At 40.0% G+C, this 143045-nt stretch overlaps 5 protein-coding genes across 7 annotated transcripts; 4 read left to right on the top strand and 1 right to left on the bottom strand.

Annotated features, from left to right (window-relative positions):
• Positions 1 to 27251: 27251 nt before the first annotated feature.
• On the bottom strand, positions 27252 to 37440 carry rprml (reprimo-like). Of its 2 annotated transcripts, none has more exons than XM_077559113.1 (2): positions 37175 to 37440; positions 27252 to 28455 (listed from the first exon to the last, which is right to left on the bottom strand). In XM_077559113.1, exon 2 carries the CDS (start codon positions 28402 to 28404, stop codon positions 28036 to 28038), a length of 369 nt encoding a protein of 122 aa, XP_077415239.1. In that variant the 5' UTR covers positions 28405 to 28455; positions 37175 to 37440; the 3' UTR covers positions 27252 to 28035. The 2 variants fall into 2 exon arrangements, with proteins under 2 accessions (XP_077415239.1, XP_077415240.1); XM_077559114.1 differs by lacking the exon at positions 37175 to 37440 and adding an exon at positions 35702 to 35763.
• Positions 37441 to 39419: 1979 nt separating this feature from the next.
• Positions 39420 to 52153, top strand: LOC144044600 (integrin beta-3-like). Of its 2 annotated transcripts, none has more exons than XM_077559110.1 (15): positions 39420 to 39611; positions 40219 to 40304; positions 41124 to 41328; positions 41403 to 41655; positions 41738 to 41900; positions 41964 to 42125; positions 42860 to 42991; positions 43059 to 43148; positions 43214 to 43348; positions 43409 to 43838; positions 47877 to 48099; positions 50353 to 50453; positions 50525 to 50644; positions 51185 to 51351; positions 51598 to 52153. In XM_077559110.1, the coding sequence occupies exons 1-15, from the start codon at positions 39554 to 39556 to the stop codon at positions 51670 to 51672; spliced, it is 2400 nt and encodes a 799-aa protein (XP_077415236.1). In that variant the 5' UTR covers positions 39420 to 39553; the 3' UTR covers positions 51673 to 52153. The 2 variants fall into 2 exon arrangements, with proteins under 2 accessions (XP_077415236.1, XP_077415237.1); XM_077559111.1 differs by having other exon boundaries at positions 42896 to 42991.
• A 799-nt stretch (positions 52154 to 52952) lies between these two features.
• Positions 52953 to 59370, top strand: mettl2a (methyltransferase 2A, methylcytidine). Its single transcript, XM_077557067.1, has 9 exons — positions 52953 to 53116; positions 53244 to 53332; positions 55623 to 55879; positions 57274 to 57323; positions 57629 to 57689; positions 57753 to 57892; positions 58106 to 58212; positions 58884 to 58949; positions 59043 to 59370. The coding sequence occupies exons 1-9, from the start codon at positions 52974 to 52976 to the stop codon at positions 59201 to 59203; spliced, it is 1074 nt and encodes a 357-aa protein (XP_077413193.1). The 5' UTR covers positions 52953 to 52973; the 3' UTR covers positions 59204 to 59370.
• A 1845-nt stretch (positions 59371 to 61215) lies between these two features.
• Positions 61216 to 78076, top strand: tlk2 (tousled-like kinase 2). Its single transcript, XM_077557066.1, has 20 exons — positions 61216 to 61315; positions 62341 to 62418; positions 62508 to 62577; positions 63887 to 63930; positions 64033 to 64131; positions 64888 to 64989; positions 65060 to 65152; positions 65228 to 65338; positions 65433 to 65569; positions 67642 to 67794; positions 67885 to 67951; positions 68036 to 68133; positions 68221 to 68302; positions 71628 to 71719; positions 71802 to 71891; positions 71977 to 72146; positions 74104 to 74242; positions 74327 to 74438; positions 76947 to 77054; positions 77128 to 78076. Exons 1-20 carry the CDS (start codon positions 61235 to 61237, stop codon positions 77299 to 77301), a joined length of 2100 nt encoding a protein of 699 aa, XP_077413192.1. The 5' UTR covers positions 61216 to 61234; the 3' UTR covers positions 77302 to 78076.
• Positions 78077 to 79297: 1221 nt separating this feature from the next.
• mrc2 (mannose receptor, C-type 2) lies at positions 79298 to 114717 on the top strand. The gene is made up of 28 exons (XM_077558990.1): positions 79298 to 79599; positions 90221 to 90634; positions 91597 to 91770; positions 91928 to 92092; positions 92384 to 92497; positions 94308 to 94451; positions 94525 to 94716; positions 95734 to 95888; positions 95995 to 96099; positions 102692 to 102807; positions 102878 to 103026; positions 103092 to 103315; positions 103812 to 103954; positions 104018 to 104114; positions 104227 to 104356; positions 104813 to 104845; positions 104936 to 105102; positions 105190 to 105358; positions 105645 to 105787; positions 106956 to 107067; positions 107140 to 107306; positions 107381 to 107489; positions 108725 to 108963; positions 109180 to 109342; positions 109482 to 109631; positions 109715 to 109828; positions 112030 to 112209; positions 112271 to 114717. Exons 1-28 carry the CDS (start codon positions 79464 to 79466, stop codon positions 112516 to 112518), a joined length of 4452 nt encoding a protein of 1483 aa, XP_077415116.1. The 5' UTR covers positions 79298 to 79463; the 3' UTR covers positions 112519 to 114717.
• Positions 114718 to 143045: the final 28328 nt, after the last annotated feature.

Below are 143045 nucleotides of genomic sequence, written 5' to 3' on the forward strand. Positions count from 1 at the left end.
ACTGCTCAGTGGTGATTTGCTTGGGAAAGGCGGCTCATTCTGTACTCAAGGTGATTGGATGATGCGGCATCTTGTTCACGTTTGTTTTGACCAATCATGGCAACGGATGAAAACGTCGTCATCGGTCTTGTCTTGGGGGTGGGGGGAGCCGAACATCTTTACCAGCTAAAAAATGCACGAAGCGCCTCTCGCTGTTCAACATTCAACAAGGAAACGTGAGTAATTCTGCAAGAAAATAATTAATTGCAGCGTCCATTTGTCCATGTAAGATTAGTTTGTTTCCCATGGTGTATTTTATGTATGATTAAAAAAATGTCATTCACAAGAAAAAGTTTCAAAAATCTAACCCCATTTTTCAAAATTTTGTAAACGAATTTAGCATATATATCAAGTCTCTAAGATTGGTTAAAAGACCTAAAGTACAAATAATATGATGAAGAAATTACCTCTTGTGTTAAGTTGAATATGTTTTGATTTGATTTATGTACTGTGTTATTTGTCCATTTTCTTTCTTTTTTATGTTTTTCTGTGTTTCATCAAAGAAAAAGCATTTGAAAAAAATACACTAGGGACCTGACATTTCACCAGGATTGTTAAAAAATGTAGAAGTTCAAAATGGCTGCAATTTATAATCATTCCAAACAGTGTGTATGAAACATTCAAATTAGTCTTTTATTTTATATATATATATATATATATATATATATACAGCATAGTTAGTCCTGCTATTAGCATAATACTACTATTATTGTCCATAGAGGAAATTAAAAAATAAAAATACAAATAAAAACTATATATGTATAGATAGGTCTGATGCTACTGAACATTTTGAGCGGTAGAAAGGGAAAAAATTATTCATAAATGACTACGTTATCACACTTCAAAGGAAAAGCCTGATTTTGGCAAAAATTCCAAAAATTTAATCAAAACAAAATAACGGGCAGGGTTTTTAAAATTGTATTTTTATTATGTATTTAATTTACAATTGTGTGTGAACATGCTATAATTGAGCCTTGGATTTTTTGTTGTTGTTTTTTTCTGTGACCTGCTTTTCCCTTGGCAGTTATTGTTGATTTGTATGGAAAATTGATTGTTGATTGTTGCCAAGTTTGTATGTCTTACAGCTTCATTCGAATAATAATAAAAAATAAAAATAAAAGTTTCCCACGGTGTCAGCGCTTCCTGGTTTTCGTCACAGCTACATATCCCGCCCGCAAACACATTTGCACATAATTTTATGTTTTTGTCTGTCTGATGACATTTGTTTTTAAAAATAAATCAGACTTCAAGCAGTTACTCAGTACTTGAGTATTCTTTTCAGCGAATACTTTTTTACTTGTACTTTTTTTTTTTGATGAACACTTTTTACTTTTACTTGAGTAATATTATTCTGAAGTAACGCTACTCTAACTATTTTTTGGGCTACCCACCTCTGTCTACCGGTTACCAGACAATCACAGGGTACACTATAAGACAAATTTGAAGTCTTGGTTGTACATAACGGACATGTTTTTGTTGTTGTTGTTGTTTTAGAGAGAGAGAGAGATAACATTAGCTTTACCTTTATCTTATCATAGTTAAGTAAACAATTATTTTAATCTCATATTAGTTCTACTTAAAATTAACAATTAAACCATTATCCAATATAATAAACGTTAATGTATGTTTGTATGTATATTTTTATCGTGTTTACCAATAAATACTTGAAGACATACATTTATTTTCTTATCATTGCTTTAATTATTGTTAATTAACATTTCTATTATATAACATAAATTTGCCATTCTAAATTTTTGAAGAATTTTTATGTTTTACTTTGTGATTTCACAATGACTAAATTAACCAATGTCATTTAAAATATGTTAAAAGGCTATTTTTAATTAATATTATTTTATTTAATTATTTAAATTAATTGCTTAAATATTGTTTAAAGAAATTGCTTGGGAAGATAAATTTATTTTGGACAAAAACACATTTGTAACCAACCAATTTTAGGGAAAACAGTAGATGGCATCATGCTGACAGCTGTCCCTAATATTTTGACTGTGGTTGTAAACAACAGCAGCAGACCAGAGTAGTACTGTACGTCTTTACATTGCTACCCTCTACTGGTCATTTGGGGGTAATGCGATTCTATGCCAGGGGTGGGCAATCCTGGTCCTCGAGGACCCGAGTCCTGCAGATTTGAGAGGTTTCCCTCCTCCAACAAACCTGGTTTTAATGATCAGGCTCCCTATCAGGCTTTTGCAGAGCTTGCTGATGAATTGATCATTTGAATCAGGCGTGTTGAAGAAGGGAAACATTTAAAACATTCAGGACACCGGTCCTTGAGGACAAGAATTGCCCTACTTAGCTGCCCTTCTTGGTTTCATTGTAAAACTCAGTTGATATGTCACAAATGGTATTTTTCAATTGCTTCAAAAGATTCAATGATGTTTAATTAATCAATCAGGAACATGCATTTTAAAAGTTTATTATTATCTATCATTGTTACATTAGTTATGGCAATCCTTCTATGGCGTATGATGAGCCGGCGCCATTTACACACGTTCCTCCTCCTCATCATTATTACGTCCTCAATCAGGCATCTAGTTGTCACATCCGCCGTTGTTATGCCCTTGTCAAAAGATGCCGATGATGTCACTGGTAGTCGAGTTTGTTAATTGGCGGTCTGCTGTGTGTGTGTGCGTTGATCTTTTGCTTTCTTTCAGCAAGTGGATGCAGTACTGCAATAGTGCAATCTTTTTATTTCTTTTATCACAAGTATATTGAATGTGATCATGTGTGACTTTAAAATGAAAAATTGTGAATTATTTCTAGTTGCTTGTGTATTTCCATTGTGCATACTGATGATTATCAAGAGTAAATGGCTAGAAGAGCCACTGTGTTAATCATATGACAGTCCATGCATTTTACCCATCGTATGCCTCCCCACAAAAATTACCTGTGTGTGTGTGTGTGGTCTTGTTTGTTGTGGGGCCCACCCGTTCATGTGGGGCCATTTTGCTGGGCCCCACAAGTTCAGACCTCTTTTTGAGGGTCAAGACTTGGTTTTAGAGTTTGGGTTGAATTGGGTTATGGTTGAGGTTAGGGTAAGGAATAGAGGGGTAGGCAAACATTTTTGATGGTTGGGGTTAGGGGGAGGGGCTAAGAAATGCATTATGTCAATGAGATGGCCCCACAAAGATAGTAAAACAAACCTGTGTGTGTGTGTGCGAGTGTGTGTGTCATACTACAGGTTATATTACAGTAGAGTATCTTGTATTTCAATTTATTTCCAACGGGAAAACTTTTCAGATAAGCTACAGTCCCATTTTTATAAAACATACAGACTTTTGTGTGAACTGACAATTTCTAAAAATGTCTCAAACAGCCTCCTGTAGCTCCTTTGAAATAATAATAATAATAATAATAAACTTTCATTCTCCAACACATTTCTTCCCATCGTCACAAGAAGTCCATAAATAATAAAATATTTGCAGGTAATGTGACGGGCAGGCCGCATTGTGATATGAGGAGCATTTTTTTTTTTTTGCGGCTTATGTGCAGTGGCTGTCGCCCGTTGCCTCCTTGACATGACCACTGGGACTAATGGGGTGGTTTGTGGGTTGGTGGGGGTGTGTGGTAAAGGGTTGCAGCATAGCGAGAAGTCAACGTAGGCGCTGATGCTGCCGAGGAAGAGATGGGCCTATAATGAGGCTGTATGCCTGCAGGCTCTGTGCCTCCCAAGAAAGTCTTGCTACCTATACTGGAGAGAAGGATCCACTTTGCAGAGAGAGGTGGGGGGCACAGGAGTGGGGTGGGGTGTTATTTTCTTGTCACAAAGCCCAATTCTGCAAAAGACAGGACAGCGTGTAAAACTCAGACAGCAATGATTTGCTATCACTCCTCGGCGGAAGCAAAGACAAGAAGTTCTCAAGGCAGGCAAAGTGTATTGTTATTGATGCTACCTTACACGCAGTAAAAAAAAAAAACACAAAAAAAAACGCTTCATGTTGCAATGTGCATGCGAGCCGAGTAGTTGATGTTCATAAGCTCTTATTTAAAATTAATTAGAATATAGCAGCTGAAAAGAACATGGCTCCTTATAAAAATGTGTCCCTCCTACATCCCTATTCGTACCTACAGAGCTCGTCATGAATGATTTCTTCTTCATACTAGTGGTCACTCAATTCAATCCTTATTTGGAGAAAAGGTTCTTATTGAGCATGTCTGAATTTGTCAGCGCGCTCATTCTGAGGTTGTCACACGCTGACGAAACAGAACATGTGGTGGCACTCAATCACTTGGTTTCAGTGGCGTGCAAATACATGCAAGGACTTCTTTGCTGGCCCGAACACTATCAGAAGCAACGACCCACATCACGGCTCAGCAATCTTTCCTGTCAACAGAGACATTTTAGGCCAGATAAAAAACAAAAATCTGAACGGAGCCGCAAAATATTTGAAGATTATGATGAAGGAAACATTGTGTTAGTGTTAGTCAGGTTTTTTTGTCTTTTCTTTTTTTTTTTGGGGGGGGGGGGGGGGTTATTTTTTCATTTGGGAGGGGGTAATTTTTTTTATTTTTTTGACTATTCTTTTTTTATTTTTTTATTTTTTAGTTTTTTTTTCTGGGAGATCTCAGTATTGATCATTTGAAATGTCATCATCATTGTTCTCCCTTTTTTTTTTTTTTTTGTACGTGTGTTTGTGCGTGCGTGTGTGTGTGTGTGTGCGTGCGTGCGTGCGTGCGTGAGAAAGAAAAAAAATAAATAAATAAGAATTCCCATACCGTTCACCTAAACCGAACACTCCAAAATCCAGCCAGAGTCGTGGGGCCGCCAGGAGACCCGAAGAGGGACCAAAGAAAAGAAAGAAAAGCGAAGCCCAGCACCGACCAGACACCACCCACCGGGCCACTAACCTTCACCAACCCCAGAGACATCTAAACTCCAACAAATCAGGGAAACCTCAAGGGCCCAAAGGAGAACCTGAGGAAAGGTAGAAAGGACAGACGAAGCAGAGTGAGATCCACAGACACCAGCCTCCACCGAATCAATGACCTGAGGGAGAAACAAATTGTGTCTGAGTCTCGATAGATGCTGGTGTGGTGGATCTAGCATGCATGAAAATCTCCATCAAAGAGGGGAGCCGTCGACCCCCGCCAGGACAGAGCAAGCGCAACACCTCAGGGCCCCCCAGGCCGCGGCCGCGCCAAAGGACGACCTCATTTTTTTTGACTATTCTGACGTTCTGTTAAATTTTTGACATCATTGCCAATTTTATAGACCTATTATGTTCATTTTCTCATTTTTTTCACTCTTCTCAGGCTCGGCGAAAAATGTCATATTATGAAATTGCCATAACAACATATAGCGCCCCCTAGCGTGGGAAAATATGCACCAATCCCGGCACGTTTGACCGAGGGCTACAAAAATTGGCAGGCACGTGTAGCACCCTGAGACGTACAAAAAAGTCAGTGCAATGTACAGGAAGTGAGGTATGGATTTTTAAATGTCCAATTTTGGCCCATTTTTGCACATTCACTGTGGTCATTCTTTTTGCCCATTTGCCGACAGTTTTCATCCAATTTACTACTAACTTGGCATGTATCATCTCAAAACCTGGGACAAAATCTGGGGGGAAAATCTTGACTTTTTCAAATCCTATATGATGGGGCGGGGCCTCAAATTTTGCCTTTAATATTTCCTTCATCAAAAAAGAAGAAATGCTTAATAACTCCGCTGTACAAAGCTCCCAAAAAAAAACTCATCACACTTGGCAAAAATAATTCCATATGTAAAGGTTTATTATGCCATTTTCAACGAAATTCTGCTTCCAATGTGCCACTACCCCAACGTGCCAGTACCCCAAAGTAGCCCGGGCTGCGAGGGCCCTTTATAGCTGCCCGCAGCACTAGTTTTTATTTTATTTTTTTAATACATTTTCTGACTCCTTTGTTTTTGGACATTTTATAATTACTTTTCAAAAAAATTCTCATCTTCTTTTTAGATCTAATTAGATGAATTGTACTAATTTATAGCTACCGGGGGTTTGGGAATAGCCCTCCTCACCATTGGTTGCTAGTCACTCACCTTTCTGCCACGTCTATTACAAACATGACAAAAAGGTCTATTCTTATCTTCCAAGATGGTGGGTTGTAATTGTAGCTCATCTGCTGGGGTGCAGAGGTGTGTACAGGTGACAAAAAAACACACACACGCACACACACAAAAGCCACCGTCTGTGCATATGCATCACACGCGTGCACCCACGCATGCAACACTCACCCACACACCCAACACGTACGCACACGCCAAACGTTTGGAATTCGACGTTCTACATTCATTCATCCACTTCAATAAGCAATCTGAGCTCATTAGCGGCGCTTCCATGTTGACTTTAATTTTAACTTTAGCCACCACCAACTTGATGTGTCACTATAGCAACCAGTGGAAGGAACGTCCCTTGAAGATTTAGTAGGATTTAGTACCAAAAAATAGAGCCTAATTAGGACAGAAACTGAGATTCGTGTGTGTGTGTGTGTTTGTTTTGCACTTCCTATTTATGTGCTATTTTAAAGAGTCACATATGCTTTAACCTAAGGATGTTCCATACCACTTTTTATTCACTCTTTGATTAATCACTGACTTAAGTATCTTGGGCTGGTATCGGGCGCCTCTGTGAGTACCGGATACCTTAAAATAAGGCGGTATTGGCCCAATACTGGTTCCTGGTACTGGTACTCGCCCATCACTAATTTAACCCTAGCCATGCAAGTACATGAAAAAAAAAACCCGACAACAACAAAAAAGTTTTCATTCTCCTAATCTTTTGGTAATACATGCTTAAGGACGGGAAAAATGAATAGTTATTTTGTACCTGTTAACAGTTCTAGAAAATGTGCTTGGCGGCGAGCAACACATTCAAGAAGATTCTTTCCAAGGTGCACCGCAAGAGATGACAATGCAATATAGGGGGCGCCAGAAATTCTACCTTGCATTCTCATATTGTTTAACTTTTCAACACACTAAAATAGTTCTCAAATGTGTAAAAGACATGTCTGTGATATGCATTCGTCAAAATTGACTTTGGATCTAATATTTTCGCTGTCCCTAAATCAGCCAAACAACGCTCTGTTCAAAACAGCCTGTTTTGTGGGGTGTATCACTTTTATGTAAATAGCTGCACCAGGCCTGAGGCCATACCCTTCTCTCTCTCTCTCTCTCTCTCTCTCTCTCTCTCTCTCTCTCTCTCTCTCTCTCTCGCAGTGATTTGGGTCATGGTAGCCATTTGCAAACGTGAATGGAAATGACTAGCCATGGGAGCAGAAGAAAATAAAAATTTGACAACTATTTTAATATGTGGAAAAGTGGCATAACGTTTTACCATAAGAAAAAGTAGCATAACGTTACTACAGAGACTATGTTATAGCGTTAGTTTGTGATTGTTTAGGCAATGGTTATTTTGCCGTAACCCGCAAATCTCCCGCGAACATTATTTACAAGCGGTTTTGAATAACACAAATGTGCACATTTAGGCCACTGCGCGGTCGCAACGTGCAAGCCGTCTCGCCGAGACCACTTAGCGGCCGGTTAGCATCACAAAGTCATGTCGACTCGTTGGCGAGTTGTCAGTCACGGCAAATTAACCACATCCAACTACCGTCTGCTTTATCATATCTGACCGCTTGTAACCAAGCAACCTCCACACGACAAATGTAGCTTCCACTTTAGGCACTAAAAATACACCAGTAATATGTTTGAAGGTGCACATCTCTAAATCAAAAATGTTAAACTTACATCTTTCCCGTTTGCAGTCGTGTCACACTGTTGGGACCGATCCATTATGTTTAAACGTATTGCAAATTCAACTCTGAACAGGCTTTCACTAACAAAACAGTCCTTTGAGAAATGATGTCGGTACACGGCCTTCAAAAATAAAATGAATCCACTGTCTTCTCAAAGACTTGGGACAAAGGAAGCAATCACTTTTCCCTGATCATTGTTTCCCCTCTCCATGGAGCATTTGTGAGCAGGGAGAGAAAAAGAAAGGCGCAGCCAGTTTCTCGAATTTCAGTGGTCGTGACAAACATTTACCAGAGGTGGTGCCACTAATCCGAAGGGGCCGGGTCGAGTGCACTACGGTGTCTTTTTGACGTCACTAAGTCACGGAAGTTTAATCTCCTCCTTTCTAAAAAGCACACATTTTAGAAAGGAGGAGAAAGCTAAAGAAGCTGCGGACTTTTTTTCATGCCTGGTTGGATTGTAGACAGGCCGGGGATGCATATTATTGATAGAAAACACCACTAAAGTGCATTTTCATACTATGGGACCTTTAAATGTTTTGTTAGTGTAACCGCAACCAAAAATCCCTTTGCTTCAAATACTTGCTTTTGCTGCATCATAATGAACAATTTTGTTAGTAAAATGCACTTTTGCTAAACAAAATAAATCATTTTGATGGTAAAATGAACCTTTGCATGCAGAGAACTAACCAATGTTTTGAGAAATGCACCAGCTGTAGCGCAAATGCTGATGCTAATTGGAGAATCTTGCACAAGCAATTGAGAAAAACTGAAATCAACACACTTTAATATTTAGTAAAGATATTTCCCTATAGCCCACATATATTGTGGTGCTTTGAAAGTGTATATTTACTGTATTAAATCAGTTACTGTATGTGTGTGTTTAGCTAGTGAGATCACTCGCTTTTTTAAAATTTTGATTCCAGGAACTGAAAATTATATCATTGTCTTCTCTTGAAGGACGTTTTCTTCGTGTGTGTGTTTCCTCTCAATGCCACTTGGCTACCAATACACTTGTATAATAGACAGCTCCAACTCGGGGTCTCCACTGTGGCAGACAACTCTAATTAGCGCCGTGTTTACATTTCCTGTACTGAGGCTAACCTCCCCCCCCACCCCCACGTCCAGGAACTGGGCTGCATGGCACACCCCCCATCACATTTCCGACCTTGCAATTAAAACGCTGTAATCTGCACCGATGGTAGCTGGACGAGTGAAGAAGGCGGTTTTGTGTGTGCGCACATGTGTATGGAGTGTTTGTGTGTGTAGTATGCGCACATGTGTAGGGGTGGGGGTTGGGGGATATATGCATGTACTTGTGTGTGGACTGTGTATATATAAATCTGTGAATGTGTGTAAAATGTGTGTATGAGTGCACAGATATTTTTCAATCCCGTGCTCAGTATTTGTCCACTATTCATGGCTTGAAATAAAAAGGCTAATAGACCAACTCGTTTATTTTTTTTTCATGTTAACATAATCATTTGATGTGAGCTATATTATAAATGTGCTAATCTTCTAAAATGTGCAAAGATGAGAGATACAAAAAATATGAGAGTTGCAAAGACATGACGTGACACCAAGCTGGTTCTTTTCTATACAATTCAAACATTTCTCACCACATAACTGTGTGTGAAGACACGGGGAAAATAAACTGATTGTTTGACTTAATAATCTAGAATCGTTGACAGCCTGGCTTACTCTCGCTACTTAATTTGTAAAACAGCATTGACTTTGTCCAATATTAGCCACAAGGCTAGGTAGCGGCTAGCATGGTTACAAAAGACAGAAACATAACACGTGGACCTCCAACATGGCGGCTGTGTTTGCGTCCACAGGTGTAAGATGTCATGGGAAAACTATCTATACCTTAATTAATCAATCAACCAAAACTTTATTAAGCATAAATCAAATAAAAGTTAATATGATTGTTTGTACTTTTGGCTTATAGGTAAAGAAAATAAATGAATACAGGCATTAATATTCTTGAGTCTGCGCTCAAGAACATGAACGTCCTTTGCAGCCCTGGGGTGCTCCAGCAGACTGTTCCACAGACGTGGGTCGTAAAACTAAAACGGTGGCTCACTGTCATTAAGTGTGTGTGTAGATGTTTAACTTTATCCAAGCGAGGAACAAACAAGCAAAGCATATTTAATTGGCAGTGCAGTACAGGAGATAAATCCTGTTCTGTTCTGTTCTTCCGTGCCGCCCACACAGCACACATCAAGTCCTTTGCAATAAAATAACACACGCTTCTTTTTATAGTACACACACAGACACACAACCAAAGTTGGGCCGTCAAAGTGATGCAATGTGCATCATATACTGGAGAGACTGCGGTGTTTTTAAGCTATTTGAATTTGTGGTGGTCTTCTCTTCCTTAGCCTAAAGACTCCCTCGGGAATGTTGAAGCTGTCGAAGGGTGGCCATAGTAGACCCTGTTAAGTGATTTCAGGCATTTGTTTATAAATACCTTAAATATGTTGGAAGATCAGTGCTGAAAATATATAAAACTATGACCAATTTATTACATTATTACAGAGCTGATTTTAGAGCCTTGTTTGTTTGTTTTTTCCATTGAAATTTGGCAAACTTGTTAACAACAATCTTCTCTGTAGTGTGTCAAATCAAATCTTTAAGACATTTTATTTCCCCTTTAACATTTTTTTTTTTTTTTTTTACATTTAAGATGGTTTAAGGTAACCTAAGGTGTTTTTGGTGCTCTAAGGTTGCCATCCAAAGTTGTTTAAGGTAGTCTAAAGTGAGTTTGGCTGGAGGCTGGAAAAGATGCAGGGGTGGCCAACCCTGGTCCTCGAGAGCCACAATCCAGCCTGTTTTCCATGTTTCCCTCCTGCAGCGCTGCTGAATCTAATGATCAGCTAATCAGCCAGCTTTGCAGAAGCCTAATAACAATCCTGATCATGAACCAGGTGTGTTAGGGGAGAGAAACATGGAAAACAGGCTGGATTGTGGCTCTCGAGGACCAGGGTTGGCCACCTATGGATTATGGCATTTCAGTTCATTCTCCCGGGGAAAGACGATTTGCGACACAGTGTGATCATTGAACAAATTAAACCCGTATCTCAAGTATTTCAATATTCCTGTCAAAAAACATGTACAGTATAGGCACAGGAGTCTACTGAGCAATGAATATTGGGACCTCTGTAATATTTCATGGCAGTCACATGCACTTGCTAATGGTCATCACGGCGGCTAGAGATTTAGCATGCAGCATTAACCATCACTTATTCATACTATATGAAAGTGAGTGAGGGCGTGGCCGTTAGTGGAATGTGCTGCCTATCAAAACAAATAGTAAGTTGGCATGCAGCGGCCACAACCCCCCAAATGCACGTGGCCGTTATCCCTTACCTTGTTGCCTTGGCAACAGCTCCACAAGCCTCCTGTTAAGGGAGCAAAGATGACTTTAAAGGGGTAACGTCATCTTCATCTTGTTGATGATGATGGGTGGCTGCCATTTGGTCACATCTCAAACTTACAACAACAAAAAAACATGATGATGTGGAAATACAGCCAGTGAAGTATTTGTAAAAAGAGCTTTAACCATCGCAAACTATAAACACATGGAACCCCGTTAAAGCACATAATGTACATTTAAAGTGTTGAAATTTGAGGTGACCTAAGCATTGCTTAAGGTGGTTTAAATTCATTAAAAGTAGTGTAAAGTGTTATGTGGTGCTCGAAGGTGGCCCAAACGCCAGCACTCTCTTTAGCCAATTAACACATCTCCGTGCAACACCCCCTTGTGATAGTTTCCAAGGTGCTTGTCTGAAGTTGTTTGAGGAGGTGGCTTCTGTGGTCTAATATTAGTTAATATGGTTTAAGGTGGCCTAAGATGAGTGAAAGTTGCTCAGCGCGGTCTACGGTAGTTTGTGGTGGCCTGAAGATGGCCTACGGTAGCCAAAACCTTTAAGCTGGACAGTTGATTAGACCATCTGAAGTGACTTACGGTGGTCTTGCCTGTTTCATGTCGTATGTCCATTGTTGTGTACGGCCTCCAGTCCACACCAGGCCCCCTAAATGTTCATAAAAGCCTTCAGCATTCTCCATCTTTATACTTTGCCCCGAAGATTTATCCTAAATAGAGTTGGATGCGTTTTGATTTTCTCAATCGGATCATAGGAGGAGGGCTGCACTTTGAATTTATTACTCAATCTATGGTGGCCTAAGGCAGTCAAAACCTCTTTCAAACTTTCTTGGTCAGTTTGCAGAATACTGTGGACTTGCCGTGTGCAAGGGAAGAATTCTGAGCCCCCAAATGCCCCACCCCCGCCTCAAAAACATGCCCCCAAGCACTGTGCTGCTCTTTTGGCAACAGGCAGCAGCACAAGCGTCAGTACCAGAACAAGAAGAAGGAACAGGACTGAATGTCCTTTTCTTCCCTGACCATTTCTTCACTACAATACATTTTCATGCATTTAGTTTTAATACCTTAACACAAAGAGATACTGTGACTGAAGAGTAGACTATACTATTTTATCTTGTCAATTATTTTTTCTTTAAACAAAAACAAACTAATATAACAAGGACGAAACATGGGATGCCAAAAAGCATTTCTTTATAAATACAATGCAATAGCTAGTTATTGAAAAAGAATTGTGATTTTGATCTCTTAAGATCAACTCTTATGTGCTATTTACCGTAATACTCATCAACTGTCACAATTTTACGACGTCGATTCAACATATCAAATCCGCCGAAAACACACCCCAAGACGTTCTCCAATGGCTTCAATGTTACGACGCCAGACGTCTGGACACTTCCCCACTTCTGACGTCGGATGTGGTCTTTCCAGGCCATAAGGCCTGCCGGACAGATATAGAGCACAATGCAATACACATACAGTAATATAATACAGCATTTTGTTTTAAAATCCGACTTTTCGGGGCAAACTATTGCACGGCTTCATCAATTCAAATTAAGTAAAGCTACTCAGGCTTTGAAAAAGAAAAAATACAGCTCATTTGTGGCATATCATATTGAAAGAACGTCTGGAAACATGAGGATAAATTGCAATTCATCCATATTGTTGCTTTGAACAAAACGATTAAGATTGAGCTGGATTCATGAAACCTGTGTGTGTGCGTGTGTCATGAGATAACCCTTGTCAGGCTTTGGCGGCGTCTGAATACAAAGTAATTGAGATGAAAAGAAAGGCCTCACCTGCAGATAGCGTTTTGAGCGGCGACCATTGTTCGCCGTCTCCTCCTTTCAACGCGACACATCCCATTAGGAGGCGGCTGAATGGGCCCGAGAAAGGCCACTTGGTCCTGGAGGGAACAGTGTGCACGTCCGGAACCAAGCCTTTTCTATATCCAGCACGCCTGTCAAAAAACACCGGAGGGAATTAAAAACAGTTTTTCAAGCAAAAAAAGTCCCGCGAGTGTATTTTTTTAGTCGTCTGGTGTGACTGCCTGTGCTGTTTTAACGTTGTTATTCTTGACACCACTTGAGAGCGGCTGCGATGTTCATTATTATACCTGCGCTAAAGGTCAGCGGTGAACCTTCTTGACAAGCCAACTTACTCACGAGCACGGATTGTGTGTTTTTTTTGTGCAAAACACTCCACGTCCTTCCTGCCCTTATCATAATTAAGAACAACATGGCAACCTTTGTGTTCCGCTCGCAGTCATCGGAACATAAAGAACTGTCTTCTTAATTACACTAATTAATGGACTTAAAATGTGTGTGTGTGTGTGTGTGTGTGTGTGTGTGTGTGTGTGTGTGTGTGTGTGTGCGTGTGTGTGCGTGTGTGTGTGTGTGTGTGTGTGTGTGTGTGTGTGTGTGCCCACTTTCTGTGTGGGCCTCTTCCTTTTAACTAGTCCCTATACAGTAGTTATGGCAAATACCAGGTAGGCGCAGTCTTTGATTTTGGGGGCAGGTGCTTAAGCCCCCCCAAAAACAGCACCGTCCGTCCGTCCGTCCGTCTTCTTCCGCTTATCCGGGGTCGGGTTGCGGGGGCAGCAGCTTTAGCAGGGAAGCCCAGACTTCCCTGTCCCCAGCCACTTCAGCCAGCTCATCCAACGGGACCCCAAGGCGTTCCCAGGACAGCCGAGAGACATAGTCTCTCCAGCGTGTCCTGGGTCGTCCCCGGGGCCTCCTGCCGGTAGGACATGCCCGGAACACCTCCCCAGGGAGAGGCGTCCAGGAGGCATCCGAACCAGATGCCCGAGCCACCTCAAGTGGTTCCTCTCTCCGAGAGGGACTCAGCGTCGAGTCGCTGCTCCTCCACGTTGAGAGGAAAACAGCACCCATCAGCAAAATTATCCATACACTCTAAAAACAGTTGGGTCAAATAAAGTGAATCCATTTTTGATCCATAATTGGGTTATTTTTGACCCAATTGTTTTTAGAGTGTACAGTGAAGAAGAAAATTGTGTGTTTTCATCTTATGTATTTATTTATATTGTTAACACAATCAGCAAAGTCAATAATAAAAATATGACCATTTATGAAGGTCGGCATAAGAGCGCTGCAGATCAATGACAGGCACAATTGTCACAAGGACTTCGATAAAGACTGGCCAGATTTTGGTTTGTTTGTTTGTTTGTTCTTTTAGAAAGAAGGGAAAAATGGACTGTACTGGTTCCGGAGCACTCTGAGAGGTCTGTCTTCGTGCAAGTACCTGGCAAATGCTGTACTAACGTGGTGAAAATGTTGTCAGTTGCTGTGTAGTATTGCTTACTCTTAGTTTGTCTAGCATTCTTACTGAAAGGTTCTTTAGCGGAGGTTTGTCTCAACACATTGCGGTTTCTTCCATGGTTTGACCAGTTCTGCATCCAGCTTGCTCATGTTTCTTAGTCGAGTTTTCTCCGTCATGTGTTTTCTTCAAGGTCATCTGAATCCAGCCCTGCCCTCTGTTGTTACTTTGTAGTTTTGTATATAAAGATTTTCTATTTTCCAACTCCTGTGTCTTGTTTGCATTCGGGTCCTAAATTCCACAACTCGTTTTAGAATTTTGTGCCAAAATGTCGTATATCATTTCAGGGGTGGCCAAGTTCGGTCCTCGAGAGCCACTATCCAGCCTGTTTTCCAAGTTTCTCAGCACTAACACACCTGATTCATGATCAGGATCTTTATCAGGCTTCTGCAAAGCTTGCTGATGAGCTGATCATTAGATTCAGCTGCGCTGAAGGAGGGAGACATGGAAAGCAGGCTGGATAGTGGCTCTCGAGGACCGAACTTGGCCACCCCTGAACTAGGGTTTAACATTAGGGTTAGGGTTTCAAACTAGTTTTTCAAATTAGGGTTGGGGTTTCAAACTAGGGTTTTACATTAGGGTTAGGGTTTCAAACAAGGGTTTATCATTAGGGTTAGGGTTTCAAAATAGGGTTTTACATTAGGGTTAGGGTTTCAAACAAGGGTTTTACTTTAGGGTTAGGGTTTCAAACTAGGGTTTTACATTAGGGTTAGGGTTTCAAAATAGTTTTTCAAATTAGGGTTGGGGTTTCAAACTAGTGTTTTACATTAGGGTTAGGGTTTCAAACAAGTTTTTCAAATTAGGGTTAGGGTTTCAAACGAGGGTTTTACTTTAGGGTTAGGGTTTTAAACTAGGGTTTTACTTTTGGGTTGGGGTTTCAAACTAGTGCTTTATAATAGGGGTTACCAAATAGGATTAGGATTTCAAATTAGGGTTTTACTTTAGGGTTAGGGTTTCAAACTACCTAGTTTGAAACCCTTACCCTAATGTAAAACCCTAGTTTAAAACTCTATTGTAAAAACCCTTGTTTGAAACCCAGACCCTAATTTTAAATAACAGTTTGAAACCCTTACCCTAATATAAAACCCTATTTTAAAACCCTAACCCTAATGTAAAACCCTAGTTCTAATTCCTAATTTGAAACCCTAGTTTGAAAACCTAACCCTAATTTGAAACCCTAGTTTGAAACCCTAACCCTAATATAAAACCCTAGTTTGAAACCCTAACCCTAGTTTGAAACCCTAACCCTAATTTGAAAAACTTGTTTGAAACCCTAACCCTAATGTAAAAGCCTAGTTTGAAACCCTAATTTGTAACCCTAATGTAAAAGCCTAGTTTGAAACCCCAACCCTAATTTGAAACCCTAACCCTAATATCAAACTCTAGTTTGAAACCCTAACCCTAATTTGAAACCCTAGTTTGAAACCCTAACCCTAATTTGAAACCCAAGTTTGAAACCCCAATCCTAGTTTGAAACCCTAGTTTGAAACCCTAACCCTAATAAAAAACCCTAGTTTGAAACCCTAACCCTAATAAAAAACCTTAGTTTGAAACTCTAACCCTAATGTAAAACCCTTGTTTGAAACCCTAAACCTAATAAAAAAAATCTAGTTTGAAACCCTAACCCTAATGTAAAACCCTTGTTTGAAACCCTAACCCTAATTTGAAACCCTAGTTTGAAACCATAACCCTAATATAAAACCCTAGTTTGAAACCCTTACCCTAATGTAAAACCCTAGTTTGAAAACCTAACCCTAATAAAAAACCCTTGTTTGAAACCCTAACCCTAATTTGAAATTTAGTTTGAAACCCTAACTCTAATGTAAAACCCTAGTTTGAAACCCTAACCTTAATTTGAAACCCGAGTTTGGAACCCTAACCCTAATGTAAAACCCTAGAGTTTGAAACCCTAACCATAATTTGAAACCCTCCTTTGGAACCCTAACCCTAATTTGAAACATTAGTTTGAAACCCTAACCCTAATATAAACCCTTGTTTAAAACCCTAACCCTAATGTAAAACCCTAATTTGAAACCCTAACCCTAATTTGAAACCGTAGTTTGAAACCCTTATCCTAATTTGAAACCCTAGTTTGAAACCCTAACCCTAATATAAAACCATAGTTTGAAACCCTAAACCTAATTTTAAATAATAGTTTGAAACCCTAACCCTAATGTAAAACCCTAATTTGAAACCCTAACCCTAATGTAAAACCCTAGTTTGAATCCCTAACCCTAATTTGAAACCCTAGTTTGAAACCCTAACCCTAATATAAAACCCTAGTTTAAAACCCTAACCCTAATGTAAAACCCTAGTTCTAAATCCTAATTTGAAACCCTAGTTTGAAAACCTAACCCTAAATTGAAACCCTAGTTTGAAACCCTAATCCTAATGTAAAACCCTAGTTTGAAACCCTAACCCTAGTTTGAAACCCTAACCCTAATTTGAAACCCTAATATGTAACCCTAACCATAATGTAAAAGCCTAATTTAAAACCCTAACCCTTATTTGAAACCTTATTTTGAAACCCTAACCCTAATATCAAACTCTAGTTTGAAACTCTAACCCCAATTTGAAACCCTAATCCTAATTTGAAACCCTAGTTTGAAACCCTAGTTTGAAACCCTAACCCTAATGTAAAATTCTAGTTTGGAACCCTAACCCTAATATAAAACCCTAGTTTGAAACCCTAACCCTAATTTGAAACCCTAGTTTGAAACCCTAACCCTAATGTAAAACCATAGTTTGAAACCCTAACCCTAATTTGAAACCCTAGTTTGAAACCCTAACCCTAATTTGAAACCCGAGTTTGGAACCCTAACCCTAATGTAAAACCCTAGTTTGAAACCCTAACCCTAATTTGAAACCCTTGTTTGAAACCCTAACCCTAATATAAACCCTTGTTTGAAACCCTTACCCTAATGTAAAACCCTAATTTGAAACCCCAAGCCTAATTTAAAACCCTAGTTTGAAACCCTAACCCTAATTTGAAATTTTAGTTTGAAACCCTAACCCTAATGTAAAACCCTAGTTTGAAACCCTTACACTAATTTGAAACCCTAAGCCTAATTTGAAACCCTAATTTGAAACCCTAGTTTGAAACCCTAACCCTAATGTAAAACCCTAGTTTGAAACCCTAACCCTAGTTTGAAACCCTAACCCTAATGTAAAACCCTAATTTGAAACCCTAGTTTGAAACCCTAACCCTAATGTAAAACCCTAGTTTGAAACGCTAACCCGAATATAAAACCCTGGTTTGAAACCCTAACCCTGATGTAAAACCCTAGTTTGAAACCCTAATCCTAATGTAAAACCCTATTTTGGGTTAGGGTTTCAAATTAGGGTTAGGGTTTCAAACTAAGGTTTTACATCAGAGTTAAGGTTTCAAACTAGGGTTTCAAATTAGGGGTAGGGTTTCAAACAAGGTTTTATCAAGTGGGTTAGGGTTTCAAACTAGGGTTTCAAATTGGGGTTGGGTTTTCAAACTAGGGTTTCAAATTAGGGTTAGGGTTTCAAACTAGGGTTTTACATTAGGGTTAGGGTTTCAAACTAGGGTTTCAAATTTGTGTTAGGGTCTCAAACTAGGGTTTTACATTAGGGTTAGGGTTTCAAACTAGGGTTTTAAATTAGGGTTAGGGTTTCAAACAAGGTTTTATCATTAGGGTTATGGTTTCAAATAAGGGTTTAAAATTAGGGTTAGGGTTTCAAACTTGCGTTTTACATTAGGGTTAGGGTTTCAAACTAGAGTTTTACATTAGGGTTTCAAATTAGGGTTAGGGTTTAAAACTAGGATTTTACATTAAGGTTAGGTTTTCAAACTAGGGTTTCAAATTAGGGTTAGGTTTTCAAACTAGGGTTTTACATTAGGGTTTCCAAATAAGATTAGGGTTTCAAACTAGTTTTTCCAATTAGGGTTGGGGTTTCAAACTAGGGTTTAACATTAGGGTTAGGGTTTCAAACAAGGTTTTATCATTAGGGTTAGGGTTTCAAAATAGGGTTTTACATTAGGGTTAAGGTTTCAAATAAGGGTTTTACTTAAGGGTTAGGGTTTCAAACTAGGGTTTAAAATTAGGGTTAGGGTTTCAAATTAGGGTTGGGGTTTCAAACTAGGGTTTTACATTAGGGTTAGGGTTGAGGTTTCATACTAGGATTTTACATTAAGGTTAGGTTTTCAAACTAGGATTTCAAATTAGGGTTAGGGTTTCAAACTAGGGTTTTACATTAGGGTTTCCAAATAGGATTAGGGTTTCAAACTAGTTTTTCAAATTAGGGTTGGGGTTTCAAACTAGGGTTTTACATTAGGGTTAGGGTTTCAAACAAGGTTTTATCATTAGGGTTAGGGTTTCAAAAGAGGGTTTTACATTAGGGTTAGGGTTTCAAATAAGGGTTTTATTTAAGGGTTAGGGTTTCAAAAGAGGGTTTTACATTAGGGTTAGGGTTTCAAACTAGAGTTTCAAATAAGGGTTTTATTTAAGGGTTAGGGTTTCAAACTAGAATTTCAAATTAGGGTTAGGGTTTCAAATTAGGGTTGGGGTTTCAAACTAGGGTTTTACATTAGGGTTAGGGTTTCAAATTAGGATTAGGGTTTCAAACACAGGGTTTTACATTAGGGTTAGGATTCCAAAATTTTGGTTTCAAATTAGAGTTAGCGTTTCAAACTAAGGTTTTACATCAGAGTTAAGGTTTCAAACTAGGGCTTAAAATTAGGGTTAGGGTTGCAAACTTGGGTTTGACATTAGGGTTAGGGTTTCAAACTAGAGTTTTACATTAGGGTTAGGGTTTCAAACTAGGAATTCAAATTAGGGTTAGGGTTTCAAATTAGGGTTAGAGTTTTAAACTAGAGTTTGTTCCAAACTCTGGTTTCAAATTAGGGTTAGGGTTTCAAACTAAGGTTTTACATCAGAGTTAAGGTTTCAAACTAGGGTTTCAAATTAGGGTTAGGGTTTCAAACTAGGGTTTTAAATTAGGGTTAGGGTTTCAAACAAGGTTTTATCATTAGGGTTAGGGTTTCAAAATAGGGTTTTACATTAGGGTTAGGGTTTCAAACTAGTTTTTCAAATTAGGGTTGGGTTTTCAAACTAGGGTTTCAAATTAGGGTTAGGGTTTCAAAATAGGGGTTTTACATTAGGGTTAGGGTTTCAAACTAGGGTTTCAAATTTGGGTTAGGGTTTCAAACTAGGGTTTTACATTAGGGTAAAGGTTTCAAACTAGGGTTTTATATTAGGGTTATGGTTTCAAACTAGGGTTTCAAATTAGGTTTAGGGTTTCAAATTAGGGTTAGGGTTTCAAACTAAGGTTTTACATCAGAGTTAAGGTTTCAAACTAGGGTTTCAAATTAGGGGTAGGGTTTCAAACAAGGTTTTATCAAGTGGGTTAGGGTTTCAAACTAGGGTTTCAAATTGGGGTTGGGTTTTCAAACTAGGGTTTCAAATTAGGGTTAGGGTTTCAAACTAGGGTTTTACATTAGGGTTAGGGTTTCAAACTAGGGTTTCAAATTTGTGTTAGGGTCTCAAACTAGGGTTTTACATTAGGGTTAGGGTTTCAAACTAGGGTTTTAAATTAGGGTTAGGGTTTCAAACAAGGTTTTATCATTAGGGTTATGGTTTCAAATAAGGGTTTAAAATTAGGGTTAGGGTTTCAAACTTGCGTTTTACATTAGGGTTAGGGTTTCAAACTAGAGTTTTACATTAGGGTTTCAAATTAGGGTTAGGGTTTAAAACTAGGATTTTACATTAAGGTTAGGTTTTCAAACTAGGGTTTCAAATTAGGGTTAGGTTTTCAAACTAGGGTTTTACATTAGGGTTTCCAAATAAGATTAGGGTTTCAAACTAGTTTTTCCAATTAGGGTTGGGGTTTCAAACTAGGGTTTAACATTAGGGTTAGGGTTTCAAACAAGGTTTTATCATTAGGGTTAGGGTTTCAAAATAGGGTTTTACATTAGGGTTAAGGTTTCAAATAAGGGTTTTACTTAAGGGTTAGGGTTTCAAACTAGGGTTTAAAATTAGGGTTAGGGTTTCAAATTAGGGTTGGGGTTTCAAATTAGGGTTGGGGTTTCAAACTAGGGTTTTACATTAGGGTTAGGGTTGAGGTTTCATACTAGGATTTTACATTAAGGTTAGGTTTTCAAACTAGGATTTCAAATTAGGGTTAGGGTTTCAAACTAGGGTTTTACATTAGGGTTTCCAAATAGGATTAGGGTTTCAAACTAGTTTTTCAAATTAGGGTTGGGGTTTCAAACTAGGGTTTTACATTAGGGTTAGGGTTTCAAACAAGGTTTTATCATTAGGGTTAGGGTTTCAAAAGAGGGTTTTACATTAGGGTTAGGGTTTCAAATAAGGGTTTTACTTAAGGGTTAGGGTTTCAAAAGAGGGTTTTACATTAGGGTTAGGGTTTCAAACTAGAGTTTCAAATAAGGGTTTTATTTAAGGGTTAGGGTTTCAAACTAGAATTTCAAATTAGGGTTAGGGTTTCAAATTAGGGTTGGGGTTTCAAACTAGGGTTTTACATTAGGGTTAGGGTTTCAAATTAGGATTAGGGTTTCAAACACAGGGTTTTACATTAGGGTTAGGATTCCAAAATTTTGGTTTCAAATTAGAGTTAGCGTTTCAAACTAAGGTTTTACATCAGAGTTAAGGTTTCAAACTAGGGCTTAAAATTAGGGTTAGGGTTGCAAACTTGGGTTTGACATTAGGGTTAGGGTTTCAAACTAGAGTTTTACATTAGGGTTAGGGTTTCAAACTAGGAATTCAAATTAGGGTTAGGGTTTCAAATTAGGGTTAGAGTTTTAAACTAGAGTTTGTTCCAAACTCTGGTTTCAAATTAGGGTTAGGGTTTCAAACTAAGGTTTTACATCAGAGTTAAGGTTTCAAACTAGGGTTTCAAATTAGGGTTAGGGTTTCAAACTAGGGTTTTAAATTAGGGTTAGGGTTTCAAACAAGGTTTTATCATTAGGGTTAGGGTTTCAAAATAGGGTTTTACATTAGGGTTAGGGTTTCAAACTAGTTTTTCAAATTAGGGTTGGGTTTTCAAACTAGGGTTTCAAATTAGGGTTAGGGTTTCAAAATAGGGGTTTTACATTAGGGTTAGGGTTTCAAACTAGGGTTTCAAATTTGGGTTAGGGTTTCAAACTAGGGTTTTACATTAGGGTAAAGGTTTCAAACTAGGGTTTTATATTAGGGTTATGGTTTCAAACTAGGGTTTCAAATTAGGTTTAGGGTTTCAAATTAGGGTTAGGGTTTCAAACTCGGGTTTCAAATTAGGGTTAGGGTTTCAAACTAGGGTTTTACATTAGGGTTTCCAAATAGGATTAGGGTTTCAAACTAGTTTTTCAAATTAGGGTTGGGGTTTCAAACTAGGGTTTTACATTAGGGTTAGGGTTTCAAACAAGGTTTTATCATTAGGGTTAGGGTTTTAAAATAGGGTTTTACATTAGGGTTAGGGTTTCAAATAAGGGTTTTGGGTTAGGGTTTCAAACTAGGGTTTCAAATTAGGGTTAGGGTTTCAAATTAGGGTTGGGGTTTCAACCTAGGGTTTTACATTAGGGTTAGGGTTTCAAATTAGGGTTAGGGTTTAAAACTAGGGTTTTACATTAGGGTTAGGGTTCCAAACTCTGGTTTCAAATTAGGGTTAGGGTTTCAAACTAAGGTTTTACATCAGAGTTAAGGTTTCAAACTCGGGTTTCAAATTAGGGTTATGGTTTCAAACTAGAGTTTTACATTAGGGTTAGGGTTTCAAACTAGGAATTCAAATTAGGGTTAGGGTTTCAAATTAGGGTTAGGGTTTTAAACTAGGCTTTTACATTAGTATTTAGAACTAGGGTTTTACATTAGGGTTAGGGTTTTAAACTAGGGTTTTATATTAGGGTCAGGGTTTAAAACTAGGGTTTCAAATTAGGGTTGGGGTTTCAAAGTAGGGTTTAACTTTAAGGTTAGGATTTCAAACTAGGGTTTTACATTAGGGTTAGGGTTCCAAACTCGGGTTTCAAATTAGGGTAAGGGTTTCAAACTAGGGTTTTACATCAGAGTTAGGGTTTCAAACTAGGGTTTCAAATTAGGGTTAGGGTTTCAAACTTGGGTTTTACATTAGGGTTAGGGTTTCAAACTAGGGTTTTACATTAGGGTTAGGGTTTCAAATTAGGTTTTCAAATTAGGGTAAGGGTTTCAAACTAGGGTTTTACATTTGGGTTAGGGTTTCAAACTAGGGTTTTACATTAGGGTTAGCGTTTCAAATTAGGTTTTCAAATTAGGGTAAGGGTTTCAAACTAGGGTTTTACATCAGAGTTAGGGTTTCAAACTAGTGTTTAAAATTAGGGTTGGGGTTTCAAAGTAGGGTTTAACTTTAAGGTTAGGATTTCAAACTAGGGTTTTACATTAGGGTTAGGGTTCCAAACTCGGGTTTCAAATTAGGGTAAGGGTTTCAAACTAGGGTTTTACATCAGAGTTAGGGTTTCAAACTAGGGTTTCAAATTAGGGTTAGGGTTTCAAACTTGGGTTTTACATTAGGGTTAGGGTTTCAAACTAGGGTTTCAAATTAGGGTTAGGGTTTCAAACTAGGGCTTCAAATTAGGATTTCAAACTAGGGTTTCAAATTAGGGTTAGGGTTTCAATCTAGGGTTTCAAATTAGGGTTAGGGTTTCAAACTAGGGTTTGAAATTAGGGTTAGGGTTTCAAAATAGGGTTTTACATTAGGGTTAGGGTTACAAACTAGGGTTTCAAATTAGGGTTAGGGTTTCAAACTAGGGTTTCAAATTAGGGTTAGGGTTTCAAACAAGGTTTTATCATTAGGGTTAGGGTTTCAAACTAGGGTTTCAAATTAGGGTTAGGGTTTCAAACTAGGGTTTTGCATTAGGGTTAGGGTTTCAAACTAGGTTTTCATATTAGGGTTAGGGTTTCAAATTAGGGTTGGGGTTTCAAACTAGGGTTTCAAATTAAGGTTAGGGTTTCAAACTAGGATTTTACATTCGGGTTAGGGTTTCAAATTAGTGATTCAAATTAGAGTTAGGGTTTCAAACTAGGGTTTTCATTAGGGTTAGGGTTTCAAACTAGGGTTTCAAATTTGGGTTAGGGTTTCAAATTAGGGTTAGGGTTTCAAACTAGGGTTTCAAATTTGGGTTAGGGTTTCAAATTAGGGTTAGGGTTTCAAACTAGGGTTTCAAATTAGGGTTCGGGTTTCAAACTAGGGTTTTACATTAAGGTTAGGTTTTCAAACTAGGGTTTCAAATTAGGGTTAGGGTTTCAATCTAGGGTTTTACATTAGGGTTTCCAAATAGGATTAGGGTTTCAAACTAGTTTTTCAAATTAGGGTTGGGGTTTCAAACTAGGGTTTTACATTAGGGTTAGGGTTACAAACAAGGTTTTATCATTAGGGTTAGGGTTTCCAAAATAGGGTTTTACATTAGGGTTAGGGTTTCAAACAAGGGTTTTACTTAAGGGTTAGGGTTTCAAACTAGGGTTTTACATTAGGGTTAAGGTTTCAAACTAGGGTTTTACTTTCGGGATAGGGTTTCAAACTTGATGCATTTCTGTGGTGTTGTGTTTTTTATTGCACGATACAGCACATTGTGGCTAAATATAGCACTTTTGTGGCATGATATTGTATTTTTATGGGTCGTTGCAGCATTTCATTGCGAGATGCTGCATTTTTATGGCACAATGTTGTGTTTTTGGGACACAATATTTTGATCCAAAATGTCTAATTTTTGTGCCTGAACATCCTGTTTTCATGGCATTATATATTTGTGTGGCATTATGTGGCACAGTATGGCAAATTTTGTGTTTTCATGCATTTTATGTCTTGTGAGGTTCAATCTACACAGAATTTTTGCGTGACTTAGGGTTTTTGTTTTGGACTAGAAGTTCCACAGTAGATTGTTGTCAGGTAAAGTCTCCCACAAAAACATGTTCATCATGATGTTGGACGTTGTATGAGTGGTACTAGAGTTGTTCTCAGCTGCTGACATCTAATTATTGGCAGGGTTTTTATTTATTCATATTGTTTCTCGGTGATAGCGGTGCTTGTGAGCATTTGTTGCTCTGTTGCACATGGGCATGCGACGCACGGGCTTGTTTACGAGGCAGCCGCCCAGCTCCTCTAGCGCATGGTAAAATAATAATGAGGGCGTCGCCCAGGAGGCTTTAGCGGCCAACGTACACATGCAGAAGTCGTCTTGGCGTTAAGCTCGGCTCCGATGTCAACTCCAATGATTGGTCATAGTCGCACCTCCAAATGAACTAAAGGAGCCTCAAGTGGTCTGAGTGTTGAGCGCTCTTGAGGGGGATCAGGCTAAGTGCTGGAGGTCTGCTGGAGCTCTGACTTTTTTTTAAACGCTTTTTTAAAAACATTTTTTTAATTGAACCTTTATTTAACCAGAAATGTCCCATTGAGATTAAAAATGAGTGAATCCTGGAGTCTGTTATACATTATTAACATTTTTAATTCTTTATTTCATATTTTAACCATGTTGAAATGTTTTATAGATGTGTAGAGCAGGTGAAATAGTGTTGAACTCAGTATAATTTGACCTTAACCTTGTTTTTGTCTAAAATTCCTTCCCAGTCCTGCGCGAAAACATATTCTGTTCATGAGAGAGAACGCGCACACACAGTTCCCACAACTATACTACATTAGGAGCTGTCAAGTTCAACTTGTTTGTGAGATTTTGTTTTGGGAAAAAAGTACGAAAAGTACCCTGAGAGTATATTTTGTCTAATAGATGAACACAGCTGCGAACTGTGTACGAAAATTCTGTTATATAACATATTGTATATATATAATATATATATACTTGCAAGGACCCTGCTCACGGAGATCTCATCATTTGATTTATTGGACACGCAAAAGTTTATATTTTTAAAATACCTCCTTCAAGTCCAATAAAATGAAGTTGTTTTAAAGGACAAAGGAAAAGCATTAGTTTTGTGAAAAACTGTCTTTTTCTTGTAGCAAAATACCACATTCCCATGATAATATTGTAGCATTGGTGGCAAATTAAAATGATTTCCTTGCAAAATATAATGTTGTATTACTTTATGGCCAAATGTGGATTTTATGGCATTACATTTTGTTTTCACAGCTACAGTAAGACATTTTATTAGCATTTAGTGGCACAATCTTTTCCTTCCGATGGCAGATTATTGATCAAATATAGGATTTTTTGTGACATAATATTGGGTTTTTCCTGCTAAATATACTGTTTTGTGGCTATTTCTCTTCTTTTCATTGACAAGTTCTGGCAGAATATTTTTATGGTGTCAAATTATGTGGTATTGTACTGTAGATGTTGCATGTTTCTTGTTATGGCAAATTACTGCATTTTTTGTGGCAAATTCTGTCTTGATCTGTGTTTTGTTGATTTGGTTTTGGTTGGATTTTGGTTGTCACGTTTTTTCTTGTGTCCCTTTTGTCAATGCCTGTGTCCAAATTCACAAGGTTGGGTGATCTGAAGGGGACAACCCATTCATATGTAAATCCGTGCGTGCCGTGCCGGGAGTGACGTCATGCAGCTGACAAATTCGCCCTTCAGAGCACCCAACCTTGTGAATTTGGACACAGGTTTAGTCTGTCTTGTTATGCTTGATTGTGTTCACCTGGGCTTGTCAGCCCGGCCCCCTTGCGTCATCAGATAAACTACCTCAGCCATTTGTGTCTTGTCCACTCGTTGTCTCGTCAGTCCAACAAGTCCTCCTTGACTGCTTACTTTCTCTCCTTGTCACGTGTTGTTCTTTGTTTGCTGTCTAGAGTATTTGTTTGTTACTTTGAATCTTCTCTTCTAGCTTTATTGATTATGTGTTTTGGGGGTAACTCATGTACCTTGTTTGCCTTTTAAAAAATGTTTTTTTTTAAATTAAATTCCTTCTTTTTTTTAAGTACACAGCTACCTCGCCGCCTTGCTCCCCTGAATTTGCGTCAACTATACCCAAACATAGCAAACGTCTATCCTTCCCAGTGTTGCGTGTCATGTTTTCAGGCGTAATCAAACATTTTTGTGTGGGAAATTTTGGATTATTTTGTTTTCCTGGCACAAAGTACCATTTTGTTGTGAAATACAGCATTTCTGTGGCAAATTCTGTTCTTACCTTTGGATTACGATGTGTGTTTTTTTTGTTTATTGCTGCAATACAACTCCTTTCCATTGGAAATGTCATTTTGTGGCACGGTGTTACTTTTTATGGCCAAATGTACATTTAGTGGTACAATTCTTATTTCCAGGGCTGCAATATAATATTTTGTTGCAAAATATTGCATTTTTCTGCCATAATATTCTGTGCTGGCATAGAGTTTTGTGTGAAAATGTTGCATTTCTGTGGTAAATGCTATCCTTTCCATTGCAAAATAGAGCGTTCTGTAGCAGTATTTCAGTTTTTTTTTTTAACAAAACAATGCTTTTTTTTTTTAAGAAAAAAAATGTGTATAATATCCATGGAGATTTTTGTCATATACAGTAGAGTGATTATCTGTGGCAGAATGTAGCACTTTGTGGCATATGTTTTAATGCAAAAATATTGTGTTCACAAATGACAAAAAAATGGACAGTTTTCCCTGCAAAGAAACCTTTATATCATAAATATATATATTTTTTAACCGTTCTATTATTATATGCCTTCATAGCATAACAAATATGTTTTATGATGGAAGAAAGTAAGTGGGGCAAAAATATTGTGTTCATAAATGACAAAAAAATGACAGTTTTCCCTGCAAAGAAACCTTTATAACATAAATATATATATTTTTTAAACCGTTCTATTATTATATGCCTTCATAGCATAACAAATATGTTTTATGATGGAAGAAAGTAAGTGTGGCAAAATACATGTTAAAGGTTTTTATGTGATGCACTTCTCATGGGAAAAAAACAGGGTTTGGTGGAGAAAATTGTAGTTGTTTTTTTTTTTATGAAATATTTCCATATCTTTAATCATGCACATATTCAACCATCAGACAGAGTTTAATGTGCTCTTTTTTTATGTTTGCAATCTCCTTTTTGGTACAAAAATATCCATGCAGCATATTGTTTTGAAATTACAAAACAGATCCAGAATGACTTCATACGCACCAAGCAGAGAGCATGCCAAACATAACAGGAGCAGCAGCATCACTTCAAAAAACTGTCAAAAAACGGTGTGCTTTAAAACGTGCTACATTTGTCCCATGTTTCCTTTCAAGCAAATAAGTGGAGACTTTTTTTTTCTTTACGCACACAGGAGCGCAAACTGCATGCCTTTCGCGTTTCAAAACATCATTAAAATACAATTACCCAAAAGTACAAACGCGACACAAACGTGAGGTAACAGCTTGTAAACATTTCCGTCACTTTTTGTTCAAGTTGGCACTCGTTTCAACTCACTCGAGCGATACGCGCGTCAGTTGGCTGCTTTTTACGCACAAAGGTTGCTCCTTTGGAGTCATTTGGAAGGTGACGTGACCGTGTTGCATATCTAATCCTCACTGAATAACTTGCCGGGGAATGGGGGAGGGGGAAGGGGGGACTTCATGCAGATAAGACCTCGGCTCCGTCCCCTCATCCCCCCTTAGGTGAGTCCGATCATGCCGGTCTCCACGTCCTTGGAGGGCCGGCGCTCTTTCACCAGGAAGTTGATCATGCTCTCGGACTTGATCATCAGGTTGCATCCCAGGAAGAAGACCCCGAAGAGCACCGTGAGCGACAGCACGCACAGCACGGCGATCTGCACCACGCGCATCACCAGCAATTTGCGCTCCTCCTGCAGGAGAACATGCAGGGAGCCTCCACCGGCTCCCACGCCACCGCCGGCCACGCCGTCGCCGGTCACCGCCGGATCGCTGCCGTTACCGGGGTAGGCGGCAAGCGTCCCCGCCAGGGTCCGGCTGCCATTCAGTAGCGCGCCATGCGTCGCGTCGAGGAAGGAGGAGGCGTTCATGGCTCCAAGTTGGGAGGAAGAAAATTAGCCCAGCAACTTGGCGTCATGGAACTAAAAAGAAAGAAACAGATGTGGAGTTAGGCGCGTCACATAAAACAACTCAAGTGAGGTCAAATGAAACAAATTAAAAAGTGCTGCAAGGATTTGTAATAGCGTCCACGTCTGGTGGCTACTTTTCGTGGGTCCTTTCAAAAGAGTGCGCAAGGTGTAATAAGAGACTGTGCGTGTGCGTGGAGTCCCCCCACCTATCACCCCCATACCCCCCCCCCACTCCATCTCCAGGGTTTTTAAAGGGATACTTTTCTCAACAGTAAGAAGATAATATTTTGACTATAATTAATGTGATAACTTCATTATTTTTATAACAATTAACACATTTAATAACTATTTTGCCACTTGCTTTTTTTTTTTTTTTTTTTACAGAAGAGCTCAGTATTGTTCATTCGATTTGACATCATCATTGCTCTCCTTTTTTTTTTTTTTTTTTTTTAAAAAAAACAACAAATCAATTAAAAAAATTTTAATGTTTTTTTTTTTTTTTTTTTTTAATACATATACATATATATACATATACACACATATATATACTTTTTTTTTTGTATGTGGGTGAGTATGTGTATGTGCGTGTGTGTGTGTGTGTGTGTGCGTGCGTGCGTGCGAGCGTGTGTGTATTCATCAGTTCACCTAAAGCCCATTAAAAAAAATCCCATACTAATAATATAATATAATAATAAATTGCCAAATGCAGAAACATCAATGTAAGTTATCACGATATAGTGGCTGTCGCTAACTGACAGAATTAAGTAACCGGAATTAGGTTAAAAAAATTAAATTTAAATATTTTGCCACTTGCTGTCGACTGAAGATGACAGGTAACGACCAATCAAGGCTCACCCAGAAAACAGGTGAGCCGTGATTGGTCGTTACCTTCTTCAGCAAGGGTGATGTCATCTTCAGTCGACAGAAAGTGGAAAATGTGTTTTTAAAGTTATTAATTGTACATGAAAAATAATGAAGTTATCAAATTAAATCTGGACAAAATTGCTGAAAATGGCTCAATGAGTTAAGTATCCCTTTAAAATAGAGTCAGGTTTCAAAGGAGGGTTTGGCTTCCATGCAGCGCCCCGATTTTTACAATTGTCATAAAGTTGAGTTGAACATTTCAGCTTCAGAATTTGTGACTAAGTTTTTCATGGAGTCGTGGTTTCAAATGAGGGTTTGTCTTCCATGTAGCGTCACTTTTTTTTCTTTTTTTTTTTGACAGTTGTCATAAAAGGGAGTTGAACAATTTAGCTTCAGAAGTTGTGACTGAGTTTTCAAGGAGTCAGAATAAGGTTTCAAAAGAGGGTTTGGCTTCCACGCAATGTTATTTTTTGTGTGTGGCTGTCATACAATTGAGTTGAAAAAAATTCAGCTGTAAAAATATGTGACTTTGGGTTTAAGAAGTCAGAGTTTTAAAGTGAGCTTACCGCAAACTTGCAGTCAGTGCCTTGGGGGGAGAAGCAACCAATGAGTTTCCACCCTTTTAAAAAACAACATTTTGTAATGAAATCGACTTATTTGCTTATTTCAAATAACAAGGTTACAACAAGGTAGTGTGCTATTGGTGCTGGTGACCCACTCATCTGTGTATTTCCAAAGTGAATGGGAAGATTTTCAGGGGTGGGCTGTGGTTCCCACACCCAATACATTTATTAGTTAGGAAACATTTTTGTAAAATCTGTAAAATTGGCATCTTTGTTCCACACTTAACATGAACCGGAGTAAGCGAAGGAGAGAGTTGTCTAAGGAAGTTAGAAAGAAAATTGTAGACAAGCATGTTTAAGAAAAAGGCTATAAGGCAATCTCCAATGCAGCTTGACCACAGTTGCACATATTACTCGCTCAGACATTGAAGATCCACGGGACTATAGCCATCTACCCTGGACGTGGCCAAATGGATGACAAATTGAAGAGACATAATACTAATGACAACAAAATAGCTTGTGGGATTTGACAGATGAGACAAAAATGGGACTTTTTGGCAAGGCACATCAGCTCTTTTCCGCAGACACAAAAGTGAAGCGTACCAAGAAAAGAACACTGTCTCTACTGTAAAACACGGACGAGGCTCGGTTGTGTTCTGGGGCTGCCTAGTTTCATCTGGCACAAGGGTGTCTTGAATCTGTGCAGGGCACAATGAAATCGCAACTTATCCAAGAGAGCGAGCTTTTTCTGGAGTCTCATTGAGAAAATCAAAACTAGTCTGATTGCAGTGATTTCTTCAAAAGGATGTACAACAAAATATTAAGTTCAGGTTATGCCATCATTTTCCACGAGCCTGTTTCATGATGAGTTTGTTTCTTTTCAATTGAAATGTCTGATTTTCATTGAGGAAGTTTTCATTACATTTAATTTAATTTCTGTGATCAATGTGAGTTTTTCAAAGGTTATCAACAATTTTGTCCACATGTGTAAATTATGAGTAAGGTGGAATTTCCTCTACAGTTCTTTGATTGGATCCACAGGGCGGATGGTCTTAATGAAGGTGAAGGGGCTTTTTAGTTTGACGGTGGTTGCCGTGGAGACACACGCCGCCACTCGGGAGCCGTCGAGTTATTACTCAGAAAGGAAGACATGAATTAATAAAGCATGATTGAGCAAATATTTATTGCGGTTATTGGCTGAGCTTTTTCCCTCCACTTTTCTGTGGTTAATAAAACAAAAATAATATTTTTGGGACACATTCCAGAATTTTGTGGCAATTTCTAACACATTTGTGTCTGAATATTCTATATATGTAGCACAGTGTACCATTTGATGGCATTAAATTGTGTTTTCCTTGAACAATGCAGCCTTTTCTGGAAAAAAAAAATTAATTTTTGTGGGAAATATGACATTTTCTGGAAATATAATGTGGTAGTTTTTGTAAGAGTATGTCTTTCTCAGGCTGATAATACATCTTTGGTTTAAAATTTTAGTTTTCATGACACCACCAGTTTTGTGGTATTATATGCAGCATTTTGTGGCAAGACACTAAATTATATGGCATAATTTGAAGTTTCATGTCGCTTTATATTATTCTGTGGCAAAATAATGCATTCTGTGGCTTTGAATGGGTTGTCTGAACTACAGCATTTTGCAAAAATATTGTTTCTCTTACAATATGACATTTTGTAGAAAATAATTATATTTTGTGGCATTATAGTGTCTTTTCCAGGCAAAATATAGCCTTTTTTTTGCAGAATATAGTAGTATTTTGTTTTTCATGGAATGTTATAGCATTCAGTGGCCAAGTATTGTGTACTGTGACTTTCTGGTAAAATATACAGCATTTTTGTGGCAGAATTTTATTAAAGGGGAAGTCAAACTTAAACATTTCTTTACAATAATATGTTATATGTGACATCACTAGTCTAAACATGACATTCTGATTAATATTACCTTTGTGGATTATGAGTAATACAGCAAAAATCCAGCCATTTTTCTCCATCTCAGGGGCGGCCATTTTGCCCCTTGTTGTCGACTGAAGATGACATCACAGTTGCCCCCCCCCGAGATGGATAAAAATGGCTGGAGTTTGCTGCTTAAGTCATATTCCACTAACTCAATATTAACCAAAATACAATATTTAGACTAGTGGGGCTGCATAGAACATATTTTTGTCAAGATATTTGCGGGGTTGACTTCCCTTTTAAGACTTTAACTCCTTTTACTTACTATAACGGACGTCTTTTTTTTCTCTTTGTGACGTCATCCAGGGCATTCAAACATAACAAGGTTTACATACAGTATATAGCCAGATTATTCCTTTTCCTTCATCGATCTGTTTGTCCCACTTTGTATCTTTTTGTCATGAAACAGTCATTTTGCATTAAATATCTTATTGATGACCAAATTCTCTTGCCAGCTTTTATATTTCGGCACTAACCCGCAAATGTTTTTGTTTTTTTAATCCTCAAATGACAGCTGGACGACCTTTATAGGTTAACTCAGAAATAAATAAACCCTTGTTGCAAAGATGATGAGTGGCTGTCATGGTAATCAGCAAAAGGCCACCACCCTCAATTTGTGAAATTCCGGATTAGCAGTCGGCTCAGAGGAGGCTGAGTTGCGTGTACAAATACCTCTCATGTTTTGCTTTGTTTTTACACAAAGGGAATCTCATTAGTCGGCAAATTCACCTGCAGCTAATTACGTTTCTGCATTAAAATCAGGGCTGTGTAATTGTGTGTATTAACAAAGCAAAGTGTGCTTATGTAATGTAACAGATACTGAACTGCAAGGAAAATTGAGCCACTGACTTCCCGTGCATATTTCTTACTTCCTGGTTTGAGGTTGATTTCCTATTTTAATTGAATGCAACATTAGCCACTGTGATGTCACTCTCAATCAACAGAAAGTGGCAAAATGGTGGATTTTTCTGCTTAATTCATATTTCACAAATGCGATATTAATCAGAATGCTGATATTAATCAGAATGCTGTTTAGAGTAATAGGGCACATACAACATATTATTGTGAAGATTTTTTTTGGACTGCCGCTTTAAAGACATAACAGAAAAAGAAGAAACGTCCTCTCCCATTCGTGCCGATGTTTAAGTGGCACAATTAGGTACTTTGTGGCAAAATACATTGTTATGCAGCATTTTTATGGCTGCGTATTTGTGGATAATATGATATTTTCATTGCACTATATCTTAATATTTATGCTAAAATCCTGTGTTTCTATGGCAGAATATCACACATTTGGTTTAAAATAGTTTTCAATGCACTACATATAATTTTGTGGTATGTTTCACGTCATGATACAGTACTGTGACACACTATAGAATATTTGTGTCAGAATATTAGAATTTGTGGTAAAATTCATCACTTTTGAGGCAGAATATGACAGTTTTGTGGCACATGATGATATCTTGTAGTAAAATAGTGATTTTTTTGTAGGATAATATTGTTTTTGGGACACTGTATCCATCTTGTGTGCCGTAATATTTTCCCAGTGCAATACATCATTTACATTACTGAGTATTGTTTTCATGGTATAATCTGGCAATTTGGTGGCATATTGAAGTTTTGCGGTACAGTACAGCTTATTGTGGCATAATATGGTGGTGTCCTTATGCCATGTAGCCTTTTTGGCAAAATAGTGAATCTTTCCGTGCAGAATATTACTTTTTGTGGTGCAATATTTTCCTACTGTATATTGGAATACTGTGTTTACATGGCACAACAGTGTTTTCTGGCAAAAAACTTGTGTTCTTGTAGCACAACATAAGAATGTAATGATAAATAACATACCATTAATACCATAACATTAATTTGCTTTAATAATGTAATATAAGGTAATAATATAAATAATGTAACATTGTGTGGTATTCTGTTGTTTTTGTATGTACTGGAAAATGGAATAATCTCATTAGTAGATAATTAATTTGCCGCATGCAAATCAACAAAGTCTAATTGTGCGTCTATTAGCAGTCACAGTGGGTTTATGGAAAGCAGTGTGTGCTTCATGTAAATCCTCCTTTTGAGTTTCAAATTAAGCCGCACATTATTCAATAAATCCCTTTGAATGAAAATGATCCGCAACATTGAAGTGCTCTCGGACCTGTTGCTCAAACTTTCCACAATGAGTCCAAACTTCATGGAGACATATTGCGGATGCATCCAGGCGCCGATGAGAGACTTGTTTCCAAGCAACGGTGGACTTGGGAGCTCGGTGACAGATGGTTGGTGAAGTTATTTTGAGACGGAGTGGAGGGGTGGCACTGCGGGGAGGGGGTCTTGGGAGGCCAACAGAGGTTCTCGGGCTGACTAGGGGGGTATGCGGGGGCTTAGTGGGGCCGTTTGCACTTAATGTAAGGGACTCGGCAGCCTAGCAACGCAAATTAAGTGATGATGCCCGTAGCAACGAGTTTCTCACGTCACTTTGGGTGTTACGGGTGGTCTGCGCGGTTGGGAGTGGGCATGCTCAGCCAGCGTGTCGTAAGGTGGGCTCTAATTCAATGAGACTTTCTGGGTGCCCCAATCATATTGGGAACTCCTGTGGACTTCCACGGTCCACACATAAATTGTAATCTTTTTTTCTTTTCTTTTTTTTAATCATTAAATATCTGTCAGCTATCTGCACACCACTGGTGGGAGAGTATTTGCGTGAAAGGGAACAGGTACTTCAACAGTAACATCCGACTCAATTTCCTGACATGTTGTGTGGAAAACAATTGTTGCCGTGTAAAGTATATCGAAGGTCCACATTTCATCAGTGCCACTACTTCTTGATCCAGCGCTTCATTCCCCACCAGTGTTCTGATTAAAGCTTTCCTGTTATGGCAGTGATTGGCTGTGAGTGAAACGCTTAAAGGCCTCCATGGAGATATATAACACACAGGGTGAGACCTCCGCTCTTCCTGTCTGTAACCCCCCCCCCCACACACACACACACACACACTATTCCCTCCACTTGTCTTGTTCAGTCTTAATTGGCTGCCATCTGACCCTTCGAGCTCCTTCATTCAGTGCTGTGCTCTTCCGGAAAGGCCACTCATCTGTGGGCGAGGCGGCCAACAAAAGGGGGCCGATTCATCAGGGCCCATCAATACGTACACACACACACACACAGAGACACACACTACAATGAGTGAAAGCAAGCACAACTATTATTGCTCAACTTACTCCTCTATTTCTGTCGTCTCTTCTTTTTTTTCTAGGTGGTGGTAGCTTAGCAACCATCTGGAAAGCTTGAGGAGTGCCGATAGGGGGTGGGCGGCATGAATGATTCAATATATGGACAGACAAGAAGCATCCGCCGTCTTTGGACGGCATGCCTAAATGCCAACAGAAAGACATTTTATGTCTGTTTCAATTTTAAAATTAAAGCTGACAAGTGTGAAGCTTATAAAGAAGTATTTGGTTGTTTTGCAAGACACAGCGCTATTAATTGACAGATTCCGATACTGTCTCGATGAAGATGTCACCTGTGTTTATTGATCTCACCACTAGGGGTAGCTCTATCACAACTTCCAAGTGCAAATTGAACAGATCAAAGTAACATTCAAAAGTTGACAATAGTGAATAGTGTAGAGCAGTGTGTGTGTGTTTTACAAGTAGGTATTTTACATTAGAAAAATCTTATTTTGCATCACTTTACAAAATGCCACAAAAACTAAACAGTAATGAAATGTGGTGGTGCCTTGAATACCAGCAGTTAAGTGTCGGTCAACTGAACTCAGAACTCAGAAACTCTGAAGTTTGGCAAATATTGAACAATTCATCAAAAGAGAGGCTTCAATCTGTTTAATGCCACTGGATGAGCTCACCTATTTCCCTCCACTGCTCGAGGAGCGGTATCAACACGTTGAGAAGCTGTGGAAAACGCACTCTGTCCCTCATCATCCAGAAAAGGAAGTAGTGCGGTCCAAGCAAGACCAGTTAGCTTTAAAAAGAGCCACTGTCAAGACCTTTCTCATTAACGTGAATGGCACCCAAAGGTACGCTGCACCACTGCGTCGCCATCCAGACATGCTGCCGTTTGTAGCCCCCAAAATTCTGCTATGCCGCTGCTACGCAGCACCGAGAGACGCCTCCTGAAGAATCCTAAAGAGGCCAAAGCCTATAAGGTAGACATCCGAGAGCTCACACAGAAAGACCTGGCACGAGGCAAATCCCTGAGAGAACTTACCGAAACAAACAGATGGTCCCGGGGACCTCCCTTCCTCCTTCGAAGTCTAGACAACTGGTCAGCAGAAGCCCAATACAGAGCCAAGTAAGGCCCCGGCTGAGCTACGCAAGATTACCTTCTGTGCCCTGACAGTTACCTCGCCGACAAGCCCAAGTGACCCAGTGTACAACACTTGGCAGGGGTTGATCGAAGCCAAGGCCCAGGAGCTTTATGGACAGAATTCCTCAGACTCCTCTCCAAGTGCAAAAGAGTACCAGCAAGCTGAGACAGCGTTGTCGCTGGAGGCACAACAACAATCGTTTCCTGAAGACTATAAGTTGGTAGCCAAGGGGAAAAGCCTGTCTTTTCCAAGAATCGCTTACTGACCTTATCCCCTGAACTCGATAGATCATCTGGCCTGATTGTCTACGGCGTTCAGAAGGCCTTAGTGACTCGACCTTACACACGGTTGTTCTCGACCCATCACAGTCAGTCACCCGGCTTCTTATCCAGAAGTACGACAGTGACCTACACCATCCTGGTCCAGGTCCTGGTCCGGGTCTGCGCTGAGTTGCGGAGGTCGTTCTGGATCCTCAGAGGCAGAGAAGCAGTCCGCAGACACCAGCATTCCTGTGCTGAAGGCCAACGCTGGAGATCTCAACCCTCCATTCCATAGAAGGCAGATCTACCAGCTGCCCGCCTCAGATTATTCAAGCCAGCCTTCTGCTCAACAGGTGTGGACTGTTTGGGGCCAATATTGGTCAAGGCGGCCCGACGTCAAGAGAAGCGCTGGGGAATAATCTGTAAGTGCCTAAGAACCCGAGCGGTCCATCATGGATGCAGACACATCTGATGGTTCTCCGCAGGTTCGTAGCCAGACGCGGAACCCCTGAAGAGTTGTGGTCCGACCAAGGCACTAACTTCAAGGGTGTAGAGCGTGAACTGCAAGAGGCCTTTGCCAACATGACACCGACTCTACAGCAACAGCTTGCAAGTCAGAATTTAAGTTAAACTTTAACACCCCTGTGGCTCCTCATTTCGACGGGGTGTGGGAGCGCGAAATCCGCTCTGTAAAGATTGCCCTTCACACCTGTGCTGGAGCCCAACCTGTCTATGAGGATGTCCTGCTCACCGTCCTGCTGGAAGCGGAGTCCATCTGAACTCCAAGACTTTGGGCTACGTCTCCGCCGATGCAGCCGATGGAAACAAATGTGGGCGGCTGTAGTAAAGGTTCAGCATTATATTGAATTTAGTTACGTGAGTTCACATTCGCGCACTGATGTCTCACGTTGTTACACAGTAAGCATTTTTTTCCTGTTCCGGTTTGAGTCAGTTACGTTCCAGTTCAGCTAGTTGAAGCCTGTTTATCTTATAAAGCACCTTTACTTATCTCACTGATGTTCGTTTAAGCACTGAGTTGATGACAACAAAGTAAGTACTCGTGTTGTGCCTTTATTCTTTAAGCCTGCCGGAATCCGTCTGCTCGTGAGCCAGTTAGCCACATTAGCCCGCTAGCATTGTGCCGCCGTAATTCACGGTCATTAACATTCGAGTATATGCGTATGCTGTATTGTATTTGTCCTGCTAAGTGACGAGTATCGCTCCTCCGTGCTGCGATATTGTGGGAGGGGTGGATTTATGTTGAATGTATGTGGGCTTCTCATGCCTTCACTAAGTGCAGTGATCTTTTACGGCCAATAGATGGCGTCCTTGCCCTGTTTTTCCTTGCAACCTTTTTGTATTGTTGAGATGCAGTATGTTTATTGCACCAGACTTTTGGACATTACTATATAGCTTGGTGATATATTTTGAGCCTTTGTTTATTTGTACTAATATTGACAGCGAGTAGTAATTATTACTTTCCTCTGCTTGTTTTACAGACTCAATTTCAGGCTCATTAAATTTCAGACTCATTCAATTTGCAGCTCAATTTCATTTCATTAAATTTCAATGTCAAGAAATCTTTCATTCAGTAAAGACTACTGCATCATACCCTGGAGTCCTGTCTCTTACTGCCGTGTTTCCAGTAAGCCCCAGAAAGAACCAGCTCTTCCCTATTATCTCCAGAACACTTACAATAGTAGTAAAATAAGTAATGTTTTTCTTCATTTGTATCTGCATGACTAAATAGTATTTTACTTCCTCCCATTAGCCAAGGCAGGCCCACCAAAAGGTGCAGCACAATGAATTGAATTGCAACATTAAATCATGATGTATGAAATGTTTACTTCTTTACTTATTGCTTGTCTGTCACTATAATATCTGCCATGCACGAGCTTTACACAGAGGCTGCAGTTACGCTTTAGGCCAGAGGTGGCAGTCGCAAGTAAAAAAGTGACCAAGTCCACAATGCTCCTTCAAATTATATTTATTTGTTTTTAAATTACTTTTTTTTTTTTTTTGTATCATGTCACACTTCTTACACTTCCTAAATCTTACTTAAGAGTACTGATCTTGCATACATTTTAAAATAATAATTGAAAACAATACAGGGAGTCATCGAGCTATGTCGCACGCGACCTACGTTGTTTCGACTTTACGGCGCCTGTGCCTCGTCCGTGCCATAGTCTTTTTCGTTAACTTCCCGCAGTAATCACGCTATTTTAAAGTTATTTAAAATTGTGTTGTTGTTACCTCCAGCTACACACGTCCATCAGCCGGTCAGCTCGCATCAGGCGTGTCATATTTCCATGTTTAAGCTTGAATTAGTTCTGCTCCGCCGTCCATCAAACACAAAATATTTGTTCCGGCGTTTTCTGGTTCGCGCAAATATGTTTTTTTTTTAATTACTGTGCAAAGTATTTTAATGTAAATATGGACTTTAAAGGGGAAATCCGACTTAAGTCGAAATTCGGGTTACATCGCCAACGTAGGAACGGAACTCTGCCGTAACTTGAGGACTCAAGTGCTTACTAGTCCTTCGCTTACTTTTTTTTATACTTAAGACCAGATCATTTAAATGTAATGTAAAAAAGTAATTTTCTTTTCTTTACTTTTCTTTCTTTTCTTTCGTTTCTTTCTTTTCTTTTCTTTCAAGAACATAGTAAATGAACTCAAATCCTGTTGGAGAAAATCAGGTTTTATTATCTTTCCAGTTAGATCAAAATTAACTCCTTACTATCATGAATACAATAGAGTGTAAGCATACCTCATAATGTATGATTCTCTCATTACATAACTCTAATGCAGCACACTAGAAATGGTCCGAAAGAAACATCCCATTTGTATGTCCTTATATGGTATTGTTTACTTGACGCAGCCCCCACGGTATTTACTACCATTTAAATGATTCACTGGCCACTTGTGTGAGTTTGTTTCCTTGTTATAAACTAAGGACTTCATGTCTATACGTGCTAAAAAAGTGATTGAGTTGGAGAGAAAAAAAAGAGGGCGTAGACTGTTGGATACTGAGTAGGGCAGGAGAGAGGTGTGGAAGGAGAATATTGTGTGTGTGCTCACAAGTTGAGGAAGAATGAGGAAAAGTTGTCCCAGTGAGTAAACAACACTCACCATGAGGATGCTGCTGCCCGTTTTGTGCCTCCTTTTCATGTCCATTTCGTCACTTTATGGTGAGTTTTTATTACTTTTCCCCCTGTTTTTTCAAAATTAATGTCAAGTTTATTCTAACTGTATAGTGAAACCCTGTTTATCGCTGGGGATACACTCCAGACTAGCGCTGTCACTCTTGGAATCTGTTTAAAATAAATTATTCCATAGAATAATCACAGCCAAGCACATTTGCGCACCATTGGAAATAAAATAACACTTGAGCTTTGTAATTTTTACCCACCCTATTTATTATACTTACAGTTTACTACTTACTGTAATGCCCTTGAGTATGGGAAAGGGGAGTCATCAATGCAGATGGACATGTTTCCTCTATAGTCAATAAAGGTTTTGTAATAAGCAATCAATGAGTGTTTGCAAAACCAAAAATTCCACTCTGCTGTCATGCACGAAGTTCTAGTGTGTAAGGATCCATTAGTCATCCCTCCATGGGCATGTTTGCTCAGCACTCTCCTAAAAGGGAGCTTGTACGTGGCGATGACGAGCGAGCGCTATCATGCTCTCACACGCTCTCACACGCTTAGGCACTGAATTATTTAGGAAATGGAAATGTCAGTCTGTGGCGGGAAATGTGCCGGAACGTGTCACTTTTTGTGGTTGTCACAACAGGGTCCAACGTGTGCACGTCGCGAGGAGTCACGACATGTCAGCAGTGTTTGACAGTTGACCCCAGTTGTGCGTGGTGCTCGCAAGAGGTACGGTAAACCAACCACTGAGCAGAAATGAAATTGAGTTTCAATTATTATTATTTTACTAGATATAATGTACAGAAATCAGTGCATATTTACAGTTTTTCATTAATATTGATGATTTCTGTGCTCATTTTAAAATACCCAAGATGGTGTACCCTAAATTTGGGAATGCTGCCCTAACCAATATGACATTTGACTTTATAAGCAGCTATAACATAAGACTTGTTCAAACTCAAAGACAAACTTCTGACATCTTGGTTCTAAGCGGCTATTTTGGTGTCAGTTTGGACATTTCTAATGCTCCCTCAAATACAAATTCCTCTGAGAGATTAGGTCTAATGACTACCAAATCTGAAGTCTATACCGTACAGACTGGCAGTACTAAATTGTTTTGGTTTTCATAATTGCTCGTAAGGGGAGCATGGTTGTGAAGTTTCATGGTTGGCAATAAAATATGAAACTCTAGTAATTCAACTCCACAAGGTCAGAAGAATATATTCCCTTGAAGACAGTTTCTTTTAGCAACCTCAAATTTGTGAGAGACAGTCTGACAAATTCAAGCCCCCCAAAACATATGAAGTTTGCCATTTTTTATGCTATTTATTTGCCACTTTAGGGTAGTTTGACCATTTCCAGGTGTCCAAGTCAAACCTAGAGATTTTGTCCTATTGCTACCAAATCTAAATGACATATGCAAGATGTAGTGACATTTTGCATACATTTCAAAACGTTTTAGTTTTGCTCATTGCAGAGCAAGCTTAGATAAGTTTAAACTCTTAGAACACAACCCGTCAGTGCTTGATCAAACGTCTTATGTTCCAGTCCTTTGGAATAGGAGGGTCCGGCGTTTCCCGCTGCGACTTGAAAGAGAACCTGCTGGACGGTGGCTGTTCCGAGGTGGATCTGGAGTCACCTGCCAGCACGTTAACGGTGCTGGAGGACACGGCACTGAGCGACAAAGCCTCAGGCTCGGTAGAAGCCGTTACCCAGATACAACCCCAGAAAATCCACATGGTGCTCAGGCCAGGTGGACCAAACGCGACCAAAGTCTAAAGCCTTGAACCGCAGTCCCTTCCATTCTATAACCTGACTTCTTTGCAGGTGATTCCAAGAGGTTCATTGTCAGCGTGAAACAAGTGGAGGACTACCCGGTGGACCTCTACTACCTGATGGATCTTTCTTTCTCCATGAAGGATGACTTGGCGCGCTTGCGTACTCTGGGCAACGAGCTGGCCAAGACCATGGGCAAGACCACCAGTAACCTGCGCATGGGTTTTGGAGCCTTTGTAGACAAGACTGTGTCACCCTACATGTACCTGGCTCCCCCCGAGGCAATCGAGAACCCTTGCTATGGGTAAGTGACACCAAAAAAATTGTTCATTTGAAAGAAAGACGCTTTTCCATTATCTGAAGTCCTCCCGGCCAAATCCCCAAAGGATTCACGATGAATGTCAGGCCCAGTTTGGCTTCAAGCATGTGCTGTCCCTCACGGACAAGGTGGCTCGTTTCACAGAGGAAGTGGAGAAGCAGCAGGTGTCCCGGAACAGAGATGCCCCAGAGGGCGGATTTGATGCCGTCATGCAGGCGGTAGTATGCAAGGTAGGATTATTATTGGCATGTTTCCACTGCTCTTTGTCTTACCTCTTTTGAACTGTCTTTAAGGACAAAATCGGTTGGCGTGCGGACGCTTCGCACCTTCTGGTGTTTACTACCGACGCCAAAACGCATATTGCCCTGGATGGACGCATCAGCGGCATCGTGCAGCCTAATGATGGAGAATGTCACCTGGGTAGTGACAACGTCTACAACAAATCCACTGTGCTGGTAAGGAAGCCGTCACCGTTTTCTGCATACTGCCCATCCTGCTTGCTTTTAGTGCATTGTTGACCAATGGTGCATCCATGTTGTTGTTTTACTAGCTAGAATTTGAAAGCACGATTCAAGTTGGAATTTTCACATCTTTCATTGTTGCTTTTCTGCATAAATAGCACAGACATGGAATAGGGGCCAATGTCAGAGCCTCTATTGCAGCTCTGATAATGAGAAAATTATCACACGGTGCCGATGGTGTGAAGTTTACCACCCAACCTTTGCTTCTCCATTCTATCCAAGAATAATTTTGTACGTTTAAATAACCTTGGGCTTCGGAGGTAGTTTCAGAGCCCTAACAGAGGCTATTCCACAATTCCAGGACAGAAGCGTGACGTTTAACACGACATTCATCTCTCAGGGTCATAATGTATATTGGTCTAATCTCAGTTGCATCTTGAATTTACTAAATGGCTGTGTGAAAGTCTTCCACCTGACTGACCTGTCATATTATTTTCCATGCCGCAGTGTGTATATGATTCTGGGAGACCATGTGCCACTTGGATTGGTACTACGTACTGTAAAATACACTTTAGAAGGACCTCTGTGTGAAGAAAGATGATGCAATCAACTGAGATAAACTTTGCCCCATTAGGAGAGGTACAGATGGGGTTAGAACCCACGATTTTCAGCTTACGAGATCAACACCTTGGTCACCGTGCCTTTTTCTTTGTCACATACTGTACCAGGCCAGTCGATTAGCTCTGGTTTCTGATGGTTTCCAGGACTATCCTTCCTTGGCGCTTCTGACTGAGAAAATGTCCGAAAACAACATCAACTTGATTTTTGCGGTGACAAACTATGTGGTGCCGCTCTACAAGGTAAAAGCGCCGTTTGACTTTGAAACCACGGGAACTGGGTCACCTTGTCCATGTTCTCTTTTCCCAGGAATACAGTCAGCTCATTCCAGGCACCACCGTGGGAAAGTTGTCTGGTGACTCTGGGAATGTTATTGAGCTTATTGAGGCAGCGTACGCAGTAAGGACTTCCCGTAGCATTCCCTGAAATAATCCAAATTGTGATTACCGAACATCTGGGTGCAGAAAATTCGCTCTAAAGTGGAGCTGGAGCTTCTGGGGGTTCCGGAGGAATTGAACCTGTCTTTCAATGCCACTTGCCTGAACGGTGAAGTCATCCCCGGTCTCAAGTCTTGCTCTGGCCTCGAGATCGGAGACACGGTATGTTGAAATGCTGATACTAAGAGAATGTTTTCTACTCAAAGCCACTCTCGTCTTCAGGTGTCTTTCAGTGTGGAGGCTCAACTGCGAAGCTGCCCGAAGGAGAAGACCCAGACGTTCACCATCAAACCTTTAGGATTCAAGGACTCTCTGGAGGTCACGCTGGATTTTGCATGCACGTGCGACTGCGAGGCTGACGCCGAGGCCGACAGCCCGTCTTGCAGCAATGGCAACGGCACTTACGAGTGTGGCGTGTGCCAGTGCCACGCCGGGCGTCTGGGCCCTCACTGCGAGTGCTCCCTAGAGGACTACAGCCCTTCTGACGACGCTAAGTGCGTCCCCAAGCCCGGGAGCCCAATCTGCAACGGGCGCGGTGACTGCCTGTGCGGACAGTGCTCGTGCCACAACAGCGACTTTGGTCAAGTGTGGGGCAAACACTGCGAGTGTGACGACTTCAACTGCCTGCGTTTCAAGGGGGCGCTGTGCTCGGGTGAGTGCGTACGCTAGGGAGACCAAAATATGTGCTAGCTCGGGATGTTGCAGTATTATACTCCACTATCTCCACTTGGGTACAATGATATGTTCTCTTATCACACTGAGTCTCATCTGGAACAAACACGGTCTACTTACCAACAGCCAACCTAGAGCCTTGTTCTCCTCTCTTGTTGCTTACTAGCATGTTGCATTCTGACAGATATATTCAACACGGTGTGGTTTCTGCAGTTTGCCTGATCCCACAGAGTCATGCCAAAACAGGAAAAGAGGGGCTTTCCCTTCCTCTTCCCTATCATGAAACTTTCTCCACCTGTCACTCTGTCCACACACAGGAGCGCAGGGGGACTCATTTTCAGCCCCGGTGTTTCATTCTCTAGATAGATAGATAGATAGATAGATACAAAGAAGCAGCATTGAGGAAATGTAAAATAAATTGAAAAAGAAATAGAAGATTACGAGATGGATATATGGATCATATTATAAACATCGTATCGCCATTATTTCCCATGTGTCTTGGGATGGCTCACATTGGACTTCAGAGGTTCCACCACTATACAGCTTCTTCCTTTTTTCTCACTTGACTGTCATCTCAGGAAGTGTTCTCATGCATGGCCACTGTCTGACAAGGAGACGGGGAAGCTCACTTTCATAATAGAGCTCTTCCTGTCTTTGTCAGGAAGCACGTTGATATGCACGTAATTGCTCTCTGCTTCACCATGCTGCCATTAGTCATTCATACCTCCCTTGCTTAGAACTAAAATGTTATTTTTTCTTTTTTATTATAGAACAGAATAGCGAATGCCAAGATTTGTTTCTGAATGCAGATACAGTACATGCTGGAAACATGTTCAGGCAGGGAACTACAGTATGTGGTACTCAGTTGTAGATATGTAGCATTAAACTGTTTTTTATCATTTCAGTTTTTTTTATTTTTTGGGGGGGATGAACTTGCTAGCTAGCTTTGCCCACACTCCAAAAATGCATTTGCCCTTCGGTTAGCCTGCTAGTCTGGCCATTTTAAAGCGCCTCGTTGTCAGCCGTGAGTGTGCATACGTCTCACAGAGGAAGGCAAAAGAATGAAGAAGGGAACATTTTCTTTTCAAAAAGTCCAACTTGTCCGCCTGTGTATGTTTTCTGGGGTCTGGACTGGCGTGAGAAACACCCCTGTTGACTGGCCACCGGACACTTTAGAGGATATATTTTTGTGGCTCGAACATGTGTGTAGAGGAAGTAGCATCCATTTTTCCAGGTTGTACTTGTGCTATTTGATTGACAGTTGACATTTGAGGGGGTTGTATGGGCTGCAGACATGCCCACAGCATTTAAGAAGGGAGAAAATGGCTTGCTTTTTCATATTTTTAAAGCCTCATTTTATATACTAGGCCATTGTTTTTAATAATTGAAACGGTTGTTAACAACACTCCTCTGCGAGTCAAATTTAAGACATTTATTTATGAAGCTCCTATATTTTTCCCTGGTCGACTTGACTCATTTTGTGACGCAAAGTGAAGTGTGGTTGGTTCAGCGGTTCATCCTGTGACCATGCGGACGTTCTACCGGGCACGTATATATATATATATATTTTTTTGTGAGAATAAACAACGAGCTTTTGTGAAATCGTCAGCTTTGACATGGGTGTAAATTTTTTGCCTCTCGGCTGTTCTCTCGACCACACTGAGCTGAAACGTTACAAGGGGACGACCATTGACTAAAACAAGAACAGGCGTGGCTTGAAAGAACTTAGCTGCTCATATGTTATCAGATGAAACAGGAATGTTGTCACAATGGACCTCAAACAATGTGTCGAAACATTTAAGCATCATGGCGAGCCAACATTAACAGCATAAATAAAAGTGAAACAGTTTTACTACACGCACAAACACCAAGCAAGACACACACACACACACACACACACACACACACACACACACACACAGAGATAAGGATTCTGCGATGACTCCAGCGGAAATGAACACTAACTCCACTTTTCGCTCTACCAAATGTTCCCATCTTAAGTTTGTATTGAGTTGAGTCTTGAGTTTGTGTTTCATTTAGTTTATATCTCAGATCTCAACCATGGTAGGCCTACTTCCCCTCTACACCTTTATTGTATGTATTTTCTGATGATAGCTGCACTCACTATGCAGTGCTAACGCTAATGTTAGCTAACATCGTTTTCAATGTGGCTAAATGGAGCGTATACAATATTTTTTTTAAATGGCGCTCCAAGGGGGCGTTGCCTGGAGGACTGTTGGGCTCACAAGGGGGGAGAGGGTTGGGCGTGATCTGGCTGTGATTGATTATAGCAGTAAACTACCATCGAAATAATTTCTATACCACAAACTATGCTAAATAAACTAACCAATTGCTATGCTGATAAATCACCAACCTGAAAATTGATATAAAGATGTTCACAGTCACTACTACTATTCTAATTCCAACTCGCTAAGGAGGCATGTAACAGATGGAGCCGGTGGTTGGCAGAGCTCGTCCAATGAGAGGACAAACAGCCAAATTGTGTTTATCCCAGTGTTTCACCTGGGGTCTATTTCACAAAGCAGGTTTAGTGAGAACTCTGGGTCAAGAAACCCTGAAATTTGGGAAACTCTGCATTTTCCATTTCAGAAAAGGAGGTAACTGAAACCAGAGAAAAGAGGTAACTCTAGCCGGTATCATAAAAAGAGGTCATTTAAGCTCTCGGTCAGTTACCGTAGTAACAGAGTCCATGAACCAATAAACCACAATAAACCTTTTCCCTGTCCCCACCTCCTTTCAGCCACACACGCCATTTCCTCATTCATAAAGTCCACTCTGTGAGTTTTTGCGTAAATACGCAATAGTTCATAGCTAGTTCTTTTGTCACGAACATGGCATGTCCTTTTGACAATGACCCTATTGATGAAGGTGCCGCTTTATTGCGCAGGAAGTTAAATATTCGTTGTGAGATTGTTATCAGACCGCGCATAGATATGCTGGCATTTCCGGACAATTATCTTTTTGAGCGGTACCGTTTCACATCACAGTCCATCATCTACATACACACCTTAATCCCTCCTTACATTTGCAACATTAACAGCAGTAGTCATGCGTTTACATCACAGCATATATTTTGTGTTGCGCTCCGTTTTTTTCTTAGAAACGTTTGATTAATGCTTTTATATTTTATCTTAAGTCAAGTGCGCTTCTCCCCCACTGGATTGCACCGAAATGAAATGAATTAATGCGTTACCATTCAACAGGTTTCCAGGTTGTAGTGGCAACGCCAGGTGAAACTAATCTGCGTTGATATAACTACCTCAAATCAGCTGTCCTGGAACCAAAAATGCAGAGTTTCATATCTCAGTCTATGTCAACTTGCTGTTTAGGGTTAGTCTCTGTGTTTGTTGAACATGCTTTGTAAAATGGACCCCTAGAGATGGAGCCACACTGACGGTTTTCAGCCCAAATTCAAGCTTTCAACAAACATGCACTCAAATGTCAAAATAATGACCAGGACATGTAGACAGCATTTGTAGACACCAATTTATACAGTTAATTAGAATTAAAAAAAAGTTGATTTGGTGTTGAGTTGCTCTTTAAATCCTACAATATGGGAGCATTGTAACATTAAACCCGTAGTGTCGAGTTTATTTTAATTGTGGGCAACATCATAGTTAGCATTTTCCTTGGACCGTTATGGCTGGTAACATATCAACAGGAAACCCCTCATCATATGATTAAGTACGGCACTGTATGCATTCCAGTGTTCCTTACACAGTAACCTCAAATGCTAACCATAACCCTTTACCAAATTACTAATCCTAAATTTAGTTTAGCCCTATAACCCTAACTCTTTACTTTTAATCCTAATCACATCACCCCCTAACCTTAATCCTAACCCCGACCCTAAATTTAAACCCAGTTAATCCCAGTCATGACCGAACCCCTAAACTTAATCCTGACCCCCTAACCCTATAGAACAACATGAATCAACGTTTCGATCGTATCAGTGTCATGGATGCGAATGGCTTAACAAGGTATCTGTCTCTTGCAGGCCACGGCAAGTGCAGCTGCGGCTTCTGCCAGTGCGACGCCGGCTGGGTGGGCAACAACTGTAACTGCAGCACGCGTATCGACACGTGCATGTCCAGCATCGGCCTCCTGTGTAGCGGCCGCGGCAGCTGCGAATGTGGTGTGTGCCAGTGTACACAGCCGGGGGCCTATGGAGCCACCTGCGAAAAGTGCCCCACCTGCCCCGACTCGTGCACCATCAAAAAGTAATTTATAGTACTATGAATAACAAACTCTTAACTACTAGCTAACTTTTCATTCAACGGACTATATGTTATATTTTGGAAAAAGGAAATGAAAAGGACGCCTTTTCATTGCACAGTGATGATATTGTATAATAATCATTCATTTTGCTGTTTTCATTTAGTATTTTATATTTCTTTATTTAATTTCAGTGTTGGGCAGTAACTAGTTATTAGTAACGCGTTACACCCAATTCACACTTACTGCGGAACGGACGCGGTGCGTTTTCCGTATAGGCCGCCGCAAGGAATAGAAAGCATTCGAGTCTGCAGTTGCGTATGCGGTGCGGAAAGGCCGCGGCGCTGCGGAAAGGTTCCGCAAGCGTTCTATTTTTTCGGACACCGCATGCGGATTTTCATTAAGATGAAGAAATGACATGAGCCGGACAGGAAGTTGAGCGTTGACATCAAGGTAAATCCGGTATATTTCAAAATAAAACCGTTTGCAAACTCATTTTTTGGGGGGAGGGAAGCTAGCTAACTACATAGTATGACATGAGTGGGACATTTAAGAGAAAAAAATGAGCTCAGAATAAATCAAACATGACAAAATAACTCTATTTAAACACAAAACGTACTTACCCATGGTAGAAGAGTCATGGTAAAAGTCAAATAAATAATGTCCAACAGCATATCGATCATGTGACAACAGGCTAGTGTGGCTATTGTTTACCAATAGGACTCTATATACACGGTTGTTATCGCGTGAACTCAACTCTACAGCGTGAACCCCCGTGATCTTGTGGTCTGGCGGCTGCAGATTTTTGATCAGAGACAGCTCACGCAACGTGTGAATTGCAATCCGTGCGGTGTTAGAGTCTAATGCATTACTTTTTAAAATACAGTAAATCAGTTACAGTTACAATATGGCGCATTACTTGATAAATTATTTCATTTAATAATTTTATTGTGTGACACTCGTGAGGATAAGCGGTTCAGAATCAAATAATGAATGAATGGCTGTTGTGTACTGTACTACCTGTTTACAATGGATTGCCGCTGCCATACTAACGAAGACGACGCATTGTAGGCGGGTATCGGATTCGGCAGTCATGGAGAGTCAGGGCAGGCGCAAGACGACTTTTTCAACGTGGAAATACACTCATTACATTACTTTAGTTGAACATAAAAGAACAGTGTATGTTCCTTTTTTTTTAAGTAACTAAAGAGTTACTTTTAATAGTAACACACTACTTTTTTGTTTAAGTAATCATCAGCGTAATTTAGTTACTTTTCAAATGAAATAACTAGTAACTGTAACTAGTTACTATTTTTTTTAGTAATGAGCACAGCACTGTTTAATTTATTTTTTATTTATTAAAATGTAGGAATAATAATTTAGATAAGTCAATAGAAATAGGACTATGATTATGATTGTTTTTTTAATATAAAAACTCCTTTAATTTTAATCAATATTTTAAATTATTTTTCTAATTTGTTATTACTATATGAACTCATTATATTAAAATTATATTAAATAAATTATACTATAAGACAATATTTTTTACGTAATGCATACAAAATTGTAATAATGATGATGATAATGATGATGATAAATATTTTAAATTCTGACATCATCTGTTGCTACTACTATACTACAACTACTACTTGGTACTACTGATGATGATGACAATAATAATAATGAGTAATAATGTAATGGGCTCTTTGCACAAATCCACTACTTCCTGAACTCAATGCCACTCCTTCATTTCCTGTCTTTCATGAGTGGACAATCTGATTAATCCTGGTGTGCCTGACACACCTGGAATAATCAATTTGTCCAATCATGAAAGACAGGAAACCAAGGAGTGAGGTTAAATTCAGGAAGTAGTCGAGATTATTATTATTATTATTGTCGTAAATTAATACAGTATGTTATTATTGAACCACATTAATTTTAGTAAATTAATAGTAATATACATTTATGTATAAATTATAGTACATTTCAAGCATTTGCGGCTTTAAATAGTTCCTCATTGTTGCATTTTTAACAATATATATATATTCTGTATATTCTCTATTGTCCACTGTACATTTGTTGTTGTTTGCCAGTACTGTATGTTACACAACAAGAAAAACATATTTTACTTATCTATATATAGTATACACATACATACACTGGTCATGTGATATGGTATATATTGCATAGAATGATGTCATGGTACATTCAAGCATCATGTATTAAAAAAAAAAGTTAACATTTTCATCTTCTTGCAGGGAGTGTGTGGAGTGCCAGCACTTCAAGAGAGGCCAGTACACCGAAGACAACAGCTGCAGTCGCATCTGCAAAGACGAAATTAAAGTTGTGACCCAACTCGGTGAGAATGCCACCATCTTGAATGTTTTCTTTAATGAGCGCTTACCTTACCTGTTTGTCATTGTGACGCAGAGTTCCTCGCAAAGAATGTCGTGAACTGCTCGTACAAGGACGAGAACGACTGCGTGGAGCACTTCCAGTATTACGAGGACGAAAGTGGCAAATCCATCTTGTTCGTGATAGAAGAGCCAGGTAACTGTCCCGTTTCTATTGTGTGGCACTGTGTAAATGATATCTTTTAAGGAGACAGATTAAGGATTTTTTTTAAAGTGTTGCTATACAAATAAGTGGATCATTGCTGTGCCTCCCTTCCCATCAACCAAGAAAATATTTTGTCAGACCTGTTGCTGTGTAGGGAGTCTCAAAATCGCCATAAGTCTCCAAAAACACCACAAAAACTGATGAGATTTGTAGCTAGTCACTTCTGTTTTAAAATGGTTGTATAGGGTCAGAAAAGTTGACATAGCTCAGCTCCTGAGACTGAACCACCCCGCCAAAGTCAAGTGATTTGAACCAGAATGTGACAAGTGGATATTTCGTGTACTGTAATTTTCTTTTCATCTTTTGTGTATTTGGAAAGAAGAATGTCAGAAACTTTTAATTGAGACACTTGGGAACTGTTTTAAATTGGGAAAATTTGCACAATATGTCTCTTTTAAAGACTGGGACAGAACAGCCACTTCTGGCTAGGGTTTATCCGAGCAGAACTCACACATATTGTGTCTTGCTCAGAATGTCCTCAGGGTCCTGACACCCTGGTGGTGCTGTCGGCCGTGGCAGGAGCCATCCTGCTCCTGGGCCTGGTGGGCCTGCTCATCTGGAAGCTGCTGGTTACCATCCACGACCGGAGGGAGTACGACAGGTTTGAGAAGGAGCGAGCCAAAGCCAGGTGGAACACGGTGAGGATGGAAATAATCAATTTCAGGGTGAAACTGTCACCATCATTAACGCCATCTACAGGGATTTATAAATCATTACAGTGGTTTACAAACCTGAGTTTCACTGACAAGCTGGGTCAGATTCGTAGTGTTTGTAATTGCCTACCCATGTCTGAAGATAGCAGTAAAGGTTTTACATTTGTCTGAAGGAAACGCACCAATTTCTTTGTTTTGTTTGGGAGAATTAACCTGCCTCTTATTTCTCAGGCCAACAATCCTTTGTACAAAGGAGCGACGTCCACCTTCACCAATGTGGCGTACAGAGGCGCCTCCTCCAGCTGATTGCAGCTCTCTGTTGAACCACAAATGCCGAATGTACTCGCCTTCCAGTGAACCAGTTACAACATGCAACCAGCCGCTGTAGCCAAACCAGATTTTTTTTGCTGTCTACAAGGACCTACAACTTGTACAGTTCGGGAAAACAAAAATAACAACCACAACTTAATTTTAAAGCTGAAGAAACACTCCTTTTGGTATCTTGTCACATTTGCTGTTGCGCATAAAGTTTGCACTTATTTGTTACTTTTTCTTTTTTTATATATATATAGGTGGCCACTTTTTTCTTACTGCTGCATCAGCGGTGTTTGTACGTTTTAAAACCTGCTTGAAAACTTAGAAACGGTTTCAATAAATACACTTACTGTAAGTTATTTTAAATGACGACAATCATTAATGCTAGTTTTTTTTTGCTGTAAATGCAATATTGTAAGATGTTTTCTAAAAGTGTGCGTGAAAATGCCAATAAATGATCGGTGATGTCCAATATTTTTTCCAGTTTTGTCATGACCTCTATAGAAACCTGATGCCTATTGTTATAGTAATATTTTCAATTATGCAGTACATGTTAAGTTTCCCATAATTACTTACACAAAGTTTCCGTGAATGAGAGAGAATGCCTTTGAAATTTGTCACACTTCAGAGGAGAGTGTTGTTAACAACCCTGACAAATTTGAATGATAATTGAGTTCATTAAAAGAAACGTCAAAATAATGAAAAATCAACCCACTGTCTGATAACAACTTATGTCAACAAAGGTGCTCGAGTTTCTAGTGAGGGATTTTTTGTTTTTTTGCGGGGGGTTGGGGGGTATTATTTTCCAACATTAATAATTAATTTGGAAACAAATCTCTGAGTAACCTGAGTGACCCACTTGTGGGAAATGTCTCCCTCTAGTGAATACACATTGCAAACTTCTGTCTAATCGTCTGTACAAGTCGTGATGAAAAATAAATTACTACTACACAAAACAAACGCCCCCAACCCCCGGGGAAATAAGCGGAAATCCCTTGCAGATGAGAACAAAGATGCCATGTTTTTTTTTAGATTTAAAGAAAACGTTGTAGCGTTTGTTTGAGGCATTTAAGTGAGTCAAGCTAAGCCATCAAGAGCTAATTTCAACAGTAATACGCCAGCACATTAGGTATTACTATAAAAATCAGATAGAAACAAAAACACCAAGAGACTTTGTTTTAGTTTTTGCTAATTGGAAATTGTAGTAAATTTTTGAAAAAACAATTATATCCGATTTCCGATAGTCATTGAATGTCTCCAGCAGCCACATCCGGTGTTTCCCCCCCCCAAACATGGCGGCGCCCTGCACGGTGGCAGACGGTGTCTGCGGATCAAGTCACATTCTGTCACAGTCATCAGTCCCCGAAGAGAAGCGACCGCAGTTCGGGACTCGTTTTCTTACTGACCCCCGGCAGGTTTTCCAGCACAACGCATGGTGGGTGAATTGTACCCGGAATGGGCTTAATTTGACGTTCGTATTTTGGGAGACCCAATAACCACTTGCCTAGAAAACTACTGTAAAGTAATATAATGCGATTTAAAGACCGTTAATGTGTCAACAGGGACAACGTGGAGTGGACTGAGGAGCAAGAAGCCGCTGCAAAGAGGAAAGTACAAGAGAATAATCAGCCGCTGCCTCCAGAGAAACAAGGTTTAAATTTGAATTTCAACCACCAGATAATGGATGAATGGATGTTCAGTTGACGTATTGGCCACTTTTTTTTTTTAACTATTAATGTTATCAAAATTTTGGGCCCACCTCTCGGTATGATGTTATTTAACTTAAGCCAGTGGTTATTTTGCCGTGAGTGGCAACTCTCCTGGCTAGCGTTATTTTGCCGTGAACGGATCTAATTGGTCAATCGCGTGATATATTCTTGGCCTGACATGAATCGGCTAATATACCGTGACTACATTAGGTTGGTTGTGAATAGGTTATTTTAGCATGATGTGTGGACTGCTGGGAATGGGTTATTTTGCCGTGAGTCATGCAGTGTGTGTGGTTACTTCCTCGCTTCACTACCTTCTGTCTCATTTCATAGAGTTTTAATTTTGTTTTGCCACCGAAAAGTAGGATTTTATCGACAACACCAGTCCAAACCTAACCATAACCCTCAGAGGAGGGATAGCAGGCAGTAGTACACACTTTGTGTCTTTTTATATGCAGTAATCTTGTCTTCTACTTCTTTAAATGTGAAAACCTCATCAATGCGAATTTAACACCAGTGTTAACAGTAAAATGTGATAAATATGGCATAATTCTCACGCGATTCACAGTAAAATAACTGTTCCATGAAACAAAACGGCTTGTTTGCAACTGCCGACTAGGTGCAAGAAATTGTATACATAGTAATAACTAACTAACTAACTAACTAAATAAATAAGTAAATAAAAGAAAAAAATAGTAAAATAAATAAATACATGTACAAAGTAGTAAAATAAATAAAAGTAAGAAAATACGAGATGCGAAGCGCTATTTGTACCCGTGACACAGCACCTTCGAGGCAAGCGCTCTTCGCCACGAGCTCAAACACATTCACCGCCGCAGTTTGTACTTGCAGATCTTGCGCGATTCACGGCAAAATAAACCTAGGTGGCGAGATGCCACTCTTCGTTTTTGCAGGTGTACCTAATGAACATTGATGCTAGAAATGCGTTACTCAAAAACCCAGTTTTCACAGTAAGGACTAATCCACGTATAACTCCTTTTGGAAAGGTAATCTGACTGCAGTTATTTTGCCAAGTCACAATTCGTTACTACATGTATTTTCTTGCCGATACTTACCATTTACTGGCAAGTGGTAGTGCCGTTGGCTGCCTCTTGAGTGCAGCAGTAAGATTTGACAACACTTGGATAGGGATCACAATATTTTTTCAGTGGCAATCTTCCCTCACACGTGTACATTAAACAAAACTACTGGTAATAATTAACAAATAATAAAATACAGGAGGAGACCCCGTTCCCAGACAAAGAGACGTGGTGAACGACTGTACATGATAGAATAAATAAGAAAGAGGAAATGTAGTGTTTCCAGCTTGAAGGGAAACATTCTGGGAATGACTCACAAGACTGTATAAGAACCCCAAATTTAATCTTTGTTTTTATACAATGTACATTATAAAGGTTAAAAGTTAAATATGTCAGGCCAAAACAGACTACCGGTACCTTAAACATGTTTAGATGTGAAGTCTAGAAAGACTGTTTTATGCATTTATTTATACAGCGTTTTTTTTCTTCATAAAAACAAGTAGCCTGTTTGTTCAGGGACACTTGACTCATTTAGCCATTTTCATCAGTAAAAAGTAAATATTTTGTTCGATAACTGCATTATTTTTCATATACAATTAATACCTTTAAAAACACACTTTTCCACTTGCTGTCGACTGAAGATGATTTCACCTGTGCTGAGGAAAAAGATAACGGCCTATCACGGCTCACCTGATTTCTGGGTTTGGTCAGCAAACTGAGCCATGATTGGTCATTAGTACTCGTTACCCGTTTCCTCAGCACATGCAGGTGATGTCATCTTCAATGGACAGCAAGTAGCAAAATAATTTTTGAAATGTATTAATTGTTCATGAAAAATAATGAAGTTATCACATTAATTATAGACAACATTGTATATTCTTACTGTTGAAAATGGCTCAATGAGTCAAGTATTCCTTTAAATGAAATTCACGAAGACTCTTTTTTTTCCAATAAAAAGTTTATTTTTTAATGTTGTCTTTATTTTATTCTTAATTAATAAAGAAACTTTCTTAAATGATGAATGTAACTAATAAATGAACTTGTAATCTAACCCAGTTACTTTTAAAATCAAGTAATCAATAAAGTAACTAAGTAACTTTTTCAAGGTATCCGTGGCAACACTGCTGATGAAGTGTCTCAAATAGGCTGTTGTCATAACCCCACCACTCACCTAGTCTGCCCCACCCCCTAGAGGACTTTGACAGCCGGGCCAACGAGTACTGGAACGACTTCTACACCATCCACGAGAACCGCTTCTTTAAAGACCGCCACTGGCTCTTCACTGAGTTCCCTGAGTTGGCACCGGCATGCCTCCACGACCAACGCTCCCATCCCAATGGCTCGGCAAACCATCACAGTCCTCAATCCAGTTTGGACGCATGTGGGGATGTCACCCCCTTAAATCCGACTGACTTCCCTGGTTCTTCTGCCACGTATCGTATTCTCGAGGTGAGTTATGTACACATGGCAATGTCTCCATTATCCCTTTTTAAGTCTATTGACCTTTTGCATGTGACGTCACAGCCCTCATGGGAATCTAATCGATTATCTTATAAAATGGTCTTATCATATCAGTTGTACAGACAGAGAAAGGAGTAAACCAAATGTTGCTTTTTTTTCGCATAAATACTAATGAAGACAAAATATGTCGATTGATAGCAGCAATCAACAGAAAGGACTGCCAGCCCACAAGGTATTCACGGATTTGCAGCGATAATTTTTTGCGAGGTTAGTAAATAAATGTTGTAATTAGTAGATAAATGTTCATACATTTTACTAGTAAACTTACACTCTAACAAAGATTGTGACAGAGGTGTCGAATTGCGTGTTTCAAATCACATCAACGAGCCAGATAGTTAGCATCCACTCCAACTGCACGAACACACAGTTTAGTTTTCAAATGCACCTTCTTCAAGACTATTAAGTGCATTTGACTGTTTAATAATGGGGGGTTTCGTCTTTGTGCTTGGAGTTTTTCACTCTGGAGCCGGCAGGAGTCATATTCATGAAATGACTGCATAGCTTGCCACTACGATAGTCATTTGTTCCATGCCAGTAAACATAGTAACATAACATCATCCCAGCGTTTCAATATAGAGCGGACTGTTTAAAAAGAAGTCAGTTAGCATGATAAACAAGTTTTACCTTTGCATTACGAGGTTTATTGTCCCCGGGTGACCGTAGCATCTCGTCCCAGAGACTCAGCCAGCGACAAGCTTTTGAATCAGCCCCGGTGTAAGGAGAAGAGACGGCATTGACTAAATAATGATATAAGGTCGTGCACTGTGAATTCCGGCAAAGACGACGATTTGATTAACTTGGTAAAAACAGCATGCAACAGAAGGTAAGGGGCTGTTTTCAAACTAGTGATCTCCAACTTATGTAAATATCGCGCTCTATGAGTCCTGACTAAATGTGCAACTTCGACTGACAGGCGAATTTCGTTTGAAGTAGTAGATTCCATGGCTCTTTGGGCAATAATAATTTTTAATTTATAAAATAGCAGTCGCTAAGCCACTAATTTGCTCTGGGTACACAACAATCATTTCTTTCCGCCGTCCGTCATAGGGCAGTCACGTGATCACGTGACGTCGGTGCAAATGGTCAATAATTAAAATGGATGGATGAATTTTGTTTTTTCCTAACGCACTTCAAAAGACGTCCTTTATCCGCTGATTTTTAGTATTTGCAGGCCGGCCTGGTCCCTCCCCTCGTCAATAGCATCCCAGCCGCCACAATGATAAATACTAATTGCTATTTTAACAATGCCAGAGAGCTGTATCAGGTCTACCTAATAATGTGGCCTGATTGACGTTAATAGAGGTGATGGTCTGTTTCGACAGGTTGGCTGTGGTGTTGGCAACACGGTTTTTCCCATCCTGAAGACCAACAAGTGAGAGCGGACTTCATACAGTGCTACCTTAACTTCTGACTTGAATTCATTCTGTGACCAAGCCCGTACCCTCAGTTTACTCATAAAGTATTTCTAATCCATTCTTCCCTCTCGAATGAACTAAAATGGCCATGTATCTGTTCCAGCCACTCAGTTGTTGCAAAAAGGAAATCACTGAATTGTATTAAAAACATAATAAAAACAATTAAAGACAACGCATAGAAATAGACTGGTTGAAAAAAAGTGTCATTAATGTCTGTTGGGACAAAACAGAAGTCACAGCAACTGTATTTTTTTTCCAACAGCAACCCGGGACTTTTTGTGTACTGCTGCGATTTCTCCAGCACTGCTGTGGAGCTTGTCAAGGTGAGAATGCGGCATTAAAATGTCATTATCGAGTCAATAACGTTTCTCTCTCTCGGCTTAAAGGCTAACCCGGAGTATGACGCCAGACGCTGCTACGCCTTCGTGCGCGACTTGAGTGACGACGGCGCTGCCTACCCCGTCCCGGATGGAAGCCTTGATGTGGTGGTGCTCATCTTCGTGCTGTCGGCGTTGCATCCAGACAAGTATGGACGCCTTTTAGTTAGGCCAGGGATAAGCAAGATATGGCCACACACGCTCTGTTATTTAATCCGGCGCATGCATTTACATTGTCAATAGTTCTCTCGTATTTGTTGCAATCATGTAGCCATTTTTTCCTTGAAATTAGGTTAAAAAATATATTTTTTTGTCATTTCTTAGGAAATGAATGCATACATGTCGCTTCTTCTTCTTCTCAGGATGCGGGCATCTGTGGGCAGATTGGCACGGTTGCTTAAGCCCGGCGGGGTGATGCTGCTGCGGGACTACGGACGCTACGATATGGCACAGCTGCGCTTTAAGAAAGGTTAGTCCGGCCTGATGCTGCATTACAGGAAACTGGGAAATGTGACATTTTAACTTCAGGTGAAATGGAACAACACTCAAATAGACGTACCCTGACGTCATTATCAACGTAGAAATGAGCTATGTGGTCGCTCTCTAATTTAAAAAGGATGTACAGTATCGACAAAATGAAGAGTTTTTAGAATGTTATTTTGAGTCATACAATAAACAAAACAATTTGTGGTTTGAGTCATTTCATTAATTTAGTCAAATGAATTCCACTGATTATGATCCCTCAAATTCAAGCAAAAAATTTTCATGAAAAATAATTGTAATGTTATTTTTACCATTCAGCTACTCGTTAAAGAACAACTTGTGTAAAAATGAATAAATACTGAAACATTGACAAACTGGAGGTTGCAATCAAAGGTTTAGAGAAAAGTCAAATTCAGTTCAACTGTTCATCTCTTAATGTAGTGTAGGCTACAGTACTGCGCTTGAGTGACATTTAAAAATGTTGAAAATGTTACTACAAACATTGCCTGTACTGCTATACTGTTAACACAATTGACTGTGCATTAGATACTTTCCTATGGGGAAAATAGACCCCCCCCCCCAAAAAAAAAACCCCAAAAAAACCACTGTAATTAGTGATACATAATAGATAATGGTTTTTCTTTTTGTTTTTTTTAGGAAGGTGTCTGTCAGAGAACTTTTACGTCCGTGGCGATGGAACCAGGGTGTACTTTTTTACACAAGGTAACACTTTTCAACCTGAGACTTGTCCATTCAGGGGTCACCTCTGCTCTCCATACAGTATTATGATTATATTGATGTGTTTCTTGGCTCTAGATGAGCTGCACGACATATTCACTGAGGCAGGGCTGGAGAAGGTGCAGAACCTGGTGGATCGGAGGCTCCAGGTGAACCGTGGAAAGCAGCTTACCATGTACAGAGTGTGGATCCAGTGCAAATACCGGCGGAACACAGAGGAGGAAACCACCTCAACTTGATAGCAAGCCATTGCTGCATTAGCTACCATCACTTGTCGTTCTTTGTTGTATAAACTCAAGAAAGCGTTTATATTTACCTGTATGTTTTTTTTTTTTTTAATCAATATTTTGGAATCTAATTTAATCTTTTGTACATGCAAAATGAATAAAACATGTCGGTAAAAGTGTTTTTCCCCCTTTTCTTTCCTCCCAAATCTCTAAATGCATCAGAAAAACATGCGTTATGAGGGGAAAGGCAACTTTCACATTATGTTGCACTGGTAGCGTGCTTTGATTGTATTGTGTGCAGAGCTGCCATTGGTCCGCACGAGATTTGAAGAAACAGCCACTAACTACTTGACACAATCTCACGAGACATTTTGAGATTTGGGTGATTATTGTTTACATTGCAAAAAAAAAAAAAAAAAACGCCATAAGAACCGATCCGGATTCTACCGAAACGCCAACTTTTCTGGAGGGCAAAAAATTTATTCTATACGAGGAAGGAAGGAAGAAAACGTGCGTGGCCCAACTTTGTTTTGATCGCACTGGACCAGAAAAGCATCCCCGCCACAGGGGCAAGAAAAAAGTAGGGGTTAACTGACGGCAGCTTTAAAGACATCATTTATACCTGCTGGAGAGAGGTGGGGGGAAATAACTCTAGGGTCGCCATTGTGTGAACGAGGAGACGCGATATTGTAACAGTTATGATGCTCGGCGACGGGGACCTGAAGGGGATCCCCGCCTAAGGAGCGCTCAAAGGCGGGTCCGGGATACCCTCAGCTGCCGAGGCCTCCCGAGCGGAGGGGGGATTCCTCCGTAGGAATCCTCTATCGGAATCTGCTCGTCGTCCTTTCCCCGAGTTTAGCGCGCGACCCTCGCTCACCAGCGTCACGCGAGGCCCGAGGTTGTGGATGCGGCCTACCCCGGGAGGGACTGACGAGCACCGGGGGGAAACAACGGGGACGCCACCCGGGGATTAAGGCAGGCCCTGAGGAGCGACAGAACGCTCGAGTGCAGTGAGTATCTCGCCCGAGGTTGTCGAGTGAAAGAATGGAGGTGGAAGATGCTACATTGATTTGAGCGTCGTGGCACCAACATCTTAACAACACTAGAAAGATGCTTCTTTTATGACAGACTAGCTAACGCTAGCCGGCTGCCTCCATCGGGTCTCACGCGTCTCCATTAAACATTTAAACGGACCTATTCACATATTGGTTTCTTATCACCCCTGTCTGTCACGCCCGTGGGTATGTAACGCTGTCAAATCTCAAGTTTGAATGTCATTTATAATTAGTGTTAGCGTCAGGAGTTGCTATGCTAACGTGGGGGGCTCGTTAGCTCGTTTATGAAGCCGGCTAACTATCATTCCAATCATTCTAATCGTCAACATTACTCTTCTCTAGTCACTTACTGAGTCAATTTGTCCCCTTACCACCAAACAAAATAGCCCAAGAATAGAACTCTTGTGTTTAATGTTGCTTTAATGTATGCAAGCCATAGGTGGTCTTATATGTCAGATAATGGTTATACAGTAAACTCAGATTTTTATCGTCGTTTCAGTGTTGATTTTTTTAAATGGAAAAAATAGTCATATATATATATATATATATATATATATATATATATATATATATATATATATATATATATACACACACATGTACATCAAATTCTGTACATTATTATGCCAGCTGTGTGACCTTTTGATAGGTAGCTCCAGCTGCATGTAAGTTGGGCCTCTAATTTTAATGTCAGGCAGTTATCACAGGATGATGCCATCCATCTTTTTTTTTTAAATTCCAAAGGCAGTGATCCTACACATCGGGCCTCCATTGCTGATACATAGCCTGTATTTTTTAGTGTTTGCACAGAAGACATGGAAAAATTTGGGGGTGAGTCAGATGAAGGATTATTTGGTATCCACAGCTGTGCTGTGACTCATCGCAACCTATGTGTTGTGAAATAATGATCTGTCGCTTGCCGCTTGATCATACAGGAACCCGGCGACCGCGGCCGCTTCTTCATCTGTGCTCTCTTGTCTCTGCAGCCATGATGGAAGAACTGCACAGCCTGGACCCCCGGCGGCAGGAGCTGCTGGAGGCTCGCTTCACCGGGGTCGGCGTGGCTAAGGTCGGTGGAGGCCTCTTCTTACTCCTTCGGATTTTTGCCATGACATACCTTTTCTCAGTGGCGTTCCTTTGTGTGGAGCGCCTTGTATAAGTGTGTTTTTTTGGCTGGCGTGACATGACATCTCCCCCCTTGCTCATGATGTAGTGCCTGCATATACAAGTGGTGGTGCCTGCCAAGAAGGCTACAGACGGGATGGGAGTTCAAAGGGGGGAGGGGAGTAGGGATGAAGGCCGAGGAGGAATGCTGAAATAGTTCTTCACCAGGTGCGAGTGAGGTGGTGTGGCGGTGTTGTCGCCAGTCTTTGCGGAAGGTGAACTTGGAACGGTTTCGGGAAGGAGAGTCTGTGCCAGCAGCGGGCTGCATGCCAACCATAGGCAGAGATTGAGCCCGGAGCATGGCATGGCTGCTGGCGCTGCAGAGAAAATGGCGGCCTGCTGCCACCCTGCTTGATGAGAGGTGCTGTATGTGTTAAGGAGGCGTCAACTAAGCAAAGAAATATACATTTTGGTGTTTTTTCACAAAAGTCTGATGTCACAAATAATCTTTATTGTACTTGATCTTGTTCACTCGTTGGGTCATGAAAGATGCATTTGAAGTTTTGCGAGAATAAGAAAAAGTTACAGACGTCGAGCACCTTTTTCTGTCTCAAGAAGTCTGATGAAATGCACAGTAATTCCCAGCAAAAATGGATGACAGTTTATTTTTGTATAAGGTGACAGTGGAATACATCCTCGGCAGCATGCCTAATGTTGAGGTAGCCATTTTAGGGAGGGTTCAGTGAGAGAGCGCTCGTGTGCTCTGAATGACAAAGTCGCTCTTCCCCAACATCCTGCGCCTGCGGAATTCTGATGTGATTTGTTTGAGTGACAAGACGGGGAAGAGCAGAGGCATCACACGGTCGCCCATAGCAACAAGGCAGCCTCAGCTTTTTACTGTCCGCCAGTTTTTGCTCACAGCATCCAGTCCACAATGCATTACATTCAAATGAACCCAAGCCAGAGTGATAAAATGGCTTCTCTTTCCAGGGCTCGGGCCAGAGTCAGAATGAGTCGTCCAACCAGAGTCTGTGCAGCGTTGGTTCGCTCAGCGACAAAGAGCTTGAGGTTAGTAAGTTGTTCCTTTTCCTGGTATGGGCACACTGTATATGCACTGAATGCATGACTAAAATGAACTCACTTCTCTCCCTCCCCAGACACCAGAAAAAAAGGCAAATGACCAGAGGGTCAGAAAACGGAAAGCGGACCACTTTGATGGCAGCACAGGTGAGATGGTGCCTTGCATCACACAGACAGTAAAACGTAAAATTAAATGAAAGTGGAAATTTTTTGGGGGCGCTCACACCCTAAAACTGAACTAATGACAGCATTTAGTCATTGCCAGGTAAGAGTCTTATCAGCAGTCAGCACTTGGCAATAATTGACCACTTTTCCCAAATTGCTCTAAACGTGCCTCATTATGAGTGTTGTCTCCTCTGCATTTGCCTGCCTTCTGGTCAACCCCACCGATTTTCAGTTGGATTTAGTTCTGGGCTCTCATTTTGTAACATTATGCTGAAAGGTTTATAGTTTTCCAGACTAGTGTTTCACAACATTTACTAAGGCCCAAGGCACATATTTTGCATTATAAAAATGTAATATGGCGCATCATGAAATATTTTTTTCACAAAGACAATGGGACCTTGGTCCATGATGTTGCACATGGGCTCTGAGCTGGGAGCCTCACGGGAGCCACCAGATGACCCACCAACTGAGGGTTCCCCCAAGTTGCGGCACGTGCCAGCTCCACCAGCTCAAACCTATTGGATGCTGCTGGAACTGACAAACTTTCCAAAGCTTTTTTTCTTAAATGGCACAATCATTTGCACTTTTTTTCTTGGGTACCATACTGAGGGCGAATGGAATTGGTTATAAAAGCGTAATGCGCGGCGGTGTGAGAACATTTTAGCTCTAAGCGAGATGAAAACGGCCCAAGCCCACTATCACTGAACCAGTATGTCACATTTGTATAAAGAATGTCGACACACAAAAAAACCCTCAAAAGTCCATTTAAAACAAACATCCGGCCCAATTTCTTCAGCTGAGAACAAAAAATATGGGGGGACATGGAGGGCCGGCCGTTTCCTGACAGCTTTTATCATATACTGTAACACCTCTCAGATGGCAAGAATATTGAACTTTGGCATTGAAATGTAGCTAAGAATTAAAAATGTACTTGAATTATGCTTCATTATTGGAGTGCCATAAAAAAACTGTTTCTGCAAAAATATATAAGCACATTTATTTTTTTTATTGTGACAGGCCTACCGAGCAGCAGTGCCTCGTACCTCAGAAAACTGGTGCACTTATAAGTTAAGGTTCCACTGTATTAAGGATGACCTCGCCTCAATTTACTCACATATGTACTTACTCAGTGTGAAATCGTGGTATGTTTAGTTGAACACAATGCTGATATGGTATTCTTGCAGAAATTGAAGCAAGACACAAGAAGAAACAACAGGAAGGGTTGTTGGCGCTAACATTGCTGCATGTGTAACTAACTAATTCTTCCAACTCCCTGCATCTTCTTCCTCAGGCAAAACAGGAACAAGGGGACATAAAATTAGCGATTATTTTGAGGTGAGTGTCAAAAACTTCTCTCTGGGTTTTGCCCAGTTTCATCCTTTTCCAGCTCAACCGCTTTCCTGTCTCTCTTCTTACCTTTTCCTTCTCGCTGTCAAGTTTGCGGGAGGTAGCGGTCCCGGTGCCAGCCCTGCCAGGGGGATCCCGCCAGTGGTCCGCTCTTCCCCGCAGCACTCCCTCTCCAACCCGCCGGTCACGGTGAGCGTCTGTGCACTCTTTAATGCTTCTCTTTCTCACCTGCCGTTTCTATTTTTCCACACTTGTTATCAACTCTCACAGGGTTCCATTGGCAGTTTCCCTATTACAATTGCATGGTTGTAGATGGGAAAAAAAAAGTTTCCCGCTTGTGAGCTTCTGGGATTCATTTCAACATTTCAACCCTTCAACTAAAATAAACATGAGATCTTCTGGGATGCAGGTTGATCCTTTGAACAACTTTGTAATGGCAAATAATGGAAATAACCAGGTCAAATTGTAGAGCTAAAGCAGGGGTACCGTAGGCAAACGATGGTCTGTGTGCCACATAAGGCCCACTCTTAAATCGACCCACCCAGCACTTCATTACCAGGATATTTGTTGGTTTAATTTTGCCGAAAATTTCCCCCTTACACTGGTTAATTAATATGGATTTTACATTTATTTTTCCATAATTTATCTAATTAAATAGTTAATTGTTGCTTTGTGAAATAGAAATACAAAAAATATAGACGTTAACAATTTTATGTGCATTATTTTATTTATTATGTCACTGCTCCTACTTGGTGCACTTTTCAAAGTAACATTTCAACATTTTAAACTGTCGTATAAGTGTAAAAATAAGTCGACCCACTTTTGATCATAAAATTATAGTCCTCAGTGTGTATGTTGATGCCTGAGTCTCGCTGCTGGAATAAGTGTTTCCCCCCAAAAAAGCCTAATAAAGAGTGTCCCCCCCCACCCCACCCTTTTCGCCAGGTGCAGCAGGGAAGCCCGTCGTCAATGGGCTCAGCCAACACAGAGCACTCGTCGTGCTCTCTAAAACCTGTCGCCCTTTACCTACTCCACAAAGCCACACAGGTGCTTCCAAAGACCCTCACATTAGTTGAATTCCTACTATCTATTAACCCAAATTTTCCCCCCTCTGTAGTCTGATCTTACCATAGAGCGGCTAATCGCAATGGAGAACAACAAGAACTCTGACCTGGAGAAGAAGGAGGGACGCATAGACGATTTGCTGCGGGTACAAATAATATCATCGCACCCCCCCGCCACTTTTCCTTTTAACGCTCATTTTGTGCTTGCTTGTGTGCTGCAGGCTAACTGCGACCTGCGGAGACAAATCGACGAGCAGCAGAGGATGCTTGAGCGATATAAGGAGCGCTTAAACAAGTGCGTGACCATGTCTAAGAAGCTGCTGATTGAAAAAGTACGTACCTGCTTATCTGAACCACTCACTTCCCCCGACGGCTTCCCACGGGGGACTTGCAGTTGATCGATTGGTGTTTTGTCTCCTGCCGCAGTCCAAACAAGAGAAGATGGCATGCCGCGACAAAAGCATGCAGGACCGGCTTCGGCTAGGCCACTTCACCACGGTCCGACACGGAGCGTCTTTCACCGAGCAGTGGACGGACGGCTACGCATTCCAGAACCTCATCAAGTAAATGGCACCTTGCAAACCACATTTAGATCATGCGTGAGGAGAATATGATTAACTCTTTCACCGCCAGACGTTTTCAGAAAAGGGATGCCGTGGGTGCCAGCCGATTTAAGCATTTTGACTGATCTTTCAAGGGCCACAGAAAATGTCAGCTTCAATAAAACCATACAAAGCTCTAACAAGCAAAATGTTGAAGCAACATGAGGAATCCCAAGAGTACGTCACGTGGAGTCATATTCTTTCCTTCCATTACCACAACCAAAAACAAAGTGGATATCATTATCATCAGCCATTCATCCCCAAAATCGGCGAGTGCTTTCCCATTTTCAGCCATTTCTTTATGACGCGATGCCTCGTAAAAATACACGACTGACAAAGACCATCTTTACTAAGCCCAATCGACGGACATAAACCCGATTCAGTCCATGTATTTTTACGAAATCTCTGCCTCATTCATAACTCGCTAAGTTTATCTTGACATTGTTATTAACTCTTTGACTGCCAGACGTTTTCAGAAACGGGATGTCGCCAGTGCCAGCCGATTTAAGCGTTTTGACTGATCTTTCAAGGTCCACAGAAAATGTTGTGTTTGGACTATGGAAACACACATACTACCAAATGAAAGATTGGACTCTCATCTTCCATCAGAAAAAAAAGTATATTTCTACCTTATTCCGATTTTCAGTAATCAACAATAGATAATGGTTAGTTTCACCCAAATGCTCTGTTTTGAAACAAAATACGGAGAAACCAAGCTTTTTGTGAAACGATATTATTTCATGCACTCTAGTGAATTTGACACCTTTTTTTTCCATGAATGATGCCACAAACACCTAAACAGTGCTTTACTTCTGTAAAACACTACCACCAACAATGAAAAAGTGTTTTTTGATAGCAAAATACGTTTATTTACATTCAACAGTGTAACAATTTGACAAAACAATTTGACAAACTATTTACAAATGTGTGCAACTGTGGTACTATTTACAATTGTGTGGATGTTTCAAATACAGTTTTTCTTTTTGTAACACTCCCCTGCGTGCAAGGGGACGCAGCAGGATTTGCACAACAGATTAGTTTCACTGCGATTGCCCCTTCGCGTGCAGACGCTACACTTTCTTGCCGGCCTTTTTTTCCGGGGAATAGCAAGTATATACTGCAGTGTGGCCATGTTGCCATCAAGTCTACTCTCAGGATCATGATACGGTGACATTACGGTGGTGTTACGTCTGGCTTCCTCATGTCCTTCAGTTCCTATACCGGGTGGTAAGAGATGTTCTGATCCATCTTTTCCACTCCATTCATGCTGGCATCGTAGTCCATAACCAGTGTCTTCTCCGTGATCAGACTGTACCCACTCCTCCGATGATTATGCATTGGACTCAGGATACTCTTCGTCGTCCGATTGAACGTCCGCCTTCTTGCAGAAGTGCTCGGTTGTGCTCCGCATTTTCCGCCGTTAGCATCGCTAGCCGATGAGGCTTTATGACGTGATCATAGCCACCGTGTCAACGCTTACAACTTCGGCGTCAACCTCGGAGTCACCATCATCATCATCGTCATCGTCGTCATCAATGTGCTCTTTAGCACTGGTCGATGCTTTTCGTCTTTGAAAAAAATGCTCAAGCGTGAGCTGCTTGCAACCGGTCGCCATTTCCGCTTCCTCAGTCATTCTCCCCTCAACACTCTAGCTCCGCCTCACGTCTTCTACTGACGCCTACCCAATCTTGTCAAAAGAGAGTCATCGCTGCCATCTAGTGCCCAAAAATAGGCATTATACTAACTAGATCTGCTTGATACTTTCAGCACAGCTGGCCAAGGCTTTCCTCCACCCGTTTCCAAAAAAAACATAGTGAACGTCTTTTAACGTCTTTGGCGGTCCTCCGTAGGAGTTTACTAAACGTTATTTAACGTTTTTGGCAGTCAAAGAGTTAAGGGATGGCCAGCTCCGTGTTTGCCAAAATGCACAAATGAGCTGAATGGAAGATGCACCCATGCCAAGGCACAAATAGACAATCCCTTTTCTCACAATATGTCCCCTTTAACGGTCTGTGTCCGGCTTTCCTTTCCAGGCAACAGGAGCGCATCAACTCTCAGCGAGAAGACATCGAGAGGCAACGTAAGCTGCTGGCCAAACGCAAGCCGCCCTCCATGGCGCAGACGCCGCCGCCCAACCTGGAACAGAACAAACGCAAGAGCAAAGCTAACGGCACAGAGAGTGAAGCGTATGGAAACGCACTTGTCCCTTTTATTTAAATGGAGTGTCAGCCATCTTTTATTTTTGTAACTTTTTCTGTCTCACTTTCTTGTTGTAGGTTATCACAGGCCGAGTACCACGAGCAAGAGGAAATCTTCAAGTTGAGATTGGGCCATCTAAAGAAGGTAATGTTGACTTGTGTTGTCATCCTCGTAAACAAAGCTGGCATGGGCGACGGCACACAAACACATCTTTGTCATCTTTTGTAGGAGGAGGCTGAGATCCAGGCGGAGCTGGAGAGGTTGGAGCGAGTCCGAAACCTGCACATTCGGGAGCTTAAAAGAATCCACAACGAGGATAACTCCCAGTAGGATTCCTCCTCGTGATGTCCTTTTTTAAATCCGTATCAGCCTCATATGTTGCTAGGATACTCACCTTCCTCTCCTGCTTGCAGATTCAAAGATCACCCGACGCTAAACGACCGATATCTGCTTCTCCATTTACTCGGACGCGGGGGGTTCAGCGAAGTTTACAAGGTGAGAGACAACTTCATTATAAGATAAGATGATGAGTTTGTACTTAAGGCCGTTTTTGATCAGACAGTTACAAAACCTTTATTAAACAGGTAATGTTTTACATTCTTACCTGTCATGTTAATTAAACATGAAGCAAACTACATTGTTATCAAACATTGCTTTTTTGTATGTTCTGAATACAAATGTAGGTTGAAAATGTGCCTCACATGACACATTTTTAACATTCTCAACTGTCTTGCAAGTTTAGAAAGGAGCTAAAGGTACACATTACTCATTGTTCATTTTCCTTCATTCTATGAGGCAGTGTGTATGAACATTAAAAGTGTACATATCAATGGCATCTGATTCCCTGAAAATAGGTTTAAGTCGACCAAGTATCAAAATGATGATTAAAAAAAAAATCCCAGTTTCGTTCCAATGTTTTCAGACCACGATTAGTATGTGTGCACATGTACTCATAAATTTGGGGGACAACCAGTCACAGTTTTCGTAAATATGGCACTGAAATAGACAGAGTGTACACCGCTGTACACTGCATAGCTGTTGTGTTTGCCAGTCACTTCAGCAATTATTGTCCTTTTTTTTTTTTTTTTTGAAAAAAGAATATGGACCCTGATATGGTTGGAAGTCTCATCTAAATTATGGCAATATTTGACGCCATATGGCATTTTTATAGCACAATAGACCAGAAAACAAGTTCAAAATGTAGTGCTGTGTTTATGCAATACGTCACAGCAATGACGTGGACTGACCAAAAATGCCCAATATGGCAGTATACAGGGTACGTCTTTTTTTATTTAATACTTAATCGGCTTAAACCTTTTTTTAGGGAATCAGATGCCATTGATATGTGCACTTTTAATTTTTATACGCACTCCTCATAGAATGAAGGAAAGTTGAATCGCGTGTTAACCCCAAAATTTTCTTTACAATATTATGCTCTATGCAGCCCCACTAATTCTAAACACGGCATTCTGATTAATATTGCAATTGTGGAGTTTCAGCAGTAAAATCCACCCGTTTTTTTATCCATCTCATGGAGGCCATTTCGCCTCTTGCTGTCGACTGAAAATGACATCACAGTTGCTCAGGTAAACGACCAATCGCAGCTCACCTGTTTTCTGTGTTTGGTCATGTGACATTCACAAGCTGAGCCTAGATTGGTTGTTACCTGAGCAACTGTGATGTCATTTCCTCTCAATATAGTCCCACTCTTTTCTTTTGTTATCTCTCTCTCTCTCTCTCGCACTAACAAGCCGCTTTTTCAGGTTTAGTGATAAATTATAATGTATGTAGCTGTATGTGCATTAGGGCTGGGTTTAAAATATCGATATATCGAATTGATATTGCTTTTCATAGCCCAATATCGATTCATAAAATCATGTATCGATACTTTAAATACGGCTTTTTCCGGTAAATTAATGTGCCCGAGGCAAGCACGTACTTATTTCAAAACCTCGTGTGAGCGTTGTTCAAATGTGCCCTTTTGTTATTCAGAGTACGCCAAAAGGTGCCCAGTGCTCACAAAGAAAGGAAACCGCTCAAGCATGAGCAGCTCCGAGCTGCTGACTGCTATTTCACTTTAGAAATGGACTGCGTTTAAATGCAAGCGGATCGCATCGCGGCTCTCCCTCTCGAAAAATACACACATGCAAACACACACTGTTTAGACAGATGCACTATGAAAAAGCTTTTCTTTTTGCAGTAGTTTTAAATGGCTTACCTTAACTAAAATTCTGCGCCACATTGGAGCCAAAGGTAGAATCCTGATCGTTTACTGCGCATCTTGCTGCTCTAAATAGTAAATAAGTCATACTACACTATAACTTACACAAGACTACGGACTACTTCTTCTACATCCATTTGATGGCTGTCTAAATACTTTTGGTTCATTCGCGGCCCCTTCTTTAGCATAGATACCTCTGGCTATGAAGAAAGGCCACTGGCGGTAATGCATGACTTCTTCTTCCTTATCGCGGTTGGCAGGTGCTTTTGGTGCCACCACATTATTAAACGGAGTGCCTGCATGTGGAAGTAATTAAACTGTACATTTAATGAAAGAAAAAGCGAAAGACTGAGCACAAATACCCCCCAAAAGAAGTAAGGTAAGAAATTGGAAATAAAAACACAAAACGTGGATGCATAATTTTGACTGTATCTCTTATGTCGATTTGTTTTTATTTATTTACTAACCACGGGAACCTTAGCATAAAAACCGTCACAGGAATGTTAACGTCGGGATTTGCCAGAGTGTTGTTGCCACTTTATTTACATAGCGCTGTTGTAATTGATTTCAATTATTATTTATTGTTTTGAACAGGTCATGTTCAATAATATATACATGATTAATGTAACTGCATTGTATTCAATTATAAATGTAAATATTCATATTTTTACTAATGCTCCAAGTAAGAGAAAGAAGTTTCTTCTATTTGCAACATTGGTACTTCTGAGAATGTCTTCCAAATAAAAGTAAAATTGGTACTGCATGAAATCCTGAAATGAATTGAAAAACAATGTGAATCGTGAATTGAATCGGGCCCTTCTGAATCGAATCGAATCGATTTTGGAAATCTGAATCGATACCCAGCCTGTGCATCCTCAAAAGCCTATTCAGGCTCGTCGTTTCAAAATGCTTAATGTACTGGTGAGAGACGTCAACTGGCATGTTTTTTGTGTTGTGTGTGTGTGTGTGTGCGTGCGTGCGTAAGAGATGGCCCATTCCAACTTACTGAGTTGACACACATTTTACCTGCTTTTTAGGATCTTTGTAAAAAATTAATTTAAAAAAAAAATGCAATTTTAGTAAATCACACCAACAGTGCGTGCAATCTTGTTGATGTGAACACACAATTTAGCGCCATCATTTTGGGACATTAATAAATCAGGCCCTCCATCTTAGCTCGACAATGACAAAGAAATAATAGGAATGCAAGTCTTGTTACAGAGGCACCAACAGTTGTGTAAAAAGAAGTTAACCACACTTATAGACGAGTGTCATTATTGTATTGCAGTGCAATTGCACAAATAGAAAAATCCCACCATTAATGTCACGGATGAGATGGAGCCTATCCCAGCTGACGAAAGGCTCGTTAAACCCTGGCCTGGTTGCCAATTGCAAGACACATATATAGTATACAATTTAGTCTTCAATTAATTAATGAACTTGAATTAAACTGAGTTCTTGTGCTGACTGCTGATGCCGCATGCAAATCCTGAAGGTTATTTTTTCTGACTAAAGGTTCCACTGTTAGAACTGTTGTTAGAATTCCTCCTTGTTTGAAGTCTAAATGAGGACCTCTCCTAACTAAACTTCTTCTTTCAGGCCTTTGATTTAACAGAGCAAAGGTACGTGGCGGTCAAAATCCACCAGCTCAACAAAAACTGGAGGGATGAGAAAAAGGAAAACTACCACAAGTGAGAGACAAGCAGCCCACCACCGATTCCACAAGCAGCATGTCTTCTATGTATCAAGTAACCCATGTTGTATGTGTTTCAGACACGCATGCAGAGAATACAGAATCCACAAAGAGCTGGACCACCCGCGTATAGTTAAACTCTACGACTACTTCTCTCTCGACACAGACTCGTAAGTCATTTGTTTTGCTTCCAAAGATTCAATTGTTCATTTTAAGGACATTTCTCTTCATTCGGCCCCTGTTATTTGCTCACAGGTTTTGCACAGTCCTGGAGTACTGCGAGGGCAATGACCTGGACTTCTACTTGAAACAGCACAAGCTGATGTCCGAGAAGGAGGGTCGCTCCATCATCATGCAGATTGTCAACGCCCTCAAGTACCTCAACGAGATCCGGCCGCCCATCATCCACTACGACCTTAAACCTGGTGGGCATTACCACATTCTCATCAAAGCCATCAGTTCACGCTGGAGTATTAGATGTAGTCCTTTTATGTATTTTCTGGTCAATGGAAGCAGCGTCACAAATTCCAGTCGTGTGAGAGTTTCCAAGGTGGCGGTACTGTCTCCTAAATGTCCAGGGAAGCAGTGTCAGATTTCAATTGGGAGAGATTTACCCCACTTTTCAATGTTCTCACATGCACTTTTATGGCCTTGCACATTATATCTGTTGCATATTCAGAGTATCCTTTTGCTGTTTGATGTAATATCGTGGGCGTGTATTCATCGTCAGGCAAAAACAAAAACAGCTGTGTATGAGCCTTAAAACTGTCATTTTCCAAAAGCAACACATTGCTGTCCCACTGTGCACATTGTTCTCCAAATTCAACATTTTAAGCGGGGAGCAAGTGAGTATTTGTTGTGAAGTTCTTCCTGGTGAATGTGTTGTCATTACCTACCTTCCTCCCCTGATCACCACAGGTCCCATGTCAATATGCCACCTGCCTAATCGATTCATCTATGCGTTAATAGGTAGTTATTAGGGGTGGGAATCTTTGAATGTCTCACGATTCGATTCTGATTTTTGGTTGTGCGATTCGATTCAGAATCGGTTTTCCATTAGGAACGATTTTTGATTCAAAATGATTTGATTGACAATGTTTTTTGTTTCAATTTATAGATTTTCAAGGAATCATAATGATCTACTCCAGTCTGACTCGCTAATGCTAATTAGTGCTCTACTCGCTGCACTTTTATCTCAAAAGAACGGCTCTACGCTGAAAAGAAAAACTTGATCGTGACTTTTTCCCTTCTACTCTAATTTGGCTACAACTTAACAGTGTATCACACCGCGTGGAACCACACTGCCCCTAAGTGGCCAAATCGGGTACAACATGAACAGTGCTCCCAATAAAGGCACACACAAACTAAGGGAAGACAGTATGAAATAATTTAAATAAAATCGATTTTGGGGCATTTAAAATCGATTCTGAATCGAATTAAATGAGAATCGATTTTTTTTTTGGGGCACACCCCTAGTAGTTATAATGGTTTACAATTTTGAATTTTACATAAAGGTGTATGTGATACATTAAAACATTTAGTTTTATCTATTTACACATAATGAAGAGTGAGTACAACATCACTGGAAAGATTTTAAAGCACTTTTAAAGTCGTGTTTGCAACGACATGCACATTGTAACATAAGAAGGTTCATGGTGTTATTTGTGTTGTTTTTGGAGAGAAATATATTTTTCAGATTTAGGAACAGGTTATGTACGTCTGTTCTGGTTAGTTTGGGCAAGTCCTGTAAACACCGCACTGAGCCGTTCCCCTGTAGCAGGGGTACCTGATGATGATAAGGATCATTGTCAGGCTTCTACGGTGCTTGCTGGTGAGCTGATTATTGAAATCAGGTGTGTTGGATGAGGCAGACATCCAAAACAGGCAGGCTGCTCTTTTGAAAAGTACTGTATTTTCGCCAAATAGAGAAGATGATGCGCAAAGAGGCCTTTACCCCCTGTTAAACACCATTGGCTTCCACAAAAGTACTTAACTCTTTGACTGCCAAAAACGTTAAATAACGTTTAGTAAAATCCTACGGAGGAGTGCCAAAGACGTTAAAAGACGTTTATTTCAAAACAGAGGTGAAACTAACCATTTTCTATTGTTGATTACTCAAAAACGGAATAAGGTAGAAACAAACTTTTTTTTTTCTGATGAAAGATGAGAGTCCAATCTTTCATTTGGTAGTATGTGTGTTTCCATAGTCCAAACACATAATTTTCTATGGACCTTGAAAGATCAGTCAAAATGCTTAAAATTGGCTGGCACTGGGGACAACCTGTTTCTGAAAACGTCTGGCAGTCAAAGAGTTAATATAAACAAAGTTATTATTATTATTATTATTATTATTAGGGTTGACATGTCAAATACTCCATTCAGGTAACATCCTGCTTGTGAACGGCACGGCCTGCGGTGAGATCAAGATCACAGATTTCGGCCTGTCCAAGATCATGGATGATGACAGCTACAACTCTGTAGATGGCATGGAACTCACGTCGCAGGGAGCCGGCACGTACTGGTGAGATGAAAGCTCAAGGATGTGAAAGTGGGCTTGTATTCATTTATTTTTAAAATTCACGTTTCCTGCCGTCTTCACTTTCAGGTACCTGCCACCCGAGTGTTTCGTAGTGGGAAAAGAGCCGCCCAAAATCTCCAACAAAGTGGACGTGTGGTCCGTGGGTGTTATTTTCTACCAGTGCTTGTATGGCCGTAAGGTAGGAAACTAAATTCACAAATTGACTTTATGATTAGTGCAAATCTACCATATCCTGGGCTCAACAATAAAGTGTAATGCAATTTTCAGATTGCACACGCTGCAATTTTGAGAGGGGGGAAAAAATGCTTAATTTTGGTGAATTGGTTGCCCTTGTTTATTAGTCCAGATAAGGTCAGTGCTTAAGAAGTGCAGTTCAGATTGCGAGTATCACTTTCCTTTTCATGTTTTATGAACAACTTTTATGTAAGTGAGTTACATTGTTGTTGCACAGTAATCTGGTTTGAGACTTTGTGACTTATGTTTTTGTCCCACTTGTTTAGTAGAATTTTGTGAAGTTGTCATAGTGAATGCTTTAAAAGACTTGAGATCAAAGGGTTTAGTAAGTTAACAACTCTAGCGTAAGCCTACCCTATAAGACCAAAACATTTATGCATAATAAATCAGATAACATATTTATTTCTTGTGTTTATTAAAAAGTACACGAAAAGAGGACTTAGAAAACATTATGTTTCATTACAATTACAACATTGAATCACAATTACATTAAATTTCAAAATCACTCAGCTCTAACTATATCGCTGGCATAGTATTGCAGGTTTGTATTTCAGAATATGCTGTGATTTCCTCTCTTTGAAAGGAAACGGTAGTACTAAAGCATTTCCATTTTGAATCGCTACTGCCACCCGTTGACGAAAAATGAAACTGCACACACCCCTCGTCACATACACAACGCGCACTTGACGTCACATCCGCAGACAGAGGGTGGGAAATTCGAACCCGAATCCAGTCTGAAAACTATTGGCCAGAGGCTTGCAGGAGTACCCATTGTGAACAGCTGAGGCATATGTGTCAAGATCCGGTCCTCAAGGGCCTGAGTCCTGCATGTTTTCGAGGTTTCTCTACTCCAACACACCTGATTCAAATATCAGGATCATTATCAGGCTCCTGCAGAGCTTGCTGATGAGCTTAAATAGGAATCAGCTATGTTGAAGGTGGGAAACCTCTCAAACATGCAGGACTCAGGCCCTCGAGGACCAGACTTTGACACCATTACGCTAAAGTGTTTATCTGCTAATTAATGGTCATAAATGGTCAAATAAAAAAGCTATTGTAAAGATATTTTTGGCCAAATTGTTACAGAGGAATTCAATACAATCCTGAATAAATTCAAGTAGTTAATACTTATCTAGGAATAGACCGATAATCGACCCGGCAGATATTCGGCCCGGCAGATAATTGCCGCCGATATTCAGCATTTTATGAATACCGGTTATTTTTGCTCCGATGGGCGCTTTTCTCCTCCGTCTTCTCTGAGTCAGCGGCTGTTGACTCCCTGCAGCATTGGCCCGCCCACAGCACCATCTGGTTGGTTGCTCGTGCAGTGCTAACAGCCAATAAGCAGCAATTAGCGGCTATTAGCCTGCGAGCTAACAGCTAGCTCGCGGATTGTGGCTAACCTAATAGCGGTTTTTTAGCGGCTATATGGGAGTTATCCCAGGGTTAGCGTGTGGGTGAACAGTTAGCTCGCGAATTAACAGCTATTTGGGAGTTAGTGTGTGGGTGAATGGTTTAGCATAGCCGCTAATTTGCGAGCTAACGGTTAGCTCGCGGGCAAACCTAATAGACATTTCTTTAGCGGCTATTTGGGAGTTAACCCGGGGTAAGCGTGTGGGTGAATGGTTAGTTCGCGAGGTAAAAGTTAGCCCGCGAATTAGTGGCTATTTGGGAGTCTGCATTATAGTTGGTGCAAAAGCTGATGACAAACAAAAATACTTTGACATGTTGCAAATCACAAAAGCTGTTTAATAAACATGTGCTTGAAGGCATTTAAGCAGTCAAGTGATGGAGGTTTTATTATTATTTTATTATTATAGACGGTACAGGGCCATTAAAACCAGGACAAACAGACTGAACAACAGCTTTTATCCAACTGCGATAAGAGCCCTAAATAACCACTCTCTATAATATGTGCAATACACCATGCAATATGCAATATGCAATACTTGTCTCGTGTGCACTTTATGTAGATAGTTGTTTTAGTCTGTGTTCTATAATGTGCCTTTTTTAATTCTTTAAAAAAATTGTATTTAATTTTTATTCTGGTTATGATCTTGTTTTTGTTTTTTCTCTCCTCCTGTCCTTTTTATCTATTTATATCAATTATTTTTATTATCATAGTTTTAAAATACTTTATTTTTGTCTTTGCACTCAATGGTCTGCACTTCTCTCTGAATCTGAATAAAAAAATCTGACACCAACTTTTTTCCCCCCGCAAATGTATATTGGCTTCAAATATTGGTTATCGGCTTCCTTGACTACCGATAATCGGTATCGGCCCTGAAAAAAGCATATTGGTCTATCTCTATACTTATGTCAGGTCTACACAGTAGCAAGTCTCCCTATGGCCAGTCATGCTGGCTACAGGGTAGATAATTGAACGTAAAAATGTGACATTTTCTGCTAGCCCAATAATGACACCACACTTTTCGTTTGTTTTTCCCTGAAGCCTTTCGGCCACAACCAGTCTCAGCAGGACATCCTGCAGGAGAACACGATCCTGAAGGCCACCGACGTGCAGTTCCCACCCAAACCAGTCGTCACACCGGAAGCCAAGGTAAGGAACCGTTCCTCTCCTGGCTTTTTGCTTTCCTTTTTATCTTCATATTTTGCCGTCCACTCTCCCGCAGGCGTTTATCCGACGCTGTTTAGTCTACCGGAAGGAGGACCGCATCGACGTGCACCAGCTGTCCAACGACCCCTTCCTCATGCCGCACATCCGCAAGTCGGTGGCCTCCTCGGGCAACTCGGCCATGGCGGTGGCCTCCACGTCCAGCTCCTCCAACAGCAGCGCCTCCAACTGAGACCCACACGCCGCCAAACACACACACACACACACCTATTCATAGCATCCAGCTTGAGGAGAAGACACCTGTCCACTGCTGGTGGTTGGTTTCAAAGCCCAGGAATAAAGGAGGGCTTTGATATTTGGGCGTTTTCTGCTTTGGAAAAAAAAGTATAGAAATGCTTCAGCTTGGCCATAAGGATGAGACTGTTTTGTGCCCTCCCTTGCTCGCAAACCCACGCTTGAGCCCCCTCTGGTGGACATTTTTTCCATTTGTCAGCGCCCCCCCCCAACCCACAGTGTGTGTGTGTGTTATAAGAGGAGGCCATCACACACACGCGCCCCCTCAACGCCATCTCCCCGTCAGCCCTGTGACCAAAGCTTTTAACCAGATGGTGGCGCCGTTCCTACCCGGTTCTCTACAGCACTGAGGAAGCCGCCCCTCCCACTCCCCCAAAAAATATCAACACCACCTCCATGGCACCCCATCTTCTTCTTTTACATTTTCCGGAAGAGCAAAACAATTTTTATGGAGAAAACTTTTTTTTTTCCTCTCAAGTTGCCTTTAATTAGAACTCTCATTATTTTTTGTTGACCCCACCCACCCTCTACCCCCTCTCGACTCCCCTTACCTCCTACCACAAACACACATATTTATTTAGGTATGTTTTAATTCAATTTTCAACCATTTTAAAATGCAAGGGACAGATTGACCTTCTAGTACTTTTTCGGGGGAGAGTTTGGGCCTTAGCAGGACGTTGCATAAACCATTAAAAACTATTGTTTCAAACATGTGCTGTGAATTTATTCGTTTTATAGTCTCATTTTTATTTATTTTTTTTACTGAATTAAACTTACATTTATAACTCAGAGGATGCATCTAAAACGCTATAATTAAAAACTGTATGCCATGTGTTTTAAAGGTCCGCCCAGAAGTTGGGTTGCCATGAGTAGGTTAATATCGGAAGTGAGATGTCACTTTCCCGAGAGGACTACTAAAGACCTAAAGAACTAAAGAATAACGGTTAGTAGTTCTGTTTGTTCCCCCCAAGCACCAGTTTGTCAGAATCTTAAAAAAAAAAAAAAGAAGAGGCTTCAAAACTAAACAATCACATTTTAAAATAACTACTTAACTGCCTAAAAGTTAGCTAGCTTGATGCTAGCACATAATGGAAACATGCTAACGAATACCATCTATGTAGTAGTGTTAAAACGCTCCGGATACAACGGGTTAGTATCGATACTTTTGACAACCCTAACTCACAGGCATGTGTTCTTTATCCTCTATGAAAAACGACTAATGTTAGTGCTGCTTTGTCACTTACAGTAGTGAAAAATGTCTGCAGGGTTATTATACTGCCTCTGGCGGCCATACCAGGAGCAGTGAATCATTGTGCACAAATTGTTGAATGCATTTCCATTCATTTCAGTAGGGAGTATTTTGAAGAATAGTTATACTGCAATTATACAGTATAGACTATACTTATTAACAGGAAAACATAATATGAGAATAGTGTCGTTTTTTTTGTTATTTTTATTTTGTTTTCGGCGGTATTGGGGGAAGAATTTTTAGGAAAAAAAATATTTCTGAAAAATGTCATTCTCATTCAGAAAAAATTATATATATATATATATATATATATATATATATATATATATATATATATATATATATATATATATATATATGATGTCTACAGACAGCTACGGTAACATGAATGATGGCACCATACTGGACAAGGCAAGTAGGTCAAATTATTAGAGACAGCTCTCATTTTGTGTTACAATAATACACCGCATCTTAATGCAACCATAAAAATCGTACCAAGAAAGAGGATTAATATATCTTTAAAGGCAGAGTAGTTCGATGTAAGTTTGTGTACAAGACAGTGTACCTAATGAATTGTCCGGCGAGTGGCGGCTTCTCAGGGCGGCCACTGGGGGTCCTCAGGCCTTATTTTGGGAAACACACGCACACACACTGTTGACGCAGCTCCATTCATTTGCTCGTGTAAGGGCAGCAGACGGTTCAAACTCTTTTGAGCGGAACATTTGTGTCACTTTTTCACTCTTTGTGTGTGTGCGTGTGTGTGCGTGCGCTTTCCCACACCACTTCTTTCTTTCGTGCGTGCGTGAGTGTGCGTGCGTGCGCGTGCGTGCGTGAGGGCTGCAGCTGAGAGCATGCACGGCGACAACGAGCGGCACCGGGATTCAGCAACGACGGCAACAAAATGGACCGGTCGGCAACGATGCACTTTGTATTCACTGCTGCTGCTGCTGTTGCTGCTCGGTGTGGACGTGACGTGGAGCGCCACGGGTGAGCATTTTACTTCTTATTTGCTCCACGTGTCACATTCATATATTTAAAAATAAGTGCGCGTTGTTTGGGTTTTATTGTGTGAAAATTTGATTTTGGTGGGTAAGTAACATAATGGATTTGCTGCTTTTGCTGTGCCACGAACCAAAAAGTCCGAGAGTGAGTGGAACCAGATGTGTTTGAAAGTAGGAGGAGAAGAAAAAAAGAGGAGGAGGAGGAGGAGGTGTGTGGAGTGTGGATGTGTTGGAGTGTTTAGCTCCATGGTGGGCAAAGAATGGCCGTTCTTTAATCCACCGAGCATTTTGTACGGTGCTCTTAAGTTTTCATACTCTGGGCGAGTTTGCAAAATGATGTTGAGGACTGAGGACCTTCCTGAACACAGCATTTTATTTTATTTTATTTTTTTTTATGCGACAGTGAGTATACGGCCCACGAATAAAGATAATCTGTGTAGAATTGACGCCTGTTGTAAATGCATTGGGGAAAAAAACTGTATTCTGAAATGCCTTATAGTTTCATTTGATTCCCACTAAAAATAAAATAAATGTATTTTGCGTAATCACTACATTATATAAATTAAAAAAATCTGCCACTGTATAATAGATTTTGAAAGCTGTTACTGATCTATAAATCATTGAATGGTTTGTGTCCTGAATATATTCAATAAACGCTGATTGATATAAATCCAGTAGGGTTCTGGGATTTGCAGACATAACAATTAGTGGAACCCAGATTAGTAATGGTGAAGCTGCATTTCGCTGTTATGCTGCATACAAATGGGATAAACTGACAACAGAAGTGAAGTCAGCGCCATTCCAGGTAAAAAACAAAAAAACAAAAAACCTTTGCTTTTGTCCTGTAAGGTTGTTTTTTTATTATTAAAAAAATACTCTTATTTGACTACTTTACTATTAAATGTTTTTAAAGTTTTCTCTTAATGCCTTTAATATACGTAGTCAATGTACGTTATTTTAGTCATTTTTACTTTGATTTGATCTGCTTTGCTTCGGAATGTCAACTGTTGTGTTTGGTGATGCTTGGAGGTGTTGTGTCTTTGCTTGTGTAAAGCACATTGAGTTGCCTTGTGTATAAAATCTGCTATAGAAATAAAACGGTTTTGCCTTGCCACTGTTTGAAACATGAGCATATTATCAAGAGTCTTGTTATTTAGCCTCACCCACAGAACTGCCAAATAAAAAAATATTTTAGTTAATGTTTTAATTTATTTTGTATTCATTCAACTCATTAATAGTTTATTTAAAATAAAACAAAACAATATTGGCGGGTCTAAAGTGCCTACTGTCCAAAGACAGGTGGTGTAGGCTCCAGTATGCCCGCGACCCTCGTGAGGATAAGCGGTTCAGATAATGGGTTGATGGATGGATACAAAACAGTACTGTATTAGTAAAGTGAACGATAGCTTCTTCTGGTGTGCCACCCTGGCCACCAGGAGGCAGTACAATACAGTCATGCAGACATAAACAAAGAAGAAGAATTTAACCACTCCACAGTCTAATTGTCCAAGTTAGCGGCTCTAATATCATTGTTTTTTCCATTGAGGATAAAGAACATACAGTATACCTGTGAGTACGATTATAATGTGTGACTACAAGTGTTGTTGCACGATTTGTTTTCAAACGTCTGCTGCTTAAAAGGTGATAACATTGTGACTATTGATGCTATTGCTAGCCAGTCTGTGGTGTTTCCCATTATGTTAACATTACGTTAGCATTAAGCTAGCATAAGGCAAAGTCGTGTGACTGTTTTTAAGTACACAAAGTGTAATTCTCTTGCTTTTATGCTAAATTTGAAAGTAAACTTCAACTGGGAGTGACAATATGGTATCTTGAAGCTTCTTTTTGGAAGAATACGTTTCTATCTACCAATTTGCTGCTTGTTGTGTGTGAGTTGAGTTGAGTTCACAGCCACTTACAGCGTTCCAGCCTAGTGGTTCGGGGTTTGAATCTCAGTTTAGGCCTTTGTGTGAGGAGTTTGTTCAACCTTTGCTTGTGCGGCTTTTTAAACTCAGCTTTCCTCAATACATTTCATAGACTAAATTGACTGTATGAGTGCCCATTGTTTCCATGAGTGTGAATTGATTATTTATCTGTATGTGCCCTGCGATTGGTGTACACTGCTTCATGCTCAAACTCAACCTCGACAGGCTCCAACATACCCGTGACCAAGGTTTGGCGTAGTGACAAATTACATGTAACAAGAATTATGCAACATAACTATAAAATGTATGAAACTGTCATCTGTTATATTACTACAAGAACATTTGTAATTAAATTACAGTTGCGTTTAGACATTTTGATGATTACAATTAATGACAATTGCAAACATCCGGGCATAATTATTATTATTATTATTATTATTATTATTATTATTATTATTTGTGATACTTCCCCAATGCAACGCAATGCAAATACTTCCTTTACACAGTGAAAACCAACGGCGTATTGTATTGTTGTTGCCTGTAACTGTATCATACAAACCACACAGATTTGTTATAGTAGCCAAACTAAATTTCATAACCTTTTGAAATGAAAATAATCCTCACATATCAAATTACAACGATCCAAAATGTTTTTCAATGAGCGGAGAGATTTCTTTCATCGAATTGACCACCATTTTGACTTGTGACGTCATCTCGGAATTGTCAATTCATTTTAAAAATGCCAGAAAAATTTAGATTATCATCCCCCCCACCACGGTGGTGCTAGAGCTGGGTGATATGGCCTGTAATTCATATCACGATATCAATTGCATCTCTTTATAGTAACGGTATATTCAGTGTATCAATATAAAATTAAGGGTAAAAATATTTTTAATTAATAATAATTTAATAAATTAATAATTTCAAAATAGGTTTATACAATCTATTATCGAAGCTAAATTGATCAAATAAAACGTGATAAAACAAACACAATTAGCATAAAATTTATTGTGAAAATCTTAAATTAAAGTTAAATGCAAGCACTCCCTAGTGCACAATAGTGCAAACAGAAATAGTACTGCTGATATTTAAATGAAATCAGTATTCATTCGGACTTGGCCTTTACAGATTCTGTAGTAAAGAAAGTAAAGGCTATTAAATTAGATTTAACAGATCTCAAGCATCAAAATTAACAATCAGCAATAAAAATAACACGTAATGTTGCTGGTTGGATAGTTAATGCAGAGCCCATATTAATATTTTGTGCCATGTACATATTGTAAAAAAATATTATCTTTCTCTTATTGGAGTAAAGGTTGTTACATTTTAGATATTTGCAACTTATATACTCTTAACCTTATTTACCCCTCCACAGTCCACACCCCCTCCACCGACTCCCTCACCCTCTCAGCTGGCATACTGTATGCGGTGATGTTGTTTGTTATTTTCGGGCTTCAGCGGCTGCCTATTCTATTCTGTATAATTTTCTCTCCAGTTACTTATTAAGTAACTGGGTATTTCGCTATTCTAAGTTAGTTGTCCGCTGTAACGCGCTTCCAACCAGACCTATAAGTGACAAGTGCACTGTACCACACAAGCAAATATGATAGCTTATATATATTTTATATATATATATATATATATATATATATACATATATATATATATATATATATATATATATATACATATATATATATATATATATATATATATATATATATGAAACAAAGACAATTAGAAATTCACACTTCTTCAGTTAACCTGGGCAATTCCACTCAGGAGCCTGGATTCAAACCCAGAACTCCTCCACTGTGAGACACGCGTGCTAACCACAGCAGTACTGTGGTGCATGATACAATACACCTATTATTTTGAGTTTGGGGCTTGTAACGTGTTAATGAAATGATTGATTTCGTGCCCCAATAAAGCCGTCAATCACACATGAGTGGGCTGTTAATGTAACCGGAAGTGAAGGTCACATCTGGCCGCAGGGGGTATGGGTGGAGTAGGAGGCGGGGCTAGAAATGAGGAGTCACTCCACCATGTCACATTCAATTCAGACCAAAAAAGCAACATATCAAACAATATAAGACTTTAGTGTGTATGTATGTTTGTGTGTGTGTGAGCGTGTTGTGCATGACGACTTCATGTTTCTTGCTAAAATATCAAAATTGAAAATTATCTTCTCTTTTAATAATGTATTGCAAGGTTAAAAAAAAAAAACAATTACAGTCACCTTTTTAAAATTGAGTAATAGTTGACTAAATGTTTATTTTCCATAGCTTCTCATTTCAGAACTAGTTTTTCATCAATTTGTTGTGTATACAGTGAGTGGGACTATGAGGTGGTCATACGTCTTTATGGGTTCACAGTCATAATGGCTCTTCGAGGGAAAACAAAAAACCTAGGATGTGGCCTGAACAAAAATTAATTTGACACCCCTTCTGCAAAGTCTTATTTTTTTCTCCAGAAAAAAAGGTATTGCTTTACAAAAATAATTGGATTTAAAGGGGAAAAAAGTAAATGTTCTGAAAATAAAGCTGCATTTTTAAGAAAATGTTTTATAATAATAATATTATGGGATTTGTCAAATTCCAAGAATATTTAAAGAAAAATGAACAGCCATGATTTTTTTCTAGAAAAAAAGTATTAAAATTATGAATATAAAGAGAAAATAGCAATGTAAATAACAAGATTTAACCAGAAAAATAGCAAAAATCTGCATATAATTTACACCCATCAAAAATGCATTGAGGAAATGAATGAATGAATGAATGAATAATCCACAAAGTTCTTCAAAAAACACCATCAATATACTTTTTTCCATGAAAAACAGGAGTTGGCTCCTATCAAAAAAAGAAGCATAAAAATAAATAAAAGCATGACATTAAAATGTTTTATTTTCTTTAGGAAAAAATTCACAGTACTGCAAGAATACCGTAGTCAGATTTTTTGGGGGACAAAAGTTTTGTGTGTTGTTTTTTTTTAGTCGTCATAAGTCATCAATAAAATTGACTTGTGTCTTGTAAAAATGACTTAAATTACCCAATCTACTTTTTCCTGAAAAAACTTTTTTTTCTCCTAAGAGTAAAACTTTTGTCTTTTAATATTAATTATTTTGTCCAAAAAACACAAAACCTTTTATTTTCTCAATATTACAACTACTCTCAAGGACAACCACCCCAACCACCACCGTCACCACCCCACACCTGACGTTAATAACATACTAACTTTTTTTCTGAAAAACTCGAATTTCCTAATATCTATTTAAAAAATGAAAAATAAGTTATTTTAAATCTTGCGATATTTTGCCTTAACTTTTGTTAGCCAGTAAAGAAGTTGGTATACCAACATAAGGATGCCAAAAAGTGTTTAGGGTTGTTACGGATAAGCTATTTTGGTACCCTTCGTAAAATTTTGACAATGGGGAGAAAAAAAATGTGCAGCGTCCAAAAGTGAAGCGACGTGTTCTTGTGGCTTTGGCTCTGAGAGCTAATTGTTACTGAGAGCTAAAACCGCAACCTCAACCACATGCCATCCTCACAATAGGACTTGGATCCTTTTCAGGCTCCTGCGGTAACGCTGCCGTCGCGGGGAAGCTTGCGAGTGACCCCGCTGCCGCACCGAGGTTGGCCGTACGAGAAGCTTGATAAGATGCGGCATTTTGTTTTAGGCCCGCTGGCTCAGCCCCATTCCTGATTACCTCAGCCTATACCACGTAGCTCTGCTATTAATGTCAATTTGCTGTCTATATTGTAAATGGATTAATGGGCTGCACCCTCTAGATTTTGGGCCGGTCTCATGGTGTAAATTGGAAGGAAATGATCATTAAATAGCACCGTATCAACTCTAAAAGACTCCAGCCCACCGGGCATCTAACCTGTATGCCAGATAGCCAGTTCAGGATGGGGGGATGTTGGGTGGAGGTCATTCCATCTTGGAAGAGGGAATAGGCCAATGCAGATGAACTCTGAGCCAAAGATTGGCCGCGTCACCATTCGTTTGCTCGGCCCACGCCAAGAGAGGCCGACGTTCTCGGAAGCCTCGCAGACGCTTGGATGAGATGTTGTGTGACAAACGGGACGTGCAGCGTGACTCATTGCAGCTGCTTCCTCTAATTCAACGGCTAACGAACATGGCAGCTTTTTCGCCATTTGCACACCCTTCCCGAAAGACGACAACGTGGCTTTGTTGTTCACTCAACACGCATTAAAAGCTTAGAATCAGACAAAAAGCATACTTGCATGCGGTCAGACTTTTGCAGAGAGAAAAATATCCGCTTTTTGCTGTTGAAACTTTTTGTGCAAATAGAGTTGTATTTATTCAAGAAAACCATTTTATTATTACTTTCTTTATTTTGTAATATTACAAGATTGTATTGTTTGTCTTTTGTAGGAAATAGTAACAATATTACCCGACTCTTGGTCAGGTCACTTGAAAAATAGATATTATATCTCATAAAGCTTTTACTAAATTTACAGAACTATTAGCATAAAGTCAGATTTCTTTTCTCGAGAAGGCCATAATAGTCATGATTATTTTAGAAAAGAATCAACTTTTATAAAAGTAAAAGTGTATTTAAAAAAAGGTCTGTTTTTTTGTAATATTGGTCTTAGGGATTCAAATAGTTTTATTTTTCTGGGGGTTGGGGGGATTAAATGAATTTTACAGAAGTAAAGATGTAGTTTTTCAAGAAAATACAATACTTTAAAGCAACATTATAAAACGAATAAAATCAGATTTTTTTTCTCTAAGAAGGGCATAATGTTATGAAAAAAATAATCCCAAAATCACATATTTTAGGGGAAAAAAAGTTAAATAATTGGCAAGGGCGGGGGGAACAGTAAAATGTATTGTTCAGAAATATACAATAATTTGAGAAATATAGTTTATTGTAATTAAGTGTATTTATTTGTGAAACCAATATTTTTTAGTATTCTTACAAGAAAAGTTGTTTTTTTATGACACAGGCAAGAAAATGAAATTTTTATGTGGATGAAGTCATATTTCCAAATTGCTGACGGAAGCTCAGAGGGGAGAGTCTTGTAACAGGAAAATAATGTTGCATGAATTTTATTTATTTATTTATTTAATTATTTTTGCCGTAGAAAAGCGTCACAAGCAGCCATTGGACATTTTAGAAGATTTTTTGTTAAATAAGGCTTTTGAAAGTTCTCATTCTGTTTCTCTATATTTCATCATCCATTAGACTTTTTTATTGTTTTCCTGCTCTCACCCCCCTCGAATCCCCCTCCCAGCTTGTTGGCCATCCCTCAGAGGAGTCTTCCCAAACTTCTGCCATTGAGGAATTTGAAAAGTTTACAGTGCTCTCGGCAGGATTAAGTGTTTCGCAATTATGTACGCTTTCCCTTGCCACATTGCTGTCTTTTGAGGTTTTTTCCTCCAAATTGCTTTGTCAGCTGCGACAGCTTCTTTTGACAAGCGCTTGCCTGTCCCATTTATTTCTGGTGCATTAAACGCAACACATGTACGCTTCAAGCATACATATCATGTATGCGAGAAGCATTGGCGGCAAAGTTGTGTGTTTTCATCATAAGGTGTGGGCGGGGCATGGCACAAAGCTTGACTAGTCGCCATAAAACACCCAGAGTGTTAGAAAATAGGTGTGCCGGTAGCTTATTTACTCCCCTCACTTAAGCAGCACCATATCCGAAGCTTGCATACAACCAAACATTTGGCTCACAACATTTTTGACCAATCTAACGTATTAAAAATGGCTTGCGTGCTTTGACGATGCAATGTTAATGGTTGCTGTTTTGGGAGTCTCATTAAGTGATGATTTTGGAGCTACAAGGATTCCACCTGACACCAACGATATATTTATGTATTTATTTTACAAACCCCCAAAATACTGGCCGGCCTTATTTCAAGGTATCGAGAACTCACGAAAGCTGCTGATACCAGTCACCCATGCTGGTGCCCTCTTGTGCTGTTCTACTAGGAAGTAAATGGCATGCATTTTTCTGAGTGAAGTGCATCCATGTCAATCCTCTCAAATCCCCATTAAGATGCAATTTCTATAAGTATACAGTTGTGCTTGAAAGTTTACATACCCTTATGTTCACTTATGAGCGCACTGTACGGTGGGAGAAAGTCTTAATGCCCATAAAATCCCAAATACTGTGGCAATTGTTTTGATATTTCCAGAAGTTGAAGATGACGTGAGTAGAGATGTGCGTGTGAAATTTGGTGACGATTCATAGCATTTTTGTGTCGTGTGACGTTTTGCTTACACATTTACTGTTGTGCTCATAAGCTGACATACCCCAAGGGTATGTTAACTTTCAAGCAAAACTGTATGTTAATAAGGTTTATTATATCGATGCTTACAGTGCATTATTAGTGTGTTGCTACCAACATATCTATGTTTACTGGTTTAAGTGGATTTGCTAATTCAGTTTGGGTACGAATATGATGACTTTCTCCATTATAGTATTTCATGCTTATACTGTACTTATAAAAACACATTTACCTGCTTTCATCGACTGGAAAAAAATAGAATGATGTTAATATCTTTCCTGTTGAATGCAGTAACTGTACAAGCAACATACAGTGGCTGGTTAACTGTGCCTATGTGTTATAGTCACTCTGTTACCTGCTTTTTTGTACCTGTCTATAGTGTCTAATATAGTATTTTTTTGTAGTTTATCTTTAATCAATTTAATATTTTTCTCATTTTGAATAGATGAAAGAAAATAATTAAATATTAAAAAAGTAATTTGAGGCACCTGCCACTCGTAGGCATCTTCGTAGGCATAAAATCCAGAACACATTATTTAAGAACGCACAAAAATGCACAAAGAACCATTTCTGTGATTGTGTGGTTTGAAAGCACCGTTTTTTCCGAGATTTTGTGCATTTCCGCAGCTCTTACATGGAGAAACTCCTGGTAAAGAATCCAAGTATCATCACCCGATTGTCATACGTGCCAACTTTCTTGACTTTCATATTGAAATATCACATATCTGTCCAGCAGACCGGCCTATATTCGTTTACAAAGTTGAGAATGATTCACCTCAAAACATGAGTCCAAATGATTACTTTGACAGTAAACCTCATTTGCTAGTGCCAAAAAGAGCGTGAGGTCTCTTTTTGGAAGAATCTGTCAAACTGCTACTTGTGAAGTGAATTGAGTTCATCGCCACCATTCAGCACTTGAATCCAGAAATTTTGCTCAAAGCAAAAAAATTGCCCGAACGACTCAAATTCATAAGTTGGGTCGTTTTTTTCAAAGAACTCATATTATGCAAATTATTATTATTATTATTATTTTTAAAGACAAATAAAGTTGTAATCTAAAATCTGATTTATTTGAAGAAAAAAACATGCAGTTAGTCGGCCAGACTCAACACTTGAATGATGTAAAATTGCCAAGAATTTGAATTTTTACCACACACGGTGGATGTGGCATGGCGGCCGAGATAGGGCTTTGCTGTTGACTGCCAAATTGTTATTAATTTCCGCACAGATGAACACATTAAGAAGAAGCCATATCGGAACCCAGTGGTGAGGATCCCGATTAGGTCACGTCCTGAAATGATTTGCCATGTGACACCGAATTCAAAAGAACTAAAAAAGATGAAAGGAAAGTGGGCCTATTAGACCGTGCGTGTTGCTTGTTTCCCACAGAGATTGCAGGCTGCCTTTACGGTGCCACTTTATTGTCTCGAGAGAAGGCTAATTGAGGGGCTTCAGAAGGGAATGTGTTACAACCGAGTAACTGGCTCGGCCGCGATGGTTCTCATGCTTCCTAACGTCCTGGCCTCTCGCAGGAGCCTGCTGGCTCGGAATGCTGAGGGTCACACTTTGGTCGTCTTTTCAGCCTCGGCTCCTGCGCGCTGCATTTCAGCATATTTTGGAATACGTGTATGATATTTTAGCATTTTAAGCCCTTTCCCCCCCCTTCTGTCTTGTCTGTGCTGCCCACACAAACACACAGTCGTGTAGTCACGGTGGCCTCGAGTCGACTCTGCCAAAACCCAAATTGTAAAGGGAAAAAAATACGAGAGAAAAACCCTTGAAAAAATACATGAGCTTTGTTTAGAGCCAGCATCAATCAAAGGGCATTCAGTTCAACAGTTGCATTCTGTGCAATGGCCTGTAGGAGGAGACATTAGGATGTATATGGCTGTGGAATTGTATGTTTTGTTTATTTGTGTATACATATTTATGGCTTATTGTGTGTGTATATACAGTATATGTAGTGTATTTGTATTCCATCCAAATGGAAAAGTTTAGATTTAGGCTGTGTATAAAATACAATTTTGACCTCCCTAACACTCTTGAGCTGACATGGACAAACAGAAATTCCAGGTTGAGTTTGAAGGGGGTGGAAAGGGGGGGGGGGCATGTGTTTCCACTTGACACTTTATCACTTTGCCGCGTCTGCAGAGGTCCCAAAAGTTCCGAAATTTTGTACAAGATACTCATGTTAAAAAAAAAGTATTTCAATTCAACTTCTGTACTTTAATAAAAGTTATGTAACTTGCTGTAAAATGTTTGAGAGTCATTACAGTACAGTTACAAAGTATTTGTATTTTGTTACTTCCCACTACTGCATGTCAGCGTCATGTGTCCATTATCGGATGAATTGATCCTTCCGGCAGCTCACATGGAATGTTCTCATCCACGGTATTGACTTGTGGCTTCCCTCCACAGAGCCGCTGGACTCCGATGACTTTGCCTTCTTCCACGAGGGCACCCGAGGGTGCCTGGGGGTGCACGCCCGCTCCCTGGTGCTGTCCACGTCCTGCCTGGAGGCCGGCCAGCGCTGGAAGTGGGTGACCCGCGGTCGCCTCTTCAACCTGGAATCCTCGCTGTGTCTGGGTGTGACCGCCGGCAACGACAGCGCCTCTGTCACCTCAAGGCCGGGGCGCATTCCTCTGAGCGTGTACACTTGCGACCGACAGCTGCCCAAGGTGCGCTGGACGTGGAGCTGCGGCCAAGTTCTAGAGGACCTCAACAACTACCTGCCCTGGCCGTCGTTCTCCAACGCGTCCACGCCCTCCACGTCAAACTCCAAATGGAGTGTGCATGGCCAAAAACAGGATCTGTGCGCCAAAACGTATCGTGGTAAGTACGCTACAGACTCCAAGGTGCAACACAAAATGGAAAAATAAAAAAATAAAAATCTAATTACTGCGTTTTCGATTCCCATCGTGGTTTACCTTCCGTTTTTGTTTTTAAAATATTGCAGGGATTTCAAAACATTGGAAATTAAAAAATTTAAATCTATATTTTGAAAAATCATGAATGCTACAAAAATACATGCATATATATTCCACCACTCAAAATTGTCTGTCCTGGGCTTTAACGTTGGTTACACCTGTAGAGTTCAATTAATTTTTTTCTGTCTTTCAATTCAAACCACACGTGTGTTCCCCTTTCCTCCGTGTTTACGTAGACAATGCAAAGTGTCAGACTTGAGCAAGGTCACGCGGGATGTTAGTCAGACGAGGAAGAATGCCAGTCAGTGTCAGAGCCCAGAGGAAATCTTTGCTCTCGCTCGCTCTCGCTAAATATGTCTGCCCTACTTTTTGGTCTTTCCAGTGCGTTCTCCCTCTCGTGTCCTTTTCTTCACACTGCGCAGAAAAATGTGTGCACATGGGAAAAAAAGTCTGTGGAAATGTTACACTTATTCATTACTGTTGTGGCCACAGGTTTCAGTTATCATTCTTGTGATTGACAGTTGTATATTGATAATATACATATAATTAAAATGAGTGTATTACTGTAAAAACCCTATTATGTTAGTGCTCCAAGTTCCCCCTTCAGCACTCTCACTTGCAATCCGCCAGCCTGCGCTCATTTGCAAAATGACCAACACTGAGTCTAACCCGCCTCCGCGTAGAGTTGCGCCATGCAGCACTTTCACCCGTCACGAAAATAGAGCCCTTAACGTCGGCAACTTTGCAACATTAATAAGCTATGCGATCAAGGCAGCATCCGTGGCTCGGAGTGAAGTGCTAGCAGCTTGAAAACTGCAAACTCCACCTTTAACTGGCCTCTCGTTCTCTTGATCGTGTGCTCCTCAGAGATCTACACTATCCAGGGCAACTCTAACGGGCGCCCCTGCTACCTGCCCTTCCTGTACGACGGCCAGTGGTTTCACAACTGCACCAGCATCGGGCGCGAGGACGGTCACCTGTGGTGCGCCACCACGTACGACTACGCCCAAGATGAGCGCTGGGGCTTCTGTCCCGTCAACAGTGAGTTAGACATGGATTGAGTAGTACTGTTATTGTAGATGCAGGGATCCCCTTTAAGAACCTTTGAGCACCAAAATGTTCCAACCCTTGTTCAATCGCTTTCTTATCTTCCATTTCCAACTTTCTGTCACTTAATCGCCGTGTTTTGTCCGGTTAGACGGTGGCTGCGAGACTTTCTGGGACACGGACCCACTGACGGACAGCTGCTACCAGTTCAACTTCCAGGCCTCGCTGTCGTGGAGCGAGGCCCGCATCAGTTGCCAGCAGCAGGGAGCCGACCTGCTCAGCATCACCAAGCTGCACGAGCAGACCTACATCAATGGTTTGTTTACAAGCTTTGACGTTTTTACGCACCAATGACGTGAAGGAAATGTGCGGGAGGACAACACCCCCACCCCCCGCGTTCCCCAACTCCCACTGACGCCACTCAGATGACTCAGAGTCTCCGCACCTCCACCCATTTATGACAGAAATCATGACCGCTAGTGAAATTCCAGCCACCCACAGTCTTCGTGCATTAATATTTAATTTTATTTGACTATATCCAAACTGAACAATTATTTGGGATTTATGGTTCTTGGTCCTAAAGTTGTTCTTATGCTTATTTTTAAAGGCCTGTTGACGGGCTACAGCGCCTCTTTGTGGATCGGCCTCAACGACTTGGACATCAACGGTGGCTGGCAGTGGGCCGACTCATCGCCGCTGAATTACCTTAACTGGGAGCAAGGTTAGCTTGTCGAAAAGTACACATTTTCATGATGTTTGTAAAAGGTAGGCAGCAGGGTGGTAGAAAGCAAGTGATTACCACTGACCTGAACTGAAAGTGAAATCGATGAGAACAATTTGTGTTTTGGATTGCGCCACTAGACAGTCTTTTTTTTTTTAAATTTCCAAAAAAAACACACACAAAAAATAAATAATCAAGGGACACTTGACTGGGATGAACATTCCCACTTATGTATATTTATGTATATGTAAATGATGTCAGCACTAAAATTCACCCCCCTGAAAAATTCATTAGTGATGTAATGTGTTTTATATGATTACATTTCACAAATCTTGTGCCGCCCACTTTATGGGCGTGGCCTGCTTTTTTTCCCCATCTCAACCTGTCAACGTCATCGATGGAAAGAGGCAAGCATTGTATTGTTTCCTGGCTTGTTTTGTCATGTTCTGTTGTCACGTAGTGTCTGAAAACAGTGACCAACCGCAGGGTTGAGGTATCCAGGTCCAGAAAGTAAAAACCCTGAATCAGTTTGGCTGTAGTCACAGGAGCTTCTAATCAACAGGTGGAGACGAGCTTGTTTACATGCCAGTTGAGTAGCAGCACCCGTGGCTCGAGCCAATCTGTGGCAGGGTTTTTACTTTCTGGACCTGGATACCCCAACCCTGACCAACCGTCACCAAAACATGCCTATTATCAGGGATGTGATTTTTTGCTAATTCGCGGAATTACGTTTTTTTTTATCTCCCCCCAAAAAAAAAAAATCCGATTTTTTTTTTTTTTAGTAGTTCATTGTGTATGCACATGACTCCGACAGATAACATCTTCTGCCATAACAAAGACATTTGTGGTATGCTCTAATATGAGTTACTTTTCATTTGGTCATGATACAATTATTTGTTCATGAAATTTGAACTCTTCAACATTATTTATGTGTTAACTTAGTAATCACATTAGTTAGATACTGTATGATGATATTCTCAGTGATAGTTTTTAAAAGCAAAGGCAGTCAAATGTTTTTGAATGTGACTGATTTTGAGTTGACTAAAACTTCCATTTTATATGGGATAGTTCGATATACATTGGCCCTGGACCTAGCTGGGTGCCAGCGGCCCCCAGACCCCCGGCTAAATTTTCAGATAATTTCACTTTGGTCAAATCACATCCCTGTATTATGCACATTCCTACTTTTGTCCACCTCAACCTGTGATAATATAAAAGTGATTGGCACAGTATTTGTGATTTGCTTGATATCCTATGAGGAAAAAACATTAACACAAAGTTGAAAATATTGTGCTGATTGTTGTTGTTGTTTTTTTTTACTTTTACAAGTTGACATGGACGAGAGTAGGAATGTGCGTATGAATTTTGGTGGCATTTTAGACATGTAGCAACGCAAAATTTCTGTTAGGCATGCAGCAACAACACAGCTGTCAAGTCAGCAATTTGCGCTTGGCTGCTAAACAAAAGGTTAGCAGGAGAAATCAACTTCGTACTGGCCAGCTTCTTACAGGGGTTCCGTGTCCACTTAAAGATTGTGCCAATTAAGAGCCGTTTTTGCAAATTTTTAGCAATGTACCGGTATGTGCAATGATTTAGAATGGACAAATGTTGTCTTGTCCCTGTTCATGTGAGGAGGTGCGTGGCTATATTTTTTTTGTCAATCAATCTGCCTTAGTCAAATGACATGGAAGGGTTTGTTTACTAGTGGTGCCATCAGCCTTATTGCCACCTTAAAGAATGTGTGGCATCATAGTGAAAAGCTCCATCTCGAAAGTCCCATCTGTTATAGCGTCGTCTTTTCCTTCTGCAGACCAACCGAACCACGAAGATGAGGAGAACTGCGTTGTGATCAGGACAGAGACAGCGGGTCGTTGGCAAAATCGCGATTGTTCCGACAGTCGCCCTTATGTGTGCGAGAAGAGGCCCAACGCCACTCTGGATCCTTTTACTACCGGTCAGACCACTATCAGGGTGGCCATAACAAGCTCCGGAACCCGAATGGCATCACATCTCTGGTGTCCCAGCAGACTCGTGGGCGGACGACGACAAGTACGAGTGCGAAGTGGGCTGGCAGGCCTTCCAGGCGGGCTGCTACAAGCTGGTGCCGGAAAAAGGCGACTGGGACGCGGGGCTGAGAGCTTGCCAGAAGATGGAGGCCAACTTGGTCAGCATTCACACGCTGCCCGAGATGGAGTTCATCTTGCGCAACATCAAGAAAGGTCAGGTGCCTTTTACCATCCTTCTTTTTTTGTTCAGTTCATTTTCATAATTTTTTTGTTAATTTTTTCCAACAGGAAATTATAAAAATTGTGTTGTTTCAAGTTTCAGTATCATAAAACATTTATACTTGCACTGGCAATGTTTTAAATCAAAGTTGAACACTGAACAGTCATTCAACTAAGTTAAACAAAGTTATAATTAAAATTAAAACTTCTTGATTTTATGATGTCACTTTAATTTGACTTTTCAAAACATATTTTTCCACACAAGAATTTGCTAAAAGTCCAAATTGTCCAGTCTTTGAAGACTGGTAAGGAGCTTGGGTCCATGACCTATAATGTAATGCTCCGTAATCCACTGTTATCTGAATAGGGAACTCACATTTCCTTGTTGTTGTTGTAGCTGAACACCAGACAGCTACGGGGACAGGCAAACATGCTAAATGCTCTTCCCTAGTTTCCGCATTGCTCGTCCGCAGAAGGCTTTACACTTGCATGTGGACTGCAGACCGGCATGTGGTGCGATTCATATTACATTTGATCAGGGTTCATGTCGGTTCGTGGTATATTGGCAAGTATATTGCTCAGACCAAGAAGATACAATTTTCGACCACTGAACTAGAATATAACCAGGGGTGGAGAATTCAGGACCCTGGTGCAAATGTATTGAGCCCATGCCCTTGAGACATTTTAATGCTTTGATTCATCTTAGTCAGTCAAGGCATTCTAAGTGTATTGTTTGTAATTGATCCAAATCAATGAACAATTTTTTTTGTCAAATGTATTTGCAGACATAATTGTCATTGTTTAACTGTCATTTGAGAATGCTGGTCATTCCGCTCTGGTTGCCGCGGTAACCACACATCCCCACATTTCCCGTCATCCTCCGTTCCATTTGCCTTGAACTCAAAACATCCTCCGTCCAAACTTTCTGCGTTTTATTAACATTCCCTCCGAGCGCCACATTGCTGTTTGTCTACGTGTGAGTTCCTAACGTTGATGTGGGTGGGTGTTCAGACACGGAGCAGCTGTGGCTCGGCCTCCACGACATTGCCCTGCAAATGGACTTCCACTGGAGCGACCACACGCCCGTCATCTTCACCTACTGGCACCCATTCGAACCCAACAACTTCCGCAACACTCAGGAAGACTGTGTGTCCATGTGGGGAGCTGTGAGTGACCGCCACCTCCATCCCCTGTTAATTCCAATCTTCACGTGCGTGTGTATGTGTTCGTACACACTCAGCAGCTGTATGTGTGTGTCGCTTCCACGCGCAGGAGGGCCGCTGGGACGACAGCCCGTGTAACCTGACTCTGCCCGCCATCTGCAAGAAGGCCGCTACCAAGAGCGAAGGCAAACCTCAGCATCAAGACTGCAAACAAGTATGAGACTTGTTTCAACTTCCGCTTTAAAACACTTTTTAGGACAAATGACCATATTTGGTATCTCACCCAAATTTGACCTCAAGTAGGCCGGACCAGTTCCGTTCCCTAATAACCTATGAATGACACATGTAAATTATGACATGTACATTCTGAAACTATTCTCATTTATTACCTTATTGCAGAAAAATCAGAAATTTCTTAACAAAAAATTGTGAAAAAGTGCCAAATTTCAGAATGTCATTTAACTCTTTCACTGTCACTGACGTTTAAAGACGTCAAGTAAAAACCTACGGAGGGCTGCCAATGACGTCAAAAGACGTCATCCAATTTTTTATTTTTTTTAAATTTTTGAATTGGGTGGGGGGAAGCCTTCCGCATCTGTGGTGAAAGTTTCAATTAGGTCTGTTGTGCCTAAGGACTATTTTTGGCCCCTAGAGGGCAGTGATGACTGTCTTTTGACAAGATCGGGTTGGCGTCAGTAGAGGCGGAGCTAGAGCGTCGAGCAGGAGATCAGAATGGAAAACAAAGGAAAAATGGCGACCGGTTGCGAGGAGCTCACGCCCGAGCCGTTTTTTTCAAAGACCAAAAGCATCGACCAACGCTAAAAGAGCACATTGATGACAACGATGATCATCATCGATGATGATGATGAGGGTGATGACTCCGTGGATGGAAAGCATTGACGCGGCAGTAGGAGACGGGTGGGGGGGGAGCTAGATGGCTGAGGAGGAAGTGGTGCCCGTTTGCAAAGCAGCTCTACACTTACAAGACGAAAGGCATCAACCAACGCTAAAAGAGCACATTGATGATGACGATGATCATCATCGATGATGATGAAGGTGAATCCGAGCTTGACGGCGAAATTGGAACCGTTGACGCGGCGGCTATGAGGCGTCATAAACGCGCAGCACAACCGAGCACGCACAGGCGGACGTTCGATCGGACGACGGAGAGTGCCCCGAGTCCAATGCATATTCATCGGAGGAGTGTGTACAGTCTGCTACTTGCTATTTATTCCCCGGAAAAAAAGGTGGTCAAGAAAGTGTAACGTTTGCACGCGAAATGGACAAAGTGAAAGTAAACTGTTGTGCGAGTCCAGCGGCGTCTCCTTGCACACAGGAGAGCGTTACAAAAAGAAAAACTGTATTTGAAACATAATTGTAAGTAGTACCACAGTTGCACACATTTGTAAATAGTTTGCGAAATTGTTTTGTCAAATTGTTACACTGTTGAATGGAAATAAACGTATTTTGCAATCAAAAAACACTTTTTCATTGATGGTGAAAGCGTTTTACAGAAGTAAAGCACTATTTAGGTGTTTGTGGCATCATTCATGGACAAAAAGAAGTGTACAATTCACTATAGTGCATGAAATAACATCGTTTCACAAAAAGCTTGTTTTCTCCGCTTTTTGTTTCAAAACAGAATTTAGGTGAAAGTAACCATTTTCTATTGTAAAAGCTTGTTTTCTCTGCTTTTTGTTTCAAAACAGAATTTCGGTGAAAGTAACCATTTTCTATTGTTAATTACTGAAGAACGTAATAAGGTAGAAACAAACTTTTTTTTTTGATGAAAGATGAGAGTCCAATCTTTCATTTGGTAGTATGTGTGTTTCCATAGTCCAAACACAACATTTTCTGTGGACCTTGAAAGATCAGTCAAAATGCTTTAATCGGCTGGCACTGGGAACAACCCGTTTCTGAAAACGTCTGGCAGTGAAAGAGTTAAGTGGCTGTCAGTGTGCCCTCTAGTGGCCAAAAATAGTAACAACAATAAATTTGCTGAAATCTACTGTTTGTGTTCTATCCTCACGGGCCGAATTGGACCCCCTGACGGGCCGGTTCTGGCCCACGGGCCATATGTTTGTGATGTCATTTTCAGTCGACCGATAGCAAGTTGCAAAATGGCCGCCCCTTGAGATGGAGGAAAACGGGTGGATTTTGCTGCTTTATTCATATTCCTCAAACGTAATATTAATAAGAATACCATGTTCCGACTAGTGGGGCTGCATAGAACATATTATTTAAACAAAAAACGTTTTAAAAATAATGTGAAGAATTAAAGACTTTATGCACCATGATTGATAATTCATTATGGCTCCCTGTGGTGTGCATAAATTGGCCTCAAAGTATAATATAGACATAAATGAAGGAGAATAGTTTCAACAACTGCTGTAAGTGACTCAGGAAGTAGCTGTAGCTGTAATGTTTTTAATTTTTTGCAGGGGATAAATAATATATGCCTGTGAGTATTGTAATAGTCTTTGTCTGCATGTGTTGCTGCACCGTTTGTGTTCAAATGTCCCTTGCTTTCATTAGCCGGTTTATGGCATTTATTTTTTGTATCAGCATTAATCTGATTTACCAGAAGGTAAAGTTGTGTGTTTGTTTAAGATGCAGAAGGTGTAATTCTCTTTGGTCTTTAGTTTAAAAGTCAACTTCAACCGGGAGTAGCAAGAAATAGACACTTTTTGGAAACATTTATTCACGGCACACAGTGGGTTCAATGTTTATGTACAGCATACCTGCGTCTATGTCTATTAAGTCCGAATTGAGCCTTTTATTGCCGTGTGCAGCTACTGACAGTATGCAGGTCCGTTGGGAGCCAGATTATTGTTATACATGTTCCAGCTGTTTGTTCACCTTGGACCTCATTTTCCCCACAAATGCCCCCCTCCCCCCTCTCCCAAATACCACCAGGCCCGTCAAACTTTTATGGTATCTTTTGGAAAGTGACCCTTATGCACAGTCAGTGAGGACAGCGTGAATATAGTGTGTGAATCAAATACCACGTAGGCGGAATTCACACAGACATCTGTCTTTGATTTTGCATCCCCGTAATCACGTCCACATGTGCGACCTATACAAAATGCTCCCGTCGCTGACTTGACGGGCCTGAAATAGCCCAACTCAGGCATATTTCTCGGAAACGTGTTAGCGTGATTTGTAAGTTGCAAAATGTTCCTGTGTAAGGCATAAGTGGACAAAGTATTAATTTGGAAGTATATTCTCTAATCTGGCTCACCGAATATTTACATTATGAAAAGTCTGCAATTCACTTATCTGTTTTTTTCCCCTTGAATTTATGTATATATTATTTTATTTTTTTAATTTTATTTACTCACATATTGCGAAATTGGTTAACTGGTTTATTTTAAATTCAAGAGAAAATAAGAAAAAACATTGTATTTTATAAAGTAATTCCATCCATCCATTTTCTTAACCGATTAGTCCTCACAAGAGTCGCGCGGGGGGGTCGCTGGAGCCTATCTCAGCTGGCTTCGGGCAGTAGGCGGGGTACACCCTGAACTGGTTGCCAGCCAATCGCTGGGCACACAGTTATCAAGTAATTGTTAAATAAATATAATTAAGATGAAATATTAATACTATTTTGAAAACTTTAATGAACAATTTAATATTTATATTATTACAGAATTGGTTAAGTAATTATAATTACTTAGATGAGAAAATATGCAAATTTGTCAAGTCTCGCATTCTTTTCGTTTCAACATTTCAATCAATTCATTTCAATTCAATTCAGCGTTCGTATACAATTTCTATATAAACTGCATTCTTTTGCTAAAATAAAAATACTTCACCTAAGATTTAAACTTTTTTTTTTTTCCACCTCATCTATCCATTTTAAAAATCAAATGTGGCCCTTGATGTTCACATGTTCTTCCACTTGTGGTTCACAGGATGCAGTTCTTTTTTTGATTGGGGGGGTTAAGGGTGGTTATGTGACAGGGGTTCACCCCGCGGCCTAGTTTGTCTCCAACTGAGCTCAACATGTGAAATAACAAGTGAAAGTGCCACGTGATGGTTAAGCTAACAAAGCTGTTTTCAGTGTTTGTTGCTGTTCAGTGAGCAGCAACGCGACACAAATAAGGAGGAATAATGCTTCAAATTTGATACTAATGAAGTAAAAGTGACTTGAAATGTCCTTATAAATTACCAGAAACTGTATTTTTATATTTTATAATTAATTTCCCAGAAAGGCTGTATTGAACTCTCAAATTCTCCCCCATGCACATTTAGTTGCCTGAAGGTGGCGCTTTGAGTACATTAACAACGCTTCCTTTTCAACTTTTCCTGTTGTACATCAAAAAAAATAAAATAAAGTCTCACGTGGAAATGGAAGATTTTTGGGCAAAGGGAGAAGTAAAAAGCTGATGACTCTCTAAGACGCATCCCTCATGCGGAGTGAACGTGATCCGTATTGTCTGGAAGAAACATTTGTAAATTGAAACTAATTTGAAGCACTTCCTGTTGGATTTGTGATCCCTTATCCTAATAAAAGTATCAGTTTATTAAACAGTAAAGCGAAGTTTCACTCTTGGATTTAGTCTACAAATATTCATTAATTTGTAACAATTTTATCAATCATATTTTATAGTTAATATTTTACAGTTTACTTTTACTTTGTTCTGTTTTACTGTAATTGATAATGTCATGAAATCAAAATTTTATCAACACTAAGATGCAATGCATAGCATAGCATAGCCACACCAAAAGGAGCAGCCTAGTGTTAATTGAATTGAAGCAAAAAGTGTGATAAAAAGAGTTTAATTATTTACATTCCAATTAATGATCTCATTACTGTATATTTTTATAAAGTGCTACATTATAGTACTACTTTTCACATTGGAATACACCACTACAAAATAATTTGCTTTGGGGGCACCACTGTACCTGTTAAATAGCTAAATCAAAGGAAATTATAACTTTGCCGTGCTTATACTGTGTATATAAAGTTAACATATTTCATCAGTCTTTTGAAAATTATTATTTTCTAAATTTAAAAAATGGACACTTGAATTTTTTTTTTTTATTAAAAGATTTTCTTTAAAATTTTTGTGTTGATGTGCTGTACATGCGTTTTCAGTTTTTTATTTGCATGATGTTCAGCTGGTGTTGAAAGCAGGTGTTGCATTTCACTGAATGCGTCACAGCCTCAAGTGCAAGAGTAGTGCAAGAGACACAAGAATGCGTCGTCACAGCTTGAAGGTTTGAGGTTTGCGTGCACATGCTAAAAGGAGGTGGTGGTTTTTGCTTTTTGGATTTTTCGCTCTGGCGTGAAGATGTGTTGTTTGTCTCATTCCCGATGACCTCCGGTCTCTGGCTGGATGCTGTGCCTGCTTAAATCTATGCCAGCAACATTATCATTTCTGCACACCCCCATGCTCGCTTTTGTATTGTGTGTTTTGGGGCGCAGTTTTGAAAATGCATTCTTTCATTCTTTTTTTTGTAGCATGACAATTCATATTGTTTTTAAATTCCAGAAAAGAGAGCTTTATTTCTGGTCACTTTTTTTGTATGTGTATGCACTTTGCGGTGATGGTACAACTACATTTATCCTATATAGCTGAAAGAGAGTGACTCAGCATTTCTTTTGCCTCAACCAGTGTTATAATGGTTTTGGATTTTTCATTACCGTGATTTATTATTATTATTATTATTTAGTTTTGACTTTGTTTGTTTGGTTAGTTTCAATTAATTGATAGTGTGAGATTGTTTGTTTTTATTTTTCAAAAATGATTCATTTTTAGTTAAATTTCTATTACTTATAGTATTAGTTTTTGTTTTTTATATGGAGTATTTATGTGTGCAAGATATAAAAAAAAAAAGTTCACTAAATATTTTGTAATAATGTAAACAACAATTCCCCAAAAACTGCTTGAAATACCAAAATAAATACATTTAAAATGAACCCTGAAAACTAATATGTGATATAAATTGACAAAGATGAACATGAAGGAAATTTTGCAATAATTATTGTTAGTTGTAGTTGTTTTATAAATGTACAATGTAGTTACCGGTATTTTTTTTTAAAGCACTCCTTTGTACCCAGAGTTGTGGTCTCAAAGGTTTGAACAGGTGAAACCTGTGCCAGAGTCTAAAGACCCAAAATTGAATTTTTAATTTAGTGCCTCTTTTCTTCTCTGTGGCGACCCCTGAAGGGAAAAGCCGAAAGGAAAAGGAGGAGGACAATGACTAACTTGAAATTGCAATTTGCTGGCGCACTGTAAATTGGCTTGCACATTAAATATTCATGTTTGCTCATTTTCATTGTATTAAGACTGATAAATACTTCAAAATAAATTCACATTTTAATGTGCAAGTTTTGACACAGCATTACCAAGTTAAAAAGGTAAAATACAAAAAATGTGAAGTAAATGTTTTAGGCCGGCGTTGCCAAGATGATCAGCAAATGTTATGCTCCTCACAGGTTGTTAGTATCGATAGGAAATGTTTCCGTTCCAGCCTTTTTTCATTATCAGGATTTGACTGACTCCTATGCTACTTAATTGGGAAGACAGTAAGAACTCATAGTGAGTTATTGTTCATTGTTTACAAGAATGATAGGAAATTTGTATTTGTGCCTTAACCCCAAGACTTGCCTCTTTTCATACATTAGCCAATCACAGTGGTCTTAAGTTCCAAAGAACTACGATAAAGGTGGTAAACCTGTGGATTTTTATTTGCGGCAGGACTCTGTCCCTATCAAAATAGTGAAAGAACGCTTCATAAAATATGCAAATCATTTCAGACTGATGCATTGATAGTGGTATGTGTGTTCCCCCCCTTAGGGTTGGAAGTGGCACAGTCCATCTTGCTACTGGGTGTCGGAGGATCTTTTGACATTCGACGAAGCCAGGAAGTCATGCGAGGAAAACAAGGCGTCGCTCCTAACCATCACCAACAGGTAGCAGCCACTAAATCTAGGAATTCCCCCTGAATTGCCTCCTAATGTGCCTTGAAATTGCCCCCGCAAGGTTTGAGCAGGCCTTCGCCAACAGTCTAGTGTTTGGTCGTTCGGATGATTCCTTCTGGATCGGCCTGCACGACCAGGGCAGCCCCGGCTCATTCCACTGGCAGAGCGGGGACCAAGTGTCCTACACCAACTGGAACCGAGACCAACCAGGTGGGTCACATGTGGGTGGGGCAGGCCAAGCGTACACCTCTCACACTAAAATTACTGTCTTTCAGTCAGCGTCCGAGGAGGCTGCGTCTACATGGCGACCGGTTCGGCCACCGGCCTGTGGGAGGTGAGAGAGTGCGCAACGTCAAAGGCCAAATACATCTGCCGCCAGAACCAGGATGCCACTCTGAGTCCCGAGCCCTCCATTCCCGCCGCCCGGCCCACGCCCAGCCTCAGTGGTTCCTGCCCCAACGGCTGGAAGAGCAACAGCAACCTGCGCCACTGTTACAAGGTTGTATGATTGAATGAAGGGTGTGATTTACTTCTACCAGGGGTGTTTATCTGTATTTGTAGTTTTAAGTAAGCTTGGCCTTTTTTATGATGGGTTGTCTTCCAGGGAGGTTTTTAGCACTTCAATGTGCCCCAATGCAGCTTACACACCAACATGGCCATTGCCCCCAAACTGTCAGCCCCCCAATATGGGTAAATAGGCAATGTCCCAACATAGCCAATGAGCCATCATGACAACACCCCATCCATCCATCCATTTTTTTAACCGCTTGTCCTCACACAAAATGTCCAAATTCCCCAAATGATGAACATTTTTAACATTTCCAATAATACCCAGTGACCCACAATTGTCGATGTCCCAAAATGGTTGGCAGGCCAAAATGGCCAATGCCTCAAAATGGTAAACAAATAATTGTGGCCATTGAACCAACATGTCCAACTCCCCATCAGACATGCCATCCTCCACTCCTTTATAAGTGATGGTGTTGTGTGTGCAGGTGTTTCATTGGTCGCAACTGGATCAGAAGCTGAGCTGGCTGCAGGCTCACTTGTTCTGCCGCAAACACGGCGCCGACCTGTTGAGCATCGGCAGCCCCGACGAGGAGCACTTTGTTCTCCAAGTCCTGCACGAGGCCTTTGGGTTTGTGAACCATGATGATGATGATGATGATGACAGTGGTAGTGATGATGATGTGACCCACAGGGAGTCCGAGGACCACGAGCAGCACTGGTTTTGGATCGGTCTGAACCGCAGGAACCCGATGGATAACGGCAGCTGGAAGTGGAGTGACGGGCTGGCTGTACGTGCTGAAACTTATTAATAATAATAATAATAATAATAATGATGATGATGATGATGATGATGATGATGATAATAATAATAATAAACATGCATTGAAATCTGATCACTAGGTCACGTACCAGAATTTTGGCCGCTACTACTACAATGTCCGGCAGTGCGCTGCAGCAGACTTGGGCTCCATGACCTGGCTGGCCATGCACTGTGACTCTCAACTGGACTGGATCTGCAAGATCCCTCGAGGTACAACAAAATTGCATTTTTTTTAATGCAGTGCTACCTTGACTTATGAGTTTGAAAAAAAAAATCAATTTATTATACGATTTTCACCATTGACCTAAATTGGAATGCTATCAATTACCCCACTATTAATCGGCTGGCTGATTTAATTGCCACTCCAAGCTTTTTTTTAAATTTCCTAAAAAAAAACAAAAAAACTTTTTGGTCAATGTAGGATAAATGTGTTGCATGTGTGCATTTAAGGGTGTGGCCTAATGAGTGACATCAGGAGTTGTATTAATGTGGTTTCCACCATTACCACCACCTACAGGACTGGAGTAGAACAGCATATCCCATTACATAATTTCCTAGGCTTGTTTAGCACATTTTTAAGACTGTTGAGCCCTCTACTATATATCAAATGGTCAGACCATACCAAACCGAACTGATGTGCTCTTCTTTGTTTTTCTATGTTTTTAGGCAGGGTTGAGAAGGAACCAGAAGCCGCTGAAGGTCGGTGTTATTGTATTAGCTTATATGTGACCTTGCAGCACATGAGAATCATCAGTCTGATATTATAACGCGATCTTGTTCGCTTGTTAGGCACCACTTCGCCGGAATGGATCGGCTTTCAGGAGGCCGAGTACAAGTTTTTCGACCACCGCACCACGTGGGACCAGGCCCAGAGAATTTGCTCATGGTTTGATTCATCTCTGGCTTCCGTTCACTCTGCGCAGGAGGAGAAATTCCTGGCCGGCACACTCAACCAGGCAAAGAAAACACCACTAAAAAGTTCATTGCGAGTCTCATAACATCCCAAAATGATGTTTTTTTGTTTGTTTTTTAACATATTGTAGATGACAAAAGTGGAGGGTGATAACTGGTGGATGGGACTTCACACTTTCGACAACGACGGACGCTTCCGCTGGTCCGACCACTCTGTGCTCAACTATGTGTCCTGGGCTGCCGGCAGGCCACGCCCCCTAAGTCGTGACCGCAGATGTGTGCACCTGACTGCTAGCAAAGGTGAAACGAGTCACACTGTTGAGATCTTGTATCATGTACAGTGAAGCCCAGAGTCGATTCAAATGACTCGTCTTGGGGCTTGTTTGGCTAATACTCATCTAATTGACTTGAGCTTGACTTGGTATCCATGAGACTTGAACTACATGACTTGATACGTTTACATTTCCAAGATATGGTGCCATTCGTTTTTGAAAAAATTGTTTATGTTTTTGTTGCAAATTTTGATTTGCAAATTGGCAAGTGTTTGCTACACTGTAAAGAAGTTATATTTGTGGTTGTTCAATAGCCGATTGGGCTGAGCAGAAGTGCCACTCTGACCTACCGTACATCTGCAAGAGGGTCAACGTTACCGGCACAGCCCCGCCAACGCCATCATCCCCACACCCGCCGTCAGGCTGTCCCGAAGGTTGGGCCTCGTATCAGCGCAAGGTACACAAGAAGCCTTCATTGTGAGACGGTTTTGCACATTTTTTGCAAGCTTATTGTTCAGTACAATTTTCTACAAAAATACTGTGCAGTGGATCCCTGCATACTTGCGGTTCGGTACCTACTCACAGAATTGTTTTACTTTTTTTGGGTGGAGGCAATCTGCATTTTTTGTATAAAACACTTATTGGTGGTATAGCTCCGCTTATTTGAAAAAAAATAAAATAATAATAATAATTATCATAATCATAATCATTTTTTTCTCAATGCAATTGGTGGGCAATTATTCACAGATTTTTGTGACAGGTGGGTCCCCATCTCACGCAAATAACGCTGGTCCACTGTACATGCATCTATTCACTGGATTTGCCCCCCCAAAAATGCAATTTTTTTTTCATTGAAAAATGTCTTCCTAAAATCAAAATAAATTGTTGTTATTAGACTTTTGCAAAATTTGTGCAAAAATGCCTGTCCTGTAATCATCACAATATGTACTGTTTGGGGTTTATTTGAAAAAAATAAAATAAAATTGTTTTGGAGAACTTTTGTACAAAATGTATCACACTGTAATTAGAAACAGATCTGTAATTAGTTTAACACATTTAAACATTTGGGTCAAATTGTATAACACTGAATTGAATTAAATTAAATTAAATTAAATTTCTATTTGCTATAGCCTCATGAGAATTTTACTGAAATTTATAAAAGAAAATACACTTGATTTGATACTATACATGGATAGAAAATGAAAAACCAGATGGATGGATAGATAGATAGATAGATAGATAGATGGATGGATGGATAGATAGATAGATAGATAGATAGATAGATAGATAGATAGATAGATAGATAGATAGATAGATAGATAGATAGATAGATAGATAGATAGATAGATAGATATTTTTTAAACTGTGTAAAAAAAAAAATGGGGAAAAAACCCATATACATTTATATAATTTTCTTCTTTATTCTACCAGCGAGTTTAGCTTCCAAACCAGTCAGTATATTTTCAATTCAATTTTAATTTCAATTTTATTTCAGACTCCAGACGTCCACTCTTAAAAACAAACAAACTAAACAAAACTAATCGAAGAAGAAAAAAACATACATAGCATAGTACATAGTATAGTGTATATGTGTTAAATGTTGGTTCTTGTTTTTTTTTTGCAAGTGTTTTCGAGTGTTTGAGCTGCAGTCCCAGAGGGCCACGTGGTCTGCGGCCAAAATAAAATGTGAGCTGCAAGGAGGCGTCCTGGCTGTGGTGCCTAATTATTTGGAGCAAGGTAATACAATTTTGGTATGATTTCATTTAACAAGTGTGCAACATTTCATCGCGCCGTCCGCTCTCCTCACAGCCTTCGTCACCACCCTGCTGTCTAACGGCACCGTCGACCTGTGGCTCGGCCTCAGCTCTGACGCCAAAGGTCACTTCCAATGGGCGCAGCCGGGCCTGCTCAGCTACACCAACTGGGCTCCGGGACAGCCGGTCGACAACAACGGGCCACATCATGACAAGAACCCGGTACTGGCCACACTGGATATACGTTTGCCCCCTTTTTTCCTCCCAGATTTGATGATCTCACTATGTCCTACCAGGGAAATTGCGTGGCCACGATTCACGGCAACCCGCAGAAGAACAAGGGCATGTGGGCCTCACGGTCTTGTGAGACGGAAAGCATTGGCTACCTCTGTCAGAGACAACAAGGTGTGTAATTCCAAAATACAGCTTGCTTGACTTGCAAATGACCCCAAGTTACCAGTTTTTACAGTTACATGCCATCATTTCAATTATTTTTTTGTTTTGCTTTGATGTTACAAGCTAAAATTGGATTTACCAGCAAGCTATGCCACCACTTGAGTGAAGTGGCAAGAAAAACAGCCACAGTGTATTTCAAAAATGAGGTTCTAGCATAATCAAAAAGATTATGATCTCAGCTTTCCAATGAGAAACGCTACTCATTACATCATTCTCACATGCGTCGTCTACGGCGACGCTAAGCTAGGAGAGTCACAGTCACGAATGTGGACGTTTGTGTGCTGCATACGGTTGTGTACAATGGTGTACAATTACTAGAAGGGAACTGGGAGTTAGTAGCCTTTCAAAGGTTGAAATATTTTTGGGGGCTTTTTTTTTCAAATGATATGTATTGATAACTCACGCTTTGGGACTGACAAAAAGTAAGCCTCATGATAATCGGTTACGCAATGAGAAAGTTCTGCCTTATTTTCAATGGCCATGCACTGCCTTCGATGGGGAAGTTGCCCCTGCCAACATGGCCGCCTTTAGAAGGCAGTCGTTACGCAAACAGACAGCAATAATCCAATAAGAGGTCAGTATTTTGGGGTCATGAACTCTAGCATAGCAATTGTTGCTATGCTTGAGTTCATGGTGATTATTTATGGAAAAACTTGTAGATTTCCGACCACGTTTTAGCTCATAATAAAGTAGAATTATTAAAATGAGTACAATATTAGCACAAGGGAACCAATTAAGGATTCTCTGTGTGGCAAGGTCATAAGTGATTGTTTTGCCACATTTTGAGATCATTATTGACTTGTTTGCTGAGTAGCTTTTACATAATTAGATTCATGAACAATTGACTATGTTTATTTAATGGTAATGAAACTTTTAAATAATCACCTAGAGGCATACAAGTTTGACCTACTGATTCATTATTGCCTCATATTTCGGAATTTACCTGAATCCGTTCTAACTTATTTTGCTATGGTGGATCACATTTATTAAACAGTCCAAAGCCAACCTACCCAATGTGGCACTCTAGGTGAGATTTCACAGTATTTGAATAGGATAGTTTTTACCATTGTCTTGATTTTTAACATGTCACCCAATCTCAAATATCAAATACAACTTACTGAAGGTACCACTGTACACAACACGTACATCTTGAATGTAGTGATGTCACACCGCCTGTTGTTCAGATCCAGGCATGCCCGCGGCACCTCCCCTGATTCCCGCCTCGCTCTCCAAGCGCTTGAAACTGGGTGGCATCACGTACCAGGTGGTGCAGAAACGATTGGACTGGACCAGCGCCCTCCACCTGTGTAACTCCTTAAACGCGACACTGGCGGCGCCCAAAGATGCCGTCCAGCAGGCGTACCTGACGTTGCTCATCAACAGCTTGCGGAAGCCGGCGTGGATCGCACTCTACAAGTATGGGGTGAGGCCACTGACTCTGCTGCAAGATGTAATCTACAGGAGAATATGCATCCAATTTTGGGTCATTTGTTAAAATATAGCCCACCCACTTAGAATGCACAGTTTATTTGACTTCTAGAGCCGTCAATGGCACTGAATGAGTTGAAAAAGATGACAAGGCAAAATACAGTGGCCTTAAAGTTGTTGTGAGTAGAATGCTTCATTTGCACATCCTCAGGACCGAAGTTTCACCTGGCTGGGCGAGGAAGATTTGCCCTATTCCAACTGGATGGACGGGCAGCCCAATCAGCTGTCAGGCTGCGGTCACATGACCACCAGCGGCCTGTGGACCATGATGCCCTGCGACGCCAAACTGGAGGCTGCCATCTGTCAAATTAGTGGTGGGTATCACCTTCTTTATTAAGTTAGTTCAATGCAAAAAAATGACATCATAAATACAAATTTAGCATTAGGGACACCTCCACTATCTAACACAAGATTAGTCGATCCATCCATTAAATGCTGCCATTTGTCAAGCAGATGCACCTGACACTCACCAGTGGCTGTACCCGGGAAGTTGCCCCCGCTCTGTGGGCGACTGGGCCTGGGTGTCCTTCAGAAACCACTGTTACGCCTTCAACCTGCAAAGACTCAAACTGCAGCAGGACGCACGCATGTCCTGCGAGAAAGGTTCGGGAGCCCTTTTTTTGTGGTACCATATGTTGTGAAGGCTTCCCTGCCCTAACGTATTTCCTTCTTTTGTTTGTTGCTAGTCGGGGCCGAGCTTCTGTCCATCTTGGACGAGACTGAGAACGCGTTTGTGTGGGAGCACATCCAGAGCTCAGCCGAGCAGGCCCACGGAGCTTGGCTGGGAGTCAGCGTCAAAGGTCCTCCTTTTCTTCCTCTAGCTCGCTGCGGATCGATGTCGCTCTGCTTTCATTACAGTGGTCTTACATAACCGTGAAAGCACATGTCTGCAAAGTTCATTTCAAATATCAATAACTCACTGACTTTGAACCAGAGGATTTTAAATCCATTTTGGACCACAATATCAATGCTTGGACTAGTTACTGGAGATAAAAAAAACGTTTTAGTTTATCAGGTGTATTATGTTGTGGGACTAACTAAGGACGTCCTCTTTATAAACATCATTGTGATGACTATGATCATGTCCTAAGTGAATCATGATACGGTATTCAGTATTGTACATTTTAGGGCATTGTCCGAGCTGCCCTCAATGCAGAAGTAGCCACTCTAGTTCAGTAATTCTCAAAGTGTATTGCGAGTACTACTGGTGGCACTTGGGCTCCAGCTAGCGCTATTTGATAGACTCACTGAATGAAATACAAATACATTTATAACATTCAATACATCCATCCATTTTCTTAACTGCTTGTCCTCACAAGGGTCAACGGGGGGTGCTGGAGCCTATCCCAGCTGGCTTTGGGCAGTAGGCGGGTTTCACCCTGAACTGGTTGACATTCAACACAATCATACATATTACAATGACGTTTAAATATCCCGCCCACCCATTAAATATATATTTATTTATTTTTTAATCGGCCAATGTTGGCCAATCTTCCTCTCTGTGGTAAAATTCAACAGATGTAAAAGTGCAAAGCAATGCATAACAGTTCAATGTTCTACCTTTAATTAATCTCTTTATTGTTGAAGGCGTTAAGGGACCAAAAAAAGTTATTTTATTCACTATATATTTTTTACATCAATCAATTAACCAGTTATCTGAATTTTATCCTGCAAATTCATTCTGTTTGAACTTTTAATTTTTAACCTATGTTATAACCAGAGGTGGGTAGTAACGATTTACATTTACTCTGTTACATTTACTTGAGTAGCTTTTTGGAAAAAAAAGTACTTCTAAGAGTAGTTTTACCACACAATACTTTTTTACTTCTACTTGAGTAGATGTGTGAAGAAGTAACGCTACTCTTACTCCGCTACCTTGGGCTACACTAGAGTCGTTACCTGCCGGCCCATTCATACATTAGATTTGCTGTATTCTCACGTAAGCGCTCCGCTTGACTGACTGTGTGGGAGCATTTCCACTAGACACTAGTGATGTGGCGTTCACGAACGAATCGAGTCTTTTGAACGGCTCTTTAATGAGAGAGCCGTTCAACCCCCTAATCGCCCTCCTGCCCTCCCCTACGTGGCACCGTTGGCTTTTGGAGGGAGCGTCATCTTCGCATATTAGCGCCAATCAAACAATTGACTTCCCTGCTTTAGCACCATGGCAGAAGTTAGAACACAACAAGTCACGGAGAGACGGGGCAAAGAGGAGAGGAGGCGTACGTTTTGGTGTGTTTTTTAATGGTTTGAAGAATTTGCACATCATTTTATGTTTTTTTTCTATCTGATGACATTGTTTTTAAAAAATAAATCAGACTTTATGTTCAAGCAGTTACTCAGTACTTGAGTATTCTTTTCAGCGAATACTTTTTTACTTGTACTTGAGTGATTTTTTTTTTATAACTACTTTTTACTTTTACTTGAGTAATATTATTTGGAAGTAACGCTACTCTTACTTGAGTACAATTTTTGGCAACTCTACCCACCTCTGGTTATAACTGTACATTTTTTTACACTACAATGTTTTTACCTTTAATCTTCCAGAGCTGATTGTTAAAGGGGAAGTCAACCTTATAATTTTTGGGGGACAATACTATGTTCTATGCAGCCCCACTGGTCTAAACATAGTATTCTGGTTAATATTGCGTTAGTGGAATATGTGTTAAGTAGCAAAATCCAGCCGTTTTCAGGGGGCGGAAATGTTGCCACTTATTGTCATGAAAATGGTATCAACCAATCATAGCTCATCTTCAGAAAACAGGTGAGCTGTGATTGGTCGTTGCCTGAGACCTGAGCAACTGTGATGTCATCTTCACTCGACAGCAAATGGCAAAATGGCTACATTTTGCTGCTTAACTCATATTCCACTAACACAATATTAAACAGAATACCATATTTAGTGGGGCTGCATATGACATATTATTGTCAAGAAATGTTTACGGTTGACTTCCACTTCAGCATTTGCTTAAACAGTTTTGCGTGTGTTGATGTAATTTAGGTCGAGGTCTGGTGTGGAGCGAGGAGACAGAGATGTCGTATACCAATTGGGAGTCTCACGAAGTGGCCTTCTCTGTACTGTCGCCCAACTCCTGCTTCTGGATCCAGAGCAACAGCGGCCTCTGGAAGCCCGGATCGTGCCGGAATCGAACGCACGGCGTCATTTGCAAGCGGCCGAGAAGTAAGTGGAATGATTCAATTGGCTTAAAAATCTTTTCATTGCGTGCATTTCCGTTGTGCAGTCATAGAGTCGTCCACCGAGTTGCTGAGCGGTGACCACCTGCCCACGCTGATCGTGGTCCTGGTGACGGGCGTGGTGCTGGTGGTTCTCATCGTGGGCGTCATCTACCTGTACCGGCGGCGGGGCGGGGTGGGTGCGCGCGGCTCCTACGACGGCGCCCGCTACAGCCGCACGCACTCGGGCCACGGCGAGCAGGTGGAGAAGAACATCCTGGTGTCGGACATGGAGCTTAACGAGCAGCCCGAGTAGTCCCGCCACACTTGAGACTGGACCAGACTGCAGCGGAACCTTGATTTTGTCGAGCCAAAAATCATCCTGAGAAAAAGAATCCCCTAAAAAAGTGAAAGGCTGTGTAGAGCGCAGCAGCATCTCAATTTAAAGGCGACATATTATGCATTCTTCATGGCCCACAATTTCAAACTGTTCCCAAGTGTGTCTGTGACATGCTTTTGTCATAATACACAAAGGATTAACAATTACAGAACACTTTTTACAGAACAAATGAAATCAGCCTTCTTTGTCATGCAAATGAGCCGAGCCACCACCCCCACCCCCACCCCCCAAGTAGCTTTCCGTTACTGAGACAAACCTAGGGTACTGAGACAAGACGAGCAGCTACAACAACAAGAAAAGCGAGCACTCATAATGATTCAATTGTATTTTCATTTGTGGGGGCAGCATTTCATCAGCGAGCCGACCAATTAATGCGGCCCCTGAGTCGGTCACTTTGTTAATCTGCACGTGGTGCTTCCGGGCCGCCACTCAAAAATGTCATATTCGCCCAGCCTAGATAGCAAGTCATGGGCGGAAACGCTCAGTGCAAGGGGGCGGGATTACGTAAATTAAAATGCCTTGCTCACATTTTAAGAAATAGGAAGACTATGAAAGAGTTACTTGGTTGTTTAATGTCATAGCTGTAAACCGTTTGTACACAAGAACGATTTCCCATAATATGTCCCCTTTAAGTCCAGAAATAAATGACACGGACTCTTTTCAAGCCGAGGAGACTGCCAAATTCCCCTTTTCTTCTCACTTCAAACCAAGTCAACCACAACCGTGATGTCATCATCCTGATCCCGCCTCCTTCCCGTTGGACACGTCAGCATCCAAAGAAGGAGGAGGAGAAGAAGGAGGAGTCCACATTTCCAGTGACGTGACCTCCTGCTCGGTTCTTGCACTTTTCTTTGCTTCCAAGTGTTGCAGCGTTGTGTGTTTTGGCCCCACCCCTGTCCCCCCACCTGGAGCTGAGTCAGCAAATTTTCCTCTTTTTACAGAGCGCCCCAGGCCCACACTTCGTCACGGCTATGTATGTTTTCTTCTCTTTCTATGTGGCTTAGGTAACAGATTTCAAGACTTTCATGCTTCTTTGAGGGTTTCTTTTGGGACATTTGCCAACAACCTCCCCCACCCTCCGTAGCCCCACCCCCGACATTGAAGACAACACTGTTGTTTCTTCCACACACAAAGGTTTTGGATGCTTTCCTTATTTTCTTCCCAACTTAATATTCTTAAAACTGTTGCTTGAAACCCTAACCCAGTCCTTAAACCCTCATTTGAAAGCTAAACCTTACTTTGAACCCTAACCCACACATTTGAAACCCAACTTTAAAACCTAATGACTCTAATTTGTCATTTTCCCCTTCTCTGTCTTCGTGGCTTTCTTTCTTTTCTTTTTTCTTTTTTTTTGCTTCAAGATATTTGGAGACTTTCCCGCTTCTTTTCTTTTTTGTGTGCGCGTGTTTGTTTGTTTTGGGACGTTCGCCAACAACCGTGTTCCCTCCCGACACCAATGTAAATACCAGAGTGTTGTTTTTACCCCCCCCAAAAGCAGATTTAGGATCATTTCCCCGTCTTCCCCCCGCCTGCAGGAATGCTTTTTTGTGTGCTGCTGCATAGATTTGGACTAGATGGAAGGGGGAGGACGAGAAGGTGTGTGTCTGTGTGTGTCTGTCTGTGTGCGCGTGCGTGCTGTCTCCAGCTGTGGAATGTTGAGTCGGCAAGAAGAGCCCAGTGGCACGTCTGGAACCAATCAGAGAAGAGAAAAGAGTTAAGTGGAGTGAATGGGGGCGGAAGGGTTGGTGTGAGGGGGAACTGGGGCTCAGGGAAGTGAGGGGGTGAAAAAAGGAGGCAAAGTAGTGGAGGTAAAGAAGGGATCAAGCGAGGGAAGCAGAGGAGGGAGGTGAAGAGTCCAGGATGTAGGGACTTGGAAGAGGTCGTCCGCCCTCTGGTGGCCGTTTGCTCTACTGCAGTTACGTTGTGAGCCGTCAATCAAAGTGTTACGCAATCATGCATCGTGTGGCGCGTGTTTGGATTTTTGTGTGCGCGTGTTACAAGCCTCTTCCCGCCATTAATCAGGCTTTGTGAATATGACCGGAAGTCCCAATTTTGCCAAAAGTGTTGTCCTTTTTTATATGAAATGATGAATAAAAAGATATATATGTTCTCTGAGATTTGGGTTCCTTTGGTAATTACTTTTGAAATTAGAAACAGTTAACAGTCGCTTGAATGTTGTGAGGTAAAATAGACTAATGCTCATATCTTTCCAGTAGGTGGCGTAACTCACCTGTCATATTCCTCTTTAACTTGAAACCCTAACACGTCCTTGGAACTCTAACCCTGACTTAAAATCATACCTTGTAAACGTTTGTTTGAAATCATATCCCACCCGTCAAACCTTACTTTGAAACTGATTTTATTTGAAAACCCACTTTAAAACACCTGCCTTGGAGCCCTAATTTTAACCCTAATTTATATCAATTTTGATAAGCTTTACAATGTCTGAAGCTCCAAAACATATACACAACCATGCAGTAAAACCCAAACACCGACTTGAAAAACTAACCCTTGTTTAAAAAACAACAACAACAAAAACCTGCTTTTAAGATAAACCCCTGACATGTGATTCAACCCAATTTTGCTACATGAACCCAGACTTAAAATCCTCCCTTAAAACACCAAACATAACTTTAAACCAAGAGGCTTTCAACTCCAACCGGTTTCAAAGCACACATTTTGGCTTGCTTACTTTGAAACTTTAACCCTGATTTAAAATCCTACTTAGAAACTCTAATCCTGTTTTAAACCACTAATTAAAAAAAAAAAACCCTGTCTTGTAACTTTATTTTTTAACCCATAAGCTTTGTTTAAACCCTAATTTATAACCCTACTTTCAAACCAAAACGTGAAACCCGAATCCAGCCTTGAAACCCGTATTTTAATCCCTAATCCTGGTTTGGAATCCAAATCATTTTTAGTTAAAACTTGGATCTAGGATTAAAGCCCTACTTTGAAACAAATTACTCCCTCATCTAACGGATGTTTGGTTCGTGTCGTCGCTGGCAAACGAGTGAAATTAAAAAGCGATTTATCCTCATCAGTCATCCAAGTGGACGCGGTCCAGAGGAGAAACACATGTTGGCTGCGGACATGGGAGGAAAGTCAATTTGTGTGATCACTCTGGTCAAAAGTATCGACTAAAAGTCGATTATTTCCTGAAGTTAACACGTACCACTCTTTTGTTTCTTATCTTTCATAATTGGACAAATTGATTAATCCAGGTGTGTCTGGCCATTGTTGTCGTGGTTACTGTGGTTAGGCACACCTGGATTAATCAGTTTGTCCTATCATGAAAGACAGGAAATGAAGGAGAGGTATTGAGTTCAGGAAGTAGCGGATTTGTGCAAAGAGCCGATTACGAATCCAGGACAAATAAAAATTGGAGTAGGTTAACAACTTTCCCAGGCTTTTTCTTTTTTCTTTCCCCAGTTTAGAGATGACGTCAGGTTTTGGGTGCCGTCTGCAAGCACTTTTATAAAGACAGGGCATAAGAGGTGAGTATTAGGGGTGGGAATCTTTGAATGTCTCACGATTCGATTTTTGGGTTTGCGATTCGATTCTGAATCTATTTTCGTTTATGGACGATTTTTGATTCAAAATGATTTGATTGACAATGATTTTTGCTTCAATTTATAGATTTTCAAGGAATCGTAATGATCTACTCCAGTTTGACTCACTAATGCTAATTAGCACGCTATTCGCGGCACTTTTATCACTCAAAAGAACGGCTCCACATTGCAAAAAAACAACTTTTATTGGAATAACTTGATCGTGGCTTTTTCCTTCTACTCTCTAATTTGGCTACAACTTAACAGTGTATTAGACCGCACGGAACCACACTGCCCCTAAGTGGCCAAATCTGGTACAACATGAACAGCGCTCCAAATAAAGGCACACACAGACAAAGGCAGGACAGTATAAAATAATTTAAATAAAATCGATTTTGGGACATTTAAAATCGATTCTGAATTGTACTAAATGAGACTCGCGATTCTTATGAGAATCGATTTTTCGGCACACCCCTAGTGAGTATCACATAAATCAAAAACAGATTGTCACGAGATAATAACATAGAATCATGTGACTTCTCTCGGCCAATCAGCAAAGGGAGCTAAATGTAAGGCATTTGCTGCATTCGGGGAAGGTGGGATGTTGGATTTAACCAACTTCAAACCTGGCAATGTGCACATGAACGACCCTTTGAACTCAATCCAAATTTCGAAGTCGGACAAATAAGGACCCTGACGTAAACCACAACGACGTCTCTCTCTCTCTGTCAGCATCGAAATTGTAATCCTGCAAAAATAATAATAATTTTAATTAATGTACCTGGAAATTGATCACGTTTTTTTTTTGCAACAGAACAGTTGTTTACTCCGAGGTAACACAAAATGCTACGTGAAAAGATGCAAAGAAAATAAGTTCAAAGTGCCTGTTACGATTAAAAGTTCATTTTGTGTAAATCAATGAAACATCACTGAGCTTCTAGTATGAGACCCAGCGTAAACTAACTAGTAGGATATCGAGTTACCCAGCTAATATTAACTCTTTTACTGCCAAAGACGTTAAATGACGTTCTGCAAAAACCTACGGAGGAGCGCCAAAGACGTTAAAAGACGTCCACCCTTTTTTTTTTTTTGTTGAAACGGGTGGAGTAAAGCCTTGCCCAGCTGTGGTGAAAGTTTCAAGCAGGTCTAGTGAGCCTAATGACTATTTTTGGCCCCTAGAGGACAGCGATGACTCTCTTTTGACAAGATTGGGTAGGCGTCAGTAGAAGACGTGAGGCGGAGCTAGAGGGGACAATGGCTGGGGAAGGGAAGAGAAGAGAACATGGCGACCGGTTTGCAAGCAGCTCACGCTCGAGCATTTTTTTTCAAAAACGAAAAGCATCGACCAACGCTAAAGAGCACATTGATGACGACAATGATCATCATCGATGATGATGATGGTGACTCCGAGGTTGGAAGCGTTGACGCAGCAGTAGAAGACGTGAGGCGGAGCTAGATGGCTGAAGAAGCGAACAATGGCGACCGGTTGCAAGCAGCTCACACTTGGGAATTTTTTTCAAAGACGAAAGGCATCGAGCAACGCTAAAGAGCACATTGATGACGACAATGATCATCATCGATGATGATGATGGTGACTCCGAGGTTGGAAGCGTTGACGCAGCAGTAGAAGACGTGAGGCGGAGCTAGATGGCTGAAGAAGCGAACAATGGCGACCGGTTGCAAGCAGCTCACACTTGGGAATTTTTTTCAAAGACGAAAGGCATCGAGCAACGCTAAAGAGCACATTGATGACGACGATGATCATCATCGATGATGATGATGGTGACTCCGAGGTTGACGCCGAAGTTGGAAGCGCTGACGCGGCGGCTATGACGACGTCATAAAGGTTCACGGGCTAGCGATGCTAACACCGGAAAACGCGGAGCACAACCGAGCACTTCTGCACAGGCGGACGTTCAATTGGACGACAAAGAGTACCCCGAGTCCAATGCATATTCATCGGAGGAGTGGGTACAGTCTGCTACTTGCTATTCCCCGGAAAAAAAGGCCGTCAAGAAAGTATAACGTCTGCACGCGAAACGGACAATCGAAGTGAAACGTATCTGTTGTACAAATCCTGCTGCGTCTCCTTGTACGCATGGGAGCGTTACAAAAAGAAAAACTGTATTTGAAACATCCACATAATTGTAAATACACAAAACAAACAGTTGCACACATTTGTAAATAGTTTGCGAAATTGTTTTGTCAAATTGTTACACCGTTGAATGGAAATAAACGTATTTTGCAATCTAAAAACACTTTTTCATTGTTGGTGGTGGTGTATTACAGAAGTAAAGCACTATTTAGGTGTTTGTGTCATCATTCATGGACAAAAAGAAGTGTAGAATTCACTAGAGTGCATGAAATAACATCGTTTCACAAAAAGCTCTTTTTCTCCGCTTTTTGTTTCAAAACAGAGCATTTCGGTGAAACTAACCATTTTCTATTGTTGATTACTGAAGAACGGAATAAGGTAGAAACAAACTTTTTTTCCTGATGAAAGGTGAGAGTTCAATCTTTCATTTGGTAGTATGTGTGTTTCCATAGTCCAAACACAACATTTTCTGTGGACCTTGAAAGATCAGTCAAAACGCTTAAATCGGCTGGCACTGGCGACATCCCGTTTCTGAAAACGTCTGGCAGTCAAAGAGTTAATAACAATGTCAAGATAAACTTAGCGAGTTATGAATGAGGCAGAGATTTCGTAAAAATACATGGACTGAATCGGGTTTATGTCCGTCGATTGGGCTTAGTAAAGATGGTCTTTGTCAGTCATGTATTTTTACGAGGCATCGCGTCATAAAGAAATGGCTGAAAATGGGAAAGCACTCGCCGATTTTGGGGATGAATGGCTGATGATAATGATATCCACTTTGTTTTTGGTTGTGGTAATGGAAGGAAAGAATATGACTCCACGTGACGTACTCTTGGGATTCCTCATGTTGCTTCAACATTTTACTTGTTAGAGCTTTGTATGGTTTTATTGAAGCTGACAAAAGTTTTGTGAATCGATTTCACAATGAATTTCAATGGAGCGGATACGAGCTTGACCAGGCACGTGCAGACTCGGCATGGGTGCCAGGGCACATGCCCAATTGGCACTGATGCCCAAAGTGCCTTATTATTAGTATCTATTTTATATATTTTGAATTTTTTGGGGGGTGAAAGTAGTTTTGTTGCCTTTCAAAACTAAAATTCAGCAACACAATTTACATAAAACAAATTATGATTTCGTTACCCTTGGATGACGTCATACTACGAGACCTCCGGTCGGTAAGTTGGTCTCTCTGTTTGTATTTACGTAGTGTCACTCACATAAAACAAAAGCTAAGGTCATAGAATGCATACAACTCAAGCAAAACGAATGCCTTTATTTGATAGATCGACATGATAACAGAGCATGCTGCGTGCTAGCCTAGCTTCAATTGAAATGTAGTGACACAAGTTGTAATCAGCCTCGCAACTACGATGAAGTCGGACATTTGGGCGCAGTTGGTTCTGAGATGGGGAAGATGTCCACCTCAGTTTTATAAAAAACAGGATCTTTTCCATCCACTTTCGCCGCAGCAAAAATTTCCGATAAAACTAACGTTCCTCTTCCATTGGGACCGGGCATGGAGCTTCTGCTCCAACGTCTGATGCGTTTAAGGTACGCAGAATATGTCGGAATTTGCAACTCTCGCTCAGAATTTTAATAAAATCTTCCTGAAGACTCCAACTTGTAGCGTGTACTCAATGATAGCTAAATTGAAATATACTTCAAAATATAAGTGGAAATTGCTACATGATCTTTGTTTTTATTTTAACTAAGAGTTTGTTTTGGGAGTTTGCGGTCACAGTAAGGTCATAATAAGAAACGGGTAGACAGAAGTGTGTTCATAAATTAGGGGGACAATGAAGAACCAAGAAGAAGAAGAAGAAACAACACAGTGTTTTATCAAAAACAAACAGTGTAGCTTGCTGAGATGTAGTAGTTACAGTAATGGTTGTGTACAGTCCCAATAATGAAATATGAGCATCTACACTTGCAGAAAAATAATAAAAGGCATTTGCTCTTACCTGAATCAAGCTAAATGTAAAGTAAGACATTTTTTTTAATAGGAAAATCCTAGTTTTGTTATTTAAAATGTACATTTCATGTACATTTTACATAATTGTTTTTATGTAAATGTGTTGTTCATAAATTATTCTTCATACACACGTCAAAACGTTTTTATGGTGATTGGCATTGCAGACAAACAACAGTTTCATTATGTCTGATTTATTGTTTAGCCATTATTTCAATCAAGAATTTTACAATGATGTTTAAAAATCAATTCGGCCGCATATTGAATCGATTCGAGAATTGTGCACTGTAATATCGCGATATATTGCCGAATAGATTTTTTTTAACATCCCTAGTGGATATCATGTGCCCCTTTTTCTTTTTGCTTTGAGCACCCGCCCCTCTAAAGGTCACTGCACGCCCCTGATCTTGACAGACATTGCCCATTTTTTTGCGAAAGGTCAATTGAATACAATCAAAACAAAAAACAAGCTTCAAAATAAAATGTCAAATAAAACACTATACATTTGCAATTAGAATGATCGACATTGTTAAACTACCTAGAAGAGTCAAATAAATGTTATCATACATCTTAAAATATATATTGTTCAATAATACAAGCAATTCTGGGGTGGCCGTATTCAAATTTGATGACAACTCCTCTGCATGGAAAACATCAGATTGATACCTTTTGAAGTGCTAAATGAATTCAAACAACTCTTAATCATAAAATATGACCACATCCCACGACAAGTGTTCCCAATGCTAATCCCAAGCAAATCATAAAAGGAGTCTTTATCGCACCTCAGCAGGGACTCAATTTGACATGCGTGCACTGACCACGTTTAAACACAACAATAAGGACAAGGCCATGCAGACCCCAAAAAAAGAAACCTAATTTATGGAAAGCTCGACTGCTGCTGCGCTCTCTGCTTTGATGCTTAATCCTTTATTAGCGCCCCACCCTCCCTAAGTCACCCCCCGCCGCTTCTAGCATCAATCCCAAACTTGCAGATAGGCTACACCTTGAAGAGCTGACGATCATCACTCTTCAACAACATCAAGCCTGCTGGGAAATAAAGATAGGCCTGATGTGTGGACGTGTGTGCGTCTGCGTGCATCTGTGTGAGCGTGTGGCTGAGAAACAAGCCCATATCAGTGTGTTTACTCTCCCGTTTCCATGGCAACGGCAGGAGGCAAAGCCCACTCTGTGAGTGAGTGTGTGTGTGTGTGTGTGTGTGTGCATTTATTTCAAAATGATAACATCCCCCTTATGGACACATTATGGAACGCCTCTTCTGATTATGAGTCGTAATAGTTTGAGTGCGTGTGTGTGAAGCTCTTGTGTAACACACACACACACACACACATGCACACACAGATGAGCTCCATTGTTGGCACAAATTGGCTGGGCCAGGCAGGCATGCAGCCTCTCCAGCGGGCATCTCCGCCTCACAGCGATCGATGTAATCCTCGCCCGTAATGAGTTTCTCTGTGTTTTGGGAACGAGTGAGGGTCCGGCGGGCGGCTGTTTTTTAGGGAGACGAGAGCGATGCTGGTGCTCCATTTTCCGGACGGGATGATGTCGTGTTGTTTACGCCGCATTGCATAATGGATTTGTTGTTACTTTGACATACACGCGACACACTGCTGGGTTAAAGGTAACCCAAATTGGGTGAAACTCAGCACTGGGTCCAAAAGGGACTGAGTCGCAGTGCCTTGGGTTGAGGATTTGACCCAGCACGTTCGGACAAGATTTGAAAAACCACCCATTCTGATGAGTTAACAATACCATGAAATGGGTTACAAGTTTATCAGTATACCTGTCATTTAAAATGATATACATTTTATCACTAATATTTTTCTAAGAAGAAGAAGCAATACTTCCACAACTTGCCGTCAAAACACTATCTCATTGGGAATAGTTTGGTCCAAGCAAGTATGTTTTTCTTTGAATGTCTCACGATTCGATTCGATTCCGATTTTTGGGTGCACGATTCGATTCTGAATCGATTTTCGGTTGAGAATGATTTTTGATTCAAAATGATGTGATTGACAATGATTTTTGCTACAATTTATAGATGTTCAAGGAATCGTAATGATTTACTCCAGTCTGACTCGCTAATGCTAATTAGCGCGCTACTCGCGGCACTTTTATCACTCAAAAGAACGGCTCCACGTTGAAAAAAAAACTAATTTTTATTGGAATAACTTGATCGTGACTTTTTCCTTCTACTCTCTAATTTGGCTACAACTTAACAGTATATCAGACCACGTGGAACCACACTGCCCCTAAATGGTCAAATCGGGTACAACATGAACAGCCCTCCCTATAAAGGCACACACAAACAAAGGGAAGACAGTATAAAATAATTAAAATATAATCGATTTGGTGACATTTAGAATGGATTCTGAATCGTACTAAATGAGAATCACGATTCTTATGAGAATCGATTTTTTGGCACACCCCTAGTAGATATCGCATGACTTCAATAGTTCACTCACGATTATTTGCAAATTTTATATCTGTTCTAAATGTATAATAAAATGTACAATGAAATATTTTTTCCCGAAGTTTTCATACTGTTGTCATCATAAAAATGGAAAAATGTTGAACTAAGAATTATGGCTGCATGTTTTAGTCATTGATACAGTAATTTAATAATAATTCATAAAATTTAGTTAAAATTAAAAAGATGTACTGTACTGTAAAAAACAATTGTGATATTGATTTGTATTGAGGTCACTTTTCTGCCACTAGATGGCATAATTGCATTTGTAAGACATTGGTGAAAGCATTTTTCTTTTCATATTAAGAGCGAGCTAATCACAGCGATGAAGTACATGAAGTAACTTGTGAAATTCTGCTCATTTTTAAAATTGTAAAATACAACTTGATGCACAAATGTATGCATTATTATTAAATGTATTACTGTTAAATTTTGACGTGGGTTTGAAATTATGTTCAACTGTTTTGGAATCATAGTCTGTAGTTAAAAATGCACAATTTTTACTTGTGTTTTCTTGTTATTTGCAGCAGTACTACCTAATTCATTGTCCCTTTGGAAATGTAACAAGGTGGCACAAGCATGAAAGAGCAGAACTTTATAGTTTATTCTACAGCTAACTGGGAGCCAGTGTAAGGACTGGAGTATGCTTGGAACTCTTTGATGCTAATAGCAATCCTCTTGTTTTTCCTGTCAACATTTGTTTTGGTTTAGTTGAAGGAAATTTAGTCATAAGCAAGTTCCCAACCTGTTCAAAAATATATTACAATCAACTCTATGTTGCACTCAGAGCCAAAAAGACAAAAACTGACATCTTGAGTCAGTGTTCAGTCTTATAGCAATTAGCACTTGGTTGGAAACCTGATTGAAATGTATTGAAAAGTCCATTTAAAACTATTATTTCAAAAAATTCCCAATAACAAAGATTGTTTAAAAGAGAGAATAACATTTAAAATATTTTCCTTTTGCTAAGGATTTTTCGAATGAAGTGCATTAAATTAAATAAACAGTGACAGAGGAGACGCCACACCTCAACAGTAATATTAGTCATTCTTCACAGAGGATAAAGAATAAATGACTGTGACTATAGCTATATTTTGGGTCTATGTGTTCTCTTTGCCATTTGTGTTCAAATATGTTAAAAAATCACCACATAGATGTCAATTGTTGCCTATGGTGGTTCCCAATCTGTGTTAGCATTAGCATGAAGCTAGTGTGTAAATGAACGACATATAATATATATAGAATAATTAAATATATAATTTGATATTTTGATCAGTAAATAATTGTGTGTTCTATGCCTTGTTTGTTTAAACATAAAAAAATAAATAATTCAAAAATGTGATTGTTTGCTGATCCAATCCATACATTAAGAGCTATATATTACCATAATAATGATATTTAAAATAGAATAAATAAAAAAATCCAGTTATAATTTCTTCTCTTTTATCTTCCAAGTCATGATTCATATTCAGCAGGATGAAAGCATCCTCGGCTGCTCAGAGCAGAACATTTACATAGAAATGGACAAGTGCCGGCCGGCATCAGAAAGGAGTCCAATCACAGGCAGCAATTTGGGATGGTGGAGTCAGACGTCTGTGCTTTCCCATCAAAGAACGTGCACTTTATTTTTCCGTCCGTAACACAATCCCAAATAAATAGTCTATTTAGTGACCAGCCGGTGGGGAATAAATATGAAAGCAAATTATTCAAAAGTGGCGAGAATGTTTCCTCTAGATGTTTTAGTGTTTTAATATGTGTTTGCAAAAAGGGCTCCTTTTCTTTGCCATGGGCCCAAAGAAAGACAAGAGTGCCAGTGGCAGCAAAGAAAAACATACAGTGCTACGAACCACAGTGGAATTAGGAAGGAGATTATCGCGCAGTTGTAACTACCGTGACTACTTCTGTAAATACTGGCACAAGGACCCCATTTAGCTGTTCAACAAGGTGCCTGACGTTAAACAACGCACACAAGGACCGCTTAGCAACAAGATGCCCAACGTAAAATACACAAACACAGCACTGAACTAAAGCTAACATTAGCATAGCATTTATCATCCACTGATGCCATCACACCACAACAAAAAAGGTAAGATATTTTTTTATTGTTTGAACACTGTACTGTACTGTAAATGTAAACAACATAAATAGAAACAAAAATAGGAGTTTTCTGTTTTTGCTTGTACATTATTTTCTATGGAAAAAAATGTTTTGGAGGTTGAACAATTCGGACTTTGAACACTTCACAAGAACAAATTATATTCAAACTCCGAAGTACCACTGTATTTGTATGAATGTCTATTTTAATGACACTATTTATTTTTTATTTATTTTTAAATCAAAATTTAAATAAATAAAAATAAATAAAAATATATATATTTTAATGACACTATAACAAATAAATATTTTAAATGTCTTCCATTATATTTCTACCATCCAATCTTTCACCTGTCTTTCTTCCCCCCCACCTTCCCTGGTCTCCAGAGAGAATGGAAGGAAGGATGGAGCCGGGCGGTGGAAATTGGCAATGTCAGACGTTCCACAAATGAGCTCGTGTGTGTGTGTGTTTCTTTGTCTGTGTGTTTGAAAGACAAAAAGCAAACCGGGCGTCTGCCCCCAGTCAACAACAGAACATCATTTGCAACCTAAGCGACATCGGTACCAAAACGCAGACCAGGCGGGAGCTTCTATTGCTGCGGATGAAAAATTCTCCCAAGTGCTCATCACAATGAATCATCAAACACGTCATTAGCCTCATAATCAAGCTTGTTGGCCTTTTATCGCCGTTCATATTGAGGAGCATTGCGGGGATGTGCCCAAGCAAAAAAAAAAACAACAACAACAACTGCTATTCTAATGAGCTGCTAATGGATTTGCATTTAAAACAAACAACACTATTAGCAAATATGTGATTGTTTTTCTCCCTTATTAACAGCAGCCTGTCAGTGTTTCTCACGGGATTGTGCAAGTGTACCTACTGTACCTAATGTAGTGGCAGCTGATGTGACGTCATTCACGTTAGCAAAAGCAAAAGCCTAAGCTGCTTCCTGGTTTGGATTGGTTGAAGTGGTTGTCTCGAGCCAAGTTTTTTTTGGGGGCAGGGCTCTTCTGTACGGAGGTGTCGAACCATCCACCTTTTTCACCTCGGTCAAGTGCCGATTGTTAGATTAAATTCTGCCTAGCAACAAGCCATCAGGAAAAAGAAATTGTTGGCAGTACAAAAGGAGAAGTGTTCCTGGTATGTGGCGGTGCTAATAAAGCCCTGCTGAAGTCTTTCTTGATGCCATCGTCGTGCCTTCATGCTCGCCAGCTGTTTTGCCTTGTCTCCTTTTTGTTTGATTGCCTCCTTTCATCGTCCTAGCAGCTCGCCAGGCAACGCCGCCACTTCCTGGCGCTTTGACGAGACAGCGGGCATGTGTTTGAACCCACCTGGCACGTGGAGATTACGGCAGGCGTGGTGTGTGTGAATAAGAGGCCTGTTGTGGCGCAGCAGGAAGCAGATGGGCATATTGGACGTGTTATACCAGATCCAATTCATTGTCTAATTAGATTCATTATAAATACACTAGTGACTATTAACTAACATGTTCTAACACACAATTTAATGCAAAACTCTATAGATGGGCTAACGAATCGCATCTGTGCTGTGATGATACAACCAAACAAGCAAAACATAATATAACAATATTCGCAATACTGTACGTTCAAATTACTAATATATTTGAATTGATCCTGATTGGCTGTGGCCTGAGGTGGGCAGTGACCTCACCGGCGCTTCCAAGGGTGCACCTGGCATGGAGTCACATGATGCCACCGACAGACATATGGGCAGACAGACGGACAGATGGACGCCATGAAAGCTTTGAAGTCTTCTGGCTCCTGTCGCCACGACGACCACAGCCAGGCAGCGCGACTTTCCGTGTTGGCTTTTCTTTAGCTTGGCAGTGGTTTGAATAGGAATGGCAATTCCTATTCAATGACATCATGGCATTCAGAGCGGATGTAAAGATGGATGCTGACTGGACGCGATGGGGCAATGCCATGGCATCATTATCTTTGAACTCCTGTTAGCAAAAGTCAAATATTTTTTTAATCAATACATATTTGTGCTGGGAAAATGAATGGCGCCTATGTCTGGCATGCGATGCACATTTTGCACTCTGATTGAATCCTTTTTTTTTTTTTTTTTTTCTGGGAGATCTCAGTATTGATCATTTGAAATGTCATCATCGTTGTTCTCCCTTTTTTTTTTTTTTTTTATGTGTGTTTGTGCGTGCGTGCGTGTGTGTGTGCGATTGAATCCTATTCGTTGAGCTGTTCTGCTACTATTAATTGTTAAAGAGAGAGTACGTAGAAATGTTTGCCATCTAGTGGTGAACTAATAGAATGCAACAACCTAAGTTTGAAGTGCATGCATTTTGAAGCATGCGCGCTACTAGGGGTGTTGGAAAAAATCGATTCGGCAATATATCGCGATATTACAGCGCGCAATTCTCAAATCGATTCGATATGCGGCCGAATCGATTTCGAAACATCAATTTTTTATGAGAATATTCAACATAACGTCTTACTTAAGGGTTAGGATTCACACATTAAGCATGGAAGAAGGTTATATTAGTGGAACATTAAGCCTTGATATTTTATTTCAGTGCTTTTCAAACATGAAATTGCATTTGTTAAATGCAGTGGCTCAGTTATAAGCCTGAATTTTCAGATAAATAAATACATTTTCATGCAAGTCTTACAGTGTACATGAACAAGTTTACTGATTTGTATTTTCTAAATTTGAGTAGATCTGGATTAATCGGTATTGAATCGAATGGTGACCTATGAATCGTGATACGAATCGAATCGCCAGGTACGAGGCATTTCACACCCCTACACGCTACGTTGCCTCAGAGAGACCGCACTTCGCAAGCCCAGCACCAATTACTAACTTTGCAAAGTTTGTCTCCTTCGGCTATCTGTAGCAGAAAGATGGCGTCGAAAAATCTCAGTAAGGCACGGCGTGACCTATGTAATATAATTACAGATTAATTAGACCTTCAATTGTGTTAAAAAATGTACGTTGATGTGATAGAACATATTTTTTTGCATATTATTGCAAAAAAAAAAAATCTACACACTCATTTTAACTATAATAACATTGCTGTGTGCACAGCATTGTATATTGCAGACTATGACACCTTTTTTTTCCTCTTTTGCTGCGAAAGCCTTAAAGCTGAAACTTTGCACGCAGATTTTGAGCAACATTAAGTTCTACTTTGTGTCTCTCTCTACTCCAGAGCCAAGACAATGAAATTGCACAGAGGACACTATCAAGCCCTCGTCTCCGATGATTGCGCCACCCCCTTACTTCCTTCCTTGTCTGCAGCCATCAGAGAAGAAACACTGTGATTACATGCGGCCTCAGAGGCGGAGCACAGCACCACAACATCTGCAAAAAGGTCCATTTTTTTTTTCTAAAATGCTTCTTTTTTACAGCTCCTAGATAAAAAGCCAATGAATTGACGTTGTGTGCGGCAATGCTGTTTTCTGGCCACCTGCAGTCAAGTATAAATTTGTTGTCGCTGTACTTAAGCGGAGTGCTCTGGTATCTATGCTTTACTTGAGTACAGTGGTGCTTTTGAGATATACAGTAAGATGTACGGCAGATGCGATTTCACTAAATCAGCAGCACTTCGGCAAATAGTGAACAATTCTTCAAAAAAGTTGAAGTTTACAGTCAAACTAAACTCAATACAAAGAGAATTACTATTTAAAACAACCACAAAGCTGATCCTTTCAGTTCGCTGTCTTGATGCTTAAAGATGAGATGCTATAACCCTTTAGGCAACAGATTGAACACAAACACACAGCAACATGTCAACTTGTGTTTACATTTGTAGACAGACAATGCAAAAAAAAGGATCGTTTGGACAAAAATGTCCATTTTGAGATTTCTCCACAAATAGCCTCCTTGAGTTCTCTATTTTCATTTCCCAGCAGCACAAATGTTAAAATTGTAATAGAAGTGTATGAAAATAAGAAATGGTTTTAGCAGACTTTAGCTAGCAGCGTGTCCCGGAGACCTGCCTGAAAATAACCCGAGTTTCTCGCCGCTAACGTCACTTAACAAATGATTGATAGAAAATGGCATGGCAACAAACGTGAACAGAACGGCACACATCATAACAGCATCCTACTTTTTTTTTTTTTTTAGAAAAAAAAAATAAAAAAAATAACAGCATCCTACCTTGTAGCAGAAGCAAATGTCGTGATGGGTCCAGACACCGTCGCCAAGGTTTGTAATCCAAACAGAGATCATCTTCAATTCCAGCATCTCTTTCCTAATGAATCTATTTAAACTTTTAATTCAAGAGGGGGTTCGAGGGGAATGTGTTGAACCATCATAACATTTTATTTTTCTTTATGTGACCAAAAGCATTAGAGATCCATTCTGGCTAAAGGGTCCACATGTCCAACAGTAAAAACAGGAATTGAAATATCTGTACTTGTAATTGAAGATGCACTTTGTAACAAAACAATTTTCCCAAAAATGTCTTTACAATAGCATTTTTATTTGCCCATTTATAGGGGGAAAAAATATATATATTTTTTTTAATTAACACCTTAGATGTTCATAATGGACACTCCTGCAAGCCTCTGACAAATAGTTTTCAGACAGGATTCGGGTTGGAATTTCCCGCCCTCTGCGGATGTGACGTCATGTGCACGTTGTGAATGTGAAGAACAGAAAATGCAGTTCCATGTTTTTGGCCATAGATGGCAGTAGCGACTCAAAATTCAATTTTCTGCATGAGCTAGCTTTAAATATAGAGTAGTTGTGGCACCTCTGTCCGTCTGCTCTAAAATTTTGGCCCGTTCATCCACATCGAAGTCAGTTTGAAGCCAACACGACTTCACTTGTATTGTTTTAGTCGGAGTGTTCGGTTCTGTGATGAGCCATTGCTAAACCGAGCCGACTTTCTCTTGGGGTGCCAGAGCCTGAGCGTCGCCGCAGGCCTGCCTGGAGGCCAGCTTGGATTTGTTTGGATGACACGATGGCACTGGATGCAGCGAAGACACCAGCTGCACTCGCTATGTTCCCAGAATGGGAATTGTTTTGTTCATATCCCGGGTACGCACATCATTTTCTGCTAGTTTGGGTGCATTTTTTAGTTGTTGACCTTCAAAAAGTGAAAAGAGTTTATTTGTTTGCTAGCCAATTATCTGGTACTTGTTTAAGATGTCATTTTGACGCCTGCCTCTTTAACATTGGCAAGGAAGTTTTACAATTGCACTGCCGCTGAATCAAAACAACACTAAGCCCGTGGGTGACATTTCCAACTGTCATCAACCAAGTCAAAACTACTGCTCATTTCTACACCAAAACATGAACCGAAAACTTTACAACAAAAAAGGGATTATTCAGTAGCTCAAGAAACAAAGGCTGGGAAGCTTGATTTAAAAAATAAATCACATCATCTTAGGTGAAAATGTGAAATAAAACTAACTTCTAATCCAGCTGAATGGAATAAATTCTATCCATCTATCTTATAATTAGGGATGGCAGAAATGGAACATTGAAACGATCAAATCATTTGAAACGATTGATTCACAAAAAGAATCGATCTTTTGGAATGTTCAAAACATCTCCCCACAGCGACATCTGGTGGCCAAGTGTAAAATATTACAATCAAACAGTAGATTAGTGTTGCCAGCTCCCCAGTAAGGAAATTAACTATTGACTGTCTGTCATCACCTAATTTACACAATTTGCAATCGGGCTATAATTGTAATGGACGCCATAGAGAGAGAAATAATATCATGGGAAACAAAAACTGGGTTACGGACCTTTTTCTCAACCCATTGTATGGGTGCGCCACGTTGAAAGCATTCAAGAGGATGTTGGCATTTTATCATGTAGGGCGATGAATCAGCAGGGTAATTTTACATACGAAGTATACTTAGGTTGGATTAATTTCAGATTTAAGACATTTTAATATAGTGCAATGGTCGGATTTTATTCAATTTTTTGAAAAGGCACTTGCTGAAACAATTTGACGTTTGGAGGCGTAATGGAACGTGAAAGGTAACTGTCACGTGACATCCTGATTCGGAGGCAGATTTAGGAACGCAATTCGAATCACAAGTTCCGCCTGTGTTCCTGTAAGTACCAAAACGCAGTTTCGATTTTGCCATCACTACTTATAATGATGACAATCATCCAAAGCAGTGTCTACAGGTCCTCGAGTACCACTATCCAGCCTGTTTTCCATGTCTCCCTAAGACAACACAGGTGTTTCAAATAATCAGCAAGCTCTGCATGAAGCCCGATAATGATCCTCAGCTGTGTTGGCTGAGGGAGACATGGAAAACAGGCTGGATAGGGGTACTCGAGGACCGGGGTTGAGAACCATTGATCTAAAGAAGTGCACAACTCTTGTCAACTGACAAAATATGTCAAGTCATCAAGTCATGTAATCAACTACCCATGATAAAAGCTTAAAAATGAACATACAATCATTATTCATTGACAACAGCACAAACAAATATCAGTCCGTAAACATACCATCGTACAACACAAAACCAGATCATATGCTAAAAACACGTCAGTAACTAATGTTAACTTATTCACTGCCATTGACGGTTATAGACGTCAAATATTCATTTTAATTATTTCTAGGTTAACATTTTTTTTCCATTTTTGTTAACAAAAGTATGAAAACCTATAAATTTTTATTGTACTTTTAAAACAGATATAAAATGTGTGATTAATCGTGAGTTAACTCGTGAAGTCATGCAATTAATTACGATTAAAAATTTTAATTGCCTGACGCTCCAAATTTTTTAAATAATCTTTTCTTTTCTTTAATCACGTCAGGCGATTACATTTTTTAATTGTAATTAATTGCATGACTTCACGAGTTAACTCACGATTAATCATACATTTTATATCTGTTCTAAATGTACAATAAAAAAAATCTAGGTTTTCATACTCTTGTTAACAAAAGTGGAAAAAAATTTAGACAAATGGAAATAGTTGAAAATTATCATGATCTTGAGTTTGGGTTTTAAGTTGTTAGGAAAATGGATGGATGGATGGACGAATAATCCCAAAATCATTATAGTTGGGGAAAAAAAAGAAGACTTGTGTGCCGCATGGTGAGTCTCCAAGTTTGGGTTGCTTGCAGTAGAAAGTGTGCGGGTGAATTTCAGACAATTGGATTATCCATTCATCCATTTTGTACGGCGCTTGTCTTCATTAGCGTCACGGATGAGTTGGAGCTGAGATTTGAATCCCGAACTTCAGAGCTATGAGGCAAATGTGCCAACTGCTGCTAGTCCATCACGCCACACAGTAGGATTACGGAAGTTAGACTCTTTATCTGGCTCTCGCCTCTTTCATTGTGGTGGCAGGTAAGTGACAGCACGTCTCAGTGACCACCAGGAGCACATTAGCATTCTCAAGCACAGCTGCCACCGCCGTTGCCATGACGTCAGTGACTAATTCAGGACTGGAGATGGGAAGGTGGGGGTGAAAAATCACATTCTTGCCACTGTTTATTCACACAGTCTGCATATGCGCCTTGGATTTCGCCATCCATCCAGTCATCAGAGAACTGGCTTATGGCGTTAGCTTGGAGTGCAGGAAGACCAAGTGGGAAATCCTGCAAAACATTAGTCAAGCTGACAAAGCACAAGAGAGAGCCGAGCGCACTTTTATTACGCTTTTATGATCTCCTCCTCCGCAGAGACTGGCATCCGACTGCAGAACAAGGCCGTAATCATGAAGTGGCGCAATACACAACAATGAAGCGCGTCCCGCCATCAATATGAGTGGCAAAGCGACATAATTGGCTTAGTTGTCTACACAAGTTCCAATTACAGCAATTATGCATTGTTGTTATGGGCTACAACAGCTAATGTTATGTCAAGGAGTTAGTCTTCACTTTTTTTTTAGAAGGTAATCATGGTTAATCTGCATAACAAAAAAACCTGAATAAAGTGATGCAGCCATCCGACAGCTCAAAGGTGTATTTTCTGTAAAATAACGCCAGGCTGTTGTTCACTCAAATTGCCAACTTTGTGCTATAATGTGAAGCTAAAACCCTTGACCCTAGCAAGCTAAAAGTCGTCCAAACCCAGACACATGCAGGCTCTGCATAAAGCTATGTAAACGTTTTGAGTTATCCGTCAAATAAGGCTAGATGCTGCTGTCGGTCTACAGGCACACTTTTTGTCTGCCCTAATAAATATACAGTAATGCTATAATAAGTTGTTAGTTCAAAATGCTAAGGTATGCTATGTTAGACATTATTAACATTTGAATTCTTTATTTCATATATTAACCATGTTGAAATGTTTTATAGATGTAAAGTAAGTGAAATAGTGTTGTGTAATTTGACCTTAACCTAAGCTGGTACACCTTGTTTGGTCTAAAATTCCTTCTCTTTTCTTTGCGCACACACATTCTGTTCGTGAGAACAGAATCTGCTTCGAACACACACACACACACACACACACACACACCACTGACTCTGTTTGCGCCATCGCTCACGGCCACTCTAAATCTGATTCAACTTGTTTGTGAGATATTGTTTTGAGAAAAAGTACCCGGAGAGTATATTTTGTCTAGAGATCAACACAGCTGCAACTCGGTTATATAACATATTTACTTATTCATGATGGGAGGAGAAATAGGTGTTCCCTACTGATTTGGATTCTTTAAAAGCTGGATCCCGCAAAAGAGGGGGCAAATTGGGCACTTTTTAATTACACCTTTTTACGTGATGTAAATTGTTGCCGGTGACCGGAGAATTCTCTGTTTAATAAATCATCCTGCGCAGGGACTCTGTTCATGTCTTATCTCATCATTTGATTTATTGGGCACGCAAAAGTATGGATTTATTAAACATACCGCCTTCAGATGGTGACACCGACGACAAAGCCGTTTTGCGGTTGTGGCGTTCGTGGACGGTTAGAATTCCTGGCGCCAAATATTAATTAAGGTAAGTGGACATTTATCCACGTTTAAGGAATCCTTTCTGTTTGAGAATGCTCCGGCTGGCATACGTTTTGTAAAATAACTGAATCGAAGATGGGATTTGTGTGAACAGAGGTAGAATTTTAAGTTGTTTGGTTGGACGGAGTCCATGATTTTGGATTTTCCTACGGTATTTGAAGTATACACATATGTGACAGAGCAATATTTACGAAAATGCTGTCACGTTGAATTGTACGCATTTGCTTTGTTTTGTAGTCAGTTTGGGAAACATTTCTGTGTTTTTACAAGACGAGAGATACTTGGAGGATTGATTTAAATTCCTTGTATAAAATAGAAGCTGAATAGTAAAACCGTTTTGTTCACGCAAACGAGGGTACATGGATAATTTGGGTTTAAAAATCCTTGTAAGCAGCTGCCAATATAAGTGCGCAGCTGCAAAGGAAGCCAGTTTTTTATATAAAAAAACGAGAGGTTCTTGGATAAAATTTCGGAAATACTACGACTAACACAGGGATAGTATTACTCTGTAGGGACATCGTAAAGATCCTTGAACATTTATTCAGCGTTGGTAGTCAGATTGGCAGGAGCAGATTTGATACGCCGCTTTGAGATCAATCGAGAGGTCTTTGAATAATTGGTTATTAATATTCTTGGACAAGATTGTTCAGCTGAAAGGAAAAACAAGCATCCGGATTTTTATATGTTTTGTATGTTTGTGTGTGTACAAAATCGGACGTCACTATTATTTTTAAAGGGACCGCGATGAGATATTTTGTTAACTAATTCTGTTATAAGTGAGACGTCACTGCATTTATAAATATTAATACGATTTAACTACAATATAATATAATATAATATAATATAATATAATAAGCTATAAAATACGGGAGTCAATAATTAAGAGGAAACATGGACGCTCTATTCGAGCGCGAAACAGAATGGTTTGACCCGAATGAGCTTCCGTTAAACGAGAACGGGATGATGCTAGTGAAACAAGTTGGTAACGCATGCACAGTTGCTATCGGAGTTTTACCCACTTAACAGACCCGTGAATTGAATGACTAAATAAAAAATGGGTGCACGATTGCTGTGGAATAAATCTTTTAGCGCCGTTATAATCTACGGTAAAATAATTTTATTGATGAAAAACGTTAAAACTTGCACCGCCAGACGTTCGACGTAAAATACGAGATATATCTGTAATTTCTTCGAGTGGAATAAGAGCCAGACATAATCGTGTATTCTTGTATAAAATGATGAATAATGCTAGAATGCTAGCTTTAGGTATTTCTGTGAAGTTATAACCATTTATATAACTTTAATAAAGTAATAATGTTTAATATAAATTACGGGTGCGCTTTTATTCTGAAGGACTGAATGGCTTGACCTGATAGTACTTCCGCTAGACGTAACTAAAGCTTCCAGGTTAGATAATCGACCGTCAAATAATAGAGTAAAATGTATTTAATATTGAACGATGGGACATAAATTTATTGTGGAAAAGGTTAGTTTACTCTAATAAGATTTGGAATTTGTTCGATGGTTTTAAAGGCGGCAGTTTAACTGTGTATTTCCGTAAACGCCGACCGCTGATTAGAAAAGTATTAGAGCTATATGTATTTTTATATAGAGGAAAATCCCGGATGTAACTTTAAGAAAAGTGTATTAAATGATGATTAATGCTGAAATGTTGACTTTGGGTGGTTTCGTAAGGACAACTCGTATGGTTTTGATGTGTTTAAGTAAATAGCTTCCTATTTTCTATTTTCTCGCTTTGCAAATAAAAACAGCTGTACAACACAAATTTACGTAATAAAATAAATTAAACCGTTTAATAAACACTGAACGGGATAAATTGATTTGGACGGTAATATTACTAATAAAATCTCTAACGCTAAAACCGCGACCGTCAGTATCTACGTTAAATAATTAAACTATATTACATAAATTGTTGCCGTAACTGATTTTCTAAGCCCCTCATATAAATCTCCTAACGACTAATGTTGAATACTTAATCTGGTTTCACAAGCGCAAATACGTCATATTTAAAATTATGTTTAATACAAAACGAACTAATATTTAACACGCACATAACATGGAGAGGTACAGTGTTAAAATATTGTAAAATTTCGATGCATATCTCACGCTTATTAAACATACATAACTGTAAAACTGAATGTATTGCTGTGATATTGGAATTTTAAATTAGTGACGCGAGTCAGTTTGGAAATTGTAGTTGCTATGACTCTAGCTGACCGCCAGATGTCACCCTTTTTCCAAATTAAAATTGGCAACAGCCTTAAAACCTTTACAAATAGGGAATACAATTTTTTCTACAAAAGACAAGTTGTTAAATGTGTCATTGTTGCGTTTGTATGTGCGTTAATTAAATCTGCTTTTAAAGTTTAATGAGAAAATATATATATTACATTTTTTTGGGATTGTTTTTTTATGAAATATTTCTCCTGAATATATTTAACCTTTGAATTTCGAATTTGAAGTCCCATTTCAGAATTTGGAGTAGGCCATGAGAGTCCTGGAAGACTGGACAGACCATTCCATGGGGGAGCCATCTGGGAGAATCACATTTTTGACATAATTTGAGGTGCTATGTAATTAAAAAATAATTTCTGCCTTGATGTTTGACCAAAAGCTGACTAGGCGGGCTGCGGCCTTCATTTCTTGAGAAATATTAATTGAAAACTACACACTTGTTAATTGACTCTGTATTATATTTGTAAATTTTTAGAGCAAAGCTATCCTTTCTTATCTTAAGTATTATTTACGAAGGTATGCAAAACATATTAAATTAAATATTGTAAAACATAATAATACGAGCCAAGTTACTGTACTATCCCTGGCACTATAGCCAGCTAAGTTCACAAGGCTAGCACCAGAGGTTATAGAGAGTGATTTTTCTGCTCCGTTTTCAAAACACCAAATAAACGTAACAATAAAAAACTAACGTTATGCTACTAATGTGAAGCTGCTGTTTGTGCCGCTGAGGAGCTAACAACATGCTGAGTCAGGCTGGAGATGGTTTTAAATTATTTTGAAAATCTTACTCTCTAAATAAAGTTATGTGGTCATGTGTGTAGTCAATTGAACCTATCTTAGTTCAGCTACTATTGATGGCGTGTTAGCTACATAGGCTACAAAGTTGGAGGGAAATGTTTTTGTTGTTGTTGTTAACACAAATTAATCTGGATGTTGCATTGGCTTGTGAACCAAAATGCTTTTGTTATGCATGAGGCTAACACTAGTAGGGTAGGGTAATAAGGCTAGCAGTTCATCCATCCATCCATCCATCCCCTCTGCACTACTTGTATAGGTTATACAATAATGCTTGCTAATAGATAGCGCTATGTAGTCGTCTTTTTAATCATTTGAATCCCTCAAAAATAAATCAACAAGCATTATTTCTGTCTGTCCAGGGTAAGTCACATATTGTACACAAAGTCTTGCCCATGGTATGTTGTTGTTTGCTCCAAATGCTCACGCTATCCTACTGATGTCATGCACAGTAGCGTTTCTACTCAATAGAATTTTCTGCTATGCTACGTTAGCTTACATTAGCTACATCCTTTCCTTTACTATGGTGCATGTAAGCTTCAAAGGCACACTGCACAGCCTTTCGTTTCGCATTTGTCAGCTGATAAAAGCTACTGATTTTGTTCCCTTTTCACATCAGAGATGTTAAGTGTTTCATGTGTTCGTGTGAAAGAGCATCTGGTCTTTGGATGCACGGTATAAAAAAAAAGCAACAGAACCTATTTTGTGATATTTGCAAGTCAATACTTCTGTAGAGTTCATGCTTGTTCCTTTTTTGGAAATTAGGTTTGGGCAATTCTTTTTTTATAAAGAAAATATTGGAAATAAAGACTTGCAAAGAAAAGGTATGTTTGTTTCTTAATTTTTATTTTGGACTCTGCACCAACCTGCTGGTTTTGAGGAAGGGGTTTCCAATATTGTCTACCACTGTGGGAAAGAAAATCTATTTTTATTCGATCTTTAATACTGTAATTACTGTTAGTTTAGGCCTCTTAATGACTAGATAGGTGACTTGAGCAAGGCCATTGTGTCGCTGTAACCTGTCCTGTACCAGTTTTATGATTAACCGTGGGTTTTTAAACGTCAGGAAGTATGTAAGTATAGTTGAAATGTAAAGAATTTGAAAGATGAAAGAAAAAAAAAATATTTTTTTAAGATGAAAAAAAAAGAGGGTACATACCATCCACTTGTTATACATAGTCCAGGCCCTATTTTAAGAGCCAACAAGCTGTCTATGTCTAATCTGCTGATTTGTTTTAAAATGCAGCAACTTAAAAAAAATAAAATATATATATTCACAGTTATTTATTGTTGTTAAAAATAAACCTTTTCAAAGAATGCTGATGTGATTTAAAAAAAAAAATGTCTACAAGAATAACCATAAACAACATAAAAATGCGTTTTTTTCTGTCAGACTATAATCGTACACCAAAATCTGAAACCGTTGCACCCCTAGTCCTGGCTTGGCGCCTTTCTATCCATCTGCACTCTGGCACACTTATCCATTCAAAACCAGTTAAGACCATCAGAGGTCTCACATTTTCACATGGACTAGGCGGAGCCGTCCCCATGTGGGTGAGCGGCCAAGACACTATAAGAGTAGAGACCATTTTGAATAGAGCAGGCCTTCTTCCGCATTCAGCAGAAAAGGCTCCACAGCTGTGCAGTCGATCTTTCTTGCATCCAGTAAACAGTTCAACTGACAATGTGCAGTCTCCTGATTGTTCTTATTAGTATAGCGAGCATTCAAGATAAAATAACGATTGTTCTTATTAGTATAGCGAGCATTTAAGATAAAATAACTGGTCAAAGTTCCCATCTGAACTTTACATTACAAATTAATAAAAACAAATGTAATCAAGATTTATCTGTTTTATTTATTTGTTAAATTGTTTTAAAAGTCCCTTTGATGATTTTTTGTTTTTAATGTACAATTGCTTATTGGTATTTGTCAAATATTTCGATGACCACAGACCACAGCACGAAGCATGCACGTTCAACTAAAATGGCAATGGCCAAAGCTATAAGAAACCTCAAATCCTTAATTCAGCAAATTCACCTTTTGTAACAATGAAAAGACAAACAATATAACCTAAAAAATGAAACCAAATCAAGCTGTGGGCGATCAAAGCCACTTTCTTGTATAAATGTACTGTTAATGTAACCAAAGAAAACGTCCAACCAACCATCAACCTTTTTCTCGCAGACATACAATGGTCGTTTTTTTTTATATCAAGAAGGCAGAGTGCGGTCTCGAGAACTCGCCAAGTACGGTCTTCTGAAGAACGTACTCAAGAATGTACTTCCTAAAAATGCATGTCTCTTTTGCCTCTTTGTAAATTGGAAGGGCTGCTGTGTACTTGTATCCAACCGATGCATCCTTGGTTTAAACTTGCAAAAAACAAAACAAAACATAATGGTGTTGTGTGCATTCTTGGTTTATGCGTACTTTCAATTGGAACAAAACGCGGGCCGTGACTGATGACATTTCATGAGATCACAAGGACGTAAGAACGAACAGCTTTTAAGCCAGCAAAACTATAATCACCGTCAACTACAAAAAAAATGGAGTCATTCAATGATTACTTGAAAATTCATCTGGACATCAAACCTGCATGCTGCAAGTGTCTCTCTGGAATGTTTGCATTTCGCCAAATGGAAGAAGTAATCAAATAACTATTGATATTATTATCCTGCCATCATAATTGCGCCTCTCTGACGTTGTCCTGCTTCAGTTTGACCTTGACATGGAGCGTGCCGAATGAACATGCCGACAAGCACGCAAACAGCTGTTTCATTCCCTTCCAGCTTGTCTATTGCTCTCACGACCGCACTTTAGAAACATGGAGAGTTGATATAACTGGCAAAACATGCCGCCGCTTTCCCCTCTTATCACACAACCTGCCATCCCTTTGGGGAAAGTGTGTGCGTGCGTGCGCGAATCTACCTGGAAAAACACCAGCATCAGATATGTCAGCAGTTAAGCTCCCTCAAAATACACTTAAAAGCAATGTCCTGCCTCAAGTCAATTGCTCGCATATTTAAATGAGAAGCACTCAAAAAAGTGCGTAGGTTGATGAATCTATACAGCGGAGCCAGACAAAGCAGTCAAACGCAATCAAGGCTGAGAAGTGTCAACAAGGGAAAGGTCATTAGATTGAATGCACTGCTAAATGCAATGTTTTAGTGCATGATTGTTTATGCGTGGGGCAGCACGGTGGCTGACTGGTTAGCACGTCCGCCTCCCAGTGCAGAGGACGTGAGATCGAGTCCGGGCTTCGGCCTTCCTGGGTGGAGTTGCATGTTCTCCCCGTGCTTGCGTGGGTTTTCACCGGGTACTCCGGTTTCCTCCCACATTCCAAAAACATGCATGGCAGGTTAATTGAACACTCCAAATTGTCCCTAGGTGTGAATGTGAGTGTGGTTGTTCGTCTCTGTGTGCCCTGCGATTGGCTGGCAACCAGTTCAGGGTGTACCCTGCCTACTGCCCGAAGCCAGCTGGGATAGGCTCCAGCACCCCCGCGACCCTAGTGAGGAAAAGCGGCCAAGAAAATGGATGGATGGATGTTTATGCGTGTGTTTCTTCTTACTTGGTCATTAAAAAAAAATACATTAAAAATGTCCCATCTTATGTATAAATTACCACAATGATTGGGGGGGAAAAAATAAGGCCCGATATCGATGCCTTCCCATCCCTAGTATTTATTTATTACTTTTTCAAAGATTGTTATAACTCAAAAGTAACTATAGGGAAAACTTGTAATATTTCAAGGAAATAAGAAGTTCATATAAATTTTTTTCAAAGAACTAAAAATTTAATCCAATTCAATCTAATCAGAATTAAAACATGTTTCCTATATTTTTCTGGTAAGCATTTTAGAGAAAAATTTAAAAATCTGCCCAAAAAATTATTGATATAAGAAAATTATTTTCAGGTTGTAATGTTATCAATGATGAATGATGTAGGCAATTTTGAGGTATAAAAAAAAGAAGAAGAACTTTTTGCTAGAACTGTCATACTAAGTCGTAATTCTACACCAGGAGATACTATAGGGAAAAAGTTGTAATAATAAGAAAATATTAAAAAAATGCTATTGTATGACAAAAAATAGATTTTTCATGACAACTTTCATATTCTGATTTTAAAAACTAGTTATATTACGAGAAAAAAATAGTTTTGACAATTCGAAGTGGATTAAAAAAAAAGTTCTGAAAAAGTTGCATAAAATTGTATTTATTTTTTTAAAATGGTAAAACGAGTGATCCCCCCGGTATGGAATGTGAATAGTGCAATACTTATTTACAAAAAGTTGTACTATTACAAGAAAGGTTTAATTTTTTTGATAAAACGCTACTGACTTTTTCTCATGTTACTTTTTAAGAGAAAAGCTGAAATTGATCATTTAAAAGAATCTTTATGCAAAGTTTTTTTTCTTCACAAACAGTTGTATTTTTGTAAAAACTATGTTCACAGAAAATATTGTAAATGTTATGAAAACTTCTGTCCCAACTTGAATTAAATTCATATTAAAAAAGTATTATGTTGTGGTTGTGGTTTTTGCCCATTGTGATTGCAATGTTGACCAACATCCTTCTCTTTTTTTTTTTTTTTTTTTCTAGAAAGCTCAGTATTATTCATTCGGTAATTTTACCGATTTGACATGTCATCATCATTGCTCTCTCTTTTTTTTATATATATATTTTTTGTAAATTTATTTTAAAAATGTTTTATTTTGCGTGTGTGTGTGTGCGTGCGTGAGTGTGTATTCATTAGTTCACCTAAAACCTATTAAAAAATCCCATACCGTTCACCTAAACCGAACACTTCCAGCCAGAGTCGTGAGGCCGTCAGGAGACCCGAGGAAGGACCAAAGAAAAGAAAGGAAAATGAAATCCAGCACCGACCAGACAGACCAACACCATTCTCTATTCACCAGGGCAGTGTGAGAGGGCGGGGCCGAGCTGCTGCAGAGGGCTCGTTCTGCACACCTGTAGGACATCAGCAATCAGCCGGCTTCTGAAGCCGGCTCCAAACGCTCCTCCTGTGCCGACCATTTTTGCCCCAAGATCACTCAACCCTGCTTTCCAGTTGCACTCAGCCTGTTTCTCGAGTTGAGATTTATGTTGATTTTTTCCCCTCGTGGTGATTTTGTGTTTTTAACCTTTTGCAAGAAGAGTTTTTCTCTGAGAAGGTGATTTTTTGTTTGTTTGTGCTAAATAAACTTTTGTTCACGATTCTGCATCTGGGTCCTTGCCATTGACCACACCGTCACACATTGCGCATGATCACTTTTATACATGTGACTGCCCCCTCTGGCCTAAAGCATAACTGCAGCCTCTGTGCCAAGCTTGTGAATGGTGCACGTGCGTGTACGCACACTTGAATTGGAGTTTGAGCTGGAGTTTGGGCTGTGCTTGAAGCCAGACTTTTTTTTCCAATTGTGTTATACGCTAGCTAACACAACACTACACAGTCAATTCTGTAGACTAAATTTGACTCTATTTAGAGGTGGATCAAATAGACTCAGTTTTACAGTAAAATTTACACTTGGAGAGTAAGAGTAAAATAAGGAATTGAGGGAAAGAAGTCAAAGGATGAGGAACGAAGTCACAACTTTCAACTTGGGAGGCAGACAATCTACTCCCTGAACCACGCAGCTCCTGCTGTGTGTTAGTATATCGTTCGTGTCAGCTGGAATCTTCGTAACTCCAAGAGAGGATGTTTTTGTCCTCCTCTTGGATGTAAGCAAACACTAGGAGTGGCATACCTCAGGTGGTTCAGTGGCTGGTGTTCTCCCAAGCTGAAGGTCAGAGTTCGACCCTCAACCCTTGAGTGACCCCCCGCCCCAACTCTATATTTTACTCTCTTCCAAGTGTAAATATTACTCTAAAACTGAGTCTATTTGGTTCCGCAGGAACAAGCATGACATCACCCTCCGCCATTCCACACCTCCCCCACCCCCAAGAAACTGTTGAGCGTTTGTCCGAACACTCCACACTGAAGGTGAGGTACAAGCTGATAAGCGCAGTCGCACTTAAAAAGTCTGGGTTCTGTACTCATGTGGGCATTGATGAAGCATGCATGATGTCGAAAAAGCATTTTAAACTCTGCAATGTTGCATTAAGCTTTCTTTGTATTTTCAATCACTAATTATAGTAATTTTTTAAAAAAAAATCTTGTTTTTAGTTGGTGTTAAAGTTTGAACTATGCGTAAATGTGACAGTGGCTTACAATAATATTAAATATGCTTTTCAGGCATAAACACTTTAAAAAATATATTTTATGAACATTACCGGTA

The sequence above is a fragment of the Vanacampus margaritifer genome, chromosome 2 (assembly GCF_051991255.1).
Source record: "Vanacampus margaritifer isolate UIUO_Vmar chromosome 2, RoL_Vmar_1.0, whole genome shotgun sequence".
In the NCBI taxonomy this organism is placed as follows: domain Eukaryota; kingdom Metazoa; phylum Chordata; class Actinopteri; order Syngnathiformes; family Syngnathidae; genus Vanacampus; species Vanacampus margaritifer.

Bases quoted from the DNA above. Each gene is read 5' to 3' on its own strand.
- mrc2 (XM_077558990.1), top strand. From the start codon at position 79,464: ATGCACGGCGACAACGAGCGGCACCGGGATTCAGCAACGACGGCAACA. The intron at 92,498-94,307 runs GTTAGCTTGTCG...TTCCTTCTGCAG, and splicing joins TTACCTTAACTGGGAGCAAG to ACCAACCGAACCACGAAGAT. The intron at 103,955-104,017 runs GTTTGTGAACCA...TGTGACCCACAG, and splicing joins GTCCTGCACGAGGCCTTTGG to GGAGTCCGAGGACCACGAGC.
- tlk2 (XM_077557066.1), top strand. From the start codon at position 61,235: ATGATGGAAGAACTGCACAGCCTGGACCCCCGGCGGCAGGAGCTGCTG. The intron at 62,578-63,886 runs GTGAGATGGTGC...CTTCTTCCTCAG, and splicing joins CCACTTTGATGGCAGCACAG to GCAAAACAGGAACAAGGGGA. The intron at 72,147-74,103 runs GTGGGCATTACC...TACTCCATTCAG, and splicing joins CCACTACGACCTTAAACCTG to GTAACATCCTGCTTGTGAAC.
- mettl2a (XM_077557067.1), top strand. From the start codon at position 52,974: ATGGCGGCGCCCTGCACGGTGGCAGACGGTGTCTGCGGATCAAGTCAC. The intron at 53,117-53,243 runs GTGGGTGAATTG...ATGTGTCAACAG, and splicing joins GTTTTCCAGCACAACGCATG to GGACAACGTGGAGTGGACTG. The intron at 57,690-57,752 runs GTGAGAATGCGG...CTCGGCTTAAAG, and splicing joins CTGCTGTGGAGCTTGTCAAG to GCTAACCCGGAGTATGACGC.
- LOC144044600 (XM_077559110.1), top strand. From the start codon at position 39,554: ATGAGGATGCTGCTGCCCGTTTTGTGCCTCCTTTTCATGTCCATTTCG. The intron at 41,901-41,963 runs GTAGGATTATTA...ACTGTCTTTAAG, and splicing joins TGCAGGCGGTAGTATGCAAG to GACAAAATCGGTTGGCGTGC. The intron at 50,645-51,184 runs GTAACTGTCCCG...TGTCTTGCTCAG, and splicing joins GTTCGTGATAGAAGAGCCAG to AATGTCCTCAGGGTCCTGAC.
- rprml (XM_077559113.1), bottom strand. From the start codon at position 28,404: ATGAACGCCTCCTCCTTCCTCGACGCGACGCATGGCGCGCTACTGAAT.